The sequence below is a fragment of the Thermobia domestica genome, chromosome 11 (assembly GCF_964235325.1).
Source record: "Thermobia domestica chromosome 11, izTheDome1.hap1.1, whole genome shotgun sequence".
Taxonomy (NCBI): Eukaryota; Metazoa; Arthropoda; class Insecta; order Zygentoma; family Lepismatidae; genus Thermobia; species Thermobia domestica.
Window position 1 is genome coordinate 202,340,724 of NC_137464.1, and position 144,179 is coordinate 202,484,902.

Sequence of the window (144,179 nt, forward strand, 5' to 3'; positions counted from 1 at the left end):
AATATATAAATATACCAAAAAAATATATTAATGAAAATTTGAATATTACTGATAAGCAATATAATTTAAACTGATTTAGATTCTGAATTATTCTATATAAGAATATTCTTTAATCTTTATTCCTCAGCAAGTGATTATCTTTCTTGAATAAATATTTCTTGAAAAATATTATCCTCCAAATTATAATGTTCAAATGTTATTATCAACAAAGTAAAAATATTACTATTAATATTACTTTCTAACCTGAAACCTCATAATGCAAAGAAAAACAATTTACTATTTTAGCAAATTTGAGCGCGCTACTAATATTTACTACTTCGCTTTACGAAGAAACTGTATATCATTCAAGCAATGAAACATTTATCTAAATTTATTCTCAGACTTAATATGCAAAACTCTTAATCGTGAATAAATCGCAATTCTTCCATATATCACTCTCAGTCTCTATAATTTCTAAACAGTGGAATGATAATGTTGGAGAATAGAAAATGCATTTAAACATTCATTAAACGACTTCATCAAAATTTTTAATTCGAAGTATACTATATTATTTCATTAAATTAATCAAATGTGGAATGAGAATGCTGGAGGAAATATTAACGGTAATGTAGAACTCCTTCAATCAATTTACTCAAGTAACTCAAAATATATGTTAAAGAAACTGCAAACTGAAAAAGAAACCACAATAATCTGGAAATATTGGAAAATTATTATCTTATTAATTTTCGAGAATTGTCGCCTAGTTCTGCAGAATTGCCTAATACTGCAATTAAGGATACTTCCCAGTTAAAAAATTGTAACATATGCTGAGATAGCAACAGTGACTCATGACTAAGTAGTTGGTGTTTTTGCACAGTCGTTAATGAGTATTACTTGTGTAAATTTAACCTTGATCTTTTAAGTCTTTTTAAGATTTAAGATATTACATTTAAGCCAATGCCTCCATACTCAATTCAGTGAAAATTGAACTCCAGAGACCTCTAAGCATCTAACAAAGCAAAGACGAATCAAAGGACTATCATTACTTTTCTCAGCGACATCGAAATAAATATTTTGCAAAGTTTGAGGTCAAATCCAGCTCTCAGGGTTGGGAGTCTTTCTCTCTCGGATAAAAAAAGAACACACACACTGCATTCATATTACATCAGAAATGTTTCCGAAAAGCAGGTATGTATCGTTAGCGTACTGCAATTGTAAGTAGCACATGTAACCAAAACATTATTTACTTTTCGTCTTAAATGAATCACTCTTAATGTATAAAAATGAAACAAATATACGATTTAACAGACTGTAATATATTAACACTAAGAAAGCAACGTAACAATTTTCTCATTCTCACTTGAACGAAATGTTTCAACAATAGGGTAATAGAATAATCATCACAAAAGTTATCTACATAGATGAAAATATAAGAAGCAATGAATATTGATCTAAATATTGTATATATATATATATATATATATATATATATATATATATATATATATATATATATATATATATATATATATATATATATATATATGCTCTACAGGAACTTATTCTGGAAGTGAAAAGACGACAAAAATGTATTTTGTATTTTGGTTTCTCTGTGGAATTCTTGTGCTTGTACGACTTCTTCAAAGTAGTTTGAATCTCATTTGTGGCTCTAAGATATTTTGGTTCAACATGGGTAAGGGAAAGTGTATATTCGGATAGTTGTGTGTAGGCTCTACACATTATGTATCCTTCCTCTATTTGATAGGTAGGACTCATGAAAAAGCCTGAAAGAAACGATATTACTGAATTAATTTGGTATCACTATATGTCCAATTGGGTGGTTTATTTTCAAGCCTTTTCTTGATTCTTACTTGCAAATAGGGGGTTCTACCTTCTGAATAGGTCCTAGACGATATCCCAGAACTTCTCGATTTTCCTGTACCGTGTTTACCCAAAGTTTCCAAAAAAACATAAATACATTCGAATGCTGACTATTTAAGGGGTCCGACTAATAATGGAGGCCTTCCAGGGATAGAACTATCAAACAAATTCTTGTCTTCTCTTCAACTCTAGGATAGTTTCTATAAAATGAGTAGGCCAAAAGCAATACCCGTTCAATCCACATATTAAAGATTGTGGCAAATTGAGAAAAACTGTTTTAACACGTAATAATTGTAAAATAACATAAGAAACTATTTTAAAGATAAAGAATAATGTCAGTGTTGGTATTTCGAAAGTTGTATAATCACACTAGTTTCTGGATTGAGGTTGTGAGGAAAATAATTTGGATTTAACAGGTTTTGCATATGTAAAGGGAAAAATGAAATGAAATCTTTAAGTTTTACCTAACACGGTTATGCCGGTTCGGCTAAAGAAGACGATGCTTATGATAAACGAGTGAAATGGTGGAATGAAGAAAATAGGAGGAAATGGGATAACCCCGAGAAAAGACAAGAGCACGGTGTTTGTCCACCACAAAGTCCACACGACCGATCGAACCAGGGACCAGAAGCACTGGAGGTGAAAGCTCTACCACTGAGCAACAGACGTCCCCCGTATGTAAATGGAAATAGCAGGTTTTGTATCTGAATGAACGGCAATTTTTGTTGATGCTCAGGATATAAAGCGTGTTAAAAGTAAGAGAATCAGAGTCAGAAATCAGTAGTATGGCTAGTAAAATATTGGAAAAAGTGTATTATCAATTATTATACCTTATACACATTTGCACAAATAAATTGATTTATTTATTTTTATTCTGAATTTAAAACAACTGATTATAGTTACCAAAAATTAAGGTATAGGAAGTTTTCTTATCATCTTTTGCGAAATGCAAATTCATATTTTCGTCGTCCTCTGGTGCAACACCATTTTCTCGGTTTCGTATTTCTACAGAAACCTATTTGTAAAACGTAAACTTTAGGGTTGCTTTCCCAATTTTCAGCAAACTTTAACAACAAAATTGCGCTTAATGTAATGTAGTTTATCTTGTGTGACACAATAAGCCCACGGAACCGTGTCAATTGAGACATTTCTTATATTCATTCCTTGCCTAATAATTGGTCTCAGGGTTCCTATTTGGAAGTAGAAAAATGTTTATTCTTGGACCAGAACTGTTGTACAATTATTGTTTTTTTAAGAACAATTTTGCGAGATGTTTGGGATAGGGAGTGCCAATTCCCGTTTTCTTAAGTTTTCGTCAGACGCATGTTTCCATTCCATTATCTCACAGTATTTCCCTAAATAGCTAATAAGTACTGAAATTTCCAATTATTGATTCATATTTTTGCATCGTTGAGTCTTTGAACATGTTGTTCCAGGACTCATATTATAGGCTAAATTCGAACATTAATTGACAAGAGCATTTTTTTCAAGTGTCATGAAAGAGGTTCTGCTCAAGGTGAAGAGTTTGTGTAGGGAAGAACCTCACCCAGCAATGTTATGCTCAAACCAAATAGTTACCTTGCAAAATAACACAGACGATTTCAAACCATATGATAATCCAGTTAACTTGTCCTTTTGGCTACATTTCGTTTCCAGTTTTCCAGGCGCCGCACCGTGCACGTTTTCTAAACACTTTTGGTCTTATCTGAAGAACAACATTATGATCGTCGCTGCCTACATTATTATTTGCTTCCAATTTTCCATTCATTGGTCAGGTAATTATTAAAGAAAACTCTATTAGCACACAAGGACTTCACGAACAGCTCGGTAAAGACGTTTAATACCTCACTTCTCAGTCCAAAAACACAAAAATAACTAAAGTTTAGACTGCAAAGATTAAAAAAAAAATTCGAATGGTTTACCAAGAGTTGCAATAAATATTCAGACTACTACACTAATCCTATAAATACAAAACCTTAAATTGTTTGAAACCTGGTGGCGCCGTGTAGCGTAGTCGCTAACTCTCTCGCCTTTGGTACAAGTAGTCCCGGGTTCGATTCCCGGTGAGGTCATTCTGTCAAAAAAGTTTAGCTCGCTTTTTCTGTCCAAGCCACCCTGAACGAGGTTTTTCTGAGTTTTCCTCATTCACACCAGGCAAATGCCGGGGTGGTACCTAATTTATAGGTCCTAGGCCGTTTTCTTCCTTCCCCAATCCTTTCTCCCTTCCCTTTCCCTGGATTGTATGCTCGCCGAGGGATGTCGTCCCTCAAATTGTGAAAAGCTAAATGGCCTTAGATGCCGAAAGCCCAGAAATCTAAATCCTAAAATCCATCCCCCCTGTTTGAAACATGGAATTAACTGGGTTTGATTCTGCTTCTCTCATGTCGTTATTTGTAGGTATGGGGCTTAGCAGTTTATGGAACTGAACATGGAAGATGGATTTAACTGGTTTTGTATCTGTAGCCATGAAGGATTTAACCAGTTTTGGAAATTGACACTTACCTCAATGTAAAGTTTCAACTAATTAATATGCCCTTCCCTACTGAATACTATTTGGAAATTAAAGCTTTCCAACTAAGGTTACCAGAGCAACCACTATCTCGTTTTTTTTTTTAAAAAAAATGGATTTAACTGGATCTGACATTGGCATACTCAAATATGAAAGGCACTTTTAATACACCCTATATACATTGGGAGTCATAAGTTTCCATACAAATGACGATAATACTACACTACAGTTATAAAATATGTTCCACGTGTTTCCCTTGCATGTGGAGACAAAATGACAGGAGCTCCAACTAATTCCGACGAACATTAGTCATATTGTATGGAGACTTACTACCTGGAAAATCAAAAATAAACATTAGTCATCTTGTAAGGAGACTTATAACTCACCAAGTATATTATTTTAATTGTCGAAACCGTGTAAAAATGGCATTTTAAATTCCAAAGTTTCACAGCCAAGAATCATATGTTAGGATATCTCAAGGAAATGGAACAAGGTATATTCAAATTTTCCATGTATTCTCAAGGCGGTAGCTGAAGGAAATGACGGGACTCCGAGATTTTTTAAAGCGCCTAGTCCCTGTAGAGACATCCTTGTTCATCCACACTTTACCACGTTTACCACGATATGACGTGTCGTAGCTCCGATTCCCATGACTTTCAAAATAATTGTCACTTGTACATAATAGCAATGAACATAACATACATTGTTTTTTTAAAGACTGTTTTATTAGTAAAAATCAAATCTAAACATTACGTTATATCACTGTAACATTATAATTTCGTATATCATTAATATGCTTTTTTTCAAATTGAAAGTGTTTGTTTTCAAAGAGTACTGACCATTACTGGTATTACAAATACCCATCAATTGATTAAAAAACAATTCTAGTATTTTGAATCACGGAATGTGTTCGATCATCTTCAGAGTAAAATGATAGTTTGTATATTTGACTGACAGTAGTAGCATTGTCTTTGGATAATGGAAGACTATTCCTGTTACCAACAATGGTGAGTACTGCTCAAAATGATTGGCTACCGTCTTCCTTCAGCAGATGTAGTTTCGTACTCTTTTAGTCTTACATAATGTTTCAATTATACTTGTAAATTAAATTATGAGCTTTCTTCGACTTTGCGAGTCAATCCAATGTTGGTAAGCCGGACACACAAAAGTAGCCGTCATTGGGCTATAATTGTACAAATATCACTGTCTCATCACGTATTTGCCTCTCAAAGTTCCAGGAAACTTGGAAAGGGTGAAATCAAAAAGAGGTTTACTCTGTTATTATTTCACGTGGGATGCTGTTGTTACTAAATTCTATACTCCATACATTTCATCGTCCATACTGACGTCTTCAACCGTAGTACAAATATGTGAAATAAAACGGATGAAATGTAAGAACTACCACAGGCGAAAGATTATAATTCGTAAGTTTTGCTGGAAATACCTATATTTTATCCATTATTTGCCTCATCTATATTGTCCTTATATTTGTGCCACTAATGAAGACGCCAGCGTGTTACGTTTAATAGTATGGAATATTCAAGTCAGCAAGGTAGAAGAGTACGGCATTGACACAGTTCGGCTTTTCCCATGATGTTTACTTACTATTTCTATTTTGACTTGATTTTAGTTTAGCGACTCTTCAGAAGCAGATCTACATGAGGTCCGAATCCGCACAACGTGAATTCCGCCCGGGAATCAAACGCGGGTGTCCCACGCAAAAGTCGTTTACGCTAATAGCCAGGAGAGAGCTCTGCATTTCTATTTTAAAATATAGTTATTTTACAACGATACTTTACAATAAAAAATTTTATAGGCGCGAATAAATAATTTTGAAACTTAAATATGCACTAAATATGCATCTAGTATATATTCAGATACGTGAGAATATAACGCATTACCCTTTGAAGAAGCTTTCCATACTTCAAAGTATGGGGAATTTATATATCTATATCAAACACTTTTCTTTTTAAAAGCATACTTATTTTACTCCGGTGATTTGGTCTGCATGTTGCATATAAGCCGTATTGCAAAATGACAAGAAACGCAGTCGCAAGAAGGATATCACAGTGGCATCAGGTTAAAAGAAGTGAGTAAAGGAAGATCAGTTCGATACAAGCATGTATGCATCATTTGCTGGACTATCTCCCGTCTAGGACATCTCACTATATTACACCGATTGATTAATGTCACCGGATCAGCTGACTTTGGAACAGTTAACTTTAAGTATAACTGAACAACACGTTATGCATTCTCCAAGGTAAATAAATGCTTACCAAATTCAGGGCTCCACACGTTAATACTAGCCTGCTTTCCGGAGATTTCTAATCTGTTTTGCGCGCTTACGTTCCATTTTCTCGTTTGTATTAGGTGGACTTGAAGTTGGCGACTTTGAAGTACGTAATGCCTAATAAGTATCAACTTCATTAATGAATTCAACCTTAATAAAATAATAATAACAGAACAGGTAGTATTGTTCAACATTTTAATTTATTTTTCTTTATCACTGAAATACGTATTGACAAATATTGATTGCTTGTAGTAAATATACAAACAATAACGTATTTTCATGTTAACAGCAAACGTCTTGAAAATAGGTATCATCTCTTACACAATTGCACTTAGTCCAAACCAAACCGGTGGGTGGTGTATGGGTAGCCTGCCTGTCTTCCAAGCAGCACTGAGTAGGCCGAAAGTAACAACTTACCCTCCTCCGACTGACCGTTGTGACTGAGATTTAACTGTTTTCGTCAAGAATTCATTGACGCCAAATATTCGAGTAGTTATGCTTCATTCATTCCTAGGTGACCTAAAAATGATATTTCCTGAAAGAGAAAAAAAATCAGTTCCTAACGGGATATAGGCAGACTTACACTTCTTTCACTTATGTGGGATCAAATGTTGCATCATATTTTTAAAATATTTTTCATAAACTTTTAAAATAAAATTTGTATTTATTTTATTATGAACAGAAAGTTATTAAATTACACTTTCTTCTTATTACAAAATAAACCCAAATTTTATTTAAAAAGTAGTTAACAAGGAATCAAGACAACACGACTAGTCATCAATTACTGTTCATATCAATTTTCTAGTCTCTGCCTTAATCTATATTTTTCGGTAAATCATGTTTTGTGCACACTGTAATTTCTATGGAGGCAACATTGAAAATTGTTCTGACTGGTATTTTCTGGTGTAGAATAGCATTATCCATTATTGTAGTAAGTTGCATTTCATTATCGCTCTTCATGTAGGAAACACGGACAAAGAAATATATTTAGATTTTATATAATCTTTAGTAATCTTTCGCTTATTGAAGTAGATATTGTTTCACCATTTTCTTTTTATTGGAGTAGCCATGAACTTTTCAATTAATTTTTTTTTATATTTTGCACAGCCGCCATCTGGCACAGGGTTGTCGTAGAGAGTCGAGACTCCATTTTCTTTCTTTCTACAACAGCTTTCAAATGATGATGTTTTTTAACCCGCTTTCTATTTGAAACTTTTGAGTTGCTCCCCGTCGGAGACCTGCGGGAGACCCAGAGGCAAACTTTTCTTATCCCAAAAAGTGTGCCCTAGAAAGGGAAAGGATACGTGTTCACCGAGTTCTCCATTTACCCGACCGTTTCCGAATAAATTTCCCGGTTCAAATTATTCTGCCAGCTTTGTATTTTTTACGTTACAAAATATGTTGTAACTCACAATATTCCGCCCGGTGGCTTGTATAACTTTGGGATTGACTAGTAATTGGATTTAAATGCATAAGGATTGTGTGGTTCGTGTCTTAGCAGAGCCACTCCATGACCCTCCCTCGTAAATATACGAACATAAGTTTATTTATATACTTTCACTCGTCAGATCTGAGGTGATTAATGTTTGGTATATGGTGGTATATTTGCAAAAGATTATATCGTGAAAATATTTTGTTTTGTGTTATCCGAGGTCCTCAAGTGAAACAAAATTATAAAAGCAAAGGTTTGAAGGGTTCAGCTTTTTGTTACGTTTCTTCCGTCTAGAATGACGTATCTTATATTGCGTATCTCACAATATTGGGTTTATTACTCGCCCTGACATACCACAAACAACCATTATCAAAAGACACGGTTAATTAGTAGTGGACCGCTCACATCGAGTGTCAGAGATCCCTGTTTCGGACGAAGGCCATATGATTTTCTGGTCTGCAAATTCGTGTCCGTGGATTTTCTCACGATTCTGACGTTTCCTTCCATATGACCATGCCACCAATTATTTTATAATTATTGACTGTCCTTAATCATTTGTTTCCCTTTGTCTACAGGGCATATTCGTAGAGCATAAAGAAGAAATATCATTTTATTTTATTCAGTAATAATAGAGGTATAAATAAGGGGGAAGACAGGAGGACGCCGTACCACCACTAGCAGAAAATATATGTGGTGTCTCCCCAGTTTCTAAAAATTACAATGGGCAAATATAGGGACGGTCAATGCCCTGACGTCATGTGTCCCCCTAACGTTTCAGATTCATTTTTACCCTTGAGTAAAAAAACAATTGTAACTAGTTTATCATTACTGTGTTACCATATCCGTTATTTTTCATTTAAAAGTTAACTCACGTGTTGAATATATTTCAGTCGATCTGTAAATGTTCAGATGGACTATACAGCGATATATTATTATTATAACGATATTGTCAATCTATACCTATTTTTTCAATACATGATCAGAGGCGCAATAATCAAACATATATATATAGTTAAAAGAGAAAACATTATTACTAACATGTTGACATGGAAAACATTATTATTAACAGGATACGTAGACAAAAAGGTATGGTTGTTATTGATCCATAATATATATGTATAAAGGGAAGAATGAATCGACGTTAGTTGGTATGTATAATGTTATAATTCATTGAGATACATTAACGAATTAGGGCTAGAACTTGAATTAAAAGGAATATTTATCGTTCTATCTGGTGCCGTAGACCCGGGAATATACTGAAAACCTTTAGTTCCGAAGGATAGTAAGAACGGAGTTTATGTGTATACATATATATACCTTTTATGAGTTTCACTACTTTGAGAAGTGGGAAGAAAATCCAAAGAATTGGCAATATGTAGGATTCCGAGATTGAAGAAGTACCCAGTATTTTAAATGAAACCATATCTGGAAATGCCGTAACTGTGTCCGAACGTTCTCATTCTAATCTTATTGATATGATTAGTCAACTACTAGATGCTAAATTTGATGAACAACAAAAATTGAAAGATGAAAAGCTAGAACAGATACAGACATTGAACGATGAAAAGCTGAAATCAAACCATGTAAAGCTAGAACACACACTAACTGCTAAATTTGATGAACAACAAAAATTGAACGATGAAAAGCTAGAACAGATACAGACATTGAAAGATGAAATGCTGAAATCAAACCATGAAAAGCTAGAACAGACACTAACTCCTAAATTTGATGAACAACAAAAATTGAACGATGAAAAGCTAGAACAGATACAGACATTGAACGATGAAAAGCTGAAATCAAACCACGAAAAGCTAGAACAGACACTAACTAATAAATTTGATGAACAACAAAAATTGAACGATGAAAAGCTAGAACAGATACTGACATTGAACGATGAAAAGCTGAAATCAAATCATGAAAAGCTAGAACAGACACTAACTGCTAAATTTGATCAACAACAAAAATTGAACGATGAAAAGCTAGAACATAAATCTCTTGCAGATAAAGTACAAGGTGTACAAGAAAATTTTGATCGCTTGCAACACAATTTGAAAGAAAATTTGCAAGTATTAGCTGATGAGGTTACCATCAAAATTACAAATGATATGACGCGAGAAGTTGATACTAGGTTTCAACAATTCAGTAACAAATGGCAAGGTAGACAGGATCAACTAACTCTAGAAACTGAGTCGATAAAGAAAGTCGTTGAAGTCATGGAGTCCAACAAAAAATTCAGATAGTGAATATCACTGGCCAGGTCAACTCACATAGCATACTGATATCCAACATACAAGAGGAAATCAGATCGTTACAAGAAAGGGAATGTGACTACAATAATCCTATGTATAAGGAAGCTTTGGATACTCCTAATCAACAGGAAACATCGCATCACTGCCCGAGAACTCCATTAATATCCGAGAACGGGATATCTTCTTCTAAAAGTTCTACTGATGATGATTTAGTTACGGAAAACCACAGAAGACGATTCCAAAGTCGTGATCGCAAAAGAAGAAAGGAAATAAATAAGCATGAAAGGGGTCCAGACCATTATCAACGCCAACAAAAACATAACTATAGCAAAATAAATGTTAAGGTAAGCGAAATTAAGGCCATGACTAAATTCAGCGGTAAGTACGACGAAACCGCAGGTTCGTTTCTAGAGAAATTCGAAGACGAATGTGAGATTATGGGCATAGGCCAATCCAAGTTTATGAAGTTGTTACCACATTTGTTACTTCCTCCTTGTTCCTTGTGGTTCAAGGCCATTCGTGGACACATAAAATCCTACTAAGAATTCAAACGAGCTCTGTTAACAAATTATGAGAATGATTTCTTGTTAGCTAACCGCGATGCGATGGTTAGATCCCGACAGTATTCCACTCGAGTCGACAAATCCCTCACGGGCTTTACAATCAACACATATAATGAGGTCAAACTTGTTAATCCGCTACAACCTGAATCCAGAATAATAGCTTCCGTACGCATCTTATTGCCGTATAAATTGCAACAGATCTTGTTGTCAGCTCAATGCGTAAATTTCAATCATCTCATAATTTTAGTTCCGAACTTTGAGAATGAATTCCCGAATCCTAATGGGAGTAATCGTAATCCATCGAATCCGGTTGCCCTCAGGAACCTAAATATAACTAATGGGAATGCGGAAAATGTTCGCAACGGTGAGAGATTACGTGATAATACCGGCACTGGAACTAATGAAAGATCCGATGTACGTACTGAAAATAATGGAAGATTTAATACCGACAGTAGAAACGAGACGCGTCATGGCAATACAAGGAATAGTTGGGTTAACAGAGGAAACTTCCGTGGAAGATGCAATTTTGATAACAATGTGATGCGTGCTAATACAATTCGAAGTGGATTTAATTGGAGATGTCGAGATGGCAGGAGGTGTCAAAATAGGATCGAAACAATAAATGGAACAGAAAGTAGATCGAGAGAAAGTAACCAGGATTGTGATGTTCAATGTACTCTAATTGACTCGTTTATTAACCCTAATTTAAACTAAAAGCCGCTGATATGGTTGGGGTTAATCCCATATCAGCTAAGGTTCCCACGATTATTCGTCTTAATGTTCATCTAATAGTTTATTTGAGAACGATGAGAAGGCGTTACCTTCTGTGGCCCGCCCAGTTTCGACTGGGAATGAAATTGCAGTTAAAAAAAAGATGGTAATTTATTTGAGGATAACTATGTTGATAAATATAAATTAGATGTAGTAAATAGACGTTGTATGTATCAGTATTTACCCATTGCAAATTGTTGTTGGGAAACCGACGATGACATTGATGATTCATATAATGATGACAATGATTTTGTATTTTTGAAATCGTTCTGTACGGCTAGAATTCCTGTGAAGGTTAATGGAATTTTTCTAAATGCTTTAATTGATACGGGAGCTAACGCATCGCTGTTATCCTTTTCATTTTGGAGTAGGATTGCTAAAGAATATTTTAATCCCAGATTGGAAAAGCTTGAAAATCTGATATTAGTCGATTATACAGGGAAACATAAAAAGCGAGTCATGGGCAAAACTCATATTGTCTTCTCTGTGCAAGAACGGGATATTAATCTTCCTATTCTAGTAATAAATGAATTAAATGAAAACCTTTTAATTGGTCTTGACTTCATAACACGATTTCGTGTAATTTTAAACTTTGAGAACCAAACATTTACTTTACCTGGGTTATCTGACAGCATAACACAAAAATTAATTTCTCGTATGGAAGAAAGCTCGCTTCAATGCAATGTGGTAAATAATTTAGTTGACGAAGGTGAGGAAATTTATCTGTTCGATCTTTATGTCCAAAAATTTTTACATGATTTGGAAAATAAAGACGAAGATATAACTTCACAATTTGTACAGATTTTGTATAAGCACAGAAAGGTATTTTCCAACCGCCCTGGTTGTTGTAAAGATTTCCTATATTCACTTGAGGTACATAACAAAAACCCTATTGTTACTAAATCTTATATAATTCACTACAGGTTTAGGGAAAATGTAAGGAAACAAATCTCAGAAATGTTGCGTGACGGGATAATTAGTCCGTCCCAAAGTGTTCACTCAAACACTATTCATGTTGTACCGAAAAAGGATGGACGTGTGAGAATTGTTTTGGATATGCGTAAATTGAACACGTGTATAGAATTACAACAAGTCAGACATCCACCTGTTGAAGAAAGTTTGAGTATATTACAAGGGAACGTTATTTTTGGGAATCTCGATTTGGTCATGGCATATAACCAAATCCTGGTAGATAAGGAATCACGACCCTATACGGCTTTTTCCTTCGAAGGACATCTTTACGAATACAACTGGGTAGTTTTTGGTTTGATCAATGGAAGTGAGGCTTTAGCGTCATGCCTAAATCAGGTCCTGGGTCAAGATCTGAGGAGTAATGTGATAGTGTATGCTGACGATATATTAATTATGGGAAAAGATTACCGAGATTATTTGAAATATCTGGATATTGTGTTAAAACGCTTGGAAATGTCTGGACGTACTTTAAACCTGGAAAAATCAAAATTTTTCAAAACGTCAATAGAATTTCGTGGTTACCAGATCGATTCTGAAGGATTGTGCTTCAATGAGTCCAAAGTTCGGGCCGTTAACGATCTGCCTCCGCCAAGCAATGTAGAACAAACTCTCCAAATTGTAGGGTTATTCAATTGGTTTCGAAAATCGATTCCCCGTTTTGCTGAAATTGCACAACCTTTATTCTCTATTACCAAAAAGGGAATACCATGGCAGTGGGGTGTGTTGCAGGAACGAAGTTTTAACCAACTGAAGGACTGTGTAATGCGAAATATTCGTTTAAATGATCCGAATTATGATATGCCCTTTTTTGTGCAGTGTGATGGTTCTCTAGCGGGAATATCTGAAATTCTTTGGCAACCTCACCCTACAATTGAAAAAAACGCTGTCATACATTGTGTGAGTCAGACACTCAAGAAAGCAGAAAAGGGGTACACTACTACTGAAATTGAACTGCTAGCAGTACATTTTTCAATCTAAAACTTTGCTCCGTACATTAGTGGATGCCATTTTATAGTAATCACCGACCACATTTCATTACGTTATTTACGTAGTATACAGAGTTACAACAATAGACTATTAAGATGGTCGTTAGAACTCCAATCCTATGATTTCGAAATACAGCATGTGAAGGGGATAAATAATGATCCCGTTGATACTTTGTCAAGAATATTCCCTGGTGAAGAGCAGCGTATCTTGAGTATCAACGTTTTTAAGATTCTTCAGGACGAAATCGCTCAGGTAGACGTGGAAGACCTGATAAAGAATCCAAGAGGTTACGGAGATTATATGAAAATTATAAGCCATCTATCGTCATGTGCCCCAGGATGTAATTGTCAAAAAGGGTGGAATTCCACGTTTGTGCTGACAAATGGTGTATTATTAATTAAGAACTTCAAATTCAAAAACCGCAAGAAAATCTGCGTTCCTCCCGCATTAATTCCTAAGATACTGAAGGCGTACCACGACAATTTTGGACATTTTGGTTACCGAAAGGTCTTCGATCTGATCAATAAATCTTTTTATTGGAAATCTCATAGAAGTAGTATTAAAACATACATTAATAATTGTGAAGAGTGTATGCGTTTTAAGAATAATAATCGTGCTATTCATAAGCCTATGCTTACAATACTACCCGATAAACCTCATTATTTTCTGTCTATAGATTTATATGGTTCTCTACCAAGGGCATCCTCTGGAGAATCCTATTTGCTTACTGTGATGGATATATTTTCTCGTTATGTTGTTGCCTACCCTTTGAGAAAAGCGACGTCTTCAGCCATTATATACCGTATATTGAATATATATATATACCCCATTGTGGTCCGGTGGAACACATTCTATGCGACAATGGTTCACAGTTTCGCAGCGACTCATTCATAAGGTCAATGGCTAATGCGGGTATCAAGATTCATTTTGTTACTCAATATCATCCTAGCAGTTCCGTGGTGGAGAATGTTCATCGCCATGTTGGCACGCTTTTCATACATTTGTGTAAAGACAAACATTCTGATTGGGTCAAATATGTTACCCAAATTACTTATTATTCTATTCTATCTCCGAGTCAAAAATTATTCTATTATTGTATCTCCGAGTCACTCGGTGTGGCTCCGGCCAATATACATAACGGAACTGATACACTGTATTCTATTGAACATCATTTTGATATAAAATTAAGAGATTCAAAGAATTTGGAAGACTCACATCTGATAAGTATGGTTCGAACTCGTCGATTTCAGAAATTTCAGCGACATAATGAAAAGGTAGAGCAGGAACAGGAAAATAAATATCAGATCAAAGTTGGTGACATGGTATTTCTGAACCTCCATCCACAAACCATGCTAACTTAAAGCGAATATATAAGTTTTGTGATGTCTATACTGGCCCTTACCTATGTATTAAGGAAATTAATCCTAAGGTGTTCGAATTAGTTGATGTTAAAACAGGCAGAACCATAGGATTTCGGAATATTGATGAACTGAAGGTATGGCAACCTTCAGAAATCACAAAAAGCAAATGGCTGAAACTATTTGAAACTTTAGTCAACCCTGATGTGTTAACTAAATTAAACTTGGATAACAATTCCTAATCTATTATCTTGGATGTTATGAGTTGTGTTATGAGTACGTCATTTGAACTTTATATATGTGCAACATGGTATTATGTGATTAATTTATTTTATCTTTGTACTAACTTTGAGTGTTATGTTTATCTTTATTTTACCTTACGTGTTCAAAAGAGATTTGATTGTCTTAAATTGAAATTTATGATATTGATCTTAAATTGAAGCTTCTAAATGTAATTATTGCCTTCTGATCTTGCTGTCGTTTTGATATGATAACGATCTTAATTATAAATTATGTTGTTTGTATACAGATGTCATTCGCTCAATGTCAAAGGGAACCTTTAATTGATAATTCAATATAACCCACTAGTTAGCTATAATTTTGAATAGAACCATAAACCATATTTTTAATGAATCGATGCTTTTCTGATATGTGATCCGTAATAAAATAAAATGTTGTTATGAATGAGAGAAGGAAGGAAGAGAGAAGAAAACTATTTATATTGATGTAATAATAATTAATACGAGGGTTGATGTAATAATAATAATTGATACGGGGGCTATTCAAAGAAATGAATGTTTTGAAAATATCCAGAGTTCTTTCCTTCACTATAATACTGTTACGGAATTCCCGTTCTGGGCGACATTTTATACAACGATATATTATTATTATAACGATATTGTCAATCTGTACCTATTTTTTCAATACATGATCAGAGGCGCAATAATCAAATATATATATATATATATATATATATATATATATATATATATATATATATTTAAAAGACAAAACATTATTACTGACATGTTGTCATGGAAAACATTATTATTGACAGGATACGTACACAAAAAAGATATGGTTGTTATTGATCCATAATATATGTATAAAGGGAAGAATAAATCGACGTTAGTTGGTATGTATAATGCTATAATTCATTGAGATAGATTAACGAATTAGGGTTAGAACTTGAATTAAAAAGAATATTTATCGTTGTAACTAGTATAAAAAGTTTACGAGTATATTCCTTGGGCTAAAATAAACAACAGTAAGTGCGATTATATTTCGATGAAATAGTATTGTTTATCTGTAAAGCAGTTCGATAATAACACTGGTGAATTCTCAGTATGCTCATGGACAAATATTACCATCTTAAGCTGTTACGTTCTTATGCTCAACTCAATAAAGAATGTAGGTTATTTTTACTTGGGGAAATGTGTTTTATATGTTTATTTCCTCGGGCTTCCTCGTGAACGCATAACTACCCAATTCATGTCGAACTTTCATACAAGAAATTAGCTTTTTATTATCAAATCTCTGTGCTTCCATATTCTTGATTTTTTCTTAATTCTTTGAAGCATGGTGGTACCAATATTATACTACCTTTTAGATAATTTTTGTGGACGTCCTACGGTGATATATTTTTATTACCAATGTTTCCTCTGATATAGTAGTTCTTTTTGTAGCTAAACTGATGTCTCGCAATATAACTTTTTAAACATTGTTTTGGGTTCGTAACATTCTTATAGTATTGTTGTCAGTGAAATCACATGCGTCATTAATTGCAGAAATTATTTCCTTGTTTTTTAGTATAAAAGACGTTTTCCGTGCTCCACTTCTTTGCCTGAAGCATAGTTAGATGTTTCCTTCATTTTTAAACTTCGTGTGCGGGAGAACCAACTAAGCAGTTTTAAGAAGCAATAAAAATTAAATCTGGATATAGAGAAAAAACGTTTCTTTTTAAATTAGTACAATACACCATTTTTCTTTCATTTAGTTTTGAAAAGAATGTCCTCAAGATGGCGGCAGTTAGCATCAATACATTGTTGTAGATGATCCCTGAAGTTTCGAGCAGCCCTTGCATACATATTGCGGGGTTTGGCATTCACTTCTGTCAATAATCCACTTTTTAAACTCTGGTTGGGTGTGAGGGCGGCTTTTGAAAATATTTTCCTTCAGATATTCCCAAAGAAAGTAGTCACAAATGCTCAAATCTGGTGACCGCCCAGGTCACTCGACAATACCCCTCAAAGAGACGAGGTTGTGATCACACATCTGTTGTTTCATAATAAGCGCGAACATCAAAACCACGATGTGCACCGGTTCAGACATATTAGCTACTGAAATGGGGTCAACGACTGAACAACGGCAGACCACATGCAACTGCCTACCCCCACCACAGCCCTCGCGGTAATCGATAGAAACTGCTTAGTCGGTTCTGCCGCACCCTGTAAAAGTTTGTTACCACTGTGCTGCTACTATGAAGTATGTGCTGGTATATTTTTATTAACTCCGTGCAAGTTCTCTGACCATTCTGTAAATATATCAAGACTGGAAGATAGCAACATAGAGAGAATTTTGTGTGATATTTCATTTGATTCCGCATCCGAAACAGAAGTTTACACAAATGGTAATCCAGATTATGAAACACTACCACAATCGTCATCATCATCATATGAATCATGAGAAGAAGAGTGTGACGAATCAGATGGAGAACACGTACCTACGACGTGAAGTACAGATAATATCCGAATACCTTCCTGGAGTACAGCCTACCCCGATGATCCCTATCACTTCTAAATCAAGACCAAGTTTCTGTGTTACAGACAGCAACAATCCTACTTCAATTGACCTATTAAATCAAGTATTTCCTGACGAACTACTTGATTTTATTGCTTTCCAAACTAATATGTATGCTACACAGGCTGAAAAGTAATTCACTCCCAGTACTGACAATGAACTTCGAGTATTATTAGGCATAAATTTGTTGATGGGAATAAAGAAGCAGTAGTCTTACAGATATTATTCGTCCATTGCGCCGGAATTTCAGAAATATATTGCTTTTCTAATGACAGCTCGACTTTGTGCTCAATTGTAGCACCGAAAGGAACCAGGTTGGGGTAAATTCGATCTAGGTAAAACTTGTGTTTCAAAGAGTTAAGAATGAATAACATTCGCTTAGTAAGGTTTGTCGTTTCCATGACAACAACATGAATACATTAATAGGTTTTTCTTTTACCTTGGACTGGAAACAATGTTAATTGTTATGCAAAATTCGTACACCAAAGCTTTGCCCTAAGTTAATCAAGTATATTCAAACAAATAAATAGACGAATAGCTTTCTTTTCAAAGAAGCGGTAAATCCTGTTATTTTTTATTATTTGTGTTATTAGCAAGGTCATACTCATTTCAACATTTTCATCTTATCTTTCGCTAAGACACTTTCGTAGTGAGTGACACAGACAATTTCCCCTGTACCGACATATGACGTAGAAACATGTAGGTCATTATTTTAAGAGCACGAGCAGCAGGCGGTAATTCAATTACAATTTTCGATTAGTTAGAACCACCGCATGAACGGAAGGAAATGTTTTCCGTATAACCTAGCTCTGAGGATTTAAGAGCAATAACAAATCAGTGGAAATTTTCATTTTAAAAGTTGCAATTGTTTATCGTACTGCATTTTGTACCGTTAATAAAAACAAGTAGGGATCCACCTCTAATTGCTGTGTGATCTTTAATCACACGCCGATAAGGGGAATATATGCTGTACAGCACTAACGGACTCGACCTCGTTCAAAAAAATTACAATTTCTGAAGACTTCAAAAATGAATTTTAAAGTACTACACGTTGTAATTTAAACTTGAGTAAAAAGAAGTACCTGGAGATCTGTTCCATACAATGCTGAAAATATCCTGAACATTACTGAAGAAAAGATGTTCTAAAATGGACAAAATTATTAATATTTTTAAAATACAAAGTAAATCTGTTATGGCTACTAGATGATGATTCCATTAAAATATTCTGGTAGTATTCTCGGTCATCTATCGAGTGCGTTGTAAAAAAAATACTTTAGGAAAATAAGTTGGTAATCACACACAAAAACAGAATTATTTGGTTTAGCAAATTGCCACAAAGCAACACTAATATTACCTCTACCAGTGACGGGCATAGCAAGCTGGTCCTTATATTACAACACTGTAATTGTTTTTGGACACCCATTCGTTTGGTGCCACTTGTCGAAATACTATCCTGTGCAAACTTTCAGTCCAATCAAATAAGGATAAATGGAACCGCATAAGGCGAGAAGTTTCTGTTCATTTAAGGGTGATTTTATATTATCAAATAAATGGTAGCACCTTTAAAAATATAATAACAAGCACTTACAGGGGACATTTTCAAATTCTTTCCTGTAATTTTCAATAATAAATAGGAAGTTAAGTTGTGCTAAAATAAATTATTTTGATTAGATAAAAGTCATATTTACTATGTCTTTTATTGGCATAAAGTTTATTTTATAACCTGAAATGACATTCATTTATTGTTTACTTTTCAGATGCTTGAATGTAACTTTTTGTTCAGTTTCCCCAGTTTTCTTTTTAGTTGAAGGTCACTGAAGTAAAAGCGAATATCTTAGACAATGGAAACTAGAAACAACGATAAGACTTATCTTTGAAGGCACGAAAATTGCCAAATAGTTAGTTCCTAGTTACCATCAAATGCACAAACGCTCAGGGTATTATTTTAAAACCTTAGAAAAGTACAGTTTACGTCGTAGTGCATCTTTAGTGGTTAATCAAGTTGAAGTTGTTTTTGGAGGAATAGGGCCGTATACGAACCAAACAAATCCAAAAATCGGCTGTCCGTCAGCGCCTCTCCTGATTTTTTCTGGGGGAAGCAAATATTAGTACGCGTTTTGGGCCGTCTAGAAAATGTTGATTTCCTAATTCATGGGCCCCCCTCTTTGCATCTTTCTCTTACTCTTTATGTGCCCCCAGAGCCTGTGGGCTCTCCCGCACGGCAAGATGTAAGGTTCTTTTAGTTACGCCAGTGAGCCCGATCCATACATTACAAATTAATTTAGGGGACAATATTGACAAATCTCAAAAACATGCGAATAAATATTATTTCTAGGAACTTAATAGTTGACATTTTTACTGAAATGAGCCCACGACTGGTTGTTGTATTTGCCTTTTGTGTGCATTTTTTTATGTAATGTAGTGAACCTCTTTGATATTTCCTTTATAATCCTATATGGAGAAAGAAACTTTTGTCGTAAATGATCCCCCTTGGACACATGTGAGCTTCCCTGGAGGCATGTTGCCCTTTGCCTAAACAGAAATTATGGCCTTGTTCTCCGGTAAACTGAATTACAAAAGAAAAAGAAGGAAGCTTTTCTGAAAAACTTAATGATCTTTCCGACATTATTCATTTTTTCTGATTAGGACTTCGTTCAAAATGAGGGAGATAAAAAAGTTTCTTATTAATCAGAGGCAAAATCCATAATTGGAGATGACCGGGATCCATAATTGGAGCTGATATTGTTCTACTGGAAAATGAGAGATTGCTGTGTGTTCACAAAGAACAAGACGATCCGACGTGGGTGTGAAGGGACGTGTGTTAAAACAAATCAATTGGTATCATATGACAGTGAAGAGGAAGATTCAATATCTGCACAAAAAGAGAAGTTCAGCACTTCAAGGTCTTGAAATACTCCTGTTGATGACCAAAGAAGAAAGCGTGCACGTAAAAATTTCGTTAGATTGAAATTTCTTGCAGTTTTGGGTAAATAAGTTAATGACAGAGGTGGGCTTCATATTTTAACTGCTGTTGCCGAGGCATTGAATCAAGATGTAGATACCTTGGTTATAGATAAATCATCAGTAAACAATTGCGTAAGTTAGAAGCTGCAACTTGCAAGAAGTTTTGTTGGGTGAAATTGAAAAGCATTAATGCTATTACCGTGGACTGGGATGGATGGATCTTCCTGCGTTACAAAGACAGGGTTCCTTGATAGAATACCGGTTATTGTTAGTTTCAATGTAAGTGAATGATTACTAGCAGATCCGAAATTACGATATGACATTGAAGAACATCAAGTGATTGCTGTGCATTGCATACTGTGCAATTGATGCCTTGTTGATAAAGTTGAAGCTCTTTGCCGTGATACAAATATTGGACGAATAAAAGATGCCATCATCTTGTTGAACAATATTTGGAAGAGATGTTTTATATTTGCTATGCATGCATCACATTTATGAGCCTGTTTTTAAAGTTTTTCTTTTCGAGTTGAAGATCACTGATCCTTCCGGACCAAACATTTCCATTTTAAATCGTTTTCAACAAGCTTGGAGTGATATTGACAAAACTAAATTCATGACCAGTATAGAAGACGAATGCATCCAAGAAAATATACGCAACACTGCCAATGACTTTCTTCAGATTGTTATGCAGAATATTCAGAATAACTTACTCACAGAAGAGTACCTTAAACTTATTGAACTTGCTGTTATTTTTCTCTTAGGCGTTCCCCTTCACAAAGGAACATATTATATTGATAGTAACATTTCCCAATCAAACAAGCGCAATCGATAAAAGAATGCAGAAAAGTGAGAAATCCACAGTTTTACGGGACGACACCCAGAAACACAGGAGATACAGAGGAAAGAAGGATCTAGAATCATTTGAAGGAAGCAATACGAAAGATAAACTCAAACAGGCAGAACTTCAAAATGATTAAAGTAATCAAAATGGCATTTACAAAATAATATAGTAAGCAAACATTGTACACAGACATGCTCAATACATCGTATGTAATGTAGTGTTGCCAACTGAGCAGAAAATGCAGTTTTGCTAAATGGCACGGAACACAAATTGCAACATCTATAAAATCTAAAATCTGTAACATCTAAAGCTTAATTAGTCTTATAAATGTAGAAGTGTGGATAAGAAGTGCTGAAGTGATTCCTTCCATAATAACTATGTATTATTATAATAACTACCAATTTCTATATATATATTTTACTTGTAAATTCATGTTATATTGGTCCTTGTCCCACTAATAACTTTATAGCGGTTCCTCTATTAACTGGAACTGGTTCAAAAATACTAAATCTCTCTGTCGACATCATACTTGTATATCAATCACCGTTTGTTAGAGAATAAATATTGGTTCAATAAGTGATTAATTCACTTTGAATAACGTTTTTTTTTTTATCAGACAAACCCTCATCAACGAAAAGTAACATTTTGTGGTATAATTACTTGAAAATGTTTTAAGTAGATCATAAATTTTGATTTCGATCCCTAATTGTCTCGTTTTATTCTTCTGGTTTTCTCGAGTTTGAGTGCCACTTCCGTGTAATTAAATTCACAAACTGTGTAATTAAATGGCGGTGTTATTGGCTGTACTGCCAATAACGTTTGTCATAGAAATCCAGTCGAATATTAGCTGACGGAGAACGTCCTAGTAACGTGTTTCTCAAGAAAAGTTTAACAACGTGCTTTACAAATGGCACGTTGAGAAATATTGCCACCCTACCACGGAAAACAATAATATAGACTTTGCATTGTAAAATTTCAATTTGACTAAATAAGGTTATTGTTAAGATCTTTGGTTAACAAAGTGCGCTTCTTTAGTGCTGTTTAAAGTGTGCTCCAATACGATTATTTAAACACTACAGACTCAAGAACATTTTTTTTTCTGAAGATAGCTTACTTGATTAGTGAAAACTATATTTCAATATAACGAACGGTTCTCGATATAAATAGTAAGTTACCTACAAGCTTTAAAACTGCTTATGATTTGAAGATGGTTATAAATTAGATACATCACAATGTATGCCCGTTTACTAACATAAAATCCTTGTTACACTTTACACAACTCCTAATTTAGTTTTTAAACAAAATAACATTTGTTGAGCACCAAGTTTTATAATAATTCTAAGTCATTTTTACACAATGAGTCCGTTTAGATTGTATAGGTTATGCGCAGTCACACTTTTAAGAATTTGGCAAGTTTGCACTAGTTAACAACTGGCAGGGCTTTCTAAATGCATTCTATACAGTAGCAGATATTGGTACATCTTCTTTTGCCTGACTGAATTAAACGGACCTCGCTTTCCGTTACACTTTTTGAGATAATTCATTTCTATGTATTGACTGAATGGATAACGATATACAGATCGTCTATAAAGGGCGCGTCTACGGAAGTCGATGTCTGTTAGAGCAAATAGGTACAGACGAATGTTTTACTATTGTTTTTTCGTTAGTTTTCACTTCGGTATTACTGTGGGTGCATTGAAGAAACTGATATGTAACATTTTTTTGTGAAAAGTGAGTTATTGTCATTCATGAATGCTCCAGGGGTCATTCGACTTCCCGAATAAAATGCACAGTTATAGGAACTTTACAACTCCACCAAAAGCTGGCAAGCACATCGTATCACGAATTAGAATTACCGTTTGTAGCGTGCAAGAACCTGATAGGTTCTCGATGCATTCTACTCTTCCCACTCTTGATGCAAACGATATTGTAGTGGATTTTTGATGATACACAACTAAATTTTGGATTACCTGGTCATACCTTTCTATAGTAACAGGGATTTTGTAATTATTGAAAATAAGAAAATGTCTACAACAGCAGTATACTCCTCACATCAGTGGGATGACTTTATTAGAGCATCAAAAAGAGCCAACATTTCAAAATAAACAGAAACGACGAGAAATATGTTCTTTTCCCTTGCTCTTCTTGCTTCATCATTAGTCTTAGTATTGAATTCAGGTATGTTCAAGCAAGCTGAGCCTCCTCGCTCTCTCTCTCTCTCTCTCTGTATATATATATATATATATATATATATATATATATATATATATATATATATATATATATATATATATTTATACGCCCCCTAAAATATCTACACACATACATTGAAATATTTGCTCTTTTCTGTTTACCTGTTTACTTTTTTCGCAAATATAAGTCTTGAAAGTAACGATTTTTCCTCCAACCTAATTATTCTAATTAACAAATAGTGTTCTCCTATAACGTCGAAGTTAAGACTTGGAAATTAGATACAGACGGACACAAACGCTTTACAATGTTATTTAGGGAAAATAGCAATATCTTAGTTATTGCAACCGACCAGTCAATAGGAAGTCGCGATTTTCGTTGCGACAGTTTCCTGCTGCTCTATTGCAATCTAGAACAGAGCCGCCCTTAATTTTTCATTAATCTTCCTTTGTACAAAAGTCTGATTTCAACAATGATTAGTCTTCCGCAAAGAATGTGTTCAGAGTGACGCAGTTTACATATAGAAAGCTCCAAAAATTAGAATTACCAAAGAGAAACATGGTATTGTCCATATCGCTTACTCTTACTCTGATATAACGAACTTTTAAACAGCCAACATCGTGAGGAGTGGCCAGCACTCACGTCTCAATAAATTGGTGGCCCTGTACTTCGGACGAAGAAACTTGTTTCCTGCGAAGGTAAAGGATTTGCGAAAATTTGTCATATTTATTTCAACAGAATTTCAAGACTACTACGAAAGTAAAGTCGGCGCTACCAAATCATTCTCACGCGGCTTACAGTAACACGATTACAGTAAGCGACATTTTTCCTTGTTACATAAGAGGGAGAAATTAACACTTGCTTCTAGCTCAGGGGAATATCAGAAAGTCATCTAGGATATTCATGATATACATTGCCATGCGTTGTGTTTAAATAAAGGAGTAATCTTTGCAGTTGTCAAAAACATACAGTTATTTTTGTTTACGTAATTAAGAGTCCTTACTGGCAAAATAGAATATAAAATTTCATTGCTTTGAAATCATAAATCATTTTCTTCTTTCGGACAAGAAAGTTCGAGTTAAGAAGGTAGATCCCGCTTTCCTGGCTGTGTTAGTGATACCGATTCTATGCTAACAGTTTACAAGGTTCAAAGACTAGAAAGGTTGGGTCATATCGGAAAATGGACGCTAATTGGCTGACGATAACTATAAGATCAAAGAGTAAAAAGTGCACAAGGGCAGAATACGATGCTGGACATTTTATGAAGAAATAATGATATTAATTATTGCATACATTTTCTTTCTGGTTAACTGTTCGCTTTTGGGCTTCATTTCGCTTAGGATATTTTTTTTTCTTTAGGCTGAAGTTGATTTTTAAATGTTGTTCCTATTCATGTACTTCATTTGAATAAACATCCAAGTTCTCATGGCAGCCTAATTAATGCTTTTAAAAAGTTACGATATTTTTCACTTATATTTCAGATCATTTTATTTTTACACTTTTTACTGCACATTATATTGCCACTAATTACACAATTGAAAATCAGCGCGAATCCTTTTGCTTTTGTTGCTAATTACTCTGATCCAACGTGGGGACCACCAGCGGCGCCGATTTCTGTAATACTTGGGGTACGGGAGTTCAGATAGATGTGTATCATTAAAGTGTAACCAAACGAAGCTTAAAGATACTACGGTATCCAATTTCTGGGGTCAAATATAATTTTAGCAAGGCTGGCTCCCACAGGCCACAGATTCTGCGAACATGAAGATCTCCACAAGGCACACACACACTGCCAAATTCTAAGATGCTTTACCTAATTGGGAGGAAATATATCTGTAGATGGTATAGATTAACGTGTTATATTTTCTTCCTTAATGAGCGATGTATTCAGCAGAATATGGAATAGTCTAGGCATCAGGGCTTAAAAATTGAGCTGTAAGGAAAAATCATGTAACAATTTGGCATACGATATTTTCTGAATATGTACCCATCACTGATCAAACAATGCCGAATGCCAGAAACAAATACGTTACGGGAGGGGAGGGGGAACAGTGGGAACCCGAAATATAATTTTCTATCATTCACTGTATCTCCGTAACTATTGGGGCTAGAATATCCAAACTTTTTTTCCATATCCTTTCTGTACTTGAATTTCCCAAATTTAATTCCAGAGCATTTTTGACCTAAAGGTAATGGCTTTCTTGTTTATTTATTTTTATTCAATATTGGTTGCGCGTGAACTCCATTTTTTGGTCACAAATTTGTTTCAAGAACTAATTCGGGAAAACGTTTCATGTAAAAGTTTCGAAATATGTATGTTTATATTAGCATAGGACTAATAGTGCCTGAGTTATAAGCGACTATATTGTTCTGTGCGAAAGATATCACGGATTGGCCTAAGATTTACCTTCCCATAAACGGTAGATCTTACCAGTTGATGATGATTAATATATATATAATCTTGTCTGCCTGCAAGTATATAATCCTGATGATTAAGTCTGTCTATAACTTAAATAAACTTAACCACTTTTATTATCAATTAGGGGCTTTTCGAAAATACCCCTTGTGAAAACACAAAATTTATATGAAGAATGAAAATAGATCTTTCGGTAGTCTTATTTTGACAAAATCAGAAAATCTGCTTCTCTTCTGATACCTTCTAAAACATGCACAAACAATCAGCTTTCTATTCCTTTTTCTGAAAAAACGTTTTGTTTCGACAAGGGCTTTTGCTACAAGTCCTTCACTATACGTACTACTATGATACGGAACAAAATAGAGCAGAAACCAGATCACAAAAGTGCCTTCAAGAGAGAATCATGAACAAATTTCCATCCACTTTATTTTATTTATTACTACATTTCCCTGTTAATACTTTCTGTAACGGTAACAAAAAGTATAAAATAAAATTTTCTTAACAAGCTGTATAAGTGATCGGTTTCAAAACTGTGTATTTTATTTAGAGATGTACTTGGCAACGATTTTTCACCTGTCACCTTTGAACATCGATTTGTCAACCAAGACGTACCAAGAACTTAAAAATGGTCCAAATCAGCATGGACGACCTTCTGCGAACCTTCTGGAAGGCCATGGATTCCATCGCAGTAGTACTTGTTCGGCCGTGTAGCGAAGAAAATATGAGGTGCATTTTCTACCTCTGCTACGTACTTGATCTGGCGTCCTCTAAGATTGTCCAAGGAATAGAACATGTGATAATCAGACGGCGCAATGCCCTGACAGTGTGGAGGATGCAGTAGTGTTTCATATCTAAGACAAAGAATTGTGTTCCTGATCATCCTAGCCACGTGGGGCTTAGCATTGTCCTGTAACAGGAAGACCCCTTTGCGATACAGAAGTGATGGCTCCAGAGTTTTGATATTTTCTTAAGCATGGCTCAACTGCTGACTGCAGAAGATAGTATATATGTTCTCACTCGCTGTTCGTACTTCTGAATGCACGATGTCGCGAGCAATCCACCAAACAGAGAGAAGAAACTTCCCTGGGAAAATAAAAATGTACAGTTTTCGGATATGAGTAAGTAGACAGTTCCTGATTTTTGATGTTCCAACTGGATATGGTGTTATGCCGCATCCAAGTGGAGCATGAAAAGTAAATTACTTCTCTACTCTTTTTCAAATAACTGGTGGTAAAGGTGAAGAACTGAAAGAAACTTTCTTGTCCTTAAAATCCCGCCATTATATACATTTTTTTTTACAAGAAATTCTGTCAAAATGTAGTATCAGCAGTAGGAATACATCGGTATCTCTACTCATCACAACAATTCTTCCTGAATTTCGATTAATGGCTTTAAGTATCATTATAGAATCTCCATCTTCTTGCTTTCCCTCAAGATTCTAATCATTGATCCCGAAGTTTGACTTAAAAGTCTTCTGATCTTTAAAAGAGTGAAATTAAACTAAAGAGTTCTGAAAGTGATAAACTCAGCAATGCATTATCTATACATGGTCTACTTACTTAGAGAACTGTGACGTTTTGTCTTCCCTAGAACAGATTACTTTTTTCAGCAAACGATATTGAATCTGCAGAACAGTTTTTCACAAAATTCCTCAGGATTAATGGGAAGATCTGTGATGAAGCAATGCTCCCACATTTAGAAGTACATAGCCTGAACAGATTAACTCCAACAAGTGATGGTCTGAAGCAATTTGTAAAGAGATCACATTACAAAAGAGTAATTTGGGAAACACTGATATGTGTGAGATCGATCTACAAATGAGAGAAGATCCCGGATTGTACTTGAAGAAACAAATCTGAAACCAGTTTTTAAAAAATACTCGAAGTTATTCCCAAGGCTATTTTAGAGCATACTATATGAAGTTATTAGAAATTTGACTGTGTAAGTTTGAAATGCAAATATAAGAATTACGGTTTCTTGTGTACACCAATATGTAGTTGTCCGAGAGATTATAAAAATTCAATATCAGTTAATGAACAAAGTGACTGAATGATGCATTAAAACATCACGTATTTCTTTATATGTTTCGAAATATAAGAGTAGCATTACATTATTGAGAACTAATTCTAAAAATTAAATAATTTGTTCCCTTGTGTTCAGACTTCTATTAGATTCCTTATTTTAGATTCATTGTGTTATAGCAACTGTACACCATCTTAATAATAGTCAAGTTCTTATTCTATAAATAAAATATAACAATTTAAAAACTGGTCATTCATAAAATATGTTAAGAAAATCATATTTTATATTTTTGCTACCATTACAGAAAGAATTAACAATTAAATGTGGTAATATATAAAAGAAAGTGTATGGGAAATTGTTCATGATTCTCTCTTGAAGGCAATTTTGAAATCTGGTTTCTGTTCTATTTCGTTCTGTACCATAGTAGTACGTAAATAGGAGGACTTGTAGCAAAAGCAGCTCTTGTCGAAACAAAAGGTATTTTCAGAAAAATGAATAGAAAGCTGATGGTTTGTGAATGTTTTAGAACTTAACAGAAACACGTATATAGGAATAGATTTTCAGAGTCTCTCATAATGGAACCTAGAGAAAGATATATTTTCATTCTTCAGAGAAATGTTGTGTTTTCTTAAGGTTTTGTCCCAAAAGGGCCCTCAAATAATATTAAAGGTGGATACTTTTAGTTAGTTTATAGACAGACTTAATCATCAGGATTATATACTTGCAGGCAAAAAAAAAGTTATATATATATTAATCATCATCAGCTGCTAAGATCTACCATTTATAGGAAGATTTCTCTTAATCCGTGATCAGTATTGCACACGACAGAATAAAGTCACTTATAACTCAGGCACTATTTGCCCTATACTAATATAAGTAAACATTTTTCGCAAGAATACACAATGGAAAAAAAAAACATTTAGAGGAATATTTTTTCAGAATCCGATCTTGTAAAAAAAAAAATCTTTGGCTACGAATCTGACGTCACGCACAACAAATACTGAATTAAAATAAAAATAAGAAGAAAAGCATTACATTTAGCTCAAAAATGCACTAGAATTAAATTGTAGAACACAATTAGACAAACAGAATGAAAAACGTTTGGATACTCTATCTTTAATAGTTGCGGAGATATAGTGAATTATTGAAACAGCTAAAATTTCGGTTTTCCTCCGTTCCTCCTCTCCATCCGTGAGGAATTGTTTCTGGCATCCGGCAATTTTGTGATCAGCGACGGGTATATATTCAAAAATTATCGGATGTCAAAATGTTGCATGATTTCTCTTTAAACTCTTAAAGGGAGCACTTTGTCGAGTTGATACATAGACTGGAATTTTTTACTGGTTTGTTACGTAGGAACCACACAGTGGAGGTCTGAGCTTAATTTAAGATTGATTAAGGACCTAAGCTATTGAAGGTAGTAAGGCTTCTATATGTGCAGGTGTACAACCAGTCCATGTGAAATATAGGGAGTATATCCAGAAATGAGCAAACGAGTGATATTTTTAGGTGCAGGCTTATTGAAGGGGATCTCTTACTTACTTCAAGAATCCTACACAACACAACTCTCTGTTGCTATATGTAGGTTTTATTTTATTTTTTTCTATGTTACGGTACGTTTTGGAATTGTATATGCAGTTCTCTTTTGCATTAATTTTTGGGCCCCGAAGAGAGCTATAGCTTGCTTAGTTTATACGTAAATTCGCCATTGGTGGTAGTTGAAACGTTGAAGTGCTCTAGAGAACTCACGTTTCGTAAATAGGTAAACCCATTTCGTCCCATACACTCATTCAATAATAATTTCAGAGCAATCCACTGTCATTAATTATCAATTTTCTTAAGCCTATATGACATAAGAGGGTTACGTGATGAATTTGTTCATTTTTCTTAGTAAAAAATTTACCTTTTATAAATAGTAAAATGTACTATGTTTACACGATCTCCCTCGTGGCTATATGGTTAACGTCCTTACCTTCGGAGCAGATTAGTGTTCGATTCGCAGTCGGAAGTAAATTGAGGAAACAGAAATTTCTCGCTTGTGTTTGAATGCTTTCTTATCAATATCTTAGTTCTTAGCTTGAAAATAATAATGTTTCTTAAAAGTATTTGTAAGCACTATCTTCTCATTTAGATATGTGATTTAAGCAAAGGGAAATGATAAATACTTAAGTCAAACCAAGAGTTATTACAATATTATCAAAAGCTCATTTCAAACGGTTCAGCTGTTTTCTGACGCTTTATAATTAAAAATCCGAAAGCCAAGTTGTATGTCCCTATCGCATAACAGTCATCCGCATAACAGTCTTTTAAATGGATCTGCGCTTTGCGTGAAGGGCTCCACTGTGGCAGGAACGTAGCCAGGATTTAGTGAAGGGGAAGGGGGTCCGTGACATGAAATACTCTGATCATCACACCAGTGGCTCGAACATTCTAAACGATTTTATTGTAACATATATTGGTTCCATTAGCCAGGATTTTATAACGGGGGGCGCGTGACACGAAATTTTGAACGCCTAGGAGCTTAGAAATCTAAACTACTTTACTATCAACATATATTGGTTTTTAGGACAATAAAATAAGAATTTGTTGGTATTTTAATAAAAATTACGAACAAATCCCGAGGAAAATAATAATAATAATAATAATAATAATAATAATAATAATAATAATAATAATAATAATAATAATAATAATAATAAAGCGTATTGAGAAAGATTTTACAGTATTTACGTCCATCCTCTGATTATTCGAATATAACAATTCTCCATTCACTATGACCTCAACTATTATAATAAGTCCATATTCACTATTATGATAAGTACATACTCAATAATGTCTTGAAAAATATTTTACAATATCTGTGTTCCTTTCTCTGCAGAATCAAATACTAACAGATCTTTCTTTCCACATATTTTTTTGTTTTTATTATACCGTCAACTACTGTCGGTTCCAAATGACAGGTTAAAGAAGCAATAGAAAATTGTATATGAAATAAGATGTTTGATACTGCAAGGATGTGATGACGAAAAACAATGATAAAGAAATATCCACGCTGTTACACAACGGCAGTAGTCTTTCGGAAGCTTAAGGCCTAAATCTCTCTGACTAGTAATAGAAAATCTGAGAATTCCGTAACTTTTCTAGAAATGTCATGTTCCCTGACTCTTCCAGTATATCTCTCTCACCTCACCAGGATATCTCCAGTAGACTAAACGCCAACGTTCCCGTGGGAAGGACATGTAAGGCTTCGTATGCAATTCTAAGAAGTGTCATTCCTCTCTCTCATTACCTTTCCAATAAATACAACTTTCTTTCTAACTTGTTGTTTGTGTCTATCAGAGTTTGAATTCAACGAAAGCACCAATGAGATATAACAGAGGTTTGTTAGTTGTTTGATTAATGACTATATTCAAAAGCCACGTATAGGAAGAGTAATAAAATTCAAATAACATTCGATATATTCATGATGTGCATTGGTTAAGAAGTGTCAACCCGAGAATCAAACAAGTAAATATTCGAGCTCAAGTATTAAGACGAATATAATAGCTGCTATAGTCGTACAATTCTGCAGTAATTTTGAGTCGTCATGTTTCGGCTGCTTACGTTTCCTGATCTGTTCGAGTTACCGAATCTGCCCTGTTAAAACTGGGTCTGAAAAGCGATACTCAGACGTGCAAAAATCGTGGCTGAAGTGACTCATTGTTCTATGGCCCATTCCATCTTTGATACCTTGTAGTAGTTGTATATTTTAAATTAGTTTACTCTTTTGAGGGAGGTAAACAATTACGAAAGTGCAGTCAAGATAACGGAGAGTTTATCGGAACTTGATATTATAAACTGCTAAATGGCAGTTTACAAAATAAAATATTTCTCTATTTGTGTTTATGAATCGGATTTCTTAATATGTGATGTAATACAAGATCGTTTTAATAAACGTTATAGATGTCCCACGCATGTAATTGAACATTTTGTTGACATTGTCATGATTCAGGGTTAATTTAACAAATTTTCTTCAAATGTTAATAGAAGGTAAGAATTTTTGACAATAAGTATAATCATTCAACCTTAGATAAGATTTACTTTGCTTCTAGGACCATCATTTAACACCTTTCTTATATGCCTTTTAAGCTGCATTCCAATTATAGTGTACAATTCACTTTAGATGGTATGGAACAATGATTAGTGACAACCTTGTATTTTGAACCGAGCGATGGAGATATGTGCTGTATGTCAAGGTTTCTACTGTTCGGTGCATAATTTAATATCACATTTTCGATTGAAAATATATATAGAGTTAAATTATATTGAAACGTCAATACAAATGTGCTATTATTCGATTGGCTTTAAATTGCAACGAGGAGCAGTATAAGAAATAGTGTTATCATCATAACAAAGGGAATTTAAACAATGACCAATAGTATTTTATTGAATGATAAATAAGTATACTGTGATCAAATATTCTAAAGATACTCCTACCATTAATGCCTATCTACCTAGGATTACCAAACAAACGGTATCCTTCTTATAAAATTGGAAGACAAGCGAGGTAATTAAACGCAAACTCAATCCAACATGAATGAATGCCTTTTGAAAACAGAGAGAAGAAAATTATTCCCCTACAAGGTTGACACACGCTGTATAATTGAAAATGATTTCTTTTTCATATACAAAAGTGTTTATTCCACAAGCACCTTGTCAATAATTTTTTTTTTTCAGTATAAATGGCAGTTGTTGAATGTCCGTGAACCTGGCCCCATCCATATCGGCAGTAATTTTAAAATATATGCCAAAAATTAGTGCCCAATTAATGCTGACGACCTGTAATGTTAAAAAAAAATTGTGCCGTTACACAGACTTAAAAAATATTCTGGGTGGGGCTAGGTTCACGCTAGCCCCACCCACTCAACCGATTGAGATGAAACCTATACACAATGTTAGTGTTACATTAGTGCTGTCGATACTGCATAAAAAGAAAATTAGCGCTATTATCAGTAGGCCAAATATTTTCGAAAATCTAATATGGCGGCATCATCAAAGAAAACAATCGAGCCTCATTTTTATCATAATATACATAGCACTAATTTTCTTTCTATGTTTTATCGCCAGCACTAATTTAGCACTAATTTTTGACATTGTTTTCAAAATTAGTGCTGTTACACAAACGTGAAAAAAACAAGAATATGTGGGTGGGGCTAGCGTGAATCTAGCCCCACCCATTCAACCGATTGAGATGAAACCCATGCACAATGTTAGTGTTAAACTAGTGCTGTCGGTACCGCATTAAAAGAGAATTAGTGTCATTATCAGTAGGCCAAATATAGTAACGAAGCAAATTATCAGTAGTGCTTCGTTAGTGCACGTCAGTTCAATCACAAGTTAAGAGATATTCAAGATCAAAGAGAGTATCAAATATATTGGAAAATCTATTATGGCGGAATCATCAAAGAAAACAATCGATCCTCATTTTTATCATACTATACATAGCACTAGTTTTCTTTCTATGCGGTTTCGTCAGCACTAATTTAGCACCAATTTTTGGCATAGTATCCAAATTGAGTGCTGTTACACAAACGTCAAAAAACAGTAATGTGCGGGTGGGGCTAGCGTGAACCTAGCCCCATCCATTCAACCGATTGAGATGAAACCTATGCACAATGTTAGTGTTAAATTAGTGCTGTCGATACCGCATAAAAAAGAAAATTTGCACCATTATCAGTAGGCCAAATATTTTGGAAAATCAAATATGGCGGCATCATCAAAGAAAACAGTCGATCGAATTTTTATCATACTACACATAGCACTAATTTTCTTTCTATGCTTTATCGTCATTACTAATTTAGCACTAATTTTTTTCATAGTATACAAAATTAGTGCTATTACACAAACCGCAAAAACCGCACTAATGTTTCCTTTATTGGTTATGTATAGGTGCAAAGTTATATGTCATGTAACTCCCGTATGAAATACATGTTGATATGATATTGCGATAAATCCTATCACATTCGAAACCAGTAATTACCTCTAACAGTACAATTTTTAGTGATTCGTATGTGCTTCGTAGTGCACCAACAACTGAAGTTAATGCTTTATTAGTATAGGTGCTACAAATAAAATAGTTTCGAACGTTAGAGTGAAGTTAGTGCTCCTACTTCAAGTACTAAGTAAAAAATGAGTGGCATTCGTTAGTGCATCGTTAGTGCTTCAAAAAACCAATAGATTCAATAATGTTAGACTATTAGTTTAGTTATGTCCAATTACATGTCACGAAATTCACATAAAAATTTATGGGGAATTTTTCATTGCATTAATTTCCGCCAAATAAAAGGCACTAATGATATCTTCTAAGGAAATCGTTAGTTCATTTTTAGTTCTTCTTTGTGCACCAACACCTAATGTTAGTGTTTCGTTAGTATAGGCCGTGCGGGAACTTACACCCCCACTTCAAGTACTAACGAAAATATTAGTACCACTCCTTAGTGCGTCTTTAGTGGTTGTATGAAACAGTAACAATTTCGTTAGTGCTTCACTGTTAGTGTAATTATGGCCACTTACATGTCAGGAAACACAGATAAGAAATGTATGTTGAGTTTTTCATTGCGTCAAATTTCTGCCAAATTCAAAAGCACTAATGATCTCTTCTAGTACAATCGTAAGTGCATCATTAGTATGTCTTAGTGCAGCAACCACTAACGCTAGTGCTTCATTCGTGTAGGTGCTAAAAGTAAAATATCTTTCGAGGTTTGCTAGAACTTGCCCTGACTTGAAGCACTAGCGAAATATTAGTGCTATTCGTTAGTATATAGATAGTGCTTCCATTAAACACCAACAGCTTGTATGGGATTTGATGTTTCTGAAGTTGGCCCTTCAATAAAAATCTTCAATAAGTCACAAAATATGTTAGCACTAACGTTAATGCTTAGTACGTTTAAATGCACTAACAATGATATAACGATTCACTTTAACCCCATGTTTCTACATCAATTTGTATAGATATGGATATTTCTGAAGATGTCCCCCAACCAAAAATCTCCAAATAATTGTAAACTCGGATACCACTAACGTTAGTGCTTAATGGGTTTACGCGCACTAACGATGCACTAAGAATTACCATTAACCACAAATGTCTACGTCAATTTATATGGAATTTGATATTCCTGAAGTTGGCCCCACCAAAAATTTTGATTAAATCCTAAAATATGGTAGCACTAAGGTTAGTGCTTAGTGCGTTTAAGTGTACTAACGGCGCACTAACGATCGCAGTTAACCCCGTATTTCTACATCAATGTGTATGGAATTTGATATTTTTAAAGTTGGCCCCCCACCAAAAATCTTCAATAACTCGTAAACTCTGATATCATTAACGTTAGTGCTTAGTGCGATTAATGCATTAATGATACTCTAAAAATTGTGACGTTTGTTGTAATTTGGAAGGTGGGGGGGGCAAACTTCAGACACGTCGCATAGAAATAATATTGGTGCTATGTATAAATGTGCTTGAAGTTGGCTCCCATCTCTTCCAAATTGCACTAAACGTCGCACATCGTTAGTGCATCGTTAGTGCACTTAAACGCACTAAGCACTAACGTTAGTGACATCATATTTTGTAATTTATTGTTTTTGTTTTTGGTTATGTGGCTGCTTCAGAAATATGAAGTTAGCCCCTACCAAAAATCTTGAATATCTCGTAAATTGTGATTGCACTGACGTGCACTAACGAAGCACTAACGATGTACGACGTTTGTTGTATTTTGGTAGAGGTAGAGAGAGGGCAACTTCAAACACGTCGTATAGAAAAAAATATTGCTATGTATACACGTGCTTGAAGTTGGAACCCACATCTCCCAAATTATAACAAACGTCGCACATTGTTAGTGCATTGAAAAGTGCACTTAAACGCACTAAGCACTATCGTTAGTGCTATCAGCGTTTACGAGTTATTGGAGATTTTTGGTGGGGATAACTTCAGAAATATCAAATTCCATATAAATTGAGGGAAAAACATAGGGTAATCGGTAATCACTAGTGCATCGTTAGTTAACTTAAACGCACTAAGCATTAACGTTAGTGCTACCATATATTGGGATTTATTCAAGATTTTTGGTGAGGGCGACTTCAGAAATATCCAAATCTATACAAATTGACGTAGAAACACGGGCTTAATGTCAAATCGTTAGTGCATTTTTAGTGGACTTAAACGCACTAAGCACTAACGTTATTGCTACCATATTTTGGTATTTGTTCAAGGCTTTTGGTGGGGACCAACTACAAAAATATCCAATTGTATACAAGCTGTTAGTGTTTTCTAGAAGAACTAACGAATGACACTAACTTTCTCATTAGTGCTTGAAGAGGGGGAAGTTCAAGCCGACTTCCAAATACCTTTTACTTTTAGCACCTACACTAATGAAGCACTAACGTTAGTGGTTGTTGCATTAATAAGCACTAACATTTCATTAACGATTGCACTAGAAGAGGTCACGAGTGCTTTTAAATGTGGTGGACATTTGATATATTGAGAAATTCTTCATAAATTTCTTATAAATACTAACGAAACTTTTCTAGAAGCACTAACGATGAACTAACGAATTGCACTATTTTTTTCCTAAGTGCTTATAGTAGGGCCTAAATTCATACTATTTCCCAAGTATTTTACTTGTTGCACATATACTAAGGAAGCACTAACGTTAGGTGTTGGTGCATTAAGAAGCACTAACGATGCGCTAACGAATGCACTAATTTTTTCGTTAGTGGTTGAAGTATCTGTAGCAGCGAGAAATTCTCCCACGAAAGGGTTTTCCTTGTAACACCTTCACTTAAGAACTAACGACGTCCCTGAACATAACCTCTACATAACGCACTAACGATAAATTTAGTGTCAATCGCTAGTGCATCGTTAATGGTTCTTAGTGCATTAACGCCTATCGTTAGTGCTTTATTACAATAGGAATTACAAATAAACCCTTTCACGCTGCACCTGCCACTTCAAGTATTAATGAAAAACTTAGTGTCATCCGTTAGAGCTTCCTAGTACACCGACAACTAACGTTAGCGCTCCATTAGTGTAGGCTCTACAAGTAGAAAAAACATTTGGGGCCATTGAATTTGGCTCCCATTCTAAGCACTAACGAAAAGTAAGTGTCATTCGTTCATGCATCGTTTGTGCTTCTAGAAAACACATAAAGTTTCGTAAATGCTTATCTACTGTTGTAGATATGGCTAATTACATGTCAAGAAACTCCATAAGAAATCCATGGGGAAGTTTTCATTCCGTTAAATTTCCACCAAAATCAAAAGCACTGATGATCCCTTCCAGCGCAATTGTTACTGCAGTGCTTCTTAATGCACAACAACCTACCGTTCCTGATTTATTAATGTAGGTGCAACAAGTAAATACAAAACCTTTGAAAACAGCGCTAACTTGGCAGAAATAACGACAATATTAGTGCCGTTTTTGTCGTTTGTGTAACAGCACTAATTTTGAAAACTATGCCAAAAATTAGTGCTAACTTAGTGCTGAGGATAAAGCATAGAAAGAAAATAAGTACTATGTATAGTATGATAAAAATGAGGATCGATTGTTTTCTTTGATGATGCCGCCATATTACATTTTCGAATATATTTGGCCTAGTGATAATGGCACTAATTTTCTTTTTATGCGGTATCAGCAGCAGAAATTTAACACTAACATTGTGTATAGGTTTCATCTCAATCGGTTGAGTGGGTGGGGCTAAGTTCACGCTAGCTCCCCCCACATATTCTTGGTTCTTTGACGTTTGTGTAACAGCAGTAATTTTTTTAAACATTATTGTTCGTCAGCACTAATTAGGCACTAACTTTTGTCATATGTTTTAGAATTAATTTCGCTATGTGTGGGGCCAGGTTCACGTGAAGACAGCCCCAGAAACTTTTAATAATGGAACTCTAATTTTGTAAACTATGCCAAAAATTGGTGCTGATGATACTGCATAGAAAGAAGATTAGTGCTATATATCTTATCATAAAAATGAGGGATCTTTCGTCTTCTTTGATGATGCCGCCATCGAACATTTTCGAATATATTTTGGCCTTGTGATAATAGCACTAATTTTCTTTTTATGCGGTATCGTCAGCACTAATTTAACCTTAAGTTTGGATATAGGTTTCATCTCGATCGGTTGAGTCGGTGGGGCTAGCGTAAAGCTAGCCTTACCCAGAATCTTTTTTGTTTTTTGAAGTCTGTGTAACGGCACAATTTTTTTTAACGTTACAGGTCGTCAGCACTAATTGGGCACTATTTGTTTTTGCATATGTTTTAAATTTAGTGCCGATGTTGATGGGGCCAGGTTCACGGACATAGTTGTTGAGCCTACCGTACGTTATATCTGTGAGCTAAAACGTCGCAATCGAAGTATGGGAGAAGCGATATAAAACTACCATCGCAGTGAAATGTTTCGAAATAGGGAGTTACATATTTGTACATCTGTAATTCTGCGGTTCGGGAAACATAATGGAATGTCGCATTACACTGTTTTACAACGGTTGTATTTCTGAAATGATGTTTTTTTACTATCAAATTAATGTGACATGGACGTTCAAATGAGACATCCGATTTGATCCGTCAGGGATAGTTTACGAGTAATTCAAGCATTCATGTACTACATATATTCATATACGAGGACCACTACCAAAGTTTTGAGATGTGAAATAACTTACATACTGAAAATAATTTAACACTTACATTTTCTCAAAGTATTCACCATTACACTGTACACACTTTTGCATCCTCGAAAACCACTTTTGGAAGCAGCGTTGCCAGTGTTTTTCTTCAAGTGTTGAAAGTTCATTCTCGTAAGCCACTACAGCTTCTTCAGGACTGCAAAATCTCTTCTTACGCATGCGATCTTTGATCCTGGAGAACAGGAAACTAATCTCACGGGTCCAGGTCAGGACTATACGGCGGATGAGTCATAAGTTTCACCTCCGTAGAGTCTAAAAACTGAATTGTGATGTTGGTCGTGTGTGCGGACGCGTTGTCATGATGAAGCAGGATCCCACGCAAACCAGTTCTGGAGCTTCTGGAACACTTTTGTTAGGCAAACAGTGGGGTACCACTGAGGGGTAACAGTCCTTTGTTCTTCAAGTGGAACAGTGGCAACATGGCCAAATTTGGAGAAGAAAGTTGCGACCATATTCTTCCTCACACTTCGCGGTCGCTACACTTTCGTGGCTGGATTTTCGTCTGGAAAGATCCAAACTGTGGACTGGCGTTTATTTTCAGGGTCAAATTGATAGATTCAAGTCTCATCCCCAGTAAGAATGTCAGAGATGCGTCGAGAATTGCCTCCATCAAATCCTGCAAGCATTTCTTCACACCATTCTACACGCATGCGCTTCTGCTGTTCAGTCAAAGTGTGAGGCACCCAACGAGATGAAACCTTCCTGAGCCGAAGATGATCATGAAGAATTTTTGTTACTGCTTGCAATCCAATGTTCACTGTAGATTCAATGTCCCTGAAAGTTGTTCGAGGATTTTCTCGAATCATTTGTTCCACAACGACAATGTTTTCATCTGACACAGGTGTTGCCGGACGTCCAGCTCTCTCTTCATCTTTAAGCGATGTCCGGCCTCTTCTGAATTCACCAAAGCACGGAAAAATTGTAGCACGGGAAGGAGCAAGGTCCCCAAATGCCTCCTGCAAACGAACAAGGCTTTGTGTCTCGTTCAAACCACTTTTGAAATCGTAAAGAATCGTTGCCCGAAAATTTTCTCTTTCGAGCTCCATTCTAGACAGCCGAATACTGCTAACGTGAACAACCAAGTGAAGGCGATACGGCCCGCCGATAAGCGAGGCTATTTGAAACTTGCTTTGCCTCTTCACTCTGCATACCACTTCCGAACGCAATTGTTGAAATTCAAATACGGTGCCACAAGAATGCGTATCTCAAAACTTCTTAGTGACCCTCGTACATGCCGAACGCAGTATATGGTAACAAAAGGGAACTTGCAAAGTAAGACCTTGCGACATTGACAGCTTCAATTTTTCAGAGGTTGGCAGAACTTGCCCGAAAGTGTTTTGGTGTTGCAATGTGATTTTGGGAGTAGTTTGTGTGTTAAACTGAGCGTGTGATTCTGGTATTTTATAGGGCATTAGTACTTCTTGCTGTATGTAAACTGAGTGCTGTTGATTCATTTTGTTTGTGTTTAAGTGAACTAAAAAAATGTCTCGCAATCGTGGTTGTAAGTATGCACCTAACAACTTCTGTTACGTTTGTATTGAGTTCACCGTCGTGAGGAACAATAAGAAAATCACACCCATCATCGAGAGAGCATATAAGCAGTACTTTGGTGTCGGAGCTGGTGATTTTGATAAGAAGTGGTCACCTAATATGTGTTGTGCTACATGTTATAGTAAATTAATTAAGTGGTGTCAAGGCAAAAATGTTTCATTATTTGCTGTACCGATGGTTTGGAGGGAACCAAGGGACCATTTAACAGATTGTTATTTCTGCTTAACCAAAATTCAGGGATTCACGAACATGCAACTCAAAGATACATATTGTTTACCCGTATCTGCCGTCTGCAAGACGACCTGAGGCACATTATGAAGCTTTACCAGTTCCTTCAAGGCCCACAGATATAGAAGAGATGAGTGATAGTGAAGAAAGTAGCACTACAGAACTTACATCTTCTCCGGAAAAAAAGAATTGATCCCCGTATCAAGGTACGAGTACGCCCACGCCATGTATATTACAGCAGGATTATTTAAATGATTTAGTGCGCGACTTATGGACTCACTAAACAGAAAGCAGAATTGTTAGACTCCAGGTTACAGGAATATAACCTTTTCCACGAAAAAAACAACATAACCTTCAGGATTAGAGATCATGCTTTTGTGTTTTATTTTGCCAGTGATAGGTCCGCGACATTCTTCAATGATGTTCATGGATTAATGACAGCTTTGTACATAACATATGAACCTGGTGAATGGAGATTTTTTTTGGATGCTTCGAAGGATAGCTTAAAAGGTATATTCCTGCATATCGGGAATAAACTGCCTTCAATCCCAGTTGCATATGCCACTTTTAACAAAGAGGGTTATGAAATTTCTCAAAAAGATATTGACCTTAATTAAGTACAGTGAACATAAGTGGAAGTTGTGTTGGGACTTCAAGGTAATAGCATTATTATTATGGATGCAACAAGGCTACACGAAGTATGCATGCTTTTTGTGTGAATGGGAAAGTTGGGAAAGAACTTCCCACTATGTGAAAAAGGAGTGGCCTAAACGCAATTGGACAGTTGGTGAAAAGAATGCGCAACGAGGCAGTCTTGTAGATCCTAGAAATGTTCTTGTTCCACTCCTACATATAAAACTTGGACTTATTAAACATTTGTGAAGGGAATGGATCGCATTGGGCCAGCTTTTACATATCTTGATGACAAATTTCCTCGACCGTCATCTGAAAAAATAAGAGAGGGCGTGTTTCTAGGTCCGCAGATACGAGAAATGCAGAAAGATAGAGGTTTTGAGGCATGTCTGACACAGAAAGAAAAGCGCGCATGGATGAGTTTTACGAAAGTAACCCAAAACTTCCTTGGGAGAAGACGGGACCTTAAATACAAGGAGATGGTGGATGAAATGCTTGAAATGCTTGCAGGTTATAAGGATTTATGGTGCAAAATATCCTTGAAGGTGCATATCATATGGATTACATCTGGATTACTTCCCCAGTAATTGCTATGATATTTCCGATGAACACGGAGGAAGATTTCATAAATATATATCCACCATTGAAGAACGCTATGAATGGAAATTGATGCCCATCATGCTGGCAGACTATTGGTGGTGTATCATTAGAGACAAGAGAGACACTCAGTACAAAAAAGTAAACCATTATGTACGGTCGACATCTGTTTCACATACCTACAATTCTATGTAATATATAGTGTCAACAGTATATACATATAATAATGCTTTACAAACACAAATATTACGTGCTGATTACTCCAAAACTATCCCTGATGCAGAAAAAGTAAAATCATATTTGCATTCAAGAGTGAAAATCCTTTCAGAATCACTACTTTGTTACCCAGAAATAGAACTTTTTTATTTTTTGTAGAACAGTGCTATCTTACTTTCGAATAAACTGGGAAACAAGTCTCAGCATTCACTAGCAATTCAATGCAATGGCACACACCAAACGAATTTGTTCCTTGCCTCTGCAGGTACATTTCCGAACTGTATTCTTTTCTATGTTTCAATACCAACCAGCTTGACTTACTACATCACGAGAAGTAATGCGTATCAATGTGTTCATCAGAACCGTTCTTATTAAAGTACAAGGAATAAGGAATATAAACTTCACATATCATTATTAATTATAGTTCTTTCCTCTGTCTTTCCATACCATTGTAATTCATTTGCAAAATTTTGACAATAGTATAGCTTATATTACCAGAAGTATCAAAAAAGTGGTGAAAATTTATTCCAAAAATATTAATTGGAGAAACGTCTTCTCCTGCTCTGCACCAAACTTTCTCAGCGTTCAGTATGGGATCATGTCGTCCGTTGTTAATTAAAGTTTTTATAGGTTGCGACTTAGGTATTCATCCATGTAAAGTCAAACTTCATGGTATACTTACAATGTGAATGATTACTTCGAATGATTGCTATTTTTAAATATATTTTGCTGATTCCAATTTATTTATTTATTTAAGGATTTATTCCCTATTATAGGGTTTACAAATGTAGAGGAGGTGATGTAAATAAATGTTGATAATGACATAAGCTCTGTAAGGATAACACATATCACATTTGCTCGGGGAGGTTACTAAAACGTGAAAACCAAATTTTAATTACAATTGCCGAAATTTTGATGACAATGTTTGATCAAAAATTTGCAAGTCAGAGAGTTGTAGTTATGATAGTACAGCAGGCCCGTGCTGGCCCACCGGGACGTGTCCCGGTGCGCCCTCCGAAATATCACAGTATAAATAAAGGTACAAGTTTTTAGTAATAAATTCTTATAGTTTTTATTGGTAAAGAACCCGTGAAAGGTGCAGTGCGCCCTTTACATTAGGCGCCCTTCCGAGACCACATCAAAGATGAACGATACAATAAATACACACAGTTACTGTTGGCGAAGAACCCGTAAAAGGTAAGTGCGCCCTTTACATAAGGCGCCCTACGAAACATCACATTATAGATAAGTGGTTTTAGTTATCCTGTATACCAGCTTTGTTTAATAAATTCAAATACTGACTGGTAGTACAGAACCTGTGAAGAATACAAGGCGCCCTTTACATAAGATGCCCTGCGAAATATCACATTATTTTTTTAAAATTTTATTCTTCTGTATTTCAGTTTTGTATTATAAATTCATTCAGTTGCTATTGGCAGAGAACAGGTAAAGAGTATAATCACCTACAAAAATATTATAGTTATATAGCTATAAAGTGAAACAATGTGATACATCAAGAATAGTTCGGGTAGTCAAACGTACGATGCATTTATGTAATACTACACTGACACTAGTCTCTAATTTACGATTTTTACGGCATCGAAGCTTTCACAGTCTTAATATGCATCCATATATCCGAGCATATTGATTTTTCCTGTGTGTTTTAAAGCAGTGTTCGGATAATAAGTATCTGTTGTATTTCTGAAATATAGCTGTATTAATTTCCGTAAAATGTGCTCTTCCTGTCACCACGGCACGGCGCGTCCTCAGGTTGTGGATCGAGGAGAAGGCCTCTGGGATATAGAGGTTAGCTGCGAATATACTGAGTAAGCAGTCGCGGACAGACAAGGGATGATAATCCAGCTTGAGGATTGGGTGTGAGGCTAACAACCTCATCCTGAAAAAATGGTTTGTTAAGATAAGTTTGCAGAATCCTCGGATCAGAACTGATAACTTGGCACGAACTCGGCAAAGTGAAACCGACATGAGATTTGGAACATGGAATATAAGACGTCTCTATAGGGCAGGCGCGTTAAAATTTGTAAAAAATAAAAAAAAAATGAGTTTAGCAATAGAGGTTTACCTAGTAGGATATCAGGAAGTTAGATGAGAAGGAAATGGAGGAGTCAAGTTGGAAAATTTTACGTTCTTTTATCGGGAACAAATTAAAGATTACCAACTAGAAACAGGGCTTTTCGTTCTCAAACGAATACGTAATATCAGCAATTACATAGGTTGAATTTGTTAATGATAGATTTTCTTTTACTTCTCTTAAGGGCCAGTGGGGCAATATTATTGTTTTAAATGCACATGCCCCAACAGAAAATAAGGATGGCCATTTAAAAAATACAGTTTTTACGAACGAATAGAACGGATATTTGATCATCTCCTGCAATACCATATGAAAACTCTGTTAAGCGGTTTCAATGCGAAGGTAGGACCAGAGGGTATTTTCAAACCGATTATAGAGAATAAATGTTTGCATAAGAAAGGATGTGACAACGGCGTTAGACTCGTGAACTGTGCAATATCCAGAAACCTTATTATGAAGATTACAAAATTCCAACATCGCGACATTCATAAATATACTTGGACTTCATCAGATGGAAAAACACATATTCAAACTGATCATGTTTTAGTAGACAGAAAAGAACAGTCTAGCACAACTGATGTTCGGTCGTTCAGAGGAGTTGATTGTGATGGTAAGAAAGAGACTATCGTTGAATAAAGGAAATATTCAATATCTGAAAACAGAGCGGTTTATTAAAAAAAAAAAAAGAGAAGAGTCAGGTGAGAGGAGAGCCAGATTGAAGTGTCGAACAGATTCTCGGCTTTAGAAGGTTCGGAGTGCACTAGTGTTCAAGATACTTGGTTGAAATTAGAGACAACATTAAATTTCAGCAAAAGAAATATTGGAGCATGCAGAAATACGTAGGAACAAACCATGGTTCAACCAGAAATGTACTAAAGTAGCAGAGAAGAGAAAACCGAAGAAACTGCGTTGGCTACAAAATCCGAACGAAATAACTACATAAAATTTCATTGTCATCTGACAGAAAACTTCTAGGACTTTTAGAACAAAGAAACGCGACTTTTGAAAGTTAAAATTAATTAACTTGAAGATAATAGTGAAAACAAAAACATTCGGGGCATGTATAAATGCAAACTTAAGAAAAGCTATCAACTTCGGGCTTATATATTAAAGAAACCTAAAGGAACAGTTGTCACCGATACAGATAGCATCTTAAGTAAATGGAAATATTTCTTTGACGATTTGCTTAACACATAGCCAAAAACTAATGCGCGTGGAGAAAGTGAAATGCATGCAGCATAACCGTGTGTGGACGAAATTCTGGTTGACTTAATTTTAGCTGGAAGGAAAAATTGTAGAGCAAGATACACAAACTCATTCTCAATATCTGGAACAAGGAGGAATTACCACAAGAGCGAAGAGAATCAATCATTGTTCCAGTTCAGAAGAAAAGCAACAAAACAAATTTAATAATTATCGAGGCATTTCTCTTCTGTCAACATCCAATAAGTCCTCTTAAACATTGTATTAGCAAGATTGACTCCATACGCAGATGAAATTATTGGAGATTATCAGAAAGGATTTAGGTAAAATCTATCAACTATCGACCAGATATTTACCATTCGACTAATACTTAAAAAGAAATGAGAGAATACAATATTCTGGCACATCAATTATTGACTTTAGACTCTGGTAGGAGGGAAACATTGAACAACATGCTTATAGAAAAGGTAGATTAATTAAGATATGTTTAAATGAATCCCAAAGTAAGGTTCGAGTAGATAAATTCTTGTTCTCGAGCTTTCATGTTGAGAATGACTTGAAAGAAGGAGATGCGTTATCGTCATTATTACTTAACTTTGTTCTGGAGAATACGATAAGGAAAATCGAAGACAGCAATCAAGTCCTAAAGCTGAATTGTATTTCCCGCGTTGTGGCATATGCTGATGATGTAAATTTAATAGGTTATGATAGTATAATAGAAAAGAATGCAGAAATCTTAATTACCGCTTGCAGGGATATAGGCTTAAAAGTAAATGCAGAGAAAACTAAATAAATGGAAGTTTGTCGGGATCGTAATACTGTTTTTTATGGATGCGTTAAAATATCAAATAATATATTCTTTCGACAAAGTGGATACTTTCAAATATCTAGGATCATTATCATCAGACCAAAACCATAATCACTAAAAAATTTGATGTCAACTGAAAGCAGAAATTTCGTGCTATTATTCAGTTAAAAATCTTTTTTTTTTTTGTCGCTAATTATGTTGAGGAATTTGTAGCTCAAAATATAAAACGATAATCATGCCTGTTGTGCTGTATGGTTGCGAAACATGGGAATATCGCAGACTGAAAGTTTTTGAAAACAAGATTCTTAAACCAATATTTGAACTCCAAAAGGAACGGGAATGGGGAAAGGCGGAAACTTCATAAGGAAAAACTGCATAATTTTATACCGTTTACCAAACATTGTTATGGTCATCAAGTCTAGGAGGCTCAAATGGTCAGGTTATGTAGCCAGAATGGAAGAAATTAGAAACGCTTTTGAAGTTATAACTGGAAATCCAAATAGGAAAATGACCGTTAGGAAGACCGAGGCACAGATGGGAGAACAATATTAAAATGGTTCTCGCAGAGATTGAAATATAAAGTAGAGACTCGGTTCAGTTGTCTAAGGACAGAAATCAATGGAGAGCTTTTTTAAACGCGGCAATGAGCCTCCTGCGTCCATAGGCGTGCTATATTAAGCTGTTGATACCTTTAGCTTCTTTTTATTTGACAGAAATGTTATTGCAGGAACTAAAAAGTTTTTCTGTAGTAAAGAGGATTTCGTTTCGACGTTAGGTATTTACGTTAATACTAAAACAAATTTGGTGGTGATTTTGATATAAAATGGCACCCATACTTTCGTTCAAAGTCTCTCTCTCTCTCTCTCTCTCTCTCTCTCTCTCTATATATATATATATATATATATATATATATATATATATATATATATATATATATATATATATATATTCCCGTTTGTATGGGCGCCCTTTTAGTAGACTTGTCCACCGCCCTAATTAGTATCCCAGCACGGCCCTGTAGTACAGCTACGATTAGATGTCTAGATACGGGAGATAAACTGGGGCCCGGCCAACGAAAGTATTCTCTGGCCTTCCCCAAATCACCAAATAGGGTTTGCATGTTATGTTTTCATGAGTTTGATTAATACTTATAGCAAATGAGGAATCTTTAAAATGAAATATGAGAGGAGTTTCTTAGGAACAAACTAAGCCACGTCAACACGTTATAGTGGTTAAAAGAACTAAACAAGATCACTAACTCTGTTACTGTGATTCTCTAATAGGGCATACACAGATGCGAAATCATTACGATACTGCTGCATAAACGTCTGGGTCTCGAGTTTTACTTTTTCATCGAATTTTTAATTTATTTTGTACAATACATTCTTATTTCAACGAAAATTCAAACAGAGCAATTACTTCTCTTAGAATTTTTCAAAGACTTTCTACTTAATCTTCCCAGTAGATGCCAGAGATTTACAATTAAATGTTTAATCGCTATTTGTTTATTTCAAACTAAAATTATTTTCATAAGTTTTGTACATTTAGGAAAAAATATAGAGTTATTTCTAAAACTCCACTAGTTTGACTGCCGAGAAACCATAAACTTGTTTTTTGAATTATATATCTCATTTCTTAATTATGTCCTTTCTACTATTATTGCCAAATTGTATCATAAATATTAGTGGTAAACCTATTTCTCTCCAATGACATACACTGGTTCCTTCAATTAGTATTATGGGTTTTACATTTTCCTTTCTATTCTGTTGGTTCAAATAAAGACCCTCATTCAGGTATGTAGCCATGAAGCGGGGGGGGGGTTCGGACCCTCGTCAGCTCCGAGACAAGAAATAAATTAAATTAAGGAAAAATGTAACAAAGTGAAATGAAAAAGAAAAATCAGCGTTAAAAATAAAAGAAAACTATAGGAACCTTTTGATTACTCTTTCTTATGAGGAGATTTATATTACTTGCAATACATCGTGGCGAGGTGAACGAGATATACTGGAAGATTCAGGTAATTTCAAATTTCTAAAAAAGCTACGGAATTCTCAGAATTTATGCTACTAGTCAGGGAGATTTCAAGCTTGAGAAACCATAGTGCCGTTTTGCAACGGCGTGAATATTTCTTTATTATTATTTTTCGTCATCGCATCCTTGCAGTATCAAACATGTTGTTTCATAAACAATTTTCTATTGCTCTTTTAACCTGTCATTTGGCACCAACAGTAGTTGACGGAATAATAAAACCAAAAACGTATGTGGAAAGAAAGTTCTGTTAGCATTAGATTCGACAGGAGAAAGGAACACAGATATTGTAAAATATTTTTCATGACATTATTAAGTATGTACTTTTCATAATAGAGAATATATACTTATTATAATAGTTGACGTCATAATGAAAGGAACATTGTTATATTTTAATAGACAGAGGAAGGACGTTACTATTGTAAAATGTTTATTAATACGTTTTATTACTATTATTATTAGTTTACTCGAACTTTCTTCATAGTTTGACATTAAAATAGTTACCAACCAATCATCATTTTATTGTCGTAACAAACCAATATATGATGATAGTAAAGCAGTTTAGATTGATCAAGCTCCTGAACCTTCAGAATTTCAAGTCACGGATCCCCCTTCACGAAATCGTGGCTACGGGCCTGCCTTAAGGGAGCCCTTCACGAAGAGGGCAGATCCATTTTAAATTAATTTTATGTTCATAACGTATACAATTGGAACATACGAGTATTCTGTAACAGGGATGAAAAAGGTTTGTGTATTGCATTTCCACAAGAAAACAGCTGAACCGATTGAAATGAATGTTTGAACATGTTTTGCACCTAGCATGAGAGGAATTTATGCCATGTCATTTATATTCAGATTTATTTCATAAGGCGGGACAAAGAGGATTCAAATTGTATATAAAAAATAAAGTATTTTATCACGGAATTGAAATATGGTAAACAAACTTTTAATTAGAAATAAGTGAACACGTCTCAACGTTTGAAAAAAAATACCACTTCTAAAAGAGAAACGAAGTAAGTTCTATACATTTTGGCTTTCCGATTTTTAATTATAATGTGACAAGAAACAGCTGAACCATTTGAAATGAAATTTTCAAAATATTATAAAAACTCGTGGTTTGACTTAAGTATTTATCATTTTTCTTTATAACTTGTAATAAAAATTATTCTTCTCAAGCTATGAACTGAAGTATTGATAAGTCAAATACAAGCGAGAAAATTCTGTTTCCAAAATTTGCTTCCCACTGCGAATCGAACACCGATCTCCTGCGCCGAAGGCAAGCACGTTAACCATATAACGACGAGGGAGATCGTGTAAACATAGTACATTTTACATTTTACAAAAGGTCAATTTTTTACTAACAAAAAATGAAAACAAAATCAGCCACTTTCCATTCCTAAGCCTAAGAAAATGGATAATTAATGCCAGTGAATTACTTTGAAAGAATTGTTGGACGAGTATATGGGAGATAATGGGATACTCTCTTTAGGAAACGTGAGTTCTCTAGTGCCGAACGGATTACAACTTCAACGTTTCAAATACCACCAGTGGCGAATTTACGCATAAACTAAACAAGCTATAGCTCTCTTCGGGGCCCAAAAAGTAATGTGCAGGAGAAATAAATATACAATCCCAAAACATACCGTAAGATAAAAAACAAATAAAGAAACTGAGATTTGTGTTGTGTAGTTTCCTTGATGTAAGTAAGGGGCCCCTTGTATAAGCTTGCTCCTTAAAATATCACTCGTTTGCTTATTTCTGCATATACTCTCTACATTCCTCTCGACTGATTACACAGCTGGACATATAAAAGCTCTCTCTAGCTTCAATGGCTTAGCACCTCATTCATCTTAAATTAACTTCTGACCTCCAATGTGTGATTCCAAATTAAGAAACCAGTAAACAAAATTCTAGTCAAAGCATCAATTTGACAAAAAGTGCTCCGCTTTTCGAGTTTAAGAGTAAATCATACGACAATTTGGCATCCGATAATTTTTGAATATATACCCGTCATTGAAAAAAATCCCAATGCCAGAAAATATACCTTACGGGGAGGATTGGGGATGGGCGGAAAACCGAAATTTTAGTCGTTTTTATAATTCACTATATCTCCGTAACTATTGGAGTTAGAGCATCCATATTTTAAGTTTTTATTTTGTTTGTCTAATTTTCATCTACACTTTAATTCTAGTGCATTTTGGAGCTAAATGTAATGAGTTTCCTGTTATTTTTGTTGCGCGTTACGTCACTTTTTTAGCCACATATTTTTACAAGATCGAATTCGGATTCCTCATAATGTGTTTCTTGTCATTTTGTGTTCTTTGAAAGATGTATACTTATATTAGTATAGGACAAATAATGCTTCAGTTATAAGGCATTTTATTGTCTCGTGTGCGAAACTGATCACGTCGCGGAAAAAGACTAACAAACCTACAAACGGTAGATCTTATCAACTGATGATGTTTAATGTGTATATAATCTTGTGTGCGTGCAAGTATATAATCCTGGTGATTAAGTCTGATTATAATCTAAATTAAAATATCCAACTTTAATATCAATTGAGGCTCTTTTCAAAAAACCCCTTGTCAAAATACAAGATTTCTCTGAAAAATGAAAAGAGCTCTTTCTCTAGGTCTCATTTTGAAAAACTCAGATATTCTATTCCTATATACATGTTTCTGATACCTTGTAAAAGATGCACAACCATCAGCATTCTATTTATTTTTCTGAAAAAACTTTTTATTTACAGAAGGGCTGCTTTTGCTACAAGTCCTTCGATTTACGTAGTACAATTGTTCTGAACGAAATAGAGCAGAAACCAGATTTCAAAATTGCCTTCAAGGGAGAATCATGAACAATTTGCAATTCACTTTCTTTTATATATTACCACATTTCTTTGTTAATACTTTCTGTAACGGTAACAAAAATATAAAATAAGATTTTCGTAATACATATTATAAATGATCAGTTTTTAAATTGTTATATTTTATTTATAGAATAAGTACTAGACTGTTATTAAGATGGTGTACATTTGCTATAACACAGTGAATCTATAATAATAATCTTAATAAAAGTCTCTACACAAGAGAACAAATTATTTAAATTTTAGGACTAGTTCTCAATAATATAATGCTGCTCTTATAACTCGAAAGAGATAAAGAAATTTGTGATGTCTTTAATACATCATTCAGTCACTTATATTGAATTTATTCATTATTAACTGATATTGAATTTTTATATTCGCTCGGGCAACCGAACATTGGTGTACACCAGAAACCGCGATTCTTAAATTTGCATTGCAAACTTACACACTCAAATGCCTCGCAGCTTCATATGGTATGCTCTAAAAAAAGACTTGGAAATAACTTCGAGTATTTTGAAAACTGGTTTCAGAATTTGGTCCTTCAAGTACTATCCGGTACTACTCTCTTTTCTCATTAGTAGATCGATCTCACACTTATCAACGTTTCCCAAATTGCTCTTTAGTAATGTGATCTATTTATATGTTGTTTCAGAGCATCACTAGTTGGAGGTAATCTCTCCAAGCTGCATACTACTAATAGTAGGAGCATAGTTTCATCACAGATGTTCGCATTAACCTTGAGGAGCTTTGTGGAAAACAATTCTGCAGATTAAATACCGTTTGTTGAAAAAGGAATATGTTCTACTGAAGATAAAATGTGACAGTTCTCTAAGGAAGTAGACCATGTGTAGATAATGCATTGCTCTAGTTATCACATTCAGAACTCTCTGTTTTTTTCGTTTTCAGTAGTTTTAAAGGACAGAAGACTATTAAGTCAAACTTCGAGATAAATGATCAGAATCTTCAAGGAAAGCACGGAGATGTAGATTCTAGAATATTACGTCATACCGTGAATCACAATTCAGAAAGAATTGTTGTTGTGAGGAGGTATACCGATGCATTCCTGCTGCTGATATATCATAATGACAGAATCTCTTGTAAAGAATTCTATATGACGGCGGGATTTTAAAAACAAGAAGATTTATTGATGTTCACCACTTTTGACACCAGTTATCTGGGAAACGATAGAGAAGTAATCTATTTCTCACGCTCCACTTGGATGCGGCATAACCTCATATCCAGTTGGAACATCAAGGATCAAGGACTGTCAACTTACTCATGTCCGAAGACTGTCACCTTTTATTTTCAGTAGGACAGATTCCTTTAACAGCAAGTGCTATTGAATCTACAGAACTGTTTTTCACAGTGCCCCTCATGGTTAATGCGAAGGTCTGTGATGTAGTTATGATCCTACATTTAGGAATATGCAGCCAGTAGAGATTAACTCCAGCTAGTGATGCACTCAATAACATATAAAGAGATTCAATTTCCAAAGAGCAATGCTGATATGTGCGAGATCGATGTATTAAGACCACAAGACTCCGGATGGTACTTGGAGGATTAATTTCTGAAACCACTTTTGAAGACACTCGAAGATATTGCCAAAACTTGTATAGAGATTCCCATGTGTACCTGTCAAAAAGTTGAGTGTGTGAGTTTGAAATGCAAATGTACGAATCGCGATTTGTTGTGTACTGTAACGCGTAGTTGTCCGAGTAAGTATAAAAATGCAATATCAGTTAATCAGCAGAGTGATCAACAAGACTGAATTCTGCAATTAAGACATCACAAATTTCTTTATCATTTTCGAGATATAAGGGTGGCATCACATTATTGACAATTAAGTCTAGAAATCATATAATTTAATTTTTGGTAGAGATTTCTTAAGAATATGGTTTCCTTATATTACGTTTCTCATTAAAAAAAGGTAGCCAAAATTTCTGCTTTGTTTAATAGAGATCTGTGTTCACACACCTTGAGATGAATGCTAATTGAGATAAGGTCAAGGTAAGTTGTTGGTGTGGGTATATCTAACATAATATCTAGATGTGGCAGTTCAGTTACACCGTGAACTTGTGTAAGGACAGAGTGAACATGGGACCTCCACAGAGCGTCATAAGGACGTTTATGCTCCATGAATTCAAACTGTAGTCAAACACCCCTGTAGTGGGGCGAATGATATGCGAGGAGTTTGATGAATGTGTCGTGATAACGCGGACATTGCAGTGGTAGTTTAAAAAGTTTAAAAACGGAGACGAAACACTACAAGGCACATCATGTGCCGGTAGATTAACGCATGCACAAAATGAAGATGGGCAGGCAGTAGTTGAGGCGAACAGTAGCCAGGGATGTGCGGAATCTGGAACTATAATTCAGTTGTGAGAAAAGAAACCATTCGGCAGCAACTCCACGAACTTGGGAAGCACTGCAAGTTGGGCGATGCATTACACATAATTTGACTTCGCCTCTGGAATCAACGAGTACATATACCTGTGTTTCCTTGCTGAATCGTCTGAGAAAGGAGGTATTACTGTAAAATTGTTGTCAAGAGATGAGAAGTACATCCTGTACGAATCTCAACGGTGCCGTCATCATCAGTTAAAATCCCATAAATCAGTTCCAAAACAGACGAAACCAGCACTCCACTAGAGGAAGTTTCTTCTCTGTGTTTGGTGATCTGCTCGCCGCATCGTGCATTGAGAACTGCTGCCAGCTCATGAGAGCATATATACAACTTCGTACTGTCAGCTGTTGAGCCATGCTTCACAAAAACTCCATACTTTGGAACAATCAATTCTGAAAGGGGTATCGTTACACAGCACAATGCTAAGACTCATGTGGCTAGGACGACCCGGAACACCATTCTACGCCTTAGGTAGGAAACACTATTGCATCTCTCACACTCCCAGGCTATTGCATCGTCTCATTACACTAGTCGGCAAAATGATTTTGTTTGCTCCCACGAACGAAAATTGGTGATCCCTATAGGCTTCGAGCGCAGGCGTTCGAATCCGTAACTTGTTTTTCTCCAGGACGTACAAGTTTTCAGGGAGGAGGGGGGTGTTTCAATATCCGCCCAAAGATGCTATTCTCCAACCATAATAATTTGCACGTTATAATTTAAATATCAATATAAATGATGCGGTTAAAATTGCATAAAAAGTTAAACACATACATGTCACTTGGTTTTCCTACTCCGCTAGCAATAACTAGAGGGTGTCAAGCGTACCACATACTAACAGAAGTCTTCCAACATATCCACACTCCATTTACCAGTGTAGCGCCTCTCCATGGTAGTTATTTGCTGGTGAAACCTTTCCCCGTGTTCGTCAGAGACCCTCCCCCCCAAGCTGCGCATTTCAGGGAAGAAGTCCAGGTGGCAATGCAGGAAGTATAACTTTAGAAACATATTACATCCCATGTTACGAAATGAAGTAATTAACCTGCCCACAATGGTCTTTGTAATCAGTGACTTATGATTCCCTAGAAAGTTACTGCACACTTCTCGAAAGGCCACTCAAGCCTCACTTTTCACTTCATTAAGATTAAAAGAAAATGTAGTATCCTTAAAAATGTCTGTGATTTGAGGTCCCGTAAAAATACGTTCTTTCACCTTGGCCTCGCGGAGTCTTTGCAACAGTTTTCTGAGATGATTAAATGCTTCAGCATACAGGTTCAGGGCCTATACCTTCATGGGCCCTAATTCGATATGAAGGGGTGGTAACAATACTTTCTCCGGATCCACGACGTTCATTAGCGACGTTCATCTCCCCTGGGACCAGTTGCTTCCTTGGTGGACATTTTGTGCTGGTGTACTGATCTGTGGCCCTACTATCCCAATGACACAAGAAAAAGCAGTGCTTTGTGTAATCTCCTTGTAAACCGGAGAGAATGCAATAACCTTAAGGTCAGCGCATACAGACCGCGAGAACTGTTCGTACTTTATTTTCTGCAATAGGTGTCGCATGTTCTCGTATGTTTTTTTATTCATATGTACAACATGGGCTATAGGGATGGCTGGCTTTTCATTGCCATTGTGTAGTTACACTGCGTTGAGACTTATCCTAGAGGAATCTACCGATAGCCTCCAATCTTCAGTGTTGTAGTTCAACTTCAGTTGTCCCATAAGTGATGGAATGCCCCTACAATACATCAAATTACCATCCTTTGTAAAACTAAGAAGTAGGTTCTCTTTTCGTATACATCGATATAATCACATCTTGACTTAGTAGATTCCATTGTTGAAGTCGCGATGCAAGCAACAGGGCCTTAGACTTGGGAAGGTTTAATTCTCTGATCAGATCGTTTAGCTCTTCCTGACTTATCACATGTGATTCATTAGTATCAGGCACTGGAGCGTAATTGGGATCTGACTGTGTACTCGAAGATGATGTAACATCCTCACAAGCAGCAGGTTCTTCATCGGATGGAACACTGCATAGGGTGTACAAGTCTAGTGGTACGGGTACAGGCAGACAAACAACATGTTTCACAAGTCTCCTATAGGAATTCAAGTTAGGATACTGTATTTTATGCTTTGTGTTTTTTGAGAAATTTTTAACATGTGTCAGGCAGAAGTAACAGTCTGAAACATGAATCACAGGGCTCGCGCCAAACCATAGGCAGCATCGATTATGTGTACTTTTCAACTATCCTTTGAGAGTATGAGCACACGAGTTACAATTTTTTTTTCGGAGCCCAAACCCGATCCTGGTCGCCGATTTTACACCCGAACTACAGATGGTAGGCTGTCTTCAGGAAGGGTGATAATGGCCTACTTTGTCCATTGAAAATCAGTTCACATATGTAGCAGAATGAATCTGTCAAATTGTTGCAAGTTCTTGGCATGTTCGTTTAACACAAATGTCAATATTTCACCTACGGTATACACAGACACAGCGAACACCACCTTCCATCATGATTAACTCGAAACAGAAATATTTGTTTCACGCGACAACGTGGTGTATGTCCTGGCGCCTTTTTTCAATAATCTGGTTGTCGTCTAGACAAAAGGGAGCCGACGAATGATCGCGAGTAGATTACGGAACATTTCTCCGTCAATAACGCTTAGGTTTTACTGTGTGGAGTGTGGAATGACAATAAATCTTTGCAACCCAAGGGGAAGGGGTACGTTTACAGTGGGCCGTGAGCTAGAGAAAGGAATGTTCCTGGGATATAGACTAGTAACAGTTCTTGGATTAAGATAAAAGTTCAGAATTATGCACTCCAAACACGATAAACACATATTAAATACGAAATATATGATTTTTCTGTCAATATGGAAACACCACCCGGCCAAAGAAAAAAAGTTACGTGCTGGAACTTTTTTGATGAGATATTCGTAATCAGCTTCTCGAAATCTATCCGGTATACCCTTTCACCCTCATGGGAGGATTATCATGCCGAAAAGTGTTATCACATGTTTCATTCCTTGGACAAATACCTAGCAGAGGTGCAAAATGCACCTCATATCTTCTTCGATTCACAAACCACCAAGTTCCACCGTGGTGGAATCCATGGCCTTCCACAACTTTTGAAGAAGGTCGTTGATGCTGATGTGGACTATTTTTCTTATATCGTTGGTACACCTTAATTGGCATATTGATGTTCGAAGTTGATGGGTGAATAAGCGTTGAAAAGAACTTCTTCTGTAAGTAAGATATAACAGTTTTAAAACTAATCATTTTTTAAAATGTGTTCATAAAATCTTATTTTATATTTTTCTAACAATTAAAGAAATATTAATATTGAAATGTGGTAATATATAAAAGAAAGTGGATGGAAAATTGTGGAAGTGACAACTGTAAATTATTTTGTAATCGGGTAAGTGATATTGAGAATGTGTTCGGTTAAAAGATATTAAGAATTAACTAACGAATGGAAGATTCGTAATAATGATTAACGATAACAATGTATTGAATCAAAAGAATAAAGTATGTATTTCTCATGTCATTGTTGTCATAATCGGGGCATTGTTACATTCAGATTTTGAATTTTTTGTTTATTTTAATCATAAATTCGGAAATTATTGATATATATTTAGGTGGTATACCAGAATTACAAAATTAATAATTACTGAAGTAAATATAGAAATATGATAGATTCTCGAACAATCAAGGAACCTCGGTGGCTCAGTGGCAGAACAATCACTTTTGGTGCAGAGGGTACTGTTTCGCTACCCGGTCAAATGAGTTTATGGTGGACAAATCGTGTCCGTGAGTTTCTCGAGGTACTCACGCATACTCATTCCACAAAATTCATACATAATCATTCACGTACATTTATCGTTTTTATCAGTTAGTCCACGGACATAATCATGGAACACTAAACTAATAATTTTAGTTTTTTGTACAATCAAGAAACGATACAATAAATATTTACCATTCTAGTATCTCGAACAGTACTAACTGCGCTTATAACTGTTTCTCAAGTGTATTGTAAATATTTTGTCAAGTGCTCCGTAAGCACTCTACCTGCTCGCTATCAACTTCTTTACCGTCCTACGATGATAAATTAACTACAAAATGAAGTAAGTGCTGATGTTCTTCCAATTTCTTTGTTTCAGGTGTTTTATATATACATATTTTATTTCCATATATTTTTAGAACACGATAAAAAAACTGTAACACTCTATTTCGTACAAATATTCAACAATACAATTTATCATGGCGTATGTTTAACTCTTTAATTGTTAAGCATTAATAGTATTACCATTAAAATATTTAGTTTGCTTTTATATATGAACCATTTCCTTTTGATCATCATTTCGTAATATTTGAAGTAATTTTTGTACTTTGGTTACATAAAAACACGGTATTTATTTCAGAGCAATAAAATAGGTCTTATGCGTAGCTATTGATCAGCATTGCCCTATTATGATAAAATATCATAAGAATACTGTAAGTAACTACCAGGAGTTTCGTTATAAGATTTTTCTACAGAGCAAGAAATCACAAATTAAAAAAAATAGAAAAAGAGCTTTCTTGGAAAGAAGGAGATAATGCTTTTATAACACTAAGTTTGATTGTCCCCTGTTGATGAAGGTTAGAAGTATAGCGACCCGCAAATCATATATATGAATATATATAAAAGCAATAATGCCCTATTAAAGGATATATATATAACAGAGCTATTATTTATTATTTTATATATGCTTTGGTCAGAATTTCTCTGTTATTTTATACAAGAAGTTCCAAAGTTAGAATGAGTGGTATTCAATATATATATATATATATATATATATATATATATATATATATATATATATATATATATATATATATATATATATATAAATCAAACAAATTATTAAATTGTTAAAATTGATAGACGCAGATGATTGAACAGAATATGACATTCTTATTAATAGAGCAACCTTGGAAAAAATAATAATTTGGACGAATTTTAGAAACACTATTTTATTTTTGCTCTTTCCGACTTACGGGAGGACAATCTAAATACGCCCTTTGCGCCACCGACTTCCTCAAAATTCTTATTGCAACTCGTAATCACTGGGAGGAATGTGATTTAGTAGGTTGTTGTTTGACGGTTCCAATAATTGTAACGCAAGTTCTCTCCCGCAAGCAAAAGAAATTTACCACAATTTATTCTGTTAGTTTACGAAACCTAAAATTCCGTCAATAGAAGACATTGTTATACATTGAGTAATAATTTAAATGCCCCACCTTACATCCAACCTTCTTGCAAACAAGGAGCAAAGTAATTTTCAAGATGTCAGCTGTGAGATCTTATATTTTGGAGATAAATAAAATGAAGTTTGGAAAAGAACCACTTAAATACAAAAGATATAAATTGCTTTTGAATAAGATTCAGATTTCTTTCTTTTCATACAATTTGTTCGTGTCCCAGAAGTAGTGTTATAGTGGTAATCTATCAAAAACATATAGTACGTTGCCTACACCGGATAGGTTACACTTTTTGATTGGAATATGCCACTCTGTGGGGTCATATTTTATGTCAAAATGTAACATTTGAGCTGAAGATCCACTTCGAGATGCGTGTAAAAATCCAAAATGGCGCCCATTCAAGATGGTCGCAAGGAGCCACGAAGTTGCCTTCTTTAAGTAGCTAGTGGTTCAACACTACTAATCCGAATTTAATGATTAGACTGCTATCTCACACTAAACCAGTCTTTCAATTGCATAGTCTCGTATGCCGTATGAGAAAAGAAAATTTAATGGAAATCCTAAAGAAAAATGCTTTTTTTGAAATTTAGAAACCCTTAGAGCGACACCAGGTAATTATAACATTCCATATAGTACATAATCACATTGAACCCTTAAAAATAAATTTATTATTTGGTAATGGTTTTGCCAAACATGAAGTTTGATACCATTAATATAGTAACGTAAGAAACATATATCCGAATACTATTTGAAATTAGAAAATATATATCAATATGGAACATTACGATCTAAAATTCCTTGAGCGAGTTCAAGTCATTCAAATCTTAAGATTCGTATTACATTATCTTGAGAATGATGAAATCTTTGAAATGGAATATAGTTTATGTCCCTATAAAGTATGGGAAAGGAAAATTTTGTGAAAATCGCAAATTATTTTTATGATGTTAGATCTGGCTAGAAAATACGAAGGTGTAGATACATAAGCCTAATGTACCACAAAAATACGCCAGAGCTCGTATTGTCAATGCTTCCTGCAAGCACCATTCCGATATCTTTTTTAGTGACGCCGTGAAAAAAGTATTTCTCATTCCTGTTTGCAAGTAAAACATATACAAGTAGGAAAAATTAGTATATAACATTTCTGGACAGAACTCTCATCATCAATTTTTTTTAGAATGTCATTCTCTTTAGAATGACGGAATGTTACAAATTCAATATTGTCCATGAACGCATGTCGTATTTAAAAAAATGTTAGTTTTAAGCTCTAGATTTAGCTGTAAAGAAAGACTCATTTTTATAAAGAGCAGTAATTTTAATTAATCTTAGACGATTGCTACATTAGTGTGATAAATGTTCACAACATCTAAATAATTAACTGCTTCTGTACAGTTCTCATTGTTCTTGATAATCTTATTTCAAACTTTTATTGTATTTATTGTTTCATTGTCTACCTCCAGTGCATTTTGTTCAAAGCAGTCTGCATGGTGGTACAGTACTTTTTGGCTTTTGTACAGGAGCATCATGCAATACATTCGGAGCAACCAGATTTCACGAATTTTCTGCAGGCTTCATTAATAATGAGAAGAGAAGACCAGACCGATGTTCACATTTTATCAATCTGTCATCATGGTATCGAGAGAACCGTGGCGAATGTCCATTAGGAACAAAACAAATATGTTTTGTTATGGAACCAAAGAATCGCTGAAGTGAATCGACATTCATTTGTTATTTAATCTTACTATTGTTACTAAATACATAATAGAAAAAAATAGAGGTTTAGATTTGTACTGTTTTGAATGATAGAGCCTATACGATTTAAGCGGCCTTCTTGGATTCAAGGTGGACACATACTTTTCAATAATGTTTCAGTTTACACTCTGACCCATCGCCATTTGGCACAGGGTTGTCTTAGAGAGTCTAGATTTCCTTCAAATTCTTTCATTTCACAAAAGCTTTAAAACGATGTGCTACTTTACCCTCCTTGCCATTTGAAACGTTTGAGTTGGACCCCGTCTTTGAGCCTGTGTGTGCTCTAGGAAAAGAGGATTTAACTAAATCTTAATTTGAAAATAATCGTTGTAGTCTGAAAATCAGTATTTCTCTATTTTTTCTTTTGTTTCCCCATCTCCGATTTATAGGGGTAGACGTGAGCATTTTAATTAACCCTAGAACGCATATGTGCGCTCTGGCAGACCCCATAGAGGTAATTAATGTTCGTTGTTGTATATAAATCTGCATCAAATCTTTATCTTTCGTGATCTCTAATATCTAAATTTGTTTTTATAACATACGTAATTTTATCCTTGTACAAGCAATAATTTCCAAGATTTCCGTTATTTTGTACCACTACCCCAAGTTTCCATACTACCGAAATCCCAGCAAGAAATAATTCATCGTTTGTAATGCTATACATGAATATTGTTACATAAATGCGTTTTATTACCATTCACATATAGATTTAAGTTTTTACAGGCGTTTTATAAATTACATTGATGAATTAATTTCATTTTACATCTTAATACTAGTCTATCAAACGAAAACTCATATATCTACTTGACTATAAAGAAAACTCATCATATTTGTTTTGTGGTTTTCTCTGTGTAGCCCTTTTCCTCTTACTTTTGGAGTGTATGAAGGCATTTAAGAACCTGCTAGCTAATAGTAAACCTCTTTTGTTCATAATTAAAACCCTTATCCGGATAAGACATTTTTGTAACGTAAATGGGCAACCGGGGCATGTGAGGCCCAGTATATATTTTAAGTGCAGAACACTCAAAATTCAATGTCTGTTGTCACTTACTGTTCAGACTAGTCTAGAATATACCGGTATATATTTTTGTCAATTTGCGAAACTTCGTGTCACGCTTATGTAAGCCGACCAAGCAGAATATCAAATCCGGTCCAGACATTTTTGTAACGTAAACGGACAACAGGAGCCTGTCAGGCCCAGTATATGTTTTAAGTGCAGAACACTCAAAATTCAATGTCTGTTGCCGGATACTGTTTCGACTAAAGGTTACAATAGTCACGTGTTCAATATATAATTATTTGACAATTTGATCTAATATTTGACAGGAATTTCACTAAAGTTATACGGGTCCTCCTAGGTCCCGGTTGCCCGGTTACGTCAGGAAAAGATTTTCAAATTAAAAAAAAGCTTTACCAACTCGATATGTTCATGATTTTAACTTCGACGAAAGATAGAAGAATTCAGTATTTTATGTCTTCGAAATATGTATGGTTATTGAGAAATTTTAGAAAAATGAAGCTTCTAGGCCTGGGAGGCCCCGGTTGCCCAGATAAAAGTTAATGGCGTAGAGGAAGTACTCTAATTCGGGTGAAGTTAGTGTTACATTATTACGTGTGAATGAAATTTGATGTTAGTTTGAAGAAATCCCAACTAGCCAGTGAAAATGAGTAAAAGAAAAAGGAATACCGAAGTTTCAGTTAGCCCAAAAGTTTGTAACGTTAGAGAAATTGTATCTGAGTGGCTTGCAGGAGAAAGAGTTTTATCTTCAGAGTCAAGTCCTGATGATAGCTATGAGAAGAGTGAAGCAGAAGGATAGTTCAAAGATGCACAGCAGACATGATCCGTAACTAATAGTTCAAGTGAAATAGAATTTTCTAATGGCGACGAAACTTGTTTTCGGATTCAGAAGCCGGTGACTAAGGTATTTTAAGCGAAAGAGATTGTACAGTATACTTATTACAGTACGCCTCGTCAACACAATGTGTTTCACACACACCTGAACAAGAATGCCACAACAAAAATACTCAATTCGCATAGGAGTATTTTTTACACACTATAAGTTTGATGAAATTATAATACTACAAAGATATTGTTTGAATTTCCACAAACCTTGAAAGGAGAAGCATAGCTTCAGAGAAAATGAAAACATTGTAAAATGTTACTGCTATGGAGCTACATGTAAACAGTTAGGTGAATTCCATACGTCTTACGATAAACATATCGAAAATGTTTGTTGTCAAAATGAGTGTATATATGTCAAAATAGCATCAGTACTAGTAGCACATAATTAACTAACGTTGTAGTGATCGAATTATGCACTTATAATTACTTACACTGAGAAACACGGATGGAGTCTACTAGACCCCACCTATGTAAAAGTGTAAAGTTTTTTGAGTATGAGTTCTACTGTTAATTCTTGTTTATATTTTGACCTGCCGACATTTTGCAAAGGATTGTGGTAAAAAGTCGAGACTTGCTCCACTTTATTTCATTTCACAACTCCTCTCAAACGACGTGCTGCTTAAACCTACTTAGTATTTGATACTTTTAATTGAGTTGAGTTGATTTAGATTTTAACGTCCCTTTCAGCACGTTATGAGACATGGACCTACTGATTAACGTATATCCCGAACCCTTTGAGCTCCCGCTGGGAATCGAACAAAGATATCCCTTGTCGAAGGCGCGTATTTGAAACTTTTGTGTTGTACCCCATCCGAAACTATGTGGGGGACTATAGGGAAAACTTTGTTACACTTAAAAATGTGTACTTGAAAATGATGAGATATGTATTCGCCGAGACTTCCATTTACCCAACCGTTTCCGAACAAATAACCCCTGGTAAAACTATTCTGCTAGCTTTGTAGCTTTTACATTACACAAAACTGTATGTTGTAACTTACCATATCTCCCCCAGTGGCAGATATAACTTTGGGATTCGTCTAGTTATTACATATCAAATGCAAACACAACTGTCTCGTTCGGATCTCAACGGAGCCACTTCGTGACCCTCCGCTGTGATACTCCATAAATGGTGTACAAAATACATTTGCGCATATTTTATTTACAATGGTACACAGAACAGTGCATGAGGCATGCGCGAGGAATATTAAACAGCTACACACTTTAAAACTAAAATAAATACTACAAATTGCAAACAATGATCTTTTGCTATAAGAATACACATATACATTAATATTATCTGCAGTAATATGCAAACAATTTCGTGTTTTGTTTCAAACGATATCCACTTCCTATTCCAAGAAGTCTCATTTGGACACACTTTCGTTTACAGTTTCACCTGTGCAGCCTGTACAACCTGCAGGCTGTGCACCCAGTACGTCAATATAGAACTGCAGCCCAGATTCACGTCTCCAGTGACCTCCGACACGTGTTTTTCAAATTTGGAAAATAAGGTTTCTTTGCATCGGTGATTCGACTTTCCAATGGTAGTGCTTGTTCATCTGATACGCTCTTAACCTTCATCACTCGTTTCAGTATAGACACACATACTGTTTAGAATGGCCATCAATTTGCTTTCGAAAAGACTTCTCTAACACTCCAAAGAAGTGTTGGGCGGGAAAATAGGAAAGTGCGTAGTAATTATCTTGAAAGAAGAGGTAGATCTACGCAGCGACTACATGGTTAAGACATACAAGATTTGTGGTTTTATTTTCACCATCGCAGCCGTAACAAAAAATCGAATTTACTATATACTGTAGAAGCGTCAAACTATCACCGTACAGACGCCAGATGATGTCAATAATGCTCCTAACCACGGTAGACTTATTCAGACTGATATCACGTTAAACAACTTGTGAACTGATGTGACTACACTTTCCTTGACTGTCAAATAGAACGTTCTGTTTTGGACAACACGTTGGACATGGCGCTTTCAGCATCAAATGCTGTATTTCAGGGTCATTTTACGCAGTGACAAGTGATTTTTGAACCAAATGGCTAGCACAGATAGCTTCAGAGCTGGAGATTTATAGAAAATCAGCATCAGAAAGCACATCTTCCGCAGCTTGACTTAGCGCGTTTTGATTCGGAACTCTTCAATTCACTTATTGATTTCGAAACATATTAATAGGACGGAGGATAATGACGAATAATTATCATTCTTTAACTTATAGTACCGGTATTGTTCAGTTTCATGAGAAGCGATTTCCAATCCTTTTGACTTCGTAATGCGTGAGATGCTCAAGAAAGAAAGTTATTTTGTCCTACATTTTTGCCCTTTTTATTACTTCTCTCTTTCGTATAGATGCTAAACAAAATTCAAATATTGTCTCTTCCAATGTCACGTTATTTTTCTTACTGATATGATCGAATGTGCAGATGAAACCGTGCATGTTACATTTCCTGATCAATGATAAAATATATTTAAAATGTAACTAAGAACCAATCTTCGTCTTATTACCCATAGTATTCATTACGATATTAGTTATCAAATATATTGATAAATACGAACATGTGATTCATGAAGAAATATTGAAAATATAAATTCGTAATTACTACTTCGACAACCCCCTTTTTAGTTACAACTTAAATAAAGAAACGAACCAAGAAAACTTTAGATATTGTTCAAATTTGTTAATAAAAGTACATTGAACTGAAATAAAGTTAGTTCTTGGAGTGCAGTACATTATGGTTTAAAAAAATTCAAAGTCCACTTATCATATAAGACAACTCAGTTTGTATCATTTGCAGAAATAGTAAATAAAAGTATTTATGCCATCTATGTGAACAACTGATTAGTAACATTATTGTTTCTTGGTGATACATACCCAAGACATTTGTTCTCTTCTCGTGGGTATGTGTAAGAAAGACATGAACAACAGTTGGAACTGCGTTATTTGGACGTCAGGAGGTTGCCGTTCTTCTTGAGTTTGAGATACAAATAGTATAGAATTATACTGACACTCTATTCAATTCAGATTTTGCTTTCAAATTTTATTTTTTTTCCCTTGCGTGATTCAAATATACATAAATTTCATACGTAAGAGAATGAAGAACTGAGGAAAATCAGAAATGATGTTTCTGTTGACTAGGTAACCAGGGACTTGAAATTCCCTAAGAGATTCATAACTGCCTGTGTTTTTGGAAGGCTAATTTTACTATTATATAGGCCTACGGTACTTATAATTTCGTGCATATACAAGGCACCATATTTACACGCAAATACAGTGGCGTATTTAGGATTTTCTTTCGGAGAAGGCCATGCATAAGACGTGAATAAGTACATATATTTTTCTTTAGGGTGAAGACAAATTGTAATGATGATTTGCTTATAATAAATTTATTTCGTCGGACTTGAGACCTGAAATACGCCACTGGGCACGTACATTAACTTTTGATTTAATTGACTATCTCACAAAGTTTAAACTGCATCTTATCCTGACATCATAGGAAATGAAATTAAGATTGTTCGTTTGTTTAATAAGATCATGACAAGAGAGATAAAGAATTATAGAGGCTGACCATACTCACGAGAGAGCGCTAGAAGTCAAAGAATATGTTTGAAATTTGAGTAATTCTGAACCAGGCCCGTATCCAGGGGGATCTAGGGGGGCCGGGCTCCCCCTAAATTTTTGCGGGCTCCCTTAAAATTTTCACGGTAGGCTTGCAAATGAACTATAATATGGTGATGAACTATAATATTTTTGGATTGGGCCCAACCTAAGTTCAGTCGGGCCACTCTAAATTTTACGAATGGCTACGGGCCTGTTCTGAACATAATGATTTTGTAAAAGAAAATCAAAACAATTTTAGTTTTATTTATGTGAAGAGATTCGGCTAATATTGGCATATTTTCAGCATTGATTAAGATTATATAATTATGAAATTTGATCGAATTTGGCAGGTAAAAAACAATAGCCATTATTATAATTTCCTGTAAAGAAGTCTGCAAATAATACATAAGTGTATTGCCACATCTGCTTATCTATCGAACACTTTGACATACATTTCTTTGAACAACATTTAATCATTACATCTATTGAAAATCAACAGTGTTTTAATGTGGTTCTTATTTAATCAGGTTTTGTAAATATATCTCTTGATTAAAAAAATAAAAGATAAAATTACGTGTACCTTCTCTTATTTGTTCAAAATATACTAATCATATTTATAAGGCATCATTAAAACCCTAAGTTCTTTAAATACAAACTCTTCGGATGCTTTACTAGTGCTATTACTTTTATAGATACTCTGATAATTTGAGGATTCTGACCGAAGTATGATTTTTTTTTTTGAAAAAGTGCAATGTCATTCCCATCTGAAGATACGTTGGCCGCAGAAGGTAAAGCCTTATCTTGGGTCATGATAACTAATTAATTTGTAATTACGTTTGGAGTTGGGTAACAGGACATATTTATTTCTTGATGTATTTGGCTGGGTACAATATAAAAATACAGAACAATGCAAAGTAAAACAAGGAAAATACATCTTATAACAAGCGATAAAGTGATGTAGTGCTGAAGAGGTTTCTCGACTTCATGGTAATAGTTCAGAGAAGAACTCCAAGGGAATAGTGAATTTGATAAGCAGATATGGGGTTGCGTTTAGCTTTGGCACATAGGTGCGTAACTTGTTTAATATGTTTATCACGTTTAAATCCTTCAGAATTGGAAGAAGTTCTTTAATAATTTGGTTGTAATCTTCAGAGAATGGATTACCATCAAGCGGCGTCTTTGATGTCGAAGTTGCGATAGTGTGATATAGTAGGTACAGGTCAATAAGAGACTGTTCCAATGGCGTCTTGAAAGGGAGCTTCATCTTTTACTTGTTACTTCGTCCTTTATTGGGACTTCTCTCCCTAATAACTCCATAATTCTTCCAATGAGTGGAAAATGGACCAAAGAGGCTAACGTTTCACTCAACAGTAAATATAAATAATTGTTTGTCACAATATGACTATTGATTTTTTTTAGAAATTTACTTACATTGATTAACGTTATCTTTTATCATAAAAATGCTCTACCATGAATAATAAACTTTTACATAACTACTTGAATATCGTTTAAGTAGATATATTTTGATTTGCTTCTCTAATTATTGCCATCTTTTTTCTTGTTTTGTCAAGTTTGTGTCTCACTTCCCTGTATAATTACATGAGTGTTTTGTAAGAGTACTATCCTAAACGTGTTAAATGGAAATGCACTTGAATCTTAGAATACAGAACACTTCCAAGTCACGTGTTCCTCCAGCTTACTTTAACAACGTGTTTTTCTTTTTAAATTTCACGTTGAGAAATATAGCATCCCTACCCACTAACAACAACATTACATGCTGCAGATTGTACAACTATAATATGACTGAAATTCAGATTATTGATAAGGCCGTTGGGAGATATATCCATTATAAGTGAAAAGCTACTTTTTTGTTGAGACGGCAACAATTATATCATGTTTGTATATGGCATACCATATATAGTAGACTGTGTTCAGGTAAAAATTCTTGGGGGTCACAGTGGTTCAGTGAAGGCTCATCGACATGTGGTACATTAGGTAACTAGTTCAATTCCAGATTCTGCCAACTGAACTATGTGGTGGACAAACGCCTGCTGCCGTGCTTTTGTCGTGGTTCTCTCATTTTCCTCAAGATCCGTCATTCTACCATTATTATACATATCATTAATATCGTTTACTTAGATTCAGTTCATAATCGCGTGAAGTGAAACTAAGAAAAATTAAAGACAGATACAAACCGCTTTTAGTTTAATAATGAGATTTATGAAGAAGTCATTAATTAGGCAAATCTAAGTGAATGCGCATTAACAGTAAGTTGTATCATGTGAAAATTGGGTAATAAAAAACTTATGCAATGAAGTGAAATCTATCATGTCAACGTCCCTCGTTTACCCTTTAGTCTAACAGTAAGGGAGGCCAATTATTAAAGCAAGTAAATGATGATAGGAAAATCGATGTAATAAGGATATAGATAAAAATTGGGAGGACCTGAGTTAAGCCATGGACTTGATGTTGCACTACAAAAAATAATTTGCCGAGGGTTGAACCGGTGACCCCACGCACCAGAAGTAAGAGTTCTATGAATGAGCCACCATGTTCCTAATAGCAAACTTATCCATCAAACACTAAACTATTATTGCAGGTATAATTGTAGACTTTGCTGTTATTTTTGTGCAACATACCACAAAAGTTAATCAAAGATTGAATAGGAGAATTATAAGCGCTGTGATGTAATTTGACACAACCACCGTGCCATGCAAGTTAATTAACAAACTGAATAGAGAGAGTTATGCGGAAAAGCATTTTCCGACTCTATCTCATTCAAAAATTTAGGAATTTTGAGATTACTTTTGAAAATTAAATGTAAAATATCCTATGATTTATGTTTGAATAAAGAAGTTGCAAGGGAGATATGTGCCACATAATATAGAATCAACAGTAACGTTACCTGGAGGACACTCAGCTTCATAAAGGAGAAAAGACCTTCATTATTTTAAAATAAAACGAAAATATGTTAAAAATAGTGTGTATCTACCTCAAGATAATTTCAATAAAACTTTCTTGTAAATTTTCTGGACATCTGTTGAGAGTATTGGGAGAAACATGTTAGGAAAATAATTTTGTAAACAAGAGAAACATTATTTAATTTTGCAAACAGTAAACATATTACTCTTTCTACCACTGATAGAAAACTTTTTTTTAAATAAATTAATTAACCAGAAGATATTTACTATTTACGTATCTGTGCATCTCTCCGTCCGGGAAATCTTCATATATCACAATAAAATTAGGTCAAAATATAAAAGAAGTTAAAAGTTAGTGATCGAGATCGATTTGGAGCCGCTATTCAAAATACAAATGGTTGAAATTTAAGTTTCCGGGTTTTACGTTGATCACTCCAAACTTTAAACGGTTATGGATTGATCGTATAGGTATCCATTTAGTCTCCCGGGAATACACTTCGCCTTTATCCGTATGTGTCTCTCTAATGTGGCTCTCTAAAAAGCTAGCATGGTAAAACATAACGACAAACGTTTTATTGGATTAAATTGGATCTAAGAATAGGTACTGTTTTCTCTCTTAACCCCATATTAAAACATGAAGTTTCAGAAACAGATTACTTTCGGTTTTAACGTTGATCTCCGTATAATAAATTCCGCAATAGATAGCAAAATCATGTTTCTGTGCTCAATGAGACATACAAAAAATATATTACAATTTTGACGTTGTTCGTTATAGTGGAAAGTGGTAATATATAGCAAAAAGCGGTTTTCTGGGTTAGTTAAACATCAATAATATTTATTGCATCTCCACTTTAATTTCTCTATTAAAACTGAAAGTAGCAGAACATCAACCATCCCAGTTTCAACGGTGATTGCTATAAACAAAAAGCGGTCATAGTTATAGAGAAGTTATTTTCCGAAATCGATTGCGGGTCCAAAAATACATTTACTCCTGACCTTAGCCCTGTACTAAAGCTAGAATTAACAGAAATTCACTAAGACATCATGTCTCAATATAGCTCTAGATGAACCAAAATAGATAAGAAATAACGAGACGTGTTTCTTCGAAAACCAATTTAGCTTTCCAGAAACATGTATCATCATTTCTTTCATCATGTATTATCTAACTCTTATTCAAGCAGGAAATGGTAAACTCAACTTCTTCTAATTTATCTTTCACCGCTATAGAACCAAAACAGTAATAGATAACGAGAAGCTATTTTCTGTAATCAATTAAGCATTCGAAGAGTGTAATAAATTTTTATTATACTGTCCACTAAAAAAGGAAGTGCTAGAAATAATTTTGAACTCTTTGGGTGTTAGAGGCCCCGGATTCATTCCCGTCGGCAGCTACTGTGATACGGATATCACGTTAAGCTCTAGGTTGAAGCTACATATACATATGTCGGTAACTATTTAACATGCCTAACTCTATATCATTTTTATTCTCGTCATAAAAAATGAGTTCCGACTGTAAAAGAAGAGTGTAAATGGTTGAGTGAAAGAAAAGGTTATGCCTTAACTCCGCCATTTTAAATAAGAAATAAATAAGAAATAAGAAATAAGAAACCTTGCTTCTGAACGAGATGATAAAATTAATATGAATCGATCGACATTCTACTGTTAAAACACTCTCTGAAATTGTATATATCTCAAGAAGAGGTGGATGTTTTACTTGCAAGAAAAGTTTGAGTACCAGATTTCTTTTAATATATATATATATATATATATATATATATATATATATATATATATATATATATATATATATATATATATATATATATATATTCTCAATTATTCGTTTTACTCTTTACGGTAAATGATTTTAGGTACAGTTGTCATTTATCACAGTGATATCGATTTCCTAGAGACTCAACAAATGACCACTGAATTTAGTTTTTCAAAGTATTCATCTGCGAACAGCCGCTGTTTCTAATCATGCGTGGAAAAAATATTTTTTTTCAGTATTCATATTGCTTCAGTGTTTTTATTGCGGCCCTGCCTTGTATATTATGTGCAGATTTTAACGATTTTTTCACCGATATGCATGACAACAAGTGAGCTAATATGGCTGAATGTTATTGTTCTTACTTCTGGTTCGTGTGTTCGCTGGTTCGATCCCGACCAAGTAGTTTTCTGATAACCAACACCATGTCCGCGGCCTTCTCGGATGTTTTCAGGACGTCAATACAAGCAAAACGACGGAAACGTTTAGTAAAAGAGATATTACCAATTAAAGGTAATTACATGAATTGACCGATTATCGAATTACCTCTAATAAGCATTATCACAATAAATAAGGGATTCCGTCAAACGTTCTACGAAAACATTTTACTAGTATTGAGGTGCAGAACACTTATGTGAAATAGAATATCAATTTATTCCCGAATCATCATCTATGGATCTATTTACAGTAAATGTATTGTTATACGCTTGGAACACTGCTTGACGGTTGGCAACACTATTCATGGTTTTCATTTTGAGATAATATGTGACGATTATGATTAACTGAAATCAAACTGCCAGGTTATTGCTTGACAATTTTACCCACGTATTATAATACTTCAATATTTCAAATGACACTAAATTGCCTAGTTGTTCAAATAGCAAAGAAACAGGACCAAATCCCAAAAATGAACTGTATCACTGGATCGAACGTCTATAGTAGGGGAATGCCCCCTATATACATTATACAGTTTTGTTTTTTTATTATTATTCTGGCATCACTCGTTCGTAAAGAAACAAATGTCAAAAGTCTTTGTAGAAATGCATTTCGTGTGTGATTATATGACGAAAGTTTTACTCTTAAGTATATTGATAATTACGAAATGTTGTGTGTTGGTATTGTTGAGCAGAACAAGAGTAATCCTTTAAGGCAAATAGCAGGGTGGACTGGAAGTAGGCGTACCCCCTTTAGTTTGAACACTACAGTTTTAGTTAGTTACTTTGAAGTCTTAAGAGTCATAAATATCGGTATGATCAAAACCCATGTCATAACAGAGCTGAATTCTGCATCAAGTTCTTGTAGTTGTTTTGCGGAGATACGAGGGTTAAGGCATATTCCACAGCTATTCGTAATCCCTGCGTTGTGTGATTTCGAATGTTTCTTACTTGTTGCTTTATGAAACCCCAGGGATCATTATCTGGTGTCGTCAGATCCGGATTCCTTTCAGGCTAAGCAAAGAGAGCTAGTAAGGGGGGAGGTGTAACCCCAGTTCTGGACCACCATGTAGGTCCCGATATAACTTTATATCTGTTTTCAATATAGAATTTAATTATAATTCACACACTTAGCAGTAGGAAATATGCCGAATTGCACTATTTCCTCTGCTATTCAAAAAGTAAATAACTACAAATTGCAATAAAATATATTGTATCTGGAGAATTATATGTTTAATTTGACCGTAAATAAAAAAATAAGAAACACGTAAAACGTATGATGCTAGTGATAATGTAAGGCTTATTTGTGAATAAGTGAATCAAGTTAGTGTCAAAATTCTAGGCTTATTTTAAGAAATGAAGAAAATATGTTAAACAAACACTGAATCATGATAATGACAACTAAGTTTTACAATACAAGCCTCCGTCTGACATCTATCGTATTTATCGAGAAGAAATTTTTATCGTTTCTACATGAGAAGAAATCTAAATTCTAAAAACGAAAAGAACACAATTTCCCATTGTACATTACAAATTAGCTTTCATAATATCAAGTTTGATTAATGCCCTCTACTATTTTAGGTTTAACTTTCGAAATTGCTTACCCTTCAAAAGGAGTAATGGAATTTAAATTATACTACAACTACTACTTACTACTATTACATGACTGTGACGGAATGGATTGTAGATGACTTGGGCCACATTACTTACGACTTTATATGGGTCTGGGTCTTGCTTCTTAGACCCCATCTGACCAGGATATATTAGGGAATGAACACAGCTAACCAAGGGCGTCCATCAGGGTGGGACAAGGTGTGTGCTCGCCCTCCTAAGAGGAAATTGTACTTGGTAATATCGAAAACCCAATAGAATTTTTACATTAGTTACAGCAAAATTTGAAACTATATTTGAAACGTTGCTTATACCTGTCCCCCCCTTGGAAACCACAACATCGGCGCCCTTGGACCTGGCAACTCAGAAACAGCCGAAATATTAGATCTGGAGAATTACTGCAGAATTTTATAGTTCATCTTGTAGTTGATTCTATAATGATCTCAAAGTTTGAAGTTAGAGCTTTCATTTGTTTATTACTGGATTGTCATTTCTTAATCAGGATACGGTGTCTTGAAACGTTCAAATGTTATTTTATGTTTATTCCTCTTACTATACAAGAATATTTTTTAAAACATGGTCTATATAAAGAAAATTAACGAAACGCCTATCTGGCCTAGTGGTATCTTTCATATTGTAAACTAATATTTCGATTAAACTTTGATGATCTATCATAAGTGAAACATGTAAATTATCTTTTCTGTACTTATCACGTCTTAATATTCTGATAAACATTATAGTTATCTTTCTGTAGAGTGAGAAACACACAAAAACGCAAGTAAGAAGAAGAAAAGTTATATTTAGTGAAAATATGATGAAACATTAATAATGTTTGTTAGAATTGCATGATAACACTAAAAACTACTCCACATGTAAACGATAACGTGTCCTCCACGGATCTAACAGGGCTACTTCCATTCATGGATCTGTCCGGATCATTGAGTCTGGTGGCCATTGAGTTTGACTGCTTCTTAGTGTTCTATAACTTTTCTCCAATCACAAATGCAGATATTCTAATTTCAGATTTGACATCCTGAACAAATTGTAGCCTAAAGTGACATATTACATGATCCACATATCGTTTGAAATAAAACATGATATTCAAGATCGAGGCATTCAAGATAGGGAGCATCCGCGAACCACTATCGAAAAAGTTTGCACCTAGCCCTGTTGCATATTTCCTATATCAAGTTCAATATAAATACATCTGTACGGAATTTTAAAAGGGATGGTAAGGGACCTTTGAAACACCCTGTAAAGTGTATTTCTACTTATCGAATTTGAAAGTGCTCTTGCTGTTTACATCATACTTTAATACATTGACATAATTTTATGCTCTGATTGAATAATGTCTTGACTTCGGAAACCAAAAAAGAAATTTAGCAGTTTGTAATTCAGATACTCCCAAGTCTAGGTAACAAACCTGGTCTAAATACTATTACTTTGCTGCTGTTCCTAGCATTGAGATACAATTTGTTTATACATTCCTTAGAGAAATTGTTTTTGTTTTATTTTAATGAAGTGATATAAGATTCTGTTTACATCCTGTGGATGGATGAGCATTTTAGTAGTGTTACTTTGTCCTGATAAACTATCTCTAGCAGTAGTACATTCAATCAGCAATGACCAAGAAGTAACTCATTGAAATTCCATCATACTGTTCAGTCACTTATATGAGTGGCATATTAATATGATCTACTTTTTTGTTGAGTTAGACAATATATGCTCACACTTCTGATATGAGAGAGAAAACGTGTAAATTTAAAGAAAATGTAAGAATTCACATCAATATCAATATCAAGAGACAGCGTAATTAGTCTCATTAGTTTCGAAGTGTGGATATGGAAAGTAGAAGTGATTCAATGTATGATAATTATGTATTCTGTTACTTGATAATTTCTGTACTGATATTTTAATGCAACTTCATCTTATATTGTGTCTCCTCTCCCTAATAACACCTCCAATAACTGGAATATGGACCAATGATTTTAAACCTTTCTCTAGACAACAAATATCGTTCACTATGTGTTTTGGTATGAATATTAGTCCGCTAAAGGATTTATTGACATTTAATAACATTCCTTTTATCACATAGATACACTTCATTCTAAAATAATATTTTGTGTAACTTTTTGAAAATCTATTAAGTAGATCATGGATTTTGATTTTGTTCTCTAATCGTTGCCATGTTGCTTTCTGGTTTTCTCAAGTTCGTGTTCCACTTCCATTTCATTAACCCGGCAGTTCCCAGTGTCACCTACAGGTGACACTACTTTGGATGCATGTAATTTAATTTATTTTTCTTGAAACTTAGTTTCGATTGTCAAAGGGTGAAGAACTGTCCTTTAACAAACAAATGAGTAGCACTAGAACTCTAAAGCCATCTAGTGGAAACTTCTGCATTGATATTTCCAGAATGGCGGCACCGAATGTTAGCAAGATGAGCACGTGTGCCCGAAATGACGCTTCTACCAGTCACAGAAGGTGAGTGGGTGTAATATAAATGTTATAGTATTTTTCTTCAAGTATCAGTTAGTGATAATATTTGTTTTGTAGAAAAGAAATCTAAACTCTAATTTATCTTATGACCAGTTGAATTTCCGTTGTCACCTACAGGTGACACTGGGATATAGAGCTACTTTTTGTATTGAAGAATGTAATAGGTACTACTACCGTATAACCTGGAATATTGTGCTTTTGTGTGTCTGTGTATGTGTGTGAATACGCGTGTGTGCGTGAGAGAGAGAGAGGGGGGGAAGAGAAAGAGATGTACGTAACTTATTCGCTTGTGGCAATAGAAAGGGTAAAAAAGGGCCCACCTTCTATATTACTATTTGTGTTAGGTAAAGTTAGTCTACCTGTGTGATAAAAGATAAGAAATCAAGATTGCTATTTGGTGATATTTTGTCCCTTCTACAGAAGAAAATACACAATTAGTTACCTTCTACATTGGTAGAAAAAATTTAGTCATATTTACCGTCAATAAACTAATAAATTTAGTTTTCATTCGGTGCAGAATTTTCTTGCAAGGAATATGCACCTTTTGTAGAGCTTTTATTTAATTTCGTTTACATTTTTTGCTATCAACTAAGAGAGACTTCTCAGGCTCCATTCAACCTAATATCCAATGAATATGTGCGAATCCAAAGCAGCCAAAGTTTCGTTCCGAATATATCTCTTGCTTCAGTCGAGAAAACTACTTATCCCACAGGCATTTCATATTATTTTGGAATTTTAGAGATTCGAATTCATCTGCTATTTTATACAAAATAACTGTTTCTTACAGTGATTCCAAGATTACTTTATTCAAAAAATCTCTCTTTTTTCAGCTTGAAGCTCCATGAAATTCTCGACTTTGGAAGAAAACGAATCTGATCTTGACCTACAAGAAATAGTTCTAATTTCTCCTGAAGATGACTATAACACTGAAGAAGACAGCGGAGATAAAGATGTGGCTGATATGAATCGACTACCGCCAAGGGTTTTGAGGTCTTCTGTTGAAGTAAACATTACTTCACAAGAAGTTGAAGATGAACACACAAAATATGCTAACAGGGAGAAAAGTGTTTATAATAGTGGTGATATACCTTACAAGAAAGGGAAGCAAACGAGTAAATCAGTGACTAAACATTCCAGTTTTATCTCTGAACGTAGAGAGTGGTCCGGAAGACACGAGGTATTCACAAACCAATGTGGACGGGGAGACAAAGATGAAGTTGTTTCTCATAACAAGGACTTGATAGTTTCTCCAACGGAGTGCTTTGAACTTTTTTTTCTGATGAAGTTATTGAACACATTTGTGAAATGTCAAATATATATGCTTCACAAAACAATCACGCACTCGACGTAACAACAGATGAGATTAGGGCTTATATTGCGATTCTGCTATTAGCAGGTTATCTGACACCAAAATACTTACGTATGTTGTGGGAAATCAAGGCTGATACTCACAACAAGATGGTTGAAACTAGTATAAGAAGAAATCGATTTTTTGAAATTCAAAAGTATGTTCATCTGTCAAACAACCTAAATCTCCCAGAAAATGACAAATTTGGCAAAGTTAGGGCATATTTTGCAATTCTAAATAAGAAATTTACTGATAATTTCAAAAAAGTAAGTTCCTCTCATATATCTATAGATGAAACCATGATTCCTTATTTTGGTCGCCATGATAACAAACAGCATATCCATGGCAAGCCTTTGAGCATTGGTCACAAAGTGTGGTCTGTTGCTACACGCGAGGGATACCTGATCACATTTGAGCCTTATCAAGGATCTAAATCGGCTCATTTACCCAAGCAAGACGAATTCGGTTTGGGAGCTGCTGTTGTACTCGAGATGGAATCACGTCTTCCTCGTGAATTAGGTCTTTATAATCTGTATTTTGACAACTTCTTTACATCGTTGCATCTTCTAACAGAACTTTCAAACCGTAACACTGGTGGAAGAGGGACTATTAGGGAAAACAGAACTCAGAAATGCCCTGTCGAAGACACACATCTGCTAAAGAAAATGAATCGAGGATCAATGTGTTTCAAGTGCACCAAAGACATTACGATTGTCAAGTGGAATGATAATAGTGTAGTGACTATTGCGTCTAACTGTCACTCCCCACTCCCAATTTCGAAAGTTGATAGAATAGGAATGATCGAATCGAAAAGAAGAAAGATTCAAATTGAATGCCCGTCAGTTATACAAAAATATAACAGATACATGGGAGGGGTAGATAGGTTTGACGAAAATGTTCACCGTATGCGCATAGGTTACAGGGGTAAAAAGTGGTGGTTCCCTCTGTTTGCTTCTGGAATCGACGCAGCGTGCCAGAATGCTTGGCTAATATTTAGAACCACATCCACTGGGAGTCGATTTACATATTGTGATTTCAGGAGAGCAGTAGTGCAAGCCTATTGCCAAAAATATGGGAAACGTGCTAAGAAAAGTGTTGTGTGTGCATCACCTGTTTCATCGAGAGCTTCGTTGGAGCAGCGAAATAGTGGAAGTGTTGAAGATCACGACCGTGTGGATTGTCCCCAAAGAAGATGCGGTTTCTGCCACAAGAGAACTAGAATAATGTGTGGAAGGTGCGAGGTTGGGTTACATCAGCATTGCTGGTATAAGTTCCATAATGCCAATCGATTATTTTTTTCAAATCCGAACGCAAGGTTGGCAGAAAAGGCAAACAAACTCTCAGTTTGATGGCGTTCAAACTGTTTCATGAACTGCTTTGGTTTTTGAACCTCAATTTATCCTGGATATTTGTTGTAATGTGTGTGTAATCTCTTATATTGGTTGATTTTTGTTGCATTCAAAATATATACACGAAAACCATATATACTTACAATAAAACTTCCACTCTCATTAAGTTTACGCATGGTGTCAGTTTGTACACGTATTGCCCAGTGTCACCTGTAGGTGACACCATGGTACCGTGGTACCGGGGTATGAGATTCTCAAAATAATATGAAATATGTATTAAGGAGTGCCTAAATAAAAACTTTTATTTGCGAGAACGTTTAATCTTTATAAATAACGCTATGGGAATTGCCGGGTTAAGTTCAGAAATTGTGGAATTAAATGAGCGTGTTATGACTATATTGGCAACAACTTACGTCAGAAATGAAGTCGATTCTCAGCCGACCTAGGACGTCCCAGTCACGGGTTTCTCAATTATTTTTTTAATAACGTGCTTTCTAAATTCAACTTTGAAATATATGGCAGCCCTACTCCTATACACAATAGTATAGGCTGTATAATATACGGTATCAATTTCATTAAAAATTATGTTATTAATGAGACTCTTGTGTAGCAAATCAAAATTATTCGTGAACAGCTAATTTTATTCAATTTATGTGTCTCTAAAACAGTAACTGCCTTATGTCTGAAAATCTAAGCCATTGCATGTATGATTAATTGAGATTAGCTAGAAGTTCCTGCGGGTCAGGCGCTAGATAGAAGACACGCATCTGATGCATAAGGTACCTTTTTAGATTCTAGATATGTCAAGTAGAATATCTGGTACACAAACACCTTCTTCATTTGTTTTCTCATTGTTCTCTCCTTCATTCGATTTTCGTCATTCCATTATTATGATTCATCCCTTCATCATTGTATTCCTTAGACTCGGTTCATATTCGTAGGATCTTTAAAAAATGGTTGAAATTCATGTTAGTTTACTAATGTCACATATAAGGAAATCATTGCCTAGACGGCTCTAAATGGATGCACATTAAAGCTTAGATGTATCAGGAGAAAATCGTGTAAAAATAAACTTATGAAATGAACTGAAACCTTTCAATTTAACATCAAGAGATTATAAATTTAGGATAAGCGAGGCCGATGATTAAAAGAAGTACATGGTGATGAAAATTCTGTTAAATGAAAATATGCAAGGAAGCGGAAGTTCACCGAGAAAACCCATGAAGACGATGTTGTACACCGCAAGCTTATTTGGTGGGGACCAAAACCAAGGACCCTATTCACCAGAGGTAAGCGCTCTCCCATTGAGCCACCGTTCCATAAACAATAAATGTGCCCATTAGTCAATAAACTAATGTTGCCGTTATAATTACTATTATTTATCACGTACTGTATAGTTAATCAAAGATGAAATAGGCATACAATTATAAACGTTCGGTTTGATTTTAGATCATATCGTTACAATTGAATTCTATTTAACATACTGAGTAGAGAGGACCGTGCCGAGAAGCACTTATCAACTCTACTTCGTTCAAAAACTTAAATATATAATATGGTAGTGTTCCATCTGTGTGTAACAAATATTGCAAGCTATAGTTTAAATTTGAATGAAAACAACTCTTTGCGAGATTACGTCAATATACTATCGGATACAATGTTAACGTTACCTGAATGAGAGTGAGTTTCATAAGCCCGAAGCACTTTACATTTTCTTTAACATAAAAGTAATTTGTTAAAAAAATAGGGTGTGTCTGTATTGCGGAAATTTTATTAAAGCATTTGGCAAACATCTTGGACATCTATCGAGCGTATTGAAGAAAGGCATATTATATGTTAGTAAAATAAGTTTCAAAATACAAAAACGAACATTTTATTTTACGAAATGCCAAGTAGCGTTACTATTATAGCGTGGTCAAATTAGACAGAAATAATGAAGATGTCGGAAAAAAAATCATAAAGAGTTCAAAATTTTCAAAGGTGTCTGGAATATGGTCCAATCAACATACTAAAAGTCTTGAAAAATCCGTGTTGAGCTTCGGCTCCATTTTGGAAAATGGCCACGCCAGTACCGTGAAATAACTTTTTCTAAACGAGTATGGAAGATTTCATTCCAGTTCAGGTAATAATGACCTAGTCCTTTAAGCCTTAACAGATGTACAGTATGAGTTGTACCTTCAGTTATTACAACATGTACACCTTCATACTACAAAGTCGTGAACCAGCAGCAATGTATGGAAACAACAAAAATTTTATAACACATCATTACTTATAGTTTTTGAAAATGTTTGTAACAAAATGTGAAAAGGGTAGTGATTTCTTCTGTCTAAAACTCACTGATATATTCAAATTATAACTTTCGTATTTTTGCTATCCATTTGTCGATACATTTATCTTCGAAATTATGAGGTTCGCCTACTTGTCCGATTTTTTCAATATTCACCAGTAGATAATCAATTGCATAATCCTTATCTTTATGTGAACAGTTATTGCAGCCAGTGCCGCAGTAGTACCCACATAGGACAAAATACGAGACGCCGGTTTTTCTGCAGCTGCAGCCTTTCTTGCAACCAGATTTGCAGTTGCAGAAAATGAGGTTCAGTAGGCAATCAGGAGCTGGTGGCTCTCTGGGCCATAAGCTGCACTAGATTATCTCCAAGTAGCTGCCAATTCATTCTCTCCCCGTGTTGCGTTTAGCGATACACTTGCAAGGAATGTCGGAGAGCAGCCGCAATTGTTGGTGGTAAGGATTCCAGCATTATTGTTCCGTGGGTAGAAGTGTTTGCGATTACCTTTCATGAAGTTATGATGTTGCAGAGCATTTAGAGTGGAAATAGGATTCTGCGACCTATACAATGCAAGCAGATGCTTTTCTCCAGTTGCAGCAATCGAAGATTTAGATTCATCATGAATTGCAAATACGCATAGAAACTTCTGCAAAACTTCTCTGATCTGTAAAGTTTTTAAATATTTATTCTTTCCTTACCGATAGGGTGATGAAGTGGTACTACCACTACTTATCGATACCACTTTATCACTCTATGACAAGAAAACTGGGCAACGAAGCGGGACTCTTCTTGCAATTGTTTCCAAGATACTTTTCTTGAGGCATTACCACTGGTGTTGAAGCTGTGAATATGACATTTGCTGATTCAATGGATCGCAATCGTCGTTTTTGTTCAATTTCTTTTGTGATTTGTTGCCTACAATCGTCAAATGTTTATTTGCCGCCGATAATATCGATTAAGGAAAACGCTATAACAATCGAAAATATCACCAAATGTTCCTTACAGAGGCCATATAACTCAATAAAATGATATCCATTATCTATGGCAGTGGAATTTCTTCGGGATGGTTGTAACTTCATGGATTTGCCTCATCGGTAAAATCAAAAACTTTGAACGATACCGACTTCCTTTTTACTGAAAGAAATACCAGAGACAATGGGCTTGGTGCCAGTTCGTGTAAGCACTCTTTCAAATCTTCGTCACATTTAACTACTCCAACTATTCGATGAAACAGTAGTGCAGCGTTTGCAGGTACAGTCACATCATGTATCCGCAGACTACTTATCACTGCTCCGAAGGGACTGTCCTTATCGCGTCTCTTTAATTTTACATCTTTGAAACTGCTTCCAATATTACTTCTTACTTCTATCATTCCAACCTCCAAAGCCGCAACACAATTGCTTATATCATCAACTGTGATGCCGGTAGCGATCGACACAAGTTCGTTGGGTTGAGGAAAAGAATTGTAGTATCGAAGCTAGTCGACCAACTTCCTAACTTCGGCATCGTCACGAGCTATTCTTGAATGTTCTCGTTCTACGTGTTGGTCCTCGATTTGTATTTGAAAAATGAAATGAAATCTTTGCGTTTTACGTCCCACGATTATGCCGGTTAGGCTAAAGTAGGCGGTAATGATGAGGAATGAATGAAAATGTGGAATTAAGTAAGTTGGAGGAAATGGTAGAACCCCGAGGAAACTCACGCACACGATGTATGTCCACCACAAAGTTCACTTGCCGGGGACTGGGATCGAACCCGGGACCTAAAGCACCAGAAGTGAACGCTCTACCACTGAGTCACCGAGGCCCCCTGATTTGTATTTCATATCACGAAAGTTTTCCAGGCTGTCGATAATTCCACTTTCGGCTGGGATTTTCTGTTTCTTTCTCCGGTATGTTTTGTTAAACCCTTTAAGCATTTACTATCTTAAGATATGTATAAACATTCCTGAAACGATGTTATCCATAACCCCGTTCCCAATTGATGGAAGTGTGATATGCTGCTGCCTAGTCCAACTACTAAGGTACTAACTAGTCCACCATCCGAACGAAATGTCATCCGACTGAAATTGGAATGTTGGACTTCTACTTCAAACGTGTCTATCAAATTTTAAGTCTTTAGGCATTAACGCTCTGCATTCAACCATACGATCTAAATCAAAGTAATTTATTACTTGTCCATCTTTCAAATCGACAAGGAATGGCTCTGTTCCCTCCTAAGCTTTCATTTCTTTTTCTTTAAAATAAAATCAACTATAAACAGATGTATTTGATGTAGTAATATTCACAATTGAAAATAAATACAAGTTCTTCTTCCAACTTTAAACAATTTCTATATTTTTTTTTGCTATGTAAAGTACATATTACTTGCTGGTTGCTACATATACTTTACAAAATAAATAATAAGGATAATGACAGTAACAATGATGGAAAATGCAACTAGTACTTTGTGTATGTGTGTGTGTATAGAACAAATTAACTTCATAACTAAAAATAGCGAATAAGTCCATCCTCCACATGTTTGGAAGTAACAGGAGGAAATATCACGGAGTTGACAAAATTTAGTTTATAAACTTTTCAGTCGAAAGTGTTCATAAATTCAGGTTCATCTCAAATAAAAAACTTACCGCTGACCGCATTACCTCTCTGTATTGCTAAACTAATACGCTGAAGTAAAAACTGTGCACTTCTCGTATCTCCCGTCTTGAGGTTTAAGATCGACCCAATTTCCTTTAGGAACTCCCTAGCTTCCCGGCTAAAAACTCACATAGTTTCTGTAGCAAAGGCGATGAACATATGATCTTCTTTTAAGTTTGAATATTTGGTGTGTTTTCGTTTACAGTCTGTCTCAGCAGCATTTCCTGCCTCTTTACATGATGAAGGTAAATGGGAAGGTGCAAAAGTGTCAACACATGTAACGTCACATACCAGTCGTTGCCCCATTTTCCAAGGGGTTAATGTTACTTCATCTGGTCGTTTCCCATCATCTCGAGACATTCCAGATGGTTCTAAAATACTTGGGACATAAATGCTGGCAAGAGCTCGTCTTATTATATTATTCAGTTCTCCATGACGAGAAATTCGACCTCCACTCCTAGAACAGCTTAACGCATGTAAGCCTTTTTCATCAACCTGTTCTTGACATGTACATTTGAAACTATGGCAGATATTTAAACCGAGACGTAGAGCGACAGAAATTTGAAACGTGTTGTTGTCCAAGAAAGTTCGAATATTTTTTGACGGTGTTGCCTGTAGCCATGCACCAGATTCTTTTCTTTGTAAGGATTTAAATCGGGCTATATCATATGTATTTTCAGGGACCAATTCTTTATCAATTATTGGTGTTAATATACTTTTATCCCAATTCTGTTGTGAGTCCAACAGGGCAGGAGTCTCATTATTGTATATACCATTCCATATCTCCAATCCCTCCGTCAGGTGATGAATTTACACTTTGTCAACTTTTATATTTAGTATGTTGGAGACAAGTGGCTTCACTCCAAAAGATGAGGACAGGAAAGCTGGAAGGCTTAAATCAGAGACTTTTCCTACACTTAAACCTCCTAAGCGATTGGTAAGCTTGCTTGAGTCCATTGATTTTCATTCAAAGAATAATTGATGATAGACTGAAGTGGATATTTCAGGCAATTATCAAGCTGAAGTACTTTGGAAGGCATGGACCATGTGGGAGTTGTGCGTAAAAAGTAGATAAGTTTCGGTATTCCTAGGCAATTCTTAAGTAGAAAAAAGGCAATATGCGCTGGTAAAGTCTTCAGACGCTTAGTTATTGTTTTTAATCTATTTAAATGCTCATCAAATTTTTTCTCATATCCATCATCAAGGAGAGGTGATCTCAAGAGAGTTAATTCACTTTTGAGTACCGTCCGTATCCCAGGTAGCAATTCTTGAAACTGGGATTCGACTTCTTTGTCTGGATTCCCAGATGTGAAAAAAAGTTCGCATTTAGACGGGTTAACTTCAAGACCAAGTTTCTTTGATTCTTCATCACAGTCTTCATGTCTTGGTAAATTGACTGTGGAGAACCACCTGAGCTACCATTATCCAAGTAGAAGATATTTAGTTCAGACGATAAAGTGCGAACTATTGGGTGGATGGACAGACTAAAAAGCATTGGACCAGCTGGATCACCTTGTTGACAGCCAACTTGTGATAAAATTGTTCGTTCACCAAAAAATAGGATTGAAGGTTGAGCATAACTTTGCCAAAAAAAATGAATATAATTGAGGCAGTACTTCTTTAACTTGTTGTAGCATAAGATCTCTTTCTACAGAATTGATACAGTTCTTCTTCCTATGTTTTATAAAACTTTATTAGTAATTTCTACGCATTATTATGGCACGTCATTATCAGCCCTTACTATCTTCTCTAATCTTAAATACGAACAATAATGAAACGGAGTAGTAACCAACATCCAAGGACGTACATTATTTCCTTAACAGGGAGAATGCCATGGATATTTTTAAGCACAATGGTGGAGCATTACTTTGCAATTTAGGATAAAAGTACCAAACAAGATCATTGAAGAGGTTATGTAAATAATATGTAGGACTTACATCAAAGTTCTCTGAACTCAACAAAAATCATGCAATTTGCAAGAATTTACTCATTTTAATTAAGACACAATACTATGAAACACATAGCTCATCTAAAGCAGGATTTTGTCGAAAACAACTAAACCAAAAATAACGGACATCTAGTTTTGAAATTTGAATAGTAAGTAGATAAATTCACACTAATATATTATGACGTTATTTTTAATTTTCCATTGGCTGACAACCATCTATGGTGATCGATAACTCTTTAATTTGGCTTTGAAACCATACTTTATGTTTATCTACTTATGCATTTTCCCACTTTCTTTTATTTTTTCATATTTTTACAATTTATATTTATCCAAACTGGATTCAAATCATTCTTCATGAACATAGTCAAAGTAGTTGTCAGCCTCCTAGGATGTCTCTACTTCCCTCTTCCGTCTTATACAAGAAAAATCTCGTCCAGTTCTTTACCAGGAGGTAATGTGCCTAAGATCGATGACACATTTCCGCGCTCGATAGCGATGCTGATACGTTGGAAAAGGAATGCTGTAGCTCGGGGGTCACCAGCTTTGATTGCTATTCGATGACCAACTTCATTAATGAACTTAGATTCTTCGTGAACCCAAGACCCACTGTTTCTATTGCTACTGTAACAAACCAATATTTGACCAATAAGTGTGAATATTTAGTCTGATTCTCTGCGAGCGGCGACGAGACCAGCGTGAATTTAAGAATGGGGTAAGTGTGAAGGAGCAAACGTATCGGAACAGACTAGCGCTTTTCCATTTTTCCACGGTACCAAGGTCATGCCATCAGGCCTTTTACCATCAGAGCGGCAACAACCATTTGGTTCTTTTATTGAAGGAACTCCCGCTGAAACAAGGGCTCTACAAATAATGTCGTTTAGAATAAGATGTCGAGATTGTCTCCCCGCACTTTGTTTTACATGAAAGACCATGTAATCCTTTATTATCAACATATGCTTTGGAAGCAGACAGTACTGAGGCTCACAAATATTAGCACATAAACGCAGAGCTGTAGCAATACGAAAGCTCTCATTAGAAAGGTGTAGACCGAGTGTGTGAGAAGGTAGGGTTTGAAGCCATCCTCCGTTTTTGGAGGAAGAGGAGGCAGCTAACAGCCTGGCTTTGTCATCTAGGTTATTAGTCGATGATAGGAGTGAAGATAAACGAAGCCTGACTATAGGTTCATCTCAAACGGACTGAAAATGTCTTTTGTCGCTAGGTGAAGAATCAATTATAACCAGACTAGTCCATTTATCGATCCATTCTTGTACATCTCGAATCGAGCCCAAGTCAATCTCCTGTTGAGGAAGAGATCCAATTAGTTCTCGTGAGCCATAGAATGATGCGAGGAAACAAGGTATGACGATATCCATGGTTCAACGAATCCCAAGGCCTCCATTCTCAACTGGTAAGGAAGCTTCTAACCATGAACTGCCTTTCAAAGAACAGTTTAGAATGGATTTCAGTCGTGTTCTAAGAGTGCGGTCGAATTTGTCTAGTAATTTATCATCCTGCCAAGAAGGGGAGCAACGGAGGAAATATAGTAATCTTGGAAGTGAGAGTGAAGCCCGTAGTAAATTATAAGCGGAGTGTGCAGAAAGTTTTGATAATTGAGAAAAGAAGAATTCTAATTTTTATATCTTGTCCAATAAAATTTTGCTCCTTGATTCTTTAGATATGGCAGCGCCTAAAAGTTCTGCATTGGTAAGTGATAATAGTTTGATACCAGGCGCTACTTCGTTAAACCTTTCATAAAAGTCATGCACTTCATCAACTCTGGCGCTCACAAATCTCACTTTACATTTGGCAGAGTTAAGAAACAATCCAATAGATGAAGATTCTAGACGAATTTTACTAAAAGCGCGTAGTACTACGTCGATATTTCCAGCTATGGCACCGCCATTTAAGTACCAGATTTGTGATGCTTGGTTAGGGCGTACACTGTTGGTCCAAGTGGGTTTCCTTGCTGTACTCCACGTTGTGAGTGAATTATGTTAGCACTTATAAAATGATTGCTTGGTTCGGAGTGGCATTGGTAGATGTATTGATAGTAAGTTGGAAAGTTAGTTTTAACAGATTGTAACATTGAGTCGCGGTTGAGTTCATTAAAGGCGTTGCGGAATTCATTTTTTGAAAATGCTTTCACTTCAGTATGGGAAGATGAGTAGTACACTCTGGCAGCATGTACGGCTGATTTTTCTCCGAATGGTATACAGACCCCTAGTTTGTGTGGTGATCAGTGGCGTATTTAGGGGGGTGGCTTCCGGGCTTAAGCCCCCCCCGAAATCTTACTTACTATAGTAAAGTATATGAAATATCTTGCAGAATTTTCATATTTTCAGGCAAAGCCCCCCCCGAAAGTTAGCAAAGCCCCTCCCGAAACAAAATCGTAAATACGCCACTGGTGGTGATAGTATATTAATTAATGAATTTTGTATCCGGAAGCAGATAATGTTTGCTGATAAGAGTCTCCAAACATTGCCAACAGCTATCGAGCGGATTCCATCGCTTTTCTTCTTTAGTGCTATAAGTGAAGCGCCAAAAAAAGTTATATGACAGTAGAAAGCTAATTTCTTATAAGCAAGTTCGCCATTGATTCGACAGTTACGTGCTCAGGGGAAAGCCCGAGGAACTTAATACATGACAAAACCATTTCCTCAAGTACCGTAAAAACCTAGGTTCTTTACTGAGTTCAACAGAGTGACGCACAAATTTACAATAATAAAATATGTTCATTAGCATTCTGAGAATTTACCAGTGTTATTATCAAACTGCTTTGTACAGTACATTAGCAATATTATTTCATCATATCTTCGCGCTTACTGTCGTAATTTTTAGTCCATGCAACGTACTTATAAATTCTTTGTATTATTCAAGTGAACATTTACAAATTGTCTGAAGTGTTTTGAGCATATAAATAAACATTTAAACCAACAAATAAAGAGATGTGGTCTCACAGTAATGATAACAAACTAGTACTGTGCCTTACTACTAAACAAAATAAAATGAAATTTGGAATTTTATGTTCAGCGTATATCTCATTACGTAAAGTGAGACAGATGAGTAATGAGAGTGACTGATTATAAAATAACTAGTGGAATGGTAATGTATGAGGAAACGTCTGAATCGCGAGAAAGCCAACGGACACACTATAATTGTCCACCACAAATTCATATGCCTTGAATTCGAACCAGGGACTCTCACATTACAGTTGAGCGCTCCACTATGTTCTTTGATAACACAGGGCCGCATAGGTTCTGTTGTTTTTATAATTTTGGGTGTTTTATATGTAATTGAACATGCTGAAACCGAAACTGGCACTAGTTTTCTCATATCACGTAAGAATGTTTCACAATTCACGATTTATATATGTTGATTGCGGTATGCATGTTTAGGCTTAATTCAACTGATTTACGCTAGATGTCACAAGTATGTGGTGAAATTACTCAGGCGGTAATAAAAATGAATATGTTTTAAATGTAAGGAAGTTTAATTTAATTAAATTATCTAAAATTTTGCCTCCAAGGATATTTAAAATATTTCTATATCAAACCTTGTTATCTCATTTCAAATAAATTTCATATTAAATTATCGCAAATCTTAAATGTGCTTCAATAGTATGAAATGTTAATATCTTAGTTTATTTCTCTTTTGTAGTTCGTTGAATACTGTGTTGCCATGGCATCTCGCAGTTGTAAGAATAGATCAGATTTATTTTGTTACATTTGTGGTGAATTTGTTCCACACAAACAGAGACAGAAAATTAGATTTTGTAAGAAGAGCATATTTCGCATACTTCCGTATGGAACTTGGAGATCAAGATAAATCCTGGACTCCACACAATCTGTGCACATCTTGTGTGGAATCGTTACAGAACTGGAGCACTGGAAAGCGGTCATCTATGCCATTCGCAGTACCAATGGTGTGGAGAGAACCCAAAAACCACAGCGACGATTGCTACTTCTGTTCCTGTGAAATTGTAGAACACAATACTCGAAACAAGACAAAGATAGTGTATCCCAGTATTCCCTTTGCAATGAGACCTGTGCTGCACGGCCTAGACTTGCCTGTTCCGACACCTCCATCAAGTCTTGAGTTTGTAAGTGATCCTAGTTCGTACAGTGATTCAGTGGAAAATAGTGAAATAGAAGATGAAGTTTACAACTCCCCTAGCAGATCTCGTAACCCTATACCACTCACTCAACGCCAGCTCAATGATCTAGTTAGAGACAAAAATCTGTCTAAAGAATCTGCTGAACTTCTTGGTTCCAGACTTAATGAAAATAACTTGCTGGCCTGTGGAACATTTTCCTGGTACAGATATCGGGAAAAAGAATTTGTGTAGTATTTCTCAAAAGAAGGTTCTGTCGTGTTTTGTTGTGATGTGTCAGGTTTGTTGATAAGTTAAATTTCCCTTGCCTTTCTAGTGATTGGAGATTATTCATTAACTCGAATAAAACAAGTTTAAAATTTATTCTGTTATATAATGGAAATAAGTTCCCTTTAGTTCCTATTGCTCATTCTGTGTCACTGAAAGAAACATATGACAATGTGCAATTTATTCTTAATAAAATTAAATATGACGTACATGGTTGTGTGGTGTGTGGAGATTTGAAGATTTTAAGCATGGTACTTGGGCAACAAGGTGGGTATACAAAAGTACCATGTTACATCTGAGAGTGGGATAGTAGGGCACGAAATGACCACTGGGAAAGGAAACAGTTGCCATTACGGAAAACACTGAACGCGGGATCAAAAAACATCATTCAACAAAATTTAGTCAGTCCTGAGAAAGTTGTACTTCCTCCCCTTCACATAAAATTAGGATTGATGAAACAATTTGTTAAGGCACTCGACAAGGAAGTCGAACGTTTCAAGTTCATATGCAACAAATTTCCTCCACTTTCATGTGCCAAAGTGAAAGAAGGTATCTTCGTTGTCCCAGACATTAGGAAGTTAATGAAGGATAAAAACTTCGAGGCAACAATGACTAATGCTGAAAGGGATGCTTGGATAGAATTTAAAAGCGTGGTGGTGAACTTTTTGGGGAACCACAAAAGTGCTGATTACAGAGAAGTCGTTGAGAATATGTTAGTTAATCTCAAGTTGCATTTTTTGCATTCTCGTCTTGATTACTTTCCACCAAATCTTGGAGAATTAAGTGAGGAACAAGGCGAACGGTTCCACCAAGACATGAGGGATATGGAGAAAAGGTATCAGGCACTTTGGAGTGTTAGCATGATGGCTCACTACTGTTGCACATTGCACAGAAAAACTTCAGAAGAAAATCACAGGAAAATTAGGAAAGCTTATAAGAGAAAGCGTGCTAAAAAGATGTGAAAAATAAATATGTTATATGTGATTTCGATTTTACAACGTATATACTTATGTATACTATTTACATATTATATGTATATATGTAGTAATCTGTATGTGTGGAGAATCTTATATTCTTTTTTCTCTGTCTGTCTGCATTCACATTAAACTAAACATGTTCAGATATTTAGCATAATAAGCTCTTTAGTCTGATAGAAGATAAGAAATAAGGTATAATAAAGCAGTATTGAATACGGAAGAAGGCCCAAATTTTGACATTGATTTGTGAGAAAACTTTACGTGACAAGGAAAAACGAATTCATTATTCGTAATCAGCTAGGAACAGAGAATTAAGTTTATCTATTAATCAAAAAACAACATGAACTTTTTTCCAATTTGCAGCTCTGTGTAATGAATATTTGTGATATGTCATGACGAGAAATTAACACAATATACTGTTCCAGTGAGTGAAACAATATAAGAGAAATCAATCTACTGGACGAAACTTAACTGGGCGAAATTCTTCAATCGTTTACTTTTATGACTTTTTATTTACTTGTGGACACAAAACGCAATACTTGCACGATATACTCTTTTGCAAATATGCCACCATATACGAAACATTAATCATTTCAGAGCTAAGAGCAGGCTTGTATTCACTCCAAAAATGTAGGGAGGCTGTTAGAAGTTAGAGGGGACTAATCCAACCATATTATAATTCATCACCAAATTAGAGTTTATTTGCATGCCTGCCTTGAAAATTTTACGGGCCAGTAAAAATTTAGGGAGCTGCCTGTCTTGGATACGGGCCTGGCTGAAGGGAAAAAATAATAGTATATAAAATAATAATAATAAAGTTATGTTTGTATGCTTAGAACACTATTTCGTGTGAGGCAGGGGTGGATTAAGGGTGGTGTTCGGGGCCATCGCTTCTGCCACAAGAGAAAACTTTCTTATTTTATATATAACTAAAACCCATCTGAGAGTTGGAGCTCTTAAATACAGCTCTAAGTAGCAGTATAACAACCCTCCTCCCAGAAGTCCGTCCTGGATTCTCCCCTGGTGTGACGTTATTGAAAACAATAAACCGAGGTTTCAAAGTAACAACGTAACATATAATGAATTTCTGTGAATATCCCTCTTGCTCAGGTTCGAAAATTCCTGGACTCCAGGTAGTCAAGGTGATTAGAAATTGGAGTCTGGCTCCTAAATAAGTTAAATCAAAACTATAATTATGAAGGCTCATGTATGAAATTGTATTATTATGGTACCAAAGTTTGAGAACCGGTGCCTAGGTCAATCGAACACTTATCTTGTTTATGATGGTCTTTCGGCAGTCTAACCATCTGTCTGCCTCTATTCGCTGCAGCTTTCTTTAGCTTGAAACCACCGCATTGACCACAAGACAATCAAGCGCTACATAATATGATTCTTCTAGCATTAAGATAAGAATAGTTGTAGCAATGGTGTAGGGTGTCCAATTGCTAATATGCCAAGTAAATAGGAGAAAAGTGGAAGACTGTAATAGGATATGAATATTTTTAGAGGGATCAAGAGCTTTCTGGTGAAGAACATGTTAATTTGTAGCCATAGTATAATAGCATGGAGATTCACTCGAAATCTTCAAAATAAAGGAAAGCTGAATGATGTCCTAGAAATTCTCATTTTGAGCATGAACTGATATACTTCTTACGCTCTAATATTTTTGGGGTAAGGCAATAGTAAAATAATCCTCCTTAAGTGTATCTGACATATTGGTATAACTTGGCCACCGCCAAAACTATGAGGGCCACCAACTTGAAATTTTCACCACATATATATCTCTACACCCCCAATATATTTGGTGAAAATTTCAAGTTGCTGGCCCTCGTAGCTTTGGCGGTGGCCAAGTTATACCAAAATTTTAACAATTTTTTATATAGATATATAGTAAATATCGAGATATCTGAATGAAATTTGTTGGATATATTGGGGGTGTTGAGAGATATATTGGGTGAAAATTTCAAGTTGGTGGCCCTCATTGTTTTGGCGGTGGCCAAGAAAATGTTCTGGTCAGTAAATTAGACACACCCCAAGGATTTCGAGACATTACTCAGTTCAAAATATTTTGCCATCGCGAATTCTACTGAGCAATTTGAAACTTAGAATATGTAAATCAATAATCATAACTGTTATCCTGTATGGGTGCGAAACGTGACAGCTTGCTCTTATGGAGGGATCTAGACTGAACGTGTTTGAAAACCTCATCCTGAGACTAATTTTGGGATCCAAAAGAGAGACGGGAATGGCGAATGAGGGAAACTTCATAACAAGGAACTGCAACTTTTTGCATTTCAACAAAGGTTGTAGCTATCATGTCTAGGAGGTTTAGATGGCCAGGTTATGTAACCAAAATGGAAGAAAGTAGGTACAATTCTAAACTTTTAACTAGTAATCCAACCGAAAAAATAAATTACGAAGACTTAAACGCAGATTGAAGGACAACATTAAGATTTACCTCTCAGAAATTGGAATGCAAATTAGAAACTGGGTCCAGGTGCCTAAAGATAAAAATTCAATGATGAGCTTTTGTAAACGCGGCATTGAACCTACAAGTTTCATTGATCATAGAATTAGTTAATTGGTTAGTTAATCCAAAAATATTGAATTGATATCTAAATAAGAACAATGTGAGTTATGCCTAGGAAGCACAACATATTAACTGTTCTCTGCAGAAATTACAAAATTTGCACAAAGTCATAGCTTCCTGGTCTACTGACGAGAATGTAGGCATATAGAAATAACCTCACGTCGATAAATTGCGAAAGGTAGTTCATAAAGAAATTACAATGTGGAAAAAGATAAAGTCAATTCTACTACCTTAACAAAAGGGTTTGAGAAAAACATTTGAAAATATTTTCGAATCTGTTAAGCGCATATTCTATCATAAAGAGAGCAAGATACACAAGCGATTATCTTTAAGATGATGGACATCTCGTTTGAACATTAAACACCATTAATAATATTTTAAAATAATCGTTATACAGGGTTATCCAGTATGATTCATTGGATTTCAAAGCACTGCTTATTTAAAAGTATACGGCATACAAAGACAGATTATACATGAAAATATACATACATTCAAAACATTTCTGGTACACCTTATAAATGTTGAATGTGAGCAGCTTTTGTCACCCGACGCACATCCAAGTGAATCCATTTCCGTCCATATGTGCAATAGCATGTCTGCGTTAATGTCCGTCACAGTGGGAGTGATGTGTTAATGTTGTTCTTGCAGCGTTGCTGATATTGGGTATATATAAACTTTGTTCAACATAACCTCATAGGAAGAAATCACATACCGTGAGACGTTCGATCGGTTGCTTTGAAACTCGATAAATCATATAATCTAACCAAGTACATATTATTTTCGTCCATTGCCAAGAAATTATGTTTAGAACAACAAGAGTGGATCCTGTAAGATTGTACTAACTATACTATGCTCATTATAGCATTCGATACGTTTTGAACGATATCGATTTTATTTAAAATTATGATTTTGTAATAGATAACTAAAGCGAAGATCAACGTTAATGTTAACTGTTATTATCCTTGACACACATTCATGCATGGATCATCTGTTAGAGTTAGATTTTCGTAATTTTAAAATTTAATTTTACTAAGTTAAAATTGCTTTTGAACTTAATCTATGTTGACTTAAATCTTAATAAATATTGATGAACTAAAATCCTTACATACGTGGAACATGAGTTGCTATTAAAATTTAGTGTTGTTGCTCAAACGAATGAAAACAGATATTCTTGTCAGGTTTTCGGACAATCTCACATGATAAACAGACTCATTCTTATTCTGATTTCAATGTAGTCATGATCTCGATCGAGCACGGATGTTGTAACTTTCGATCGTACAACGATTTCCAGTTCATAGATTATTTCTGTACAGCACTGTTTGTGCTAACAATACCACGAATATCTCCTGGTGACATCAAAATTGATAATGAGATCACTTCTCATGCATAAAAGATGATATTAACTTTACAGCGTAATAATGTCGCGCAACCCATCTGACGCGACAGTGTAAGCGCGCTAATTCACAATATCTTTAGCGGCCAACAAATCATAAATAGTATAAAGAATGCGAGATACACTTAGAACCGAAGCTTGAAATTGTGCTAACAAGTGAAAAGAATTGCTAACAAAACACAGTCTAGAGTTTGTTACATAAATTAATAGTGAATATGATATTCCAATAACAACTAATTACATTAATGTTTAGAACTTTCCTTCTCAGTTCAACGTTCGTTAAATGAATTACGGAAATCCGATGGACACTGCTTTTACGTTAAGCATTCATGATGTAATTCTCAGGTGAATATTTACGTTGAATCCCAAAATAGATCTTTCCAGGCTAAGTTAAGGCGAACAGTTGATTAGGTTCACTCCAGCTTTCACCTTATATTGTTATTGATCGATGCGGACAGGAAGTGAACCATGAATCGGAACCAACAATAATGTAAGAATACAATGTCCAACTATCTCTTGCCATGGCTTCTATATTCAAAGTTCAGGCTCCCTCTTAAGGCGAAAAATTAAAAAGAAAATGAAGTGAAATCTTTGAGTTTTACTCGCAGATATATGCCGGTTAGTCTAAAGGAGACAGTGATGATGAGTAATGAATGAAATGTTGGAATGAAGAAGGTGGGAGGAAAAGGGAGAACCCCGAGGAAATTCACGCACACAGTGTTTGTCTACCACAAAGTTCACTTGGCGGAGGCTGGGATCGAACCCGGGACCCCAAGCACCAAAGGGCCAAATTTGAAATTTAGTTGAGTTAATTTTAGTTTAGTGTCCCTTTCCGCAGCAAGGTTATATGAGACTCGGGCCTACTGATTAACGTGGAATCCGAACTACATGACCTCCCGCCGAGAATCAAACCCGGGCATGGCAAAATTTGGAGTAGTAATAAACGTGTTTGGTATGAGGCACAAGTAACTAAAATTTTAACTTACTCTACATAAAAATTTACTGTTATTTTATACAGTGGAATCCCTTATTTTAATTATATTCTTTCACTTAAGTTAAATACTACTACTACTACTTCTATAATAATAATAATGACAATAATAATAATAATAATAATAATAATAATAATAATAATAATAATAATAATAATAATAATAATAGATATTCCAATAACCTTTTAACCTTGTGTTATGTGCACATTTCTGAGATACTTCCTATGTGAAACTATTTATATGTGTTGTTTTTAATTAATTCATAGTTTTAGAGGTGTTACCCAACTATTAATTTTCATTATTTTTTAAAGTTTCTAATGCCAGACGTTTCTTCAGCTCTTATACGAATAAAATGTTTTATGATTGTTTGTAAAAAAAAAAATGCTTGAACATTGTAACATCAAATTTTCAGGAGAGCAAAAAAACACATTTAAAAACCAAATGTACATTTAATTAGCATAATATGCATAATTTTTGCAGAGTTTTATTCGCATGTGGTGTACACAGATTCTACAAGAACGCATATAAAATACAAATAATTGCTTTTAACTTATACTGCAGTTTAAGTCGATAACACCCTGTTTAAAATGCTGCATATGTTTGGTATCGATAAAAGCTATTTTCCAGGTTTGGTTTACAGTATGTATTTATACCCCTTAATAGATATATGTTTTATTACACATTAGCTATATTAAATAATACTGATATTATTTCACAGTGCAGTAGTGGAATAACATTTTAAACAAGCATAGAACTTGTGCTAAATTTGTCATGTAGTAGGTGTATTACCACCGACAGATTTTGCCATGGTGCAAAGAATCCGAAAACAATTGAAACAATATAATTATCTTCCATCGATAAACTGATATATTTTCTTCCTCTCCTTTTAGTGATGTTCTTTCATTACGCTGGGAAATTGTCTCTGGTTGGTGTTTTATATTACAACCCTCTATATTCGAAATAACTAATTACTGGTATGATGCCTCATGTATACAGAATTTTAGATGGAAATAGCGACTGTGAATGTACCCAGTAACGACGGGCATGTTGGCGGACGAGAGTGTCATGGGTGGGCCTGTTTGCTACTTCTCCCGTTACATTCAACACCGTATGTCTGCAGTTCACCCAATCCCTCACGAACTGTAGATCAGACGCCAGCTGTGATATGTTACGCATATTCACCAGTGAATATCTTCTTGCACTCCACGAACGTGATCAGGTCATTCTTCTCTACAACACAGATCGTCTCATTTACCGTCACAATGCGCATACCTATTTTGCGAATAATACATTAATATACTCCGTTGTTCTCACAAGCATGTTTCACTTTAACTCAAACTGCCGTGAGAAGCCTCAGAGCAGAGGATTAACACCCTCGTCTCAGATAATATAATGTGTTCTTATGTTTTGTGAATAACACAGGGATGCAAATAAGCAACAAAACCCTACTCGCTCAAGAACAAAACTACTAGCTAACATCCAACAATAGAAATCATTTACGGTATGATATTAATTACTGTGCCGCACCAATAAACTACTCGCCCCGGGTGAGTGGGCGAGTAGTTATTTGCATCCCATTAATAGCACCTCATTTGCTCCCACCGTTAAATATAAAATCACATGTTCCATAGTAGTTCCAAAAAATCAATGAATAAATAAAAAATGCCTTATACCCATTTCAATACCTTTCAAACACTTAAACTGATGTCTCTGGTCTAAGGGAAAGTGTTATATTCTCTGACCTGGACATGTTAATGGAATTAATACTACATTATAAATGGTTTTAAAAATCTAAGGAGCAGTCCGCATATTACGTAATGGTATTCTGAACAAATTTTTAGCACATATATATTTCCCCCTTGTCACACATCGTATCGGAACCGTTTTCCCAACGAGATCGCACACATCTTTTTAAGTCACCGATAATTGACAAGGAGAAAATACTACCGGAAAATGCTGATTAAAGTGGTTCTAAATAAGTGACATCGGCCTCATTTTCCGGAATCAGGGTGCTTCATATATTTGAAGTTTGCCAGTGTAGACGATGCAAATAAATTATGTTCCTCGTCGACCACAGCTTAGAAGAAGCTGAACACGTAAAGGAGCAGGATCACCTTTGAGAACAAGCTTTCGAGCATCTTCTTTTGACTTCAATTTACCCCTTTTAAAATTCTTCTTCATCTAAATCAGTGTCATATTCCTAAGAAACTCGATCGCACTAAAAATATGGGAATCCTCAATTAAAAAAAAGTAATACGTGCTGAATATCAGACGAATTAGGTTTTCAATATCTTATTTTGGTCGAAACCGAGGATCACTAGGCCCCGGAATGAGAATGATTCTCTTCTGTTGCACATTCGAAAACGCTTTGAAGAACATAGTGAGTAATTATTTAAATGTAAAGTTTTAGATAATATTCTCAGAAGTAGCGATACAAATAGGATCTCGAGCAAGTTTTCATATGGTGGTTATAATCACTAACAACTAACTCCAGAAAGTTGTATGCCGTAAATACAATCATGCGATTGTCAGAAAATGTAGTTTTTCGGTATTATAATACGCAAATTGTTTCTCACCACTTATGATGGTGTCTAGTAGCATATTCGTATCCCTTGTGGATTATTCAATTTATGTAGGCTGCATCTTCGCAAATTTCCTGAAACAATAGAAAGTTTATAAAAGTTAAATGAACTGAATAAAGTTATTTGTTTAAAAGTTTGCCCTTAAACCTAAGAATAGCAAAATAAAATGCATTACCTAACGAGGACGTAAATCCTCTCTATCACACTTCGTAACGCAACGCCGAACCCCTCCCCATTTACCGCTATGCAATATGTGGACGACATCTAAGACTGTTAAAACATATTTGACCATACAACGTAGTTGGTACTTATTACAACTGTGGGAGCTATCACAGTATAAACTAACTGAAGTAGTATCTCCTCTTTGTCAGTTTTAGGTAAACAATTCTAGATGTGTGTGATTACATCATCTAGAATGATAACAAGTAGTAGTACACGTTTACACAGCGTAAAGGAATTTGATCTTGTACTGGGTGATATTTTATGAATCAATATTGAAACCGAATGTAGTAGTAAGAGAAATCCATCACTTTGTAATTTTCTTAAAGAATTAGAGTAAAAAAGGTATAAATTCTTAGGAGGCATACTTGATTCCAGAAAACAGCTGAAAGCTATCAGGTATCCCTTCTGTTCTTTAGCAATCACAAATTGACACCGGTAGTGTTTGCTCTCTACCATTTCTGGGTTTGAATACAGAGTTATAGAGAATATGATTTTTTTTATGATATTGAATATAGACACAAACACTCTTTGCGCTGTTTCTTGTTAATTTTGCTCTAAGAAAATCAATACTGAAACTAGTAGATGTAGTGAATTTTTATCAATTCTAATTTTTGTCAAGACCTAGCAATAAATGTGGAATATATTCTTCGGAGAGGCTATGATTTCAAGAATTAAATTCTAGATACTTACTTCCATATAAAATGATGAGCGTAAAAGTAAAAAAAAAAGTGAAGTGCCCTTTGCAATAACAATCTAAGTGGAAAATGGATGTTTGAGATAGAATGTCTATATATTTAAAGCCCGACGTGCAAGATGCAGATGAATTGTGTTCTTCTCACAATAGACGTTTAGAATACGCACTAGAAGCGACGGAAAAGGAAACTAAGTCCACACGCCTTCTTTATCTATGTTTTATAGGAATCGAGGTAACTCGGATGTACCTTATTATTACCCTTGAATTGTAGATTTGTACCGTTTTCAACTTGGATATCACTTCTATCAACGAGCTGTACATGTAGCAGGTTTGGTTCTACATCATCGCCCAAGTTGAAGGTGATCCATTAAGTAGTCCTGGTGTTTATCTGCCAGAGGGACAGACGCCACAGTAAATTTAACATAATAGAGGTTTCTAAACAAAGCTTCTTGAACGTTTTTTTTAAAGCACCAGGTTTTTCCTTTGTTTTGCAGGCAGCGAATAATTCCTGTACAAAACTTCTTGCCTAAGATTTTGGACTCTTTGTTTATTAACACAACTTATCCTAACATCCTGGAAACTTTAGTTTCAAGATATTGTAATTATATTTTTTTTAAATATATTCATCGTAGCTCAGGTTTTCTGTTCAATTATTTAACAATATGTAATGTTACTCAGTAATGGAGCTGATCTCTGGGTGATATGTACTACTGAGTTCCCACTGAAAATTTCTTACATATTCGCACTTTTCTAATACCAATAAACTCTCAGTTCTTTCAGCACTATATAAATGTTACTCATCTCTGGTTTACTATAGGACTAAATAATCATTATAACAGTATTACCTTTTCAAATTTAATAAATACCTTTAAACGTCTCTTTCCTAGGTTAATTTATTATCCGTTTTTAACATACGCAAACTTGTACTTGATGCTTAATATAAAACAATCTCATTCTCTACAATTCTTTGACAGTGAATCACACTTTTCAATAGTATTTCATGATGAGTGATAACTTTCTCATCTTTCTCCTATTCATGTAAATTAATTTAGTCAGGGAAGTAGACAGAAACACAAATTTGTGTTCGGGGAAAGTATGTATTAAAGTATGCAACATTGACAGTAACATTCACCTACATGAAAGGAATTGGGGCATAGAATGACTTGTCAGTGCGGCTTTGAGTCTTCTACAAGGAACAGTTGTTGGGAGTGGCAGAGGAATGCCGAAACTAGCTAGGTTTAAAATAAGTAATAATTCTTGTTTTTGCTGGCACAAGGGGACTGTTCGTCAGTAACTCACCGTGAAATAGTATCTATTTATGTGAGCGTGAATCAGCAAAATGTACACATCTGATGACGGTCCTCTACTAAAAGTGAGTATGCTATCCGATTCAGGAATATTGGAGACCTACCAATAGGTGGGTGCCAATTACAAACTTACGTTTTCTAATGTTTCAAGAACGGATCTTCATGAGTTTAAAATTTGATTGGTATCCAAACAAAGGTGTGTGCACGCCTATACCTAAAGCAGTAGTGTGACGAACGCTAAACCAGCGAACGAAATATGCTTTATTCATGACGGCAACTGTGCCATTCAGCAAATGGAGTCAGGTGTCACTTTTAATGGTACATAGTTCATCATCCGCCCTGACGCCATATGTTCCTGCACCCAGAGGTGTATAACTTTGACGACTACAATGAGTTTAGCAAATCATTCGCAATGTGGTGTGAGAAACACACACCAGATTTTTACGATTGCCGAAATTAAATTTAAAAGTTTAATGCAATTGTTCAAACTTTAGGAAAATCGCAGCAGTTATGTGAAATAATTTCTTTACAAGTGTGTTTATTACTCTTTGCGTCAAATACATTTGTTGTATGTGTTATTATTTATCTTTACTTTCCATACAAACTTCGCATTACACTTTATATGTGTGTTTCACTATGTAAATCTGAAGATGAACAAAACCTCCGAAAAGATAGAGTGAAAGATCTTCATAATTCAAAGCCTATTATGGTTGCATTATACAGAAATAAATTGTAGGCAGTATTCCATTTTGTTGATACTATTCTTGGTTATTATCACAAAAGATATTGTTAGTGCCATGCTTAAATTATTTCGGGGTGTCCCTAAACTAAAGTACTTATTTATCAAGCGTTCTCTCATTTTAAGATCTAACACTGAACATGTGAATTTGCAAATCCTTAAATTCCTCTTTAAAATGGCAAAGAAAGACAAATAGATGTCAAGTAATAATAATTCTATATAAGTTTCCAACTACTATTTTACAATTACAGGACCAAATATATATATATATATATATATATATATATATATATATATATATATATATATATATATCCTCCAAGCTTATTTTAAATCACACAAAGTATGGTTAAGACAACATTTATAACGGATGTAAAGTATAGGTTTAGAAAACAACTGATTTAAACACGAACACTTTTGCTTTCTATCATGTACACTTTTGACGGATGGGGTTAAAACAAGCCTGTGTTCAAACGATTTCTTTTCCAAATTTATGTTATACTCACTCTGCAATTTAGTTTCTCTAAAAGCAAAATTCCAACAAAGTGTTCGCATTTAAAACTGAGGGAACTAATTTCTGTATACATGTTCGTTTCTAACTGATGAATTGATTTTTTAATTTTTTTTCCATCCTGATAAGGAAAACATATACTAAGTCCATTACTATGTGTTTTATGAAGCTGACTGCAACATCTGATATTTCATTAAAACTTAAGTCATAAAATCTCTTCAGAAATAATAAGAGCCGCTGTGGACCAAACAGTATGTACAACTAGAAAAATGAAATGAAAACTTTACGTTTTACGTCCCACGATTTGCGGCGGAGGCTAAAGGAGACAGTGATATTGAAAAGTGATTGAAATAGTGGAATGAAAAAAGCAGTAAAAATAGGAAAATACCGAGAAAACTCAATTACGCATTGTTTGTCCATCACAAAGCTTACTTGGCGCAAGCCAGGTCAGAACCAAGAACCCCATGCACCAGACGCGAACAGTCTACCTCTGAGCCACCGCGGCCCCGATATGTACTCCTAGAAACTTCACATACCTGTTCAATATGATATAGTACTAATATTTGTCACTATAACAACTATTCAATATTGAATAATGGTATCAGCATGACTGCAGATTTAGCACGTTATTTCAACAATAAATGTCCTGTGATACCTATTTGACGCAAAGTTGATGCTTCGTGGTAAAACGAACATCTTGCTTGTGTTAAAGAGATAGATCTATCAACGCATTAACGTTTAAATTGTAAAACCACATCAGTTTCTTTAAAATAAATATTCCGCATGGGCACTTCTAAGCCCGTGATGAAAAGGGATAAGGGACCCCCCGCTCAAGTTTAGGTTGCATGCATTCTGACAACTCAGTATTGTGGTGGAAGATTGAAACTCGGCAAGTACAAGAAAACACATTACTTTCATCATGCCCGGAATATATAGCACTGCATTCTTTAGGATTTTTGAAATATGAGGGAACCAGCCTCTCAGGGAGTGAGGACGTAGGCCTGATTTAATAACAATTAATTCCTGCCACTATATCAGGGAGGATACGTGCAACGTCGTCATGGTTCCGTCAAAGTAGGTAGGATAAACTGAAATCTCTAATTGCGAAGGTGAGAACTCATATTCCATTTCTGAAAATGGCAATTAGACAAGGGGTCCGGGAGATAACACTACGTGGAAGGTAACACGTATGAAAGATTGATAATTCTTGTGCCAAGTGTGGCGTATCCAGGAGCATACCGTGAGGATGATGTTGTACAGCTCTCAATGAGCGTTTAGTACATGCTGGTATATACACATTAAAATGTTCTCTCTGAACCTCAAGAGTAAATGAGGTAGTGCAGTTGCAGGCATGGCACTTCGAAGGAAGCAGTTGCTCGTATCGAGCCGTTATCTTTAAGGGTAGATGGTATATATCAGCCACTAGGTCAGAAATGTATTTTGTACTTCTACCGTAACTAAGGAAAGTTTCGTATTTCTCAAATGTCCATACCGAGGTGTAATATTCCTTCCCAAATAGTGACCTACAAGTATCATAGGACAATGGAGTTAGCATAGCTGAAACATATACGAGCTACCTAAAACTTTTAAAGATATTCAATCGCGTATTACTTGAAAGAGTCTGCAGAGAAGTTCTCGTACCCTCAAATGAAAATGTCTGCTTTACAATCAGTCTACATCAGTCATTTGCTTTGGTTAAGTACGTTGTACCTCTACCCTAATAACAGAAAATTATAAAATTATCGATTATCCTTCCGTGGGTACTGTGAGACCAGGCCAGTAGCCAGCCGAAAAGTGTAGGGGGCCCGGTAGAAGTTAAGGGGTCCCACCCAACCATATTATAGTTCATCACTATATTACAGTTCATTTGCAAGTCTACTGTGAAAGGTTTAGGGGGAGTGAAAATTTAAGGGGGCACGGCCCCTTGCCCCCCGTGGATACGGGCTTGTGTGAGACTACTGCTTGATGGAATACTAGCCGGTAACTGGTGAAGTTTTTCAATTCCAGGGCAAGCCAGTAATCTCTTCGTGATAAGCCGCTGACCAAATCCACAATGAATTGGTTACTGGCGCCAATCTATATGTAGGTATAAGGCCACAGCGTATCATAATGACACACGAAATGGGTGTGGGAGACCACTCTATCTCTAATGTTAGCAACATGTAACTGGAATGGTGAACCTAAATAACTAACATATTAATATTAATAACGGTAGAGTTTTTCATTGATCAGGAAAATCTAGTATTTTCTAAGAATGAGAATAAGAATGAAGAAGAATGGAGTATTTCTTAACAAACTATCACCTTTATTCTTTGAATTAATTATATACACTACACTGCACTTTTATCGTGAACCTTCCTTTGTCAGAATATCATAAACAGTTTAGTATCAAAGGCTAGATGTCTGTCTTAATTTCTTCTTTTTCTGTTATGAGAAAAATTTATTTATTTAGTTTATTTAGTTTACTCTATTTGGAACGAGTCGTTTACATCATTATAGTTTTGATTCTATTTCTACCAGCATACGTTGTAGTGGAAAATAACCCTTAGGTCAAACATTTGAGTCGAATTCGACTACGGTGACAGAAAATTTAAAAATATGCCACAATAAGTACTAACAGTGCTTTACAGAAACGATAGCATTTATAATTAGTTCAGATGTGTGGGTGAAGATGGCGAAAGAATCGTTACTTGCTAATTGCAAAACTTTCGAGAATCTAACTGACATCATTGTCGCCGCTAACTTGTGTGCAGAAAGTAAAATAAATTACCTTGCTTATGAAACCGAAGAAAGTACATTTAACATCCGGAGTTTTGCTCAAAATCCGGGGGCGATGACATCATTACATAAATTGCAAAATACTGTTATGCTATAGAGAACTACTTCCGTAGCTATTCCTATCGTGATTGTACCGTAATTATGATTTATACGTGATTTTAATGTGGAAAGAACAGGTTTAGAAGGTAATTACTCGCATAGGACTATTCCGTCACCGAAGATTTGTTACTGAACCAATCGAACCGAAGATTTATTTACAGATGATTATCAACGAAATTTCCAAGCCAAATGAAGTGGTACCAAGTAAACGGTTTCTGTCGATTTTATGTAGTTGTTAATAACTTGTTTAACACACATGTTATTCAATTACAACTAATTAATAGATTGTAATGTTTCCTTCTGTCTTTCCTTTGTTTCAATAATTGCCTCTAGTGTCGTTTAAAATGGAAGGTACAGATCTAGTAATTCTGGTCAAAATTAAATCGAAACTAGAAAACAGTACAAATCCTGCATGTATTTTCAGTAAGATGCAACCTCGAGCGAAAAAATGTTTATTGGACAGATAGTGGTCGAAAAACTATTTAAGTTTTATCCACAGAAGCTCCACTTGCTACCTTTTTAAGGAAATGTTTTCACATGAAAGTAAAAGGGCACGACAAAATCGCTCACCAGAAGATGACAGTCTACAAATCAGTGTGCAGCTTCTGCGAAGAATAGAGTGAGAGTTTGGTAGAGGCGATCGCCAGACAGCTGGCAATGATAATCTCTGAAAGTGTGTAACCTGTTTAATGCTCACGAGGTTCTATAATGAATGCCTTCGTATGTGTAAAAAGGACGGTGAAACAAATATTAAAGGACAAGGATTTAGGAGTCAATACTTATTTACCAATATTCTGAAGACTCTTGGGGTTTGTACAACAAGTAAGGACGCACAATGTGGATCAAATTAAAAGTAGAGTTGAAGATACATTAAAGAAGCAAGAGTGTATCTGACAACGTAATCCAACGTACACTGTCTCACGTGGTGTGTACTGTGAACTGTGTATGTACAAGTGTCCGGCTACAGAGGTCCCACATTTCATACTACATGTGGGGATGCGTAGGTGATGCGGAGTACGTGTACAAATATTAACAGACGGCATTATCTATTAGAACTTAAACTGGAACATGTCTGTCGTATAGGTTCAGTCCCACCCTTACATTTGCCTGATGTGATGACAAAAACCCAGGAAAACGTCAATCAGGAGGGCTGGCCTGAAAAAGCTTTTAACACGTTTTCAACCGAGTTTCCCCACTGGGAATCAAACTCGGGACCGCACGCACCAAATGAGAGAGCGTTATCGACCACGCTACCCGAGGCCACAGCATTTGGTATTTATTATATGTCGCTGTCAGATAGTTCATTCACAAACTTAGGTCTTTCTTTTACTAACTTTTATTTCTAAAGTACTTGTGAATTATTGAAAGATTTATATTCAGTTGAGCTGCTGGTTCGGAAGACTATTTAGCTTCAAACGCCGCTTTTGATTGAACAGCAGAACCACGTTTTTCACCATGTTTCTTGTTAGTCCAATAAGCGTAAGGATTGGAAACTTCCGTAAAGAATTGTATGTTTATCGGTTCCCCAATCAATCAGAGATACTTTACAAGGTAGGTCTTGTCAAACAGAAGACTAAACCAGTCGTTATCTGCAGTGACGAAGGGTACTATGAGGCTCTGAGGCCCGGCGTACCCTGTTTTCTACCGTATATTTTCTTTATCTTTGTTTGTTTCTATAAAATAAAGTCAATACCTCAACATTTCGTTTTTTTCGGTAACAAAATAGTAGGTTGGAAACACTTGGAGACCCTTCTGTGAGAGCCTCACCAGCTCACTAGACAGGCTTAAGATCTATGCTGTTCAGGGAGCGAAGCTATTATCGCTGGGGTTTGTAGGCATTGTTGGGAAGTTGCAAAGGCTCGTCTCTGCGAGATTAGTTTCAGCGTTGAAGGCGTGTTTCAATGCTAATATATTATAATGTTTTTTTCTTAACTGAGTTACAAGTTTCTGTGCACAACTATATGTTTTTATTAGTGATAATTTGTTTAATTAGGTATGTACTCTCAGGAGGTATTCAGAGTAGCTGTTTTCCCCCTTACATGGAGCCTGGACCATAATAGCATGTGGAATATGGGTCTGATACATTAAACATATACAGTATATAAATTTACCAAACGCTACCGTACAAGATAAAAGAATATTTCTGTGTAATTTTATTCTAGTTTTCCATTTCATAGAATCAGTTGGGTATTTACAATTTTATTTCGGGGAACTTCCCTTGTTTTGGAAGGGACTTTGGTAACTTTATTCCTGGAAATGGGAAATATAAAAAAGTTGCGATAAAATTTCAGTGAGTGCTTAAGCCCGTAAGCCACCCCTTTAAATATGTTACCTCATAGAATACAATATTAAATATCTTGCATTGATTCAAATGAAGTTTCTTCTGAGCATTAACATTTCGGGTGAAGTCATTATCACGTGATCCATAAATTAAATGCAGTATTGTACTTACTTTAAAGTGGAAGATGCAAGTAACAAACGCTTATCCAAGAAATTTGGCAGTTAACTGTAACAATTACTTTTTCATCCCCTCGATTTTGAAATATGCAGGAAATGAAAACAGCAAGTGAGAGGAAAATTAATTTCATCCCCCCTGCAAATCTCAGACAAAAGAAAATATAAACTGCACTTGAAAATATTTGTAGTGGAGCTAAATGAGAATATTTCATTAATACACATTGCATGTGTTCCTCCATGTAAATATAAGTTTAATAATAATAATAATAATAATAATAATAATAATAATAATAATAATAATAATAATAATAATAATAATAATAATAATAATAATAATAATAATAATACACTGTTTTCTGTCTACATTTGCTTATATAAATATTCACTCCTTCTTGTTAAATTAAACAATATTAGACTACTATGTATACATGCTCAAATTTAACTTAGCTATGAAAGCTTTTTAAAATAAAGATTTGGTAGCTTCTTTTGTTTAACTCAATAAGGAAAATAGAATTCTGATTATAATTTTAAACATTTTATTGTGCACTAAAGGTTATTCGTGTTATTAGTTTATCTAGCCTACCCTACTTGTGGAATTACGCTTCGCCATTGATTATCTTTGTCATTGTTTGTTCTGTGTGTGGTAGTGCTTGCACCCATACTTGTAATATCATTTCCTCGATTGCTGAGTAAATGCAGATACCTTGATCTGCCATGACATAACAACTGTAATGCTCTGCGTCATTTTAAGCACAGGGATGACAGATGTTGCTTGACAGCAGGAATGCTAGAGCTATCTTGAGATCAGGCAAACCACACTTGTCGTCTCTTACTATAAATCCAGTGTTATTAATACTACAACTAAAATAACGTTGATGTTGTTCTATGTGATAATCAAATATCTATGTATTTTAAATTCTAGGAGATCGTCTACCTTGTTTCCATTACATAGTTTATGATTTGCAATTGTTGTGAAGTTGAACATGTGTATTTGTCTAAATACACACTTTTATTAGCGGCAGTGCCGAGAACAAATCAAAGGGCTGGAGAAATACAGTATATGGCAAACCTATAGTTCGCAAAACTTCAAATGAAGCGACGCACAGTGGAGTATTTGCGCTGAAAACCTGGCCAAAACTCTTTGCCCTAATATTGCAGTGTTAGTTTTCAATAAAAAGGTTATATTTGAGTAAAAACACAGTTTGCACATTATAAATACTCAATACTATAATTGAAAGTGGTGATAAATAATATATTTTTAAGAATTTGTAAAGTTGGACATGAAAACATACATTATTGGATCAACATGCACTGTTATATAATTAGAAAATGGGTGCTACTGGAAATAATGGAATCTTTTCGCATCAAAAATAAGATATTATTTATTAATTAAAATAACGTACACATGATTAATTAAATACATACAAAATGTGTTTGAAAGAAATATTGTGTTGTACGAAATGACATTTGAATAAATTTTGCAAATCGGAACTAGAAATTAACGATATTAAACCTAGTAAACTTAATTGGCTTGAATAACTTGAGAAATAGTTTGTAAACAAAAACGAAATAAACAAATATGTACATGTACCTATAACCATAAAAAGTGTAGAGATGTCAATATTTACATATACATACAGTTCTTTGGAGCTGAAGTTTAGATGTCCTCATCACTTTCAACTTCCTCATCACTTTCAACTTCCTCATCACTTTCAACTTCCTCATCACTTTCTTCTTCTAAACTCCGAGAGAAGCTCCCTTCAGCTGGTTCTGGTAGAAGAAGTGCAAGTGTCTCACTACTGAATGGTTTACTCTTCTTCCTGGATATCTTCCTGGAGCAACTCATGAAGAGGTCACTAGTTAATAAAAGCCGATTGAGGACATCTCGGTTGCATACTGTTCTGTTAAATTTCCTTGAAAATTTACTTCTGTACATCCGGAAATGTTTGTTTCTGGCCTCAGCGGCTTCCTCGGAGAGTTGTCCTATCGGTACTTTGCATGTCTTATTACAGTTGCTCCATGCACTAAGACCTTATGCAGTGTCGGTGTCATGGGGTGCCATCCATAATGCTCTATGTATAATTTGGCTGTTGCATACGTATATTCTTCAAAGCTTTTTTCATCAATGTGGTGTCCACTTGTTATTGTTTCCAAGATGACTTTCAATCTGGTGATCAAATCTAGGTGTATTCCTGTGATTTGTGAGGCAGTAGCTGGATCAGAAAAAAAACGTCTGGCCGTGTTTCCATCATTGGTGCTACCAAATCCCTGTTTAGGTACATCAACTAGGAGTCCTAATTCTTCCTTACATTTCATCTCGATTTCCTTTTTTCTTTCACTAACATTCTTCTTCTCTTCCGGACTTCTCGCTTGCCACTTCTTTATGTTCAGTTTGTATGACAAATGGAGAACTGACTCGAGGAATCTAATCCTGGTGTGGAGGGTTGAAAGACCAAATTTCAAATTTTCAGGGTTTACAGAACCACGTTTTTTAAGGTTATTAAAATCTTTTGACGTCAACCCACAGATATAACACCTTACAGTTGACGTTGTTCCTGATGCCGCGTTACACACTTTTCCGTCAACCATTGTAAGTAAAAGCGTGTGTTTGATGATAGCTGGGTTGTCACCTAACTGAACTTCAGTGTACTTTAACGCTTTTATTTGGTCTTCAACATACTTGATCTCTTCTACTGTTATGTCTGTACTTTCATGTACAAATCGTATACGTATCGGTCTGCACAACCTAGTGGAAGAAGGGGTTGGGTTTTGCCAAATAACTTTTTTCTTATCCTTTACGTTTGCCATCAGTTTAAGGGGAACAAACGAACTCTGGAAAATGTTTGCATCACTTTCACTCAAATTCTGGAACTTTTGCTTAAATTGTGACTGCTGTGACCCATCACACCCCCCATTTTGAGACCAATTCTAAGTTTTGTTTCTCTTCAACAGAGACATGTTCCAATACTTCCTCCAGATACTTACATAATCGGGAGGTTGTGTGGTCTAGCAATGCTTGCAATTTAACTTCAGAGAGTGATTCGGTAACGGTAATTTAATCCTCGGGTGGATAGAACTGCTTTTTAGCCTCCTTTACCAATGAATAACAGGGATATATCTTTTTATTTGCATCCCGTATGACTTCATACTGATGTTTGGTTAATTCTGCATCTATCAAAATGCCTAATGCTTCAGTAGGTGTATGTTTCTTTATTTCAATATGCTCGGAACTTCCTAATACCTTTTTGAATTTAGAAGCCCTAGTTGGGGTTTCCGTGATTTGTTTAAACAAATCAGCTGCATCAGGATTACCTGCAGCCCTCAGGCTCATGGAAGCAGCGAATGTTAATTCTTCAGGGGTAGTCTGTTGTCTCAACTCTTCAGTTTTCCTCCGTTTACTCCTTTCGCTGGACTCTTGAAATTCCTTTTCAGGGCGGCCTGGAACTCTAGATGAAAATGTTGGCACCTTTACACCACCCGCCAACCAATCTTCATTCTGCTGCAAAAATCTTTCCTCCTTGTTATGTGACTGTGACCATCTTTGTTTAAATTGGGTTTTAAAATATCGCAGAGACCGTTTCAGGGCACTTCTTTGAACTTCGGGACATTTTGTCATTTCTGCTACTCTGTTTTCCATGTACAGTAACTTTTCTTCAATAGCTCTGATTTCGCATTCCTTAACTAACTCGTAGAGTTCTTGCCTTTTAAACTCTTTTTCCATCTTCAGAATCCTAAAAAAAAAAAATAATAAATAAATAAAAATAAAAAACTGAGTATATAACGATAATAATGTTTTATACTTGTTAAATATATTTTATGTGAAAGTAAATTAAAATGACGGATAAAGAGTTTCGTTTCTGTGCATTTCTGGCTCATATGTATATATTTTGTATATAAATACGTGTGTATATATTTACAAAATCAATGTTTTACAATTCTGTTATTTATATTCACCCCTTTTACGCACGTACATACAGTATAATAATTTGATTTTTGTGTTGCAACCTCATTATGGACAGTAATTATCACTTCGATTTACTGAAAATCTATCTGCATCATGTTACAAAAGTATATATATAAGGAAAAAGCAACTGGTTGCGGGAAATTTTATTTTTGAATCAAATAAGTAGTATACCACTGATTCAGAATATCAATGGGATAAAGCTTGACAGAGCTTGACACAGTATTAGAATCACTGTGGTAATAAATGTTCTGCAAAAATTTATAGTAAAACAAGTATTCTATGTTTAGACGAATAGAAAAAATAAAAGGAATAATAGTAATGCAAATATACGTACATAAATCAAAAGCTCTTACATTCCGTTACATCCAAGAAAAGTATGAAGTTGATTCTTTTATATACAGTCTCACAGAAAACTATAAACTGATCGAATACGAAAAGTATGAACTTATGAAAACACACCCGCGCAGACTGATACCCAAACATCAACTAGGGTTGTGACCCAACAGGGGTGACTCAGGCACCGGAAATGGTCGTTGTGTGACTCACAGATATGTCCCCTTGGCGCGGGAGTGCTTTTCACACCTATGTGACGGATTTTAAAATTTGCCTTTTTGGCCAGGTTTATGGCTGTAATACTCCACTGTGCGACGGTTACAAAATTTCTGTTGCTGGAAATTCAGCTCAGGAGATGAGGAACACATCTACTGCCTTTGGACGTTTAACGCCAATGAGTCGAAGGCGATTACAGTAGCAGACCTGTAGCATTAGATGGTGATGTAGCTAAATGCAGATTGTTTATCGCAGAGATGCAAATAATCAACACAATTTTTCTATCCCAAGAAAACAGGTACTAACCCACATTCCACAATAGAAATAATTTACTTACCTTCGGTATGATATTAAATACTTCCCCGGAGCGATGAACCACTTTCCCCGAGCGAGCGGGCAAATGGTTATTTGCATCCCTGGCTTTATCGTGACACATCATTTCGATAAACTACTAAAGGTGAAAGGGAAAAGCATCCTAAAGCAACAGTAATTGAACGAGAAACAGAAGAAATCTTAAATTGTACCCAATCGCTATTGAATCCAAAGAATAGTATACCGTTCAGTAGACTCTATAGTTGGTTATGCAAAATTATATCTCTTAACAATCATATATAGAGTGCATTAACAGTTGTGATTTAGCTAATATTCATTGATTAATCCATAAGCTCTAAAAGAATAATACTGTTTCTATCAATGTGAATTCGAGATGGGAAGAACATTTAAAGTAATCGGAAAGAGTCTTGAAGCTTGACCTAAGTCAACCGACCTTATTACCGAAAAGAACTCTAGGTTATTTTCAGTTCGTCAATATCTACATATGATATATTGCCAGAATTATATCTCATCTTTATAGGAGAATATTTCCTGAGGGTAAAGTGTTACCAGGTTGATGCCAAGTTCGTTTTGCATATTTTTAATGTTATTGTTTTACACATTCTATTATATTACTACACCTTATATCTACACCTTATTCACTACTTTGAACTCACATTCTAGTTAATCATGTTTTTGTTTAATTTTTCGGGTTATTTTAACGCTGAATATCTTCAAATATTCCCTGGAGTTGGACCAGTATTTTCCCATGATCGTCATTTCAATTTGTTAGAAACTAAAAAAGCATGAGAAGCGATGATGTATTGAAATACCGTCTTCTGCACTGCATAAGCGTAGACCTACAGGATCCGGAGTACCACTTAAGATACTTCCGCGGGAGGCCATTTTGACGTTGCGTAATCTGTTTGAAACACCAATTCCAAGCTATTGACTGCAAATTAAATTACGGCCGTGTAAATTTATATTTCTATTCACTGTCAGTAACAGCCTGTGTCGATAATTTATTTTGTTAAACTTTATTTTAACAATAAACTGATTTTTGTTTTTCACATATGATGTGTTGTAGTGTACAAAGTGCAAAATTTTTGCTGGACAGATATTCTAAGCAAAACAACACGTTGGTGATGGAGTCTTTTGAAAACATATCGGTTTTACATCCTACAGAAGGCATTAGTATTTCAATATAGATTATCACAAGATTAATTATGAATAAAACGACACTCGTGATTGAATTCCACACACCTGGCAAAACGTTGCGAATGTCATTGTACAATTTGAAGGTGGCTACACAGGAAATGAACATTTGGATGAGAATGCAGTCCAATAGTAATAGGAAATACATTGTTAGATAATCGACTCATTGCACCAAAGAGAAAGCAATTGCAAGTTGTAGGACGCCATTATCATTCACTCCTCTCCCCAATAAGTGAACTTATCTTTTGAAATGGTTATGTTTTCACCTCATCACTGTTCTAGACACCCAAGAAATCATAAATACTAAAAATGAAGCGTCAGTCTCTAGACATAGTTGCTTCAAACTTTTTTCTAAATCTTTTCAATTTTCAACTTTCAACTTTCGTAATTCAAACACGCTAGCGATCGAGGATTTCTCCGAAATTCTCCGTGGAACCTATGTCATTTAGTTCTTCTATACTGCTTAAAATACAGTCTCCCTCGTCAGACAATAAGGGCCTCAAAAAGAGATAGATTTTTGCCAGAACTGAAAGCTTTCGTAAAATTGTTCAAAACGTGGTTCAACACATTATCAATTTAGTGATGCTTTCGTGCAGTTTAATCAGTGTCTGCATAATAAAAGCTAGGATAGTACAGAAAGCTTCATAATGGTTTTTGGACATTGTTTTACTAAAAATCAGATGCTTATTCAAATGTAATTGAGACCAGAAATGCTGAATGGATGGAAAATTAAATTATCCATTGACATACAAGGCCCATAAACTTTTTAGCTATTCTAAATTGGCAGGTTCCCAATTTCGCATATTTGAATGTCGTTGTACAGGATTTTCTTGAACAATCTGAACCAGTTTTTTTTTTCAACAAACTATGCGCTAGTATGCGGTGAAATATATGATGACACAAATTTGTGCCAGCATTACTATTTTTAGCACATTTTTTGTAGTATAGGAGTTAACATGTTCATGCACTAAGTACGAAAGCTCTTAAGGGTAAGTTTCCGCTATCCTAAAGATTTGTTATACCAAGCGGCAAAAAGGCAGTTTCATATGAACATTGATGCAGCTGTAGATAAAGCAATGAGCTCAGCATGTCGGAAAGATATAATATATACAGTAATAGGTTGAGTACAACTCTAACGTACACATGTGCCAAGAAAAATAAGCCTTGATAGTACAACTCATACAAATATATGTGATAGATTACTTATATTTAAACGTGAAGTTGAAAAGAGTATATGTGACGAACATGACAAGCGGGCAGGCGGGACAGCTGTATTTTATGTAGTAAGTCATAAAAGAACACTTTACTGAAACTTTCTCCAATACATGATACGAGTAGAGGGAACTATGCAGAACAGCACTTACCACACTACTTCATCAAAAATTTAACAAAAATAAAATATCTTTAGGATTAAATACAAAATATTGTACGTAATAATCATAACTTGAATAAACAAAAATGGAAGGAAGATATATGACATATAATATTAAAAATAACGTTACCTTACCTGATTTAGAGCAGGTTTCATAAAGTACAAAGGTGTTAAGTCATTTAAAATAAATCGAAAAAAAATGTTAAGACTAATTTCTATCCTTGTGAATAGGATTCCAATAAAGTATTTTTCTAAATTGCCCGGGCATCTCTTGAGTATACTGGAGAAAACAAATCATATTATATGTTAAGATTTTAAACGCAAAAAAAATGTTAATTTTGCGGTGCTAAGTGGAGATATCACAACAAAATCAAACAAAACTTATACCAAAATTTTGTGGGCATTTTTTTGCAGTTATGTGCACTTTAAGAAATCGAAAATTTTTCAAATTTAAATTATTCAACTGTATACCAGGCCTGTGTTAGTCAAACCGCAAAATAGGAAAAACTTATAGCAATCTCTAGAGGAAGTTTTGTGAAATTTTGTGAACCACTTCCACAGATTTGTGCATCTACAGATAACAGAAATAGAGCAACCTCAAAATATTGAGTATGCCTGTCGCATAACACCGTTAGCAATATATTTTTACGCAATTTTGTGCACCGGAATAATATAGCCACTTACTCTAGTTAGTATAAAACAAAATCCTACAAAGGATACACCAGTCGTCAGCATTTTATGCACCACCTCCAGAGTTTCGTGAACCTCAAATAAGATAAAATATATCCACTTGAAAATAAGGCGACACTGGAGTTCGCATACCTCCGACTAGAATGAAAAATATATCATTCGTTAGCATTTATTTGGTGGATTGTTGTGTACCATTGTGTACCATGTTGTACACGTTAGATAATTACGATATAACCACTTGAAAATGGTCCGTATTCCAACAGACCAAATGCGTACAGCGGCGACCAAGGCAATTAGTATATCAAATCTTAGTACTCATTCTGTAGAATATTATGCAGCATGTCCCGAGTTTGGTGCAACTCACATGCGTGAGATATTACAACTTGAAAATAGTGCGTGTATATCCCTAGTGAGTACAGCGCAGACCAAAACAATTAGTATGTCAAATTATACAAGGGACACCCGCGAACTTGAAGAGGAGAAATGGGATGAAATTTCTACAGTTACCTAATGTCACGTCGCTGAATCCAGTGGAGGTATTCGTTTCCATCCAAAATCAAACAGTCGACAGTGTCGTATCCAGCTCATGGAGTATGGACAAATTTTCTAGACAAGGTATAAGAAGAAACGGGTAAATTGAAATGCTCAATGTAGTTAATGTGATGACGAATGAGTCAAAAATGTGTAGTAGCTCATCTGAATGCCTTACATTAATCACAGTGTTGCCAAAACATTGAAAATTTTGTGTGAAAGCGGTAATGGAAGAAAGTGTCACAATAATGCGATGTATTTGAATACTTAAGAAATTCGACACATTATTCAGGAATGAGGTCTTGTCATGTTATAAAACAGTGTTGCTAACTTCATAAAGTAGGCCTATAATGATGATGAAGTATAGTATTCTGTCCGAAGGCAGATCTTTACCCGAAGATCTCTTGGCAAGGTGAACCCATGATGGTATGCCATTGCCTCTCATGAGATGATGATGATGTCCCAGGACAGGAGCTACGGTTAAAGTGGGATCCGAACCGCTTGCGCCCCAAGTGGCAATCAAACCCGAAATTCCTTGATTACGAGGCAGCGAGCGTAACTACTCACCCACCGGAAACACTAAGAATATAAAAGAGGTAATGATTTTAATTTGTAAGCAAAAAAACCTAAAAGAAAAAATCAAATCAGACAAGGGAAGCATGAGTGAATCAGCCGGCACAGAAAGAAGGCGCCATCTGACTATGGTATTTGGGAACTGCAGCATAAAACGCTACAGATGAGTGGTGTATAAGCAGATGGATCTCGTTCCGTGTAAAGCGTGGTTGTGTGCAATAGTGATAAAAGTATAGAGTGGCACAATTGTATACATTATTCCCATGAACGTCGTAAAGATAATAGAATTAAAGTTACGACGTGTCAAATGTGGAAAGTGCCTCGCAGTGGAATATGCACAATTTGCGAGTGTTTTGTATGAAACAATAAAAAGAAATACGATGGTGAGGACACAGAAATACAGGAAGGGACGTAAAAGAGAGATGGGGAGATTATGAGGAACACGAATAGCTTGTATTCAACGTTGGCCAGTCAACAATTACAGGACATGCATTACCACAACAATTGAAACAGGACAACGCTACGGAATGAGCACCAGTATGAGCAATCACTACCGACAAAGTGTAGGTCTAGTGTTATTGAATGTATAACTGACGCCACATTGGAGAAGATTTACGACGAGTACTATGACCATTTCTTCAACTTGTACAGTAAATTGCAAAGACATTATAAATGCATTAAAACTAAAGCCAATTGCAAAGTAATTTTGGATTATTTCAGTAACAAAAGACATGGTGCGTTCTTCAAGGACAAGATAATGTCAAAATTAAAAAAGTATAAAACAGTACATAATGAGACAGTTCGATAGGGCAAGGGACTATGGTTCATTCGTTCACTACTGGCGCATGTAAATGTGAGCATAGGAAGCTGCGAGACTTGTTAGGTTTGATAATTTCAAAGCGCCTATTACATTCATCGACATACTTAAGGCTGAATACAGCATTTCTTCGCGACATACTACTATGCTTGTCACACGTAAAGATATAACTGATAACCAGAGTATTCATCAGAATGCACGAGAGTTTGTTAAATACGTAAATAACTATATTGCACAAGAGATTTTAGTGCGAGACAATGTGTGGAACAGTGATCAAAGTCAGTTTTATTATGAGATGTTTATCGTCTACAAATCTCACAGTGGAGGAAAAAACACAAATGGAATGTTGCAGTCTGTTCATAGCTCTACCAACATTTACACAATTGATATGGCCATCTCACTGGATTGCACATTAGCCAAGAAGATCTACATATGTTTTAAAGGGCGACAAGGCAGATTTGGCCCACATATTGCCAAGAAGCTTGAAGAAGCATGCCCTCAAAACATTTACGTAGAGGCAAGTAAAAGTGGCAAAATATCGAAAATACATATGAAAATTTTCTAACGGCTGTCCTTGGTGACTACATCAGAGATTAGAAGTGCTTGTTGTTGTGATTCTTAATCCGGATCATTCACTGTTGCAAGGGTGTTTCCCAATCAAAGATGTTACATTGAAGATAACTACACTTAAGGCAACGAAATATTGTCAACACCTTTATGTCTGATTCATTTGGCAATACTTGCTTTATTTCCGGTGGATTGATTTCGTACGCCTCCGAAGTGGAAAACCTCAGATGAATTTACAGGATCGTTATTTTATTATCAAGCTCCACTCTGTGATCTACAATCAACTTTCAGCACCGATCTACAAGCCTACGTTGCAGTATGCCTGACAAAAGGCAAGGTATGATACAGACTCAGTGATATTGTCATTTGATAATGTCATTAGTGTAGCATTTGACATAGGATTATTAATATGCGGAGGTGATACTGACTGTGAGACAGTAGCAATTGTCAAACGTGCATACTGTACACTGTTTCTGTGCTTTGAACATTTTATTGACAACCCACATCGGCATTTTGAGAATTAACTGGTTCTTACACACTAGCAGGTCAATGTAGAAGTGTAATGTATCTTTAAGTTCTTCAGTATTCTATCATTTTACTGGTATCACAGTCGCCTCTACGGTTCCATGTTTTTTTTTGGTCCTTATAATAATAATATCCTGTCGCGATATTTCTCTGTTACTCTTAATGTCCATACACATAGATGGCGCCTGTCATCAGATGCAACGTATTACATGGACATCAATAACTTCACTCTTTCTTTTTGTGTCGGCTGAGTCTCTCCCGCCTATCTTTTCTGATTAAAAGTTTTCTTTTCTTTCTTCTTTTTGCTTATACCTTACATTTATTACTTCTTTTATACTTTATGAAGTTAGCAAGACTGTTTTATAACATGACAAGGCCTCATTCCTGAATAATGTGTCGGGTTCTTTATGTATTAACATACATCGCATTATAGTGACACTTTCTTCCATTATCGCTATCACATAAAATTTTCAATGTGTTTAACACTGTGATTAACATAAGGCATTCATATGAGTTTCTACATATTTTAGACTCAATCGTTAATCACATTTACTAGATTGAGCATTTTAATTTCTTCCCATACCTTTTCTAGAAAATTGGCCCATACTCCACGAAGTGCCGCCGCCACTGTTGACTGCTTGATTTTGCATGGAAACGACTATCACCACTGGATTTAGAGACCTGAAATTAGTTAACTGTAGAAATTTCATCCGGTTTCTGCTGTTCAAGTTCGCGGGTGTCCCTTGTTAGTATTCCTTCTGTAGAGTTTTGTGCGCTATGTCCTGCCTTCTGTGCAACTCAGATACCTGAGATATAGCCACTCGAAAATTGTGTGAATACTTATAGTCCAAGTGGATACGGCGGCGACCAAAGCAGTTGAAATGTGAAAGGTTAGTACTTCTTTTGTAGAGTTTAGTGCATCTGAAATAAGAGAGATACCCCTTTAAAAACTGTGCGTATGCCAATAGCCCGAGTGCGTTCAAGGTCGGACAGAGCAATTGCTATGTCAAATGTTAGTACTTACTTAGAAGAGTTATGTTCACCACCTGCCGAGTTTTGTGCATCTCAGATAACCGAGACCTAACTACTTAAAATAGTGTGTATTCTAATAGATCACTTGCGTACAACATCAACCGAGGAAATTGTTATGTCTAATATTAGTAATCATTTAGTAAAGTTTTTGCATTATCTCTAGAGGTCTGTGCGTTTCACATAACACGAATATAAACATTGAAAAATAGTGCGTATAGCCGATTCTGGATTTTACACAATCCCGTTTACAGAAATACTAACATCCATCGCAAGCATTCGTTTTGAACAACTTTGTACACCACATCCCAATTTCTGTGCAGACCGTAAGCATTTTTTAAATGTATGTTAAGCTTGGCATTATTGCTAAACATTATTAAGTACACCAATGGATCATCTAGTTTTTCAACATACTATTAACAACATTTAGCATTCGTTTCTTTAACCGACCTCAATGATTCCTGATCATAGAAGATGAAAGGAATTTTTAGGGGCAATATTTTTAAGTAAGGACTGATTGTCAATAGAAGCAATGCTAGTAGAGATAGCACCATACATTTTTTGTTTTTTTTTCCTCTGTACTCACTAAACTATTTTTCTTCATAGTCCCCATCTTTGTGTAAATATTTAACCTATTTTTCGACTTTTTGTGTGATCACGGCGTGAAAGTCACCCACTTGTGATCAAAGCAAATTTACAACATTGTTTTCACACCGACTCTTGGGCATATTTGTTGTTTCTGACGAAATTTGCACGCGCGCTGTCTTCTATCATGTTCTTGGAATTAGGTGGCACCCGTTGAATTCGTAGTGTCTTTGTGTACGGTTCAGTGTAGAGAGTTGAAATATTTAGTCCATTGAGAATCCCACAAAGTGTGAAAAATCTCTGATTCGATTTTTGACTGCAAAGAACTTGTTAATAGTGGGAATTCATCGCCAGATATGCAAACTGTCGGCCAGAATGCTTCGATGGACAGCAAGGTTTGTAAATAGGTAGGTTCACTAAAGTACAGGAGAAACAACGGTCGTAATGAACAGTGATTTTACCGACCTTCTGGAATAGCATATGAGTTTAAAACGGTTCTTTCAAAAATTGTGTCATTGAGCTATTAAACAAAGCGAAGCTACGTTGCAATTATTTCATTTATTTTTATCTGGTTGTCCTGACAACGACATTCCAAAATCTTATTATTTAAAAACCTATGACAACATATAAATATCCTCTTTATATCGATATTAAATCTGACTAGCTTCTTTTTCTTCTTCAAAAAACATAGTTTAGTACATATATAAAAATACTTTACGCCCAAAATTTACAATGTACAAAAATATACAACGTACCGTTCTAAGTTGGTGCTTGCAGTTTACTCAAAAATCAATGAAACCCGAAGTTTCTACGCTTCCGCATTGTTACTGGAATTTCCAAGCGTTTCTCGATGGGTCCCGTACAAAATCGTTTCTGAAAACTTGAAGTTCCTAAAACTCTGCGCGCGACGGATTCTAAGACTGTTTAGTGATGAACCAAAAAGAGGAGACTGGTTTGTGCGTTGACCATTTTCATCCTATACAATGAGGAAGGAGTTCATCTATTGCACACTCTTGCCATAGGGGACTAAACGTGGGTTTCCCATATGACTCCACCACCGAAGTAGTAATCAATGTAAATGCAACGCTCGTGGCAGAGCGCTCACCTCTGCTGTGAGAAGTCCCTGTTTAGGTTCCAGGTCATTCGTAATCGACGTTTCTTTGTGGTTCAACTACTCTTTTGTAAATTCCCATTCATGATCGTCCTTCCATTAAACATCTGTCTCCTTTATCATAAATGTCATAAACGTTAACGACGAATAGAAATCGACAATTTTAGATCACATTTTTCTTCTCAGTGTGATAAACAGCTCTTTTTCAGTTTTGCTGGGTGCGTTTCTTTTTATTGATTCAATTGGCAATGCGGTCTTCTTCTTGGTTTGAATATACTGATGTTATATTCTGTAGATGTGCCTATTCTTTCCTTCTAATTGATACTTGATAGTAACGGGTACGTTTCGTTGCTTGCTTTATATATAAATCGTTTCCAATTACAAACATAAATATATACAGTTAATATTTTAGATAAATTTTTGCTAAACAGGTAAAGATAAAGAATTACAAATAAAGATACGAAAGCAATTCTGTAAGTAATGATCTTGGAAGAATTCTTCTACTAATGCAGTCAAGAGATATGAAATATGATATCTTTATTGGTGAAGTGAATACAATTTTTATTTTTTTTTTCAAGACCAAACAATATGTAAAGTATGCAACAAAATGAAAAAATGTTTCATAATCAAGATCTAGAGAATTTGGATCTCTTTGTACAGTGCAAAAGAGATGAAAAATATGTACACTCATGTCCAAAATTATTGTCGCATCTCTATAAATATGTTGTTGTAGGAATATAATTTGATAACGAATTCGCCCGGTTTTTCTTATAATGTTAGTATGTATATAATTGGCAAAGACATGTATGTGGGAAATTTTATGTGAAAAGAGCAGAAATAAGAACACTAAAACGAAAATAAAACTTTCTTGTCCATTTAGCAACATTTTGTTTCACTCATTCTAGTTTTCGTATATATAATCCTTTTCCTATGCAATTTACCACAAGTATACATTTCCCGACTATACACATAATATCAATATTAAATTTATCCTGGAAAATTATCATCAAATTATATTCTTACAAGAAGACAGTTATAGATATGCGACAATCATATTGGACATGAGTGTATATGTCACATTTGGATATCAAAAAGTTAAACGAATGAGTATAATGTAGTACTACTAGAACTATATACTAGTAAAATATGAAAACCAGTAAAAGTCCATATCGCCTGTTTATTTCAAGAGTGAGATAACAAAAAATTATAACTTTCCAGGAGAAGCATTTGAAAGTTTCGAAACGCAGTGAAAAAAATGGGAGAAAGAACAACATAAAGTACTATTTAGTGCCCAATTTTGGAAGCACACCAGTGAAATTTTTACCAGAGATAGACATCAAGATTAGCCTCGTTTTCTGCCCCTAACTCAATAAGGGTGATTATTGAGTTATGTTAGTCTTGAAATAAACATGCGACATGTATCAATCAACCTGTATACTTAGAAAGATACAGGCAAAGTCAATGCAACTAAGTTATTCATTGCTAACAAATACAAATTGTAGTGCAATGAAAAAAAGAATGAGACTAAGAGGTATATTGACGAATGTTAAAAAGCACATGATAAAAAAATACATGAAAAGATTTGCTCTTCTGTCATGTGTGGAGCACTTCATGTGCCAAGTTCCAGTAGTAATCTGCGGTCTGCACCAATATCTTAATTGATTGAGGAAACCTCTTACTACACTTATCATACATAATTCCGTGGATTTCTGGAAAGAAAGATAGGTTAATATGTTGGAAATGTACATTGAGCAACATACTGTGTCCCATAGCGTATAAGTTTCAATAACTGTTTAATTAGTTGCGTATATTTTAAAACACATTTTTGTTATTTTCTGTATAGTTCTCCGAGACATTCTTTAAAAATACAGATCTTGGTTTCAACTATTGCCATGTTTTGTATGAAACATGCCATCTTTTATAATTTGATCCAGGAGCCAAAGTCATATATTCTTTCTGTTTAGCATTTGAAATATCTAGAGGTATTCCTGAAGATATATGACGTCTTTTATCGCCCTTTCAAATCTTTTTACAAATATCTTAATACGGGGGTCATGTTGTCTACCGGAGCAGAATGTCACTTTGCACTGTCTTTCAAAGAAAAATCCAACCTTCACCTGAAAGATCAGCTTGTTCTTTAGATTTGTTCTGTTCTCTGAAATAATCGTTTAATTCCTTCTGAATAATCAAATGTTCTCTGGCGATCTCTGAAATGATAATTTAATTCCTTCTGAATAACCAAATGTTGTTATCTGGCACTTTCCCTGCATGTAGGATTCTCACTCGGAATATACATACCACATTCACTCTCATCAATTGTGGCATTTTAAATAGGAGGCCACACTGAACTATCAAGAAGCATCTTCCGGTGCCCAGTAGAGATTATAAACACTGATCTTAAGGAAGTTATGTAAAACAAGATATAATGTACTTTTATAATATTTCTTACTTCTAAAAGGAAGTTGGAAGGGAAACTTGTAAATCATAAAACCTGTAAAAATTCACAAAACTATTATGTAAACAAAATTTGGTTCTTCGGGAATGGAAATGCAATGTAAACATTTTTACGTCAGGATTACGTCAGCAACCAATGTTTTATGTGCGCGCGTGTCTTTCTGAGTCAGTCAGTTTTTAACCACGTTAGTTGCAACGATGGATTTCTATATATCGGAAAGATACGACTTATTACTTCGCTTGTTCACGATTGAGTTGAGTTGGATGGCGAAGATTAAATATTACGTGTTTCGGAATTGGTGCTCTAAGTCAGAAAACAATTATTGATTTTTGGGAATAACTAATTATTTCTTCACTGCTGTCTTCCTTGATTTTATTATTGCTGTATTCTTACTCTGTTAATGGAAGGAAAGAGAGGTCGAGGGTGATGACCAGGCTCAGCAGTTGAATGCATATGGTGAAGATTTATTCCAGTGTTCTGCTCTTGTTTGTTTCATCTGGTTTATGTTTATGATTTAAAATTCCTAATCTACCTTATACGTTTTCGCCTTCTACACTATTCTTGTCAGATATAAACTGATTATCTGATAATTGAACATAAATGTCAGCGCCCAATAGCGATTCTCTCTCTTTACCTGGAAGCGTTAATATTAACCTATCATGCTGCGAGAGCCAGAAAGAAGTGCACACGTACGTCACTGAATGAAAGAAAATCCAAGCAAAGACGAAGAACAAGGAAAAAATCGAATTATGGAAAGACAAACGTCTATGCTATATTAGAGTACTATATTTTTATTATAGGTTATGTGTGAATGTGTGTGTGTATGTCTATATGAAAGGGTCTTTTTGTATGTATGACTGTGTGCATGTATGTGCTTTCACCTAATACCTCTTGTAAACGTTATTTTTCTGTACTTTTATTTACTTTATTCTTGAGAGTAAAATGGTAGATTTAAGTAAATGTTTTGAAAATTTATCCATTTAAAAGTCTTATGATAATATTATCTACTTTTTCTTGTTTCTTAATTATTTTTTGTTTGGAAAACAATGTGCTTCCTTATACATACTGTACAAGGACAACATTGTCTTCTAGCATTACTGATGAAAACGCAATCTTAGTTTGAGAAATATCTGAATATTAATATTCACACCCGTATCCGTGAAGACATGCATACAATTAATGTTTCTTTACTATTTTTGACATTAGTTTTTCTTACCTTCCCTCAGTGTAAACAATAGTACTTTTAATCTCTTCAAGTTCGATATTTTTATATTTCAAAACTATACGTTATCACTGTGAATTAACCCTACTCACTTGTTTCTACCACCCCATTATTGGGTCATTTACTTGTAAGTAACATATTACAGATATCGGAAATTACACAACATTTAAAGAATAATTTGAAGAAAGAAGAACCTTTAATTATTTAACATATATATTATAGATAATATCTAGATACAAAATAGCTTTAAATAAGTTAAAACTGCACTTAGCTTTGATTCTCAGTCGTTATGTCACAAAAACGCAAAAATGTATTCGCTAATTTTACCATAACGAAAACAATTGTTCATACCAAAGCACACCACGCATGTTCTCAGGTGCATACACAAATCATTTTTCGCCAAAAATAAACTCATTATGAAGAAAGCAATTCTCAGAAAAAAACATATAAGCATAGCACAATATGTTAGGGGGTGGAAGTAATGTTTTAATGACGTTGTATATAACTTAAATTATAGAACAAAGAAAAATATAATAACTAGTTGTCAAGAATATTCGATGAAAAAGGAAATTCTTCGTTTATTATAATACCAGAATATATTTACTTTAATACGAAATAACATTTCAGAAACTTTATAGATTCAATCATAATATGCTGCTGCTACTTGCCCTCTTTGTAATTTCAATGTAAAATGAAATTTGTTAGCATAATATTTTAACACGTTAACTGCTCGTAAAAATGTGTGCTTTTTTCTTGTGGGGTCACATGTACGCTTTAAAAACAAAAGTAAAATTAATAAATAAATAAAAATAAAAAATGGAACTTTAGCAGAAAACCATTAGAAGGACCATGTTCGTTCGTTCGAACGAAAACTTATCACGACAATCTAAGGAGCGGTTTCCTATAAATATAACCAAACAGGGTATATATTCAGAACGTATGGCACATATGAGGCCAGTTAAGAAATGCATAGTAGGTCCCATGATTCCTACGCAATACTCAACGTGTATAACCATCTCTGTCCTAAATCAAGATCTGTGGCTGAAATTTTGGTGTAAGGATATGATGTAATATATTATGTTCTTCAAAATAAAATTAGTTAAATGTATTTATGTACGTCACATTAAATTGCATACATTATAAAATTTGAAATGCAAAGATGACAGTTGCACATTTCTGCATATGAAAGGTCATAGAATAAATATAGGCAACTTAATTTTCAAAATAGTGAGTTTTAGTAAGTAAGTGAAACAATAAAATAATTTAAATTCAACCTTATGAACATTTTCATTTCAAAACATATATGCCAAATGTGCATACACATGTAACTGTTTCCTACAATTAGGCAAATGAGAGCGGGACATGGAACGATTCATTTCAGATGTTTTATTTATTGTACGGTGTTGTAATGTCTGAATTATTTAAAACAAATTTTTATTTTATATTATGTTGTGAACATAATAATCTAATAATGTATTCCAATTTTGAAATGCTGCGCGAGAAGTGGGCAATCTAAATTTTAAAATATAAAAGTTGATTGTCAGGTCGGGTATTAATTTAAAAAAGTTAATTTTCTTATGGTAATAGAAATATATACGAGCGTCTTACAATTATAGAAGTTGGTTAAAACTTGGATTTGTAAAGTAGCACTAATGCCTTGTATGCTCTCATTATGTCTTGATGCACCCTAGATCGTCTTTTGAATAGATAAAACTTATTTCATTTGTGATATAAAAATGAACTAAAATAACAGTAAATTCAAAATATAGAAAAGATTTAAAACTGAGTATTTCGCTCCACAAATCAGTGGATCAAATTGGAAGGGGAGATAAATCATATGTGTCAATGAACGAGAAGCTGAATTCCAGTATCTATTATACACGAAGACTTGGCTTACGGTTTAATAAACGATCCAAACACTACGCGGATTTAGATCTTATCTGAATGCCCCTATTGGGAATTGAAAGTTAGAGAACAACGATTAACTGAATTCCATCTCATACTTTTATTTTGAAATCCACATAACATCGCACCGTTTATACTGCTCTATTTAATTGCTACAAATTAATTGTGCAATCGTTGATTAAATTCCAATTTAATAGCTGCCAAACGAAAATAAGCATTTGAAGATTTTAGCAAGGGTGTATGCATATGTATGTACTGTATAATCAGCGATATAGCCAGCAAGTTTACCAACGTAGTATCACTAACATAACTAGAACAATTAACTAGGGAAGCAAGGACTCTTAATCCTGAGTATCGAAAGTACATTTTAACATTTGAAATTATATACTTGGTTGGGCAATAGTGTACGAATAACCATGCACCCCTTACCTCAACTAGTTTTACCGGTGAGGAACCATTACTTGTTCACGCAGCTGTGCTTTTTAAATGGTAAAATTAACACAAAAACTTGTTTCAGAATATGAAAATATTAATCCAACCAAAAAACCGCACCAACAATGAAACCGAGCATATTACATTACATTCCCTAAAACTCGCCATGCTATAACCCGGTAATCCGGATAATTCGGCCAAACCTTGGCAGACCGACAAAACAGCTTCTGAAAAGTTGGCTGGTTATAGACAGCTTTCTGCCTTCATAACGTATAATTAAGCTGTCTTATTAGGTAAATTACTATGCATTAATTTTCATTTTCGTCCATAGTAGAGGCTACGTCTTCATAAAGTACGTACTTTTCCTTATTTCAAGTAATTAGGCAGTTATTTCTCTGTTGTGTTCTCAACAGTTACTTTATTTTCTTGGAGAAAAAAAACGTACTTTAACCCCATCCAGATAACCCGACGTTATCGCAAACTCGGCCACCCTGCGGTCCACATTAGTCTGCGTTTTCGGGATTATATTGTATTATTATCATTATTAATGTTGATTCAGACACATTCAATTATTGCTGCTAATAATATCTAAACTTGGAATCAAAGGCTGCCTGAAAATAAACTACTAACCTATTCGCGAAAAAATAAACTTTAGTTCACAAATAAAATTCGTTTAATTTAATATTTATATGTGTATAGTAACATGAATAAAAAACATAATTCAACTAAGATAGTGTTATAAAATAGTAGTAAGTACAACTGTTTCCACCAATTAGAAAAATGGTAGTATATAATTTTCCATTGCTTATTGTTCTTAGTTAGTAAATTATAAACATCCTTGATTTGTTGTACCACTAAACAAATTCAATAAATGGTCACACGATCTCCATCTAAGGGCCAGGAAAGGTTTGTGAGACCGAACTCCTATTTGTCCTTTGCGTCGTGACAACATCCTTGTGTTCCCACGAGTATAAGCGTACAAAACTATTACTGCTAGACTCACAGTTGGCGCTCAAAACGCGTTGCGTTTTTAATCATACTGAGATATGGCAAAAAGAAAATGTATTGCATTGTATCTTATCAATGACGTTTGTTTGGAGGAAGAAAGTCCTAATCTTCTCATGCAGCTTAGGAAATGTTTCTGCTCTTTGCTGTATAGAGAAATTTAAAAGAGATATAATGCATGGTTTCACGCTTAAATACTCATATCTTTAGAAATCAGAAAACTATTTCTATAGAATATTAATTAAATGCGTAAAATCAAGGATATTCTCGTGGCACAATTGCTTGTTCTTGGCATGTTGGTAACCTTGGTAAATTGCTGTAAAAGTTCGTTTTATTGTAATCATATATGAGAAGACGTTTATACTTTACAAGAAAACTTCACAATAATGATTACTTACATGTATGTAATTTGGGGGTATGTTTAGTACAAGGGGTCCAGAAGCACGTATAAAACGCAAAATTTACAGGAGAAATGAGTGATGCAAGTACTTAGACGTAACATAACGTAACCAAATCTAACCTAGCCTAACATAAACTAACGTAAGCTAACCTGAACTAACCTAAACTAACGTAATATTAGTAGAAATAAGCGAAATTCTATCATTTTTTTGGAAAATTATGCGGGAGTCCTACACTAATATAACATAAACTAAACTAACCTAACGTAACCTAAACTAGCCTAACCTAACTTAAACTAACCAACCCTACCCTAAACTAACCGAATGTGAACAGAAATTACCAAAAACTGTAACATTTTTTAGAGAAAAGATCTGGACCCCTTCTGCTAAACATAGGCCGTAATTTGGATTAGTGATGTTTAAGGATGTACGCAGAGGTATGATCCTTGATATTTGGAAGTCTCAAAATCTCGACTTGTCTGTGAACTTAGTCTTATTTTCGGATAATTTTACAACTTTCACAATAATTTTCCTCATATTGAATTTTGGCTTCGGAAAAGAATTGGACGTAACGAAATAAATTCCTGTATATGTCTGTGGTGACAGTAACGGCATTAACCTGACACAAAATGTAAGAAAGGACACAAAATAGGTTTACGTTTCCACAAATAAATAAATATGCTTAGTACAGTGATAATTCCTTCTTATTAACCCTGGACAAAAAAGATTACGTGAATACACTAGATGGGGTGCCAGCGAACCCCATATAATTAAACGCTACTAAAATTATAATACACGAACTTAAATATATTTGTTTTACTTTATCAGTTACAAGAATACACAATATCAATTTGTATGTATTTTTGAACTTACAGCTTTTCCTTACTGCACGAAATGCAGACTTCCTTTCTGTCCTCAGCACAAACAGCCTCTTTGCATCTGAAACAAAAATGATTTAGTTTCTCTGTTCTTATTCCTAGGGCACATTCGACATTGTGCTTGCTCTGGAAGACTAGATGTTGAATCAATTACAGGTGACAGTTCTTTTTGAATTCCAAGAATATTTCTGATACCAATAGACAAATTAGTTGGAAGATTCTTCTTAAGGCGCTCCAGCATGTAGGGTCTAGCTGAATGCAACCCAAGTTTTTTTAGAAACTCCGAACGGATGGTTGAGAATTCCATTTATGACCGGTTCTTACTAGTATAGAGGCTCTCTTTATAGCTGGATCATTTTCGATGTTACCCTCAGTGTCACTCGTGTCACTTCCACTAATTTCATTATCGAATTCCGATTATACTTCAATATTGTCATCGGACTCACTGAAATTACCTTCAGAATCATAATCTTCTTCTAATGTGTTCAGTACAAAGTCTGTAAACTTGCTTGAACCTGCACACACTTTCGCCATCATGCAATTAAACAAATATGCACGCAAAGTATCTAAAACGAATTTCGTCAAAATTTGAATTTCACATATGTAAATACACAGGTAGGGTGCTGGGGAAACCCAACCCTTGAATATATTCTCTTCTAAAACGAGACAATTTGCTTCAGACCCACCACCGTGAATGTCATACTTCAAAATGAGAATACACGGAAGCACCAACCAATGTGCCTGAGAACAGAGCCACAATGGCGATGAGTATAACTTCTGGGGTGCTCCAGCACCCCCCCTGTGTATTCCAGGGTTAATTAAAGCATTTAGTGCGTATTTTAAAACTTGCACAAGAAAATTATCTGAAACCATACTACGACGCATCAATGTACAACGGTTTAATCTTGGTTGTCATTTTGTATTTTAGTCCAGCTGATCTCTATGTAAATATGATGTAATACAATAATTTATTTAAGTGTAATATATGTTTATGCAGTCATCATAAAGCATAAAATAATATGCACTGAAAATACGTACTAAACATCATATTTGATATATGCATTTTCAATTGATTGATTTATTCCACTTCGACTTTTTCCACTTCCTACACCATAGGAGATGGAGCCACTTGTTCTAATGTTATCCGAACCGCTACTCGGGGTTGTACTGATGGCAAACAATCTACCATTTATGAAACGCAGAGCTTCTACGAGACTACAAGGTAACTGCATGCGCCCTTTTAGAGGGAGCACTGAGCTAGATTTTGATAAAAGCTCACATGGTTCGGATGTCACTTTAAACTGTACAAAGATGTCTCATATAGGCTTGTTACTGAGATAGACGCCAAACTCAATTCTAATCGTTTCCAAATGCCTTAGCCACTTAACCCTAGAGTTGAATATTTATTCAAATGTCATGAGGGCTTTAAAGCTTTATTAAATCTGCATTACCTTTTTCAGTGTATAACTTTTTGATTTTACTAAAGTAACTGGTCAGTAAAGTCAAAAGTATATGTATAGATTGGTTGATGTGTGTTAACAATAAAGATCGAAACATTTTTTTTTTCAATTTAAATGTAACGTTAGAACCTAATGCACATTTACGAATAACTCATTTGGTAAACTGTATCGTGTAAAGATATTATCCTAAATATCGATTGTTTCATGGATAGCCCTGATCAAGTTTAGCTGCGTAACAAAGAAATCCCCCGTTATATTTCTCATTTCGGGCTCAACTAGGATCACCACTATTTTCATTGTATTAGTTTCATCACTGTATATTTTGAGTTATCTCCTGGTTGAAACTTCTGAAATCATCATTGACTATATATATTTTAAATCACAATTCCGCTCCGATGACGAACCTTAAGCCGAAACTTCTAAAGAATGTTTGAGAAACATCAGCAGTCCCATTTTTGCACACGGTATTTACATGTAAACTACGTATTTATATTCATTAAGAAAATTTGTAGTTAAGGATCATCATATTCCTCACACCGCAAGATGTCTCTCTCATTAGCAAGTTGTAAGATTTGTGATGTCGCACGCGAAATTTTCAAAAACTCTAAAACTTATTTAGAAAGTCATTCAAAGAACTGGCCTGTAAGGAGGAATTGCAAATATGAAAGATTCTTTTGTTTGTTTTAGTGATTCTGCATAATTAAAATACTCCTTAAAAGTTCGACATTACGTTTACTTTATATACTGGCTCTTTGATACCGTATATTAATTTATGTGTGTTTCGTAACTATAGAATTGGTATATCCATTGTTAAAAACGCATTTTGTATGTAAACGACAATTAAATAATTGGCACACCTATACATATTTATTTGAACAAAAGTTGAAACCAAATTTCTTGAGTAGTGAAACTGGAAAAAAATGCTTATTATTAATTTTCATGTTTAGTTAATGTAATTGTTTATAGTAGTGTTGGACAAAGTAGAGCTCTCGGGCCAAACATGGCTTCCTGGAAAATTCTACCCATTCCGCGACATGATCCCTAATCTCTAGAAGGAAGAGAAAGTTGGGTTACTTCGGAACAATGATATAACAAATTGATAAAATTATTATATGTTGTCTCTTATAGTAAACGTGCCCCTTCTGAAGAAATCTTTTTTAAAAACGTAATTACTTGTAACTGTATATATATAATTATAATGGCGTGTTGCTTATATTGGCTTTATTAACCATGTCAGATAGTTGATTTAATCTCTAAATCTTATCAATTTACACCTAAGCACATAGGGGGCGTGGCAGATCAGTTGTAAAGCGTTCACCTCCGGTGCTTGGGGTCCCTGGTTCGATCGCAGCTCGCGCCGTGTGGACTTTGTGGTAGACAAACACCGTGCTCGTGGGTTTTCTCGGGATTCTCCCGCTTCCTCCCACATTCGTCATTCCCCCATTTCACTCATTTCTCATAATCACCGTCTCCTTTAGCCTAACCGGCATAACCGTGGGACGTAAAACTCAAAGATTTCATTTTTTTCGTAAGCACATTGGTTGTGAAGCAAGACCCGGCAAATATCGAGATTTCACAAACCTAGACATTACTCGAGCATCTACGTTGACACATTGAAACATTTTGACATATTTCTTCCATTTTCAGGTTAGATTAGAATTTTGAATTTCTTTTAGCATTGCATCTACTTAATGAGAAGCTCCGTTACTACTTGCAGATTGACTTGAGTCAGACAGGAGCGCAGCAGGAGTTCCCAGTGGTAGCGATGGTGTTTGTGTGTAGATTGCATTGGCGTTAGCGACGGGGAGTGGACACATTAACGAGAATAGTGAAAGAGCCCAATTACACATAAACATTTCCACTATCATTCAAATTTCATTTCAATATGCTGTGCACTGACAGAAATGTCTTATATTCACACTCTCATTCCTTAACTAAAAATGTTTCCCAACGTATTTTATCTATAAATTTTATATTTGATGTAACTGTCTGATCGAGTGAACCCCATAACTAATGTAATACAGGGTCATTGTGTCTAATAAATGCCTTTAGTTATAGTAGACGCATTTTTAGTATAATAAACGCATTTTTATTTATTCTACGTATATTCAGACCGATGTAGTATATTTTGTAAAAGTGGAATTATTGCAATGAGTTAGAGAAACGTTATAATCTAGTCATTTCCACCTGGTGAATGTTGTTATCCTGGTACTGCATGAATTACGAAAATGAAATAAAAAATATCTTATATGAAATTTTATTCACTTTTTAGTAGAGATTACAATGAAAGTAATTTGTGTATTTTTGAATTCAAGATACCAGTATGTGTCATATATAGGACAATATGCAATAAGGATAACCTCACCAGGATATTAGTGCGGTTTTTCGAGGAGGTCGCTGCTGTTGTGTTTACATCAGTTTCTTGGTAAACGCGGTGGGACAGGGGAGAGAAAAGCGTCACTCTGCAGTGTATCCCACGATTTCTAAAAGTTGCAGTTTACATGTTATAAGTAGCATAATCTGTTTCGCTTAATAAGAACGCTATAAATTATATAGTTGTTATTGAATACAGAAATGGTTATTCCTGCAATAATGCAGATGTATTGTGGATAATGACATATGCATAGAAATTAACAACTTAAGAACAACATAGCACGCAATTGAGTTTATGTCATGTATTAGGCAGATTGTATAAAAATTGCGTTTTATTTGATTTCATTAAAAGACAGGAGGAACCTGTAAAACACATGAACAACAATGCCAATGACTAAAAGATTAATTAGGGTTGATAGCTTAGAGACTTGCGCAATACCTTGTAACTGTAAGTTTAAATAAAGTTAAGGCTCGTGATGCTTGTATTTGTTTTAAATGTATGCTTATCGGTTGGTAAATTATTTTCTCGAGTTTTAGCCAAGGAAGAATTCCGACACCTTTCCACTCGAGAACTGTGGAAGTCCTCTCCGTTTGTCTATTGGCTAGCGCTTGTGCCTTTGTTGTACGTAGTTCTACCTTGAAATCCGAATGGGCTCAAAAATTAATTTTACAATCTTTCACTTTCATTAATCATCAGTCTTTTCTAGCAAAAAGAGTATAATAATGGGACGTTAAAGTAAAGAAATTTCATTTCATTTTTTCGATGAATGTGAACGCTTTGGGAGAAAAAGGAGGTGAAGAACAATTTTTTCCTTCATCTTTTAAAGGGCTATAAGATTGTATAACTTGCCTTTCGGCATTGGCATGTAAAATATGATTACAACGCATCTTTCTTTTAGAATTATTATCGTAATCGAGCCTTTTGGTAAATGTGGAACAAAAGTATTGATAAAACATCAGCGTATGGATAATATAAGCGTATCATTGCTTCAACACATGATAAACTCACAATTTTTATTTATGAGTACAGAAATTCCCTTTGAACTCACTCTAAATTTCCTTCAGAGTTCTGATATAGTTCAAACATATCAGACGTACGATCTTGTTTAACAAAACCTGTCCCTCTCCCTCCTCTATATGAAAAGCCCTATATTGTTGTCTACATATGAAAGACAAAGGCAATCATCTTTAAACACCTGTATTTTTATTTCAACTCGGAGTATTAAAATGTGCTAAGTATGGTTGCAAGAGCTTTTTTTGCTAATAATGAACATAGGTACCTAATATTGGTACTCATCTTTTTTATGAATTGATGAAAGAAGCCGCCGCGTGATTTTCTGGCAATTGTTTCATCACCGGTATCTTTGTGCAATGAGATAACAATGAACGACAAACTTTGTTTTTCAAACTTGATACTTTGAGAAACTCATGCAAGTTGTTTTGTTATTCAAATATTCATCTGTTCACTCTAATCAGTATGAGAAGTAAGCATTAATTTTATAACATAATGCATATAAGAGTTACCCTGAAAATATATTTTGTATTTCTTTTTCAATACATAATTATTAATTTTTTCCTGAATTTTACTGGAGTTCAATTTCTTGGAAGAACAAGGAACCTTCAATAGTCAGGCATCCCACTTTAAACTTCAATCGCTCTCCTATCGCCTCCAATGTAACAAGGCTATACTTCTTTTAAATAAAGTTTTCACAATATGGCAGAAATACTGGATTTCTTTTAAATTGCCAAACCATGCTAAATAATGGCAGGTTAGACATCAGAGAGAGTTATCTTTATCTACTATCTCAATCAGGGGCTGTTTCAAGTCTCCTTCAGAGGTGGTTAGAGTATGGCGGTGAAAGATTATCAGTTTCTCTTTCACCGGATTTTTGCAGCACATCCGAAAATGATCTCAATGTAAAAGAATTTTGTCACTCACGACACTGCTTAGACAGTCCATCGGAGATTACATAGCCCAACTTGATCGCAATTCCGAAGATGTGTTCTCTCAAAATTACACAATAGAACTTGCTTTAAACAACGAAAACGCAGATACCAAAGTATAACTTAGATTCATGTAGTTCAACTTCGAGGTTTTGTTACTAGAAAAAGTAAGAATTCCTTACACTCTAATGCTACGAAGTTCATAGTGTTTCTTTGTACAACACTGAAGTTTATTCGCAAGTTATTGCCAAATTAATATAGAGTGTGTATGTTCTATTTTGCACTCCCTTAATGTGCTCTGGAAATAACTTCAATAACTTTTGAAACCACTGGCGTCTCTACCATGTGAAATTAGGGGGGGCAATCAACGATTAAAATGGCACTACCTAGCCGAACCTGTGTATAATATTCGAGTCTATTTCTTACCTTTCTGCTTATGTCCACAGACTCCCTTTGGTGTATCAAGAACTGTGTTATGATCGTTTCACAAACTGAATATTATATTCCAAATAAATATAATAATATTTATATGTTATTCTGTCGTTAATATATAAATTAAATTAGAATAAAATATAGAATATTTTGTACTTCAAAATATTGGGGGGAATGCGTCCCCCTCGACCCCGCCAAAGACTACCGTGTTTGAAACTGTGCTTGTCTTGAACATATGCGTGAAGCGGTTTATTACGAACAGGACAAAAATAACTGTGTTGGATTAGTTACAAGTAATCCGGTTAGAAACACTGTTGTTTGTATTTTAGTTCCAAAAGCGGCCGCACGCACTCGTTCGCCGGTCAGGTAATAGCTTATGACTGCTGTATATTGAACAGAGACTTGTACCTTCCATAAACGATATATAGTGTAAACATTTTACCGATATATGTCAATTGTGTTAATACACAGTAAATGCTACATAGTTAAATATAAGAACTACTAGTCACACATTCACTAGTGAAATTGAATTCCGAATAAACACTATGTAGTGTGGAACTCTAAGAAGCAATTGTTCATTTTGTTCAAAAATGATGTGTGGCACACTTCATACATTGAACAAATGGTTTTCAGAACCTTTTGGTTTCTTGCACTTTTGGCGTTCATTACTTATCTTAGGGCGATGTCTAATGGTATCGGGCCTTACATCTCAGACAGGTATTCTTACTTCTGGTCCATTGTGTCTCTTTGCTACCAACTGTACTTCAATGTCTCTACGACTGGTCTTTTTCCTTTCCGTTAGTCTTCCTATAAAATACAAGACAAGCTTGAATTTCTATGGTAAACTGAAGTAATTTCATAAGTTCACTTAAGGGTTTGTCTTGTTGATTCATCACCCTGCAATACAAAATCCACCTTGAAACTAGGCAAAAACTAGCATGTGCGTGGAAAATCTAAAATAGCATTTCCTTGAACAAATTCCTATTTTATACAACGACAATATTGAATCCTTTAAATCACCCCATTCCCATATTTTGTTGTAAACCAGAACTATGCTCGGACATTCAATCTCATTATACGTCTTCTCTGAAGAAAACTCTTAGTACGTCTACACTCACCTACGGATTGACTTCCAACAAATTTTGATATCAAACTTATTTGCTTGTTGTCGTACCAACGTAAACACGCAACGTCCGTACGTTCTTTTCCATCTATCACTGCAGTGGCTTCATACGAACTCCTTGTTTCCTCTTGAGATCCTTCTCACTCATTAGATTGCATATACACTCTGTAAAGAAAAAATAGCGACACCTCAATTCTCAAGCTAATTTACACAGAAAACCATAAGCAGCCTGTTAGAAGAGGAATAGAAGGAAATGAAGAGTAGGATAGTTTATTTACGTTATCTGTGACACCTGTGGTGTACGACATCGCTTGCCAATTGTTTGTGTATCAGTAATATTTTCGCTAGATGGCACCGACTGCATCTCGTAAATTATTGTAGTAAGAATTCTGCATTGCATTTGTGATGTGTAGACTGAGGTAAATAGCATTTCATGAGTGTTCTTTGCTTTCTCATTGTTTGGACAGTGTCAATTGGCAAAATTGTTGTTCTGCAGTGTTGTTTGTGTATGATATTGCTGCTACATGTGGACTGTAAACAAATAGGATGGGTAAGAAATGTGACTTGTTGCCATGTGAACAAGACATAATTCTTGCTTTACGCAGCTAAGGCAATCTCTTAGAGAATAGATGGAAAACTGAAAATCCATCATTCTACGGCAAGAAGAGTAATTCACAAGTGGAAACAGCATAACAAATCGTCCCTTTGTCAACAGTATGAAAGAAAAAGAAAGCCTCACCCAGAGCAGATTGCTAAATGAAATCAATAGCACTGCAGATTTAAGGAGTGATTTCCCCAAAAATCGCTTCTGTAGTTTGACATGATCTTGGAACTGCAGTTAGTCGTACAACTGTATTGTTTTGACTGTATGAAGAGGATATTAGAAAGAAGAAACCGCGTAGAAAGTTGAAACTGACAAAACACAGAGGACTTCAACATGTAGTTTTGTGAGTCGATATGCAACTTGGATTTATGACAACTGCATGCACGTCGTTTTCTTCGTTGAAAAGAAGTTTAGAATAGTTGGAAACGATGGTGGTGTGAAGTTGTGGATACGAACAAGCAAAGAACTTGACAAGGATTTTGTTTAAGAGGTGCAAATATTCAGTTACTGAGTGATGGTATGGGCTTGGTTCACCGTTAAAGACGTCAGAACAATGAATAAATGTGAATGATCGTTTGATGCACGAAGATATCTTCAAATTTTGTAACGTAAAGTTCTTACAACAGCTAAAGATGACTTTTCTGAAGAAAATTTGGGTTACTTCCTTTTCCAGGACGATAATGCTTCATGTCATCGAGCGAGAAACGTTAATACGTGGTTCAAGAACATGACTATTTAGAGACTCATATGGCCTCCAAACTCACCTGACATGAATCCAATTGAAAATTTGTGGGTCAGTATGAGTAGAAGATTCAATACACAACTATCTCAAATAGAACGGAATTCAAGGAACAGATAATCCGGGTGTTATTCCGTGAAATCGAGGTTGCATTTTGCAATTGCCTTTTTACCAAAGGGCTCCAATGATTCGCTGCACTGCAGAAAGTCCATGGTGCACATACTAGTTTGGTGTATGCTACTTCCTGATGTTTGCACACAATATATCTTACCCTTAAGAAATTCCATTTCTTGTTTATCTTTTTCAGTTTTATGTATAACTCTTCCTATAAACGATTTTGCTCAAACCACATATAGCTACTTATATATGCAAATAAATTCATTAAATTTATGTCAAAAGCCTGAAACTGTGGCGCAAGTATTAAGAATGAACTGCTCATTAAGAATATGCATTGTAATATTATTAGGAATTCATGTAAAAAATCAAATTGATTAAAGTTTGTTGCGGAAACCATATCCGAGCAAGTGTCGCTATTTTTTCTTTACAGAGTGTAGTAACAAGGTTTATTCGAACTGTACCTACACTGTAAATTACGTTTTCGTCGAGATAAATTTGTAGTTCAGTACTGTTCAAATAGTTGTGAAAATACATCTTATGATTAACGTTTGTCGGAACAGGTATAGTAAGTCTGACCACTACATTACCAGATGAAAAACAATCCACATGACCAGGAAGGGAATTTCTCTTTACCACTGTAAAGTTCGTAGTTGTAAGGAAAATCGCTTACACCAGAAAAGACATACAGTTTATAACCTCAATGATTTGGTTTTTAGGGTTGTATTATTGCAAACTTCTTTCTTTGTATGCACAGGTTTCTTCATGAATAAATAAACTCTCCACCTGTCTGGAACTTTCAGACATTGTTCTTTGACGTGTTCTAATAATGGTTCTACTTTATGCTTCTTGTCATAACAGAGTTGATCGCCAGGTACTTGTGTGGAATTATCGTTGAAATACAAATTGTGTAGCGTTCGAAAAGATCTGTTTCATTGGGTTGTTTCTTAAGATTTTTGTGTTTTCACAAAATACGTCTTCTTTCTCCAGACAGAGAATGTTCTGAGTCACCCATATCACTACGTTCTGCAACAAGTTCCTCGTTGGTTTCTTTTCCTTCCAGTTGATCATTCTCCAGCAAATCATCGTTTGTTGAAATATCGTTTATATCATCCTCAGGAAAATACTTTTACGTTCATAAAATGAATGTAGGACCATGGTTTTCGTTTGTTTTTGAAGTAAATGCTAATTGCATAGTATGACAAAAATGGAAGAAACCAATTAAGTCACATGAGCAGTTTGTGCGATGAATATTGACTCGATACACAATGACTCGGAACTAAATCAACAACGTTCACTATTCTGGCTAATAATTTTCCCTTAATTCCCTTGAACAGTTGATAAAATTTTTAAAAAATTGCTAAGCAGCGCTCGCAGCGGAACAATGAAACTTTAGTGCTCAGGAAACTTCACGATTGACCACTAGTTGACAGCACATTCCACAACCCAGTAGGAATGACCCATGTATGTCACTGTATGCAACCACGGAGAAACAGGCCCGTAGACAGCCCAAATATTTAGGGGGGGAACGGTAGAAGTTAGTGGGCCCGACCCAATCATATTATACTTCATCACGATATTATAGTTCATTTGCAAGCCTACCGTAAAATTTTACGGGGTACAGCCAAAAGGGAGCCCCTTTTGCCCCCCTTCCCGTGGATACGGGCTTGCGGAGAAATCATTTACCTCCCTAGATGGAATTAAACAAAAAACAGTATGTCCCATATATGGAACAAGATGCAGTACCGGGTTATATATTCCAACGTTAATAGTAGTCAATGGTCCCAGCATGTTTACCACTTTAACATGTTCTTTGAATACCAGGTAACTGAGAGATTACCAGTTTCACACAGGTAATGTTCAATTGTCTGAAAATAACGAAGCAGCAATGTTAAAGGACTAGGTGAAAGTAGAAAGAATCACAATATGAACACAGAACCTGTGATTGTGGTAATACTCCAGCTAGCATGTTGACGCTTTACCTTTTTGTAGTAATACACATAATTTTATTTATCATCAGCGATCAGCAAAATTATACATAATACATGTTGTGTTTTTAACAATAAAACCGGAGTTTTGGATAGTAGAACTTTGATCCGGAAGCCATAACAAAAAATGATTATACCAAAATCAAGCCTTGTTGATGCATATAGTCTTAACTAGGAAACAACAATTGATGAACACTAGAAAAAAAACAGTGTTGCAAGATGTAACCAAAGGCGTAAATCATTTTTTTTTACAAATCACTTATATTGAATCATATGTATCGATATTCTGTCATTAGTTTTCAGTTTGGTATTACTTTAATATCTATTAACTTATATTAACACAAAGATATTTTAAAGCTAAACATTAAGACACCTATAGTCATGAACATAATACGAATGTTCTCCATATAATACATTCTCAAACTACAAAACATGATTGATTTTAGAAGTTATTAACATAATTTATATTGACACACTTGAATGTTTGATTTTACTTTCTGGTGAGAAACCACAGTCATAAATCCAAATATGAATGATCTAAGATCACGCGTACTAAGTGCCGTGCCGTGGAAAATTGCTGTGCGCCCGGGGCGAGAGCATGCGACTTCCCGTCACTGTAATTATGAGTGTATTCAACAGACCAGCCGCAAAGCGCCAGAATCATTGGTGGAGCGTTAGAAATTTTTCAAAAATGAGCCCTGCTTTTCCTTGATTTTGAGCATTTTTTTATTATTTCCTCTCATCTTATATAAATCTTTTGTTTTCTCCAGAATATTTGGACCCCCTTACTTGAGCGCCGGGAGCCTTAGGCCCTTTGATCTTCCCCCCGGCACGGCACTGCGCGTACTTCATCACAAATTCCATACATTACAATAAAGCAGGTTGGGATGCCAAATAAGACAGCTGGAGGCACTAAATTGTTGACTAGGATCATCCTACAACAATTCACCATGATAATACAAAATAACGAGTTATTTTCCTTCAGGTGTGATTTTTCTTCAAGTCATTTGGCGCATCTAGTCAAGAGAAGACTCAAAAGGTAATTTGAGCCTGGAGTTATGAATGACCACACTATACGCCATTGGGTTATAAAATTTTGTGTAGTTGAAACAACATTAGAAACTAACTTCTTCGGTCCGACCTTAAGAACAAACAATCTAATGAACTCCTGAATAATAATGGAATAGGGTCTTCAAACGAGTAGTCCTGTAATCGATACGAATTACGGATACACCATATGACTGTCACTTGGCATAACTATGCAATCGGTATTAAAAATGATTTGCACTCATTGTAGCCATCTAAATTACTCCTCGCAAATGTAGGATCCCACTGTCTCTGCATTTATCAGAGAGTATGGATAAGTATGGAATGCTTGTCAGGGTGTATGAAAGATTTTCTGTATCAAATTGTCACTACTGATTAAAAGTGAAACGTGAAAAGCTTATGGCTCGTGAACGACACTCAATGTGGTCCAGAAAATATTTCATCTAAATACAGAAAATGTTATCCATGGAATCATAATGATTTTTGTCAGTCGGAAGACAACAATAATTGCAGATCGTTATAACTTTGAAGTCTATCCAACGCACTGTAAATCTATCCGCAATCATCCAACAAGGTTATTTAAGATAAGTTTAAGATACGTTTTAACGTTTATTCAATGCACGCTAATAATGGCATTTCAATATACCCGTAATGGACGTTGTAGACTGCAATGTGGAACATTTTTTTTACCTACGGTATTGTCGTGACATCTTTGTTAGCAATTACCACCTCTTATCCTGCGTGAGAACCTGTATTCGACGTATTTTGTTACGCAGAATCCAAATTTGGAAATCCCAAGACAATCGACAGTATCAATTTTTACAGGCAAAAATCTTTAGCTATTTTGCATAGCGAGAATATGTTAAAATGTGTTAGGTCCTTCAAACAAACCAAAACAAAAGAACAATGTTGTATGAAGTGGACCCCCAGGGTATTGATTCAATGCATTTTGGCACACAGAATAGAACATTCGAAATCTCAGGATGATCGACTGTGTCAATTTGTTTTTATGGGCATAAACGTAAGTGAATTTAGGTGCTAATTTTGGTGCGTAAGAGAGCACATAAAAGATAGCACACCACAAAACAAAGTAGACAATCTCAATCGTCCTTGGGTCTCAAACTTTGGATTTCTGATACCAACATAATGCAATTCTTATCTGGACATGTTGCACAGAGCTTTTGCTTTTTATGGCTATTTTATTTGCATCCTTCCTATCTAAAATCGCTAAAGTGTTTCACTCATGAAAGAATTGGCACCATCGTCCCTCTTGGGGTTGGTAATGTGGATTCTGTTTAACAAAATACATTGTTCCCGTGCCCTATTGTCCGGTATACAAAATGTTTATTCTTTTTGTGTTGGGCTGTGTTGTCATTATCATGTTCGTTAACGAAGTGAATCTTTTAACTATTTCATTCATAACAATGATGTTATAAGTAGCTCTGCATAATGCAATTTACACTTTTAAAGCAAACGTAAATATCATCAAATATTTTCGATTGGTTGACTCCTACCGGACGAAATTTTAGCTTCTAGTAAGCACTTTATTACTTCACACCTGATTTTATTGTCTTATTGTATACCTACACACATACATTGAAGTTTCGCTCAACTACTTTCCTGTTATGTACACATGTTTTCACTGTCAGCCTTTTGTTAAAACGGTCCTTCCTATCGTTTATGTTTCTCCATCGTAAAGTGTAATACTCCATAAAAAAATATCTTATATATTTTTTTAACTCTCCATTAAATTGTCGCTTCTTTCTGATACTCTACATCGTTCGTTTTCTATACATTTCATTTTATTTCCGTTGTTAGTAAGAATATAGCCAGAATACCTTATAAAATACTCTATTCTCTAATTTTTTTCGTCGTTGTGTAATTAGTGACTGTCCTCTTACTTTCATTCATGATATAAAAAAAATTAAAATTCTCTAACATTTTTGGTCTTAGACTTTTCCTGTTACAACTTCTTTTCTTGTTATATATTTTATGATTTTTCTATATATTCTTTTCTTGTAGACTGTAATCTCATTTGAGCCGCAAATTATGGTAGACATTATTTATTTTCTTCTGTAATAATATAAAACATGTGCTTCGTTTTACTCCGGTTGTGAAGAACACCATGTTAATCTTTTAACACTCTAAACGTTTCGACATGAAATCAGGGCGGCAGTAAAATTTCCTTAATGTACGGAAATTTCATGGTCAAAAAAAAAGGGAAATGAAAAAGGGGAATTACAGATAAAAAAAATAAAACCCAGTGAAATTCTTGCGCTGGGTGGTTGATCAATATAAGTGTTTATTTCTTTTTGTTCTTCAGAAATAAACCAATACATAATTCATACCTCTTGTTAGTTGTATTTGTTTGTACCTTTTGATTTAAAAACAGAAGAAAAAACAATTGATTAAACAAATGTTGTTGGCAACCTTTAATATAGCTAAATTAATCTTATTACGTAACACCTGCCATAGGTATTGGACACTCAAGAAACTAGGAATATTTTGGTAAGAAAAAGGAAAAAGTTTGTGTCAGTCGAGGAAACCTTTCTTACGGAAACATACGAATAGTGTCCGTGATGTTATGGTTTTGGTGTGAAGTGAAAAGAGTAGGATGAAAGAGAATTTTGGATATGTGACGTGACAGAATACGTAATTTCTTTAATTATATATATTGCTTTAAGTAGTTAAAATTAAACTCATGTTTATTAATTTTGAAAGAATATCTGTTCGAAGGTTTTGATCATATTTTTCGGACAATTCATTAGTAGATGCTTATTGATATTAATAGATTGAACATTGATACAATGATCCTTAAATTAGATTACAAATTACTTTCAGAGATAGTTGTTTAACAGACTAGTGTGATTACAATTTCAATTGTCAGGTGACAATTATGTTATATTCTGCTACATAGTGCAGTTAACTTACCAAAAGGTAAGGAACAAATTAGTAACAAGCTGAAAATTTTTACAGATGTAAGAAATGATGTTCTAAATAACATACTAAACATTATATGAAACAAGACGTGATATTCGACGCCTTATTGGGGAATTGCCACTGAAAACGTCCAATGAAAAATACCCAGATACAAATAGCCATATCTTCGCTTTGGTTGAACATAAAGAGATAAACGTAGTGTCGTTTTATATAACATACATGGCACTATATTTTTTACACAGAAACTAGTTTTCATAAAACTCAAACATTTAGAAATATTTACCTCTAGATACTAAAATTCCGAAATGTACCGTCATAATGCTTTAAAATTAAATTGAAATTAGAAAGAAATTATTAACAAGTTGAAATTTGACATAGATATTGATGAAGATTATATAAATGACGTAATAGAATCTCTCATCTTCTTTGTATGCCATATTGGAAAATGTTCAAATGTCTGAAGTAATTGAAAGATTATATTTTGTTAAGTGAAACACAAAATCTTGACCGGGTGAAATATTTGAGAAACTTTAAATGCAGTCGATCCGGAATCAATTGCAATCAATGTTGGTGGGAGGGGCGAAACATTATAACGTGTTCAATGTTGCTGTCCGCCATCTTGGTGGCCGTCATCTTGGAATAAACTTGTTTATTTTAAATGACAACATTGTCGTGTAACATATTAAGCAACATTG